The sequence below is a fragment of the Podarcis tiliguerta genome (genome assembly GCF_965153285.1).
Source record: "Podarcis tiliguerta genome assembly, chromosome: 4".
NCBI classification, from domain to species: domain Eukaryota; kingdom Metazoa; phylum Chordata; class Lepidosauria; order Squamata; family Lacertidae; genus Podarcis; species Podarcis tiliguerta.
Genome location: NC_139537.1, coordinates 24,872,455 through 25,016,633, shown reverse-complemented (window position 1 = coordinate 25,016,633; position 144,179 = coordinate 24,872,455). Strand labels below are relative to the sequence as shown.

Genomic DNA, 144,179 nt, shown 5'->3' with positions numbered 1-144,179 from the left:
AACGGTGTTTCTGTGTGCTGCGCTGGCTCGCCAGATGCAGCTTCGTCACACTGGCCACGTGACCCGGAAGTGTCTGCGGACAGCGCTGGCTCCCAGCCTATAGAGTGAGATGAGCGCACAACCCTAGAGTCTGTCAAGACTGGCCCGTATGGGCAGGGGTACCTTTACCTTTACCTATTCCCTCTTAAAAGAATAGACACAACACAGTCTTGTATAAAAGTATATAAAATAGTTTACTCACATTCTGTTCACAGAAGGATCCCAGAAGGCAGACTTTGGTTACAAAATATATGTGTGTGGAATCTATCCCATAAGGAGATAGTTCCTTTGTCCTCAAGCCAAGAGCATCTAAGGCTAAGGAGATGTTGTTTCTTCAAGGAATGGAGTCAGAGAGAGAGAGATGGTGGCCTCCCCTGTGCTATTTTGTTACCTGCACAGGTGAGGTCTGGTCACATGTAGAGGAAATTTGTCCCAGCCCAGGAGGAAGCAGGAAGTTCCGACTGGCTTGTCCAGACATCCCCTTTTTATGTCCACTCTAGGAATGTTGTATTTGACTGCTCTGTGTTTCACACCCCACAAAAATGAGCCTGCTGGATCAGGCCAGCAGCCCAGTTAGCCCAACATCTTGTTCTCACCGTAGCTGACCAGATTCCTGTGGGAAGCCTGCAAGCAGGACATGAGTACAAGAGCACTCTGTCCATCTGCAGTTCCCAGCAACAGGCATTCAGAGGCATGATGCCTCTGACAGTGGAGACAGAACACAGCCATTGTGGCTAGTAGCTGGTGATAGTCTTGTCTCCCATGAAGTTGTTGTGGGATATATCATCACTGAAGCAGTCAAGTAAAACATTTTCCTGTTGCCTAGAGTGGACACACAGGGGGATGTTGCTCCAGACAGGGAGGACTTCCTGTCATACCTGTTCCGGAGCCTCCTCCCCTTGTGTGTGACCAGGTAGATGTGCGTGACCCTAGCAGACCCTGTAAAAGGGCTAGCCACGCAACCATCTTCCCTTTTTCCATTTACTCCTTTCAGACTTCTCTCTTGGACCTCCAGTGTGGAGAGCCAGTGTGGTGTGGTGGTTAAGAGTGGTAGACTCATAATCTGGTGAACCGGGTTCACATCTCCGCTCCTCCACATGCAGCTGCTGGGTGACCTTGGGCCAGTCACGCTTCTTTGAAGTCTCTCAGCCCCACTCACCTCACAGAGTGTTTGTTGTGGGGGAGGAAGGGAAAGGAGAATGTTAGCCGCTTTGAGACTCCTTCGGGTAGTGATAAAGCAGGATATCAAATCCAAACTCCTCTTCTTCTTCTTCTTCTTCTTCTTCTTCTTCTTCTCCTCCTCCTCCTCCTCCTCCTCCTCCTCCTCCTCCTCCTCTGGTTCTTAGCCAGCACATGGCTCATCCTTGGAAGCCACAAAGTAGAAAGTCTGAGGCCTAGCTCAGACTTCTTTTCTCTACAACTGTAACTGTAACCACAAGATAAAGCCTGCCTTCAGATTACTGCTGTGAACTGAATGTAAGTAAACTTTACTCTTACTTTTAAAGAAGACTGTCATGTTATTATTATTTTAAGAGGAAAATAAAGGGGAAACTTACCAGGAACAAGCCAGACTGAATTGCTCAGTTTAAAGGATTCTAATGAATCCACCAACTTGCTTCCAGCAATCTGCAAAGGAATGTGCCCTGCTGCTTGCTCACTAGCGTGAGTGAGGAAGGATAATATTTAATCAATATATCCTCTCCTACCTTCCTCAACATTCCCACAGTTGTCAAATCCTCTATTAAAGCCATCCAAGTTAGTGGTCTCCAATGGGAGTGAGGTCCATAGTTTAACTGTGCGCTGCATAGGCACAGTGGAGAGTTCAGAAGTGTCCCTTTTCTCAAAAGTGGGCTTTAAGCGGACTTGAATAACTTGTGCTCTTGCATAACTTGGTGCTTGACAACCAATACACACTCCAAAAGCAAAAAATGGGAGGTTTATGAATCCCTCTTGAACATGGCAGGCAGAGATGCAGTTAGGTCCCTTTAGACCCTGTACTGGACTGTCTTGTTATGCCTCTGGCCTCGTTAAGATGGTTGCTGTTATTGTGGTAGCTGCTGTTGTCAATTATGTTCATCAGTTGCTTTTTACAGATAAACAAAGGTTTCAAAGCAACTTGACATAAAATGCATACTCCATATTATGTCACTTAATTTTAAATGTGGTTTGCCAACCCTGCTGCACTTGGGGGGTGGGGCTTCTGCTCATTATACACTGTGGGGTTCTATATATGACTGTCCCCCAACCCTGCCATGATGGCACCATTAATGGGAGGTGGGCTACATTCACTCCCCAGAAGTAATAATAATATTATTAATAATAATAATTTATTACTTATACCCCACCCATCTGGCTGGGTCTCCTCAGCCACTCTGGGAGGCTTCCAACAGGAGATTAAAAATACATTAAAACATCAGTCATTAAAAAAACTTCCCTAAACAGGGCTGCCTTCAGATGTTATATATATGGAGATATATATATACAAGCTACTGTATTTTTTAATATACATGTTCTGGTTTCTCTCCAGGCCATATAAATGTTTCTCTGTTGTCATTAAAGAAGCTGCCAATTATATATATAGAAGATGCCAATGTGATATGTGCATATATATGCCAGAGGGGAGTTTGTTGCAGCAAATGTGTGTGTGAGAAGCACATTTTTGTGGAGTAGAGACTACTTCAGCAGATACATGTCATATGTATCTGTCTTGCAGACTGTCTTGCCAGAGTGGTGCATGCTGTAGTTATCTCCCGCTTGGACTACTGCAATGCGCTCTACGTGGGGCTACCTTTGAAGGTGACCCGGAAACTACAACTAATCCAGAGTGCGGCAGCTAGACTGGTGACTGAGAGCAGCCGCTGAGACCACATAACACCAGTCTTGAAAGACCTACACTGGCTCCCAGTATGTTTCCAAGCACAATTCAAGGTGTTGATGCTGACCTTTAAAGCCCTAAACAGCCTCGGTCCAGTATACCTGAAGAAGTGTCTCCACCCCCATCGTTCTGCCCGGACACTGAGATCCAGCGCCGAGGGCCTTCTGGCGGTTCCCTCACTGTGAGAAGCAAAGCTACAGGGAACCAGGCAGAGGGCCTTCTCAGTAGTGGCACCTGCCCTGTGGAACACCCTCCCACCAGATGTCAAAGAGAACAACAACTACCAGACTTTTAGAAGACATCTGAAGGCAGCCCTGTTTAGGGAAGCTTTTAATGTTTGATGGATTACTGTATTTTAAAATTCCGTTGGAAGCCGCCCAGAGTGGCTGGGAAAACCCAGCCAGATGGGCGGTGTATAAATAAATTATTATTATTATTATTATTATTATTATTATTATTATTATTATTATTATTATTATCTTCCCCCCCCACACAAAGCTGGGGCCAAAGGACCACAGAATGCAAGCACTGCAGTGGCCTGTGACATGTCTGTGGGAAGCTCAAATGTATTTTTTTTATTTATATCCTGCCCTTTCCTTCAAGGAGCTCAAGGAGGTATCCTCACAACCAGGTAAGTTAGGCTGGGAGAGAGAGTGATTGGCCCAAGGTCACTCAAGGAGCTTCATGGTCGAGTGGGGATCTGAACTCCACCCTGGCTCTCTACAACTGTCAGTCATCTTAGAATAAAAGTGTGTTGGGTGGAATTATAACTCTGCTAACTTGCCTGGAAGCAAACACTCTCTCTTTGTCCATGCAAGGTCTTTTTGTATGTGCACACCACTCAAACTTAACCTCTGGTTTTGCTGACATGCAGATTAGAACGCGCTTATGCATTCCTGCTTGCTGCCTAACCAAGAACAGCCAAGGTAATGGAGGACTGGCATCATTGCTGCTTCCTAGGTGGTAGAGGAGGAGGGGCAAGGCAGACGTGAGGTCCATGTGGTGCAAGGGCATTGGTGGAGACACTGAAATGGCTCAGCCTGTGCACTTGCATCTCACCAAGCTTGCCACCGCCTCCCCACCTACCTCCCAGTAAACAGCAGCAACGCAACCAACCAGAGGTCAGGTGGGAGGCAGCGCCCCATGACACCATCCCACCAGTTCTGTCCAGTGTGGCCAGTGGTCAGGGATGATGGCAGTTGCAGTTCAGCAACATCTGGAGGGTCACAGGGTCCCTATCCCTTATTTATGTGAAGATTCCACCGTGGTTGACGTATCTTTAGGACAGGATATCAGTAGGTCATCTCCTGCTCTGCCTCTTGTTGGCCCATTTATATACCAAGCAGCAGCTTTGGACAATATTGCAAGGTCCTCATATGGCTCTTTCTGGTGCCATACAACCAACTCACCTGGCTGCCCCACCATAACATCTTATATTAACTGCTGGCCAGTGGCGTAGCGTGGGATGCCAGTGCTTGGGGCTGCACAGAAGGATGGGTGGGAGGGAGGGAAACAGACAGAGTATGTATTCAGTGGCCTAACGGTGTCCACATCACTCAGGAAATCGCAGCCGCAGAGATAAGAAAAGAAGAGTCGGTCCATTGTCTGGAGAGGTCACTTCTTGGTTCACATGGAGAAGCCGTTTTCAGTGGAGCCCAGTGATGGAGCCCAGTACTGAGGCAGCACTGGGTGTTGAAATTTTGTGCCCCTAACAATTTTGTGCCCAGGGCAACCACTCCTGTGGCCCCCCTCCGCGCTATGCCACTGCTGCTGGCACCACATCATATTTTGTAATGCAATGTCTTCCCAATGGCTGCTGAATCCCTATAAATCAGGGGCAGGGAACCTCAGGCCTTGTGCCAAATGAAACCACCCAGTCCTCCCCTCTGGCCCAGGTGACACTCCTCACCAACCTGGCTTCACACCTTCCTTTGGTGTTTTTGCCTTGCTGGAATGTGTCCTTGAACTCCGTCTGTTGCTTATCCAGGGTGAAGATAGGAGGGGGGAGGGGCACAAGTTTGTGTGGAAAGTAGCTAGCCTGCTGTACGACTGTAAAACCTGCACTCATTGCTCCACACGCTTTTGCCTCTGGCTCCACCCACCACTGGCCTGTGGCCCTCAGAAACTTGCCTGGATAGGCATGCGGCCCTCGGGCTCAAAGAGATCCCCCAACCCTGCCATAAGTGATCTGCTAATGCAGGAGAGCATGGGATCCTGCGCTCGGAAAACCATAAGCACATGTGCGCTTGCAAAGGCAGCAGTTACGAGTGGCTAAACCCGAGACTATTGAGTGCTGTAAGAGTCTTCAGAAGAAAGCAGCGGGGCCTCTTCCTTTCGTTAGAACAAACAGAGACACGGGCTGGGAAGGTGATCTTCAAAGTATACGTATATCCAGACTTGCTGGCTACAGGGAAGGTTGTGGGGGGCAGGTGGGTGGCTTTGGGGAACCTAGCCTCCTGGTTTCTCCACAAGCCATTTCTTGGAAAGATCAGAAGTCCAGGAGCTGAGCCAAAGGTCAGACTCGTTTGTTTCTCACAGCAAGGTTGCATTGAGAACAAGCTGTGCGGATGGCATCCCCCCAGCCTTTGGCTCAGCCGGGGGGCTCAGACCTCTCATTGGCCCCTCGGCCTTTTCGGCTAACCTTTCCTTTGCAACTTCTTTTTCTCACACAGGGGATGTTTGTGTGTGGCTGTGAAAGGAGGGTCTCCTGTCTGCCTGGTTAATTGTCATAGTTATTACAGCTACCTGAAAGACTACAGCTCCCAATATGCCCATATCCAATAAGCAGCAGAGATGGCTGGCACTGAAGTGGGGGGGTGAGATTTATCCCTTGGTTGGACTCAGAGTGAAGAGTGACAAGACATATCCTTCTTTCACTTCAGACAGGTCTCGCCTTCCTGCCCCCCCTCACTTTCCTTCCTATTTGTCTCTTTACATCAGGGGTTCATGGTAAGATTTATTTATTTTTTAACCCATATACTTTTATTACATTTAATTGTTTTAAAACTGCAGGCTTTATTTCTACTTTTATGTTCACTTGCTATTAATGTTTGCTTTCACCAGTATTTTTTTAATGAATATTTTAGATACTATGTAAACTGCTTAGAGGTTGCCAGCTATTAAGCATCATATAAAATTTGTTAAATACAGTGGTACCTCAGGTTAAGTACTTAATTCGTTCCGGAGGTCCGTTCTTAACCTGAAACTGTTCTGAACCTGAAGCACCACTGTAGCTAATGGGGCCTCCTGCTGCTGCCGCACCACCGGAGCACGATTTCTGTTCTCATCCTGAAGCAAAGTTCTTAACCCGAGGTACTATTTCTGGGTTAGCGGAGTCTGTAACCTGAAGTGTATGTAACCCGAGGTAATACTGTAAAATAAATTGCTTAAAAGAAACCAGGAGCATAAGATCATAAGGTCAGGAAGCAGGAATATATTGTATAAAGTATTTTGTTACAAATATAAGAAAGTTCCTCTTCGTTCCTGTGGACTCAGGTTTGTGGAACTCCCTTCCAATTGAACTCAGACAGCCCCCACCTTGTGGAAGTTCCAGCACCCACGGTTGACTTCTTTATTCCATCGGGCTTTTTAATTAAATATTGATTGCATAGTTTTACCTCTTTGTCCTCTCCATTGTCCCAAGTCTCCTGCACACCACTTAGAGAAGACTGTAATTAAGAAGTACTGTATATAAATTGTTGAAATCAAAATATAAATAGTAAAATATGAGGCAGGTTAGGCTGAGAGGCAGTGACAGGCAACTTCATGGCCATTGAACCCTGCTCCCCCAGGTCCTAGTCTGACATCCTAACTGCTACGCCACACTGATTCTCTGCTTTAGGCTTAAAAAATTTGCCCTGGAGAGATTGGAGGCTTCTGATCTAAGGGTACAGTTCTATATGCACTCTTACCTGGGAGTAAGTCCCCGTAAGAACTCAATGGCACTTACTTCTGAGTAGACAGGGCTAGAATTGTACTGTGGCTGCAAGTCTATGCACATGTAAGTTCTATTGAATTGATGGGATTTACTTCTGAGTAGACATGCACACAATCATACTGTCTAGGCTGGGATTACATGACGGTTCCTTCTATATTTTTTTTTAACTTTAACAACTACATTTTAACTAGTCTATTCATTATTGGGTTTGTAAACTGAGAATCTCCAAAAGTTACTTCTTTCAAATATAATGCAGTTTCATACAAATACGTATGTCGGTAAAGGCAGAAAAAGGACATCTTGAGAGGTAATAATAATAATAATAATAATAATAATAATAATTTATTATTTACACCCTGTCCATCTGGCTGAGTTTCCCCAGCCACTCTGGGCAGCTGCCAATCAAGTATTAAAAACAATACAGCGTTAAATATTAAAAACTTCCCTGAACAGGGCTGCCTTCAGATGTCTTTTAAAGATAGGATAGCTGCTTATTTCCTTCACATCTGAAGGGAGGGTGTTCCACAGGATGGGCGCCACTACTGAGAAGGCCCTCTGTGTGGTTCCCTGTAACCTTACTTCTTGCAATGAGGGAACCGCCAGAAGGCTCTCGGCGCTGGATCTCAGTGTCCGGGCTGAACGATGGGGGTGGAGACGCTCCTTCAGGTATACAGGACCGAGGCCTTTTAGGGCTTTAAAGTCAACACCAACACTTTGAATTGTGCTCGGAGACGTACTGGGAGCCAATGCAGATCTCTCAAAACCGGTGTTATGTGGTCCCGGTGGCCACTCCCAGTCACCAGTCTAGCTGCCGCACTCTGGATTAATTGCAGTTTCCGGGTCACCTTCAAAGGTAGCCCCACGTACAGCACGTTGCAGTAGTCCAAGCGGGAGATAACTAGAGCATGCACCACTCTGGCGAGGCAGTCCGCGGGCAGGTAGGGTCTTAGCCTGCGTACCAGGTGGAGCTGGTAGACAGCTGCCCTGGACACAGAATTAACCTGTGCCTCCATGGACAGTTATGAGTCCAAAATGACTCCCAGGCTGCGCACCTGGTCCTTCAGGGGCACAGTTACCCTATTCAGGACCAGGGAATCCCCCACACCCGCCCGCTCCGTACTTCTGTCTTCTGTCTTGTCAAGATTCAACCTCAATCTCAAGGCAAATGCACTTCAGGTGTACGGACAGTTCTGATGTCAACGGAGGCGAAGTGTGAAATTTCCTCCAGTGTTGTATTTCCTTTTCTGAGTCAGCTATCCATGTGTTTCCAAAATAGTCATGGCTGGAGCCATGGTTGTCCTCCGGAGCCTGATATCAGCAATATCAAACTGCTGAGCTGAATATAGGAAGCAGCCATGCCTATGATGTTGCATAGCCTGTAGGTGGGGCAGTATCCCATAATATCAGCAGTAGGCAAGGACACCTAAAGTCACTCTGCATAACTGAGAGTCACCAACAGGGTAATTTTCAAGAGTATTTTGGAGTTTAAGTGCGTCTTTCTCCACACTCTGTTTCTCAAATTTACACCTCATCTTTCCTTCAAGGAGCGTAAGTTCTTCTCCTCCCTATTTCATCTTCACAATAACCCTGTGAGTTAGGTAAGAAGAAGAAGAAGAAGAGGAAGAAGAAGAAGAAGAAGAAGAAGAAGAAGAAGAAGAAGAAGAGGAGGAGGAGGAGTTTGGATTTGATATCCCGCCTTTCACTCCCTTTAAGGAGTCTCAAAGCGGCTAACAATCTCCTTTCCCTTCCTCCCCCACAACAAACACTCTGTGAGGTGAGTGGGGCTGAGAGACTTCAAGGAAGTGTGACTGGCCCAAGGTCACCCAGCAGCTGCATGTGGAGGAGCGGAGACGCGAACCCGGTTCCCCAGATTATGAGACTACCGCTCTTAACCACTACACCACACTGGCTCTCAGCTATGACTGGCCCAAGGTCAAGAAGCCATTGGGCTTCATGGGCAAGTCAGGATTTGAACCTGGCCCTCCCCAGTCCTAATATGACATTTTTGTGTGTGTTAAATCATTTTTATTAATTTCCCAATAAAAAACATCCAATCAACATATCAAATCATAATCCAATTAAAATAGAAAAGACCAAATTATCATCCAAATTATCATCCCCTGAAGTCTAGACCTTGAAGCATATCTCCAAATCTCAATCCTGCCTCTCCTCGTTGTTTCCATATTTTCCACATCTTGATTTTAACGCTTGAAAGTTCTCCCTCTCTGGCTCTACGATTCTCAAACATCATATATCCTTTCATCCATTGAGTACAGCTTTTTTTGTACTAATATGACATTCTAAGCACTGATTGTTGCCCTATTTATTTTCACAAGTTCACGTTTGTAACGTCTTCATTAGTCCAGTGGCGTAGCGTGGGTTGTCAGCACCCGGGGCAAGGCAAGTAATTTGCGCCCCCTAACCCGGGGCAAGGCAAGTAATTTGTGCCCCCCCCGCTGCACTGTCCCTCCCCCAGATAGTCCCTCGCTCTCTCTCCGCACCGCACGCCTGGCACCCTCCCCTCCACAGTGGGCGGCGACCCGGCGGCTCGGATCGGATTCACACAGCCAGCACTGCAGTGAGAGAGAGTGAGTGAGCCAGGTAGGGGCAGAGAGCTGGGAGTGCGAGCGCCCCCCCCCCAGATGTTGCGCCTGGTGCGGCCGGCCCCCCCTGCACCCCCCACGCTACGCCACTGCATTAGTCGGAAACTTGAGATGAGCTTAGTAAGGTGGACAACACTCTGGTGTGGATGCTGTCGGTATGGAATAAAGATGGGGTGTATTTGATCAATCCTGGCAGCATACATAGTTCCCTTGGCCTTTTATTTCTCACAACAAACAACCCAGTGAGGAGGGATGAAGAACCAGGAATAACACCACAAACTCCTCAGAGGATAGTCAGGAGGAAATGATGATTATGATGAGGCAGTGACACATCTCCCCATTCAATCCAGGCTTTTCTCCCCCAGCCTGAAATTGTGTGGTTTCTTTTTAGCTCATTTCTCCCGGCTTTTTGGAGATCTGCTACTATTTCTTTATTTTATTAAATGTATATGCCTCCCTTCGTCCAAAGACCACAAGTGCCAATACGTAACACAAAAGGTATGCAATATGAAAATCAACACAGGTATATCAATGCAATTATAACAAGAAGAAATACATGGTCAACTTTGGATTCTCATTCTAGGAGAAAAACAACCCAAAAACTGTTCCAGGAAGGGAAATCACAGACGAGGGAATTGAGCAAGCCTTCCCCCACCTGTGCTGCACCATAAATCACCATACATACATACATACATACATACATAAATACCATATTTTTCTGTGTATAACACCCCCCCCTTGTATAAGACGATCCCTATTTTGGGGGACCGCAACAAAACAATTTTGAGGGGGAGATTGCCCAGAGTTGTTGAGCTTTTTTGGCGGGGGAGTGTCATCACCAATCGCCCGTGTCCCCCCCTCTGCTTGCCATGTAAGACAACCCACAAATTTTGCTTATTATTTCTAATGAAAAAATATTGTCTTATACACAGAAAAATACGGTAATCATCATAATAATGTGTGTATATGAATATATCACCCAGACATCTAAAATAATAGAATTGTAGAGTTGGGAAGGACCCCAAGAGTCATCTAGTCCAACCCCCTGCAATGCAGGAATCTTTTGTCCAACATGGGGCTTGAACCTCCTAAGGAAACTTTGAGTCTCTTAATTGCAGTTCGGCAATATTTGGAGGTCCAGAGTTTCCCTATGTAGGAATGTCCAGGGATGCAGGAGAGGATATCTTGACCGATTATATCCTTATCCAACTTGTGCTAACAAGTTCCCAAAATATCAGCAGAGTAAGACATTCCCCTTTATTTAAGTTTGCAACGGTAACATGTGCTCAGGTTCGCTAGAACCTCTATAATAATTACTCTGGTAATTTCCCCTTTGTTCCCTCTTAAAATACAGGACACGACACAGTCCATTATAAAAGTATAAAAAGAGTTTACTCACATTCTGTTCACAATCGGATCCCAGAAGGCAGACAGCTTAATAAAGTAATATACATTTAGAATGTATCTTATAGGAAGATAGTCCTTTTGTCCTCTCTTGGCTGCGAGCCAAGAGGGCATCTTAAGTAGATGTTGCTTCTTTGAAGGAAGAGAGAGAGAGAGAGAGAGAGAGAGAGAGAGAGATGGCTGCCCTGCCCTGTGCTTTTATCATTACCTGCACAGGTGAGGCCACACCCACCTCTAGTCACATGCAGAGGAAGTCTGTCCCAGGAAGTTTACCTGCTGGCTGGACAAACATCCTTCCCCATGTCTAAACATGTACACTCTAGGAATGTTGTAATTGACTGCTCCTGTGTTTTACATCTCACACCCTACACCTGCCATAAGGAGTGTCTTTGATGGGGCATGGTCTAAAGTCCCATGGCAGAGCAGATTTGCTGAAGCTAAGCAGATCATAGTGTGTTCAGTGCCAGATGGGAGACTGCCCAGAAAATAATACTAATACTAATACATTATTTGTACCCCACCCATCTGGCTGGGTTTCCCCAGCCACTCTGGGTGGCTTCCAACAAAGATTTAAAATACATTAAAATACCACACATTAAAAACTTCCCTTCTGAATATCAGGTAGTTGTTTTTCTCTTCGGCATCTGGTGGGAGGGCATTCCATTGGGCAGGCGCCACTGCCAAGAAGGCCCTCTGCCTGGTTCCCTGTAGCCTCACTTCTCGCAATGAGGGAACCGCCAGAAGGCCCTCGGCGCTGGACCTCAGTGTCTGGGCAGAACGATGGGGGTGGAGACGCTCTTTCAGGTATACTGGGCCGAATGAAATAAATGTAAATGAATCTCAAATGATTCTCAATCAAAATGAAGAACTGTTTTCTTTCTTGGGCATTTGACTCTTAACTAACCTTAAATGAGCTGACTTTGAGTCCACCATTCTCCTGTTTGTTCCTTCTCATACCAGCTTGAACTCCCAAAACATTGGTGTGCAAGAAGCATGAGCCCCAAAGGAAAGTAATAAATCTCTTGCTATTTTTTAAAGAAAAGTTTGACCTCTTTTACGAATGAGCTTGCCAGTAGTTTGAAGCAGGGGTCTGTTCCCCCCTTGCTGCTGTGTGGCACACAGCCTGTCATTCAGGAATGCCCCACAGCCAAGAAGCATGTTTAATCAAATTGCCCCGAAGAAGGAAATGAAGTTTTCAGATTGTGAACACAGGAATCTGCCTTATACCCAGTCAGAACACCTTGGTCTATCTTGTTCAGTATTCTCTACACTGACTGGCAGGGGCTCTCCTAGGTTTCCATCAGGAGTCTTTCCCAGCCATACCTGCAGATGCCAGGATTCGAACTTGGGACCTTCTGCATGCAAGACAGGTGCTTTTCCATTGAGCTATGGCCTTTCAATAAACTCAGACCCCTTTGGCCCGAATATAAACTCATTGGCCCGAATATAAGCCGCACCCGAATATAAGCTGCACCTTTAAAATTGGAGGGGGGGGGGAGAGAAAAAGAAAAAATACCTGAATATAAGCCGCTCCATTTCTCACTGCTCCTGGCTGGAGAGGACAGGGGACTATGCATGGGGCGGGCGCTGCTTTGCCCCACTCCTGGCGCTGTTTGCCCTGCGCTCCTAGCTGCATACTGTAAGGTTGCGAATATAAGCCACACTTAAACTTTTCACGGTCGGAATTTGGGGGGGAAAGTGAGGCTTATATTCAGGCTAATACGGTAGTTCTTTATGGCTCACTGTGCCTTCCCTCTTTGTATCTCACTGGTATGTTGCAGCACTTAACTTTTCCTGTGTGTAACGGCTAGCAGGTTTGCTTACATGTTCCACAGAGTTCAGTGAGACTAACTCCCAAGGAGGGAGGGGCCAACATCTTCATTTTGATTTCTCATTAAAAACAAAAAAAGTCTGCATGAAAATTCACCAGCATTTTTGTGCAAATCTATCCTAAAATGCAAAGTTTTGTACACAATTTTGCCCAATATATTTATTTTGCCAAACAGTTTCCCCTAACGCAGAGATTTTCAACCTTTCGGAGTCTATGGCTCCGTTGACCAACTACAGTGGACGCTCAGGTTGCGAAAGTGATCCGTGCGGGAGGCACGTTCGCAACCCGCGACCTGCGCATGCATGAGTCGCAATCCGGCGCTTCTACGCATGTGCAAAGCGCAATTTAGTGCTTCTACACATGCGCAAATGCCGAAACCCGGAAGTAACCCGTTCTGGTACTTCCAGGTTCGGCACAGTGCCCAACCCGAAATCACGCAACCCGAAGCGTCTGTAACCCGAAGTATGACTACATTCTTTTTGCTGCACCCCTGTGAGGATCAGGAGCCCAGTGATGTCACCCCTTGCCTGCTGAGTTGGCAGCCCTCACCCTTTCTCAAATGCTCTCCCTTGTGGAATGTTCCTTCTGCCTCCTCTCCTCTCTCCTTGGGAGTCCTCTGGGCAGCCCCAGCTGCCACTCCTGGTCTCTGAGCTGCTCCCCCCCCCCGCCCCAAAGAGAGGTGGCTCCTCACTCTGCCCCACAGGGGCCTGGGACTTGTCTGTCCATTTCCAACAGCAAGGGCTGGTGGACTGGCTGCTGGTGGACCTCGCCAGCTTGCCTGCTTACTCAGAGGTTGCCTCAGCTCCTGGCAATCAGCATCCCTTGGCCAGCTCCAGAGGCACAATTTACCGGTGGAGCTTGTAGCTAGCGCTGATGCAACAAACAGCTGTGCAAGCCTTTGGGAGGCCAGAGACGTGAGAGGGCATCTGAGGAGGGAGGGAAGGAAAGAGGGACAGAGGACAGTGTTGCCCACAGCACCCCTGACCATCATTCAAGGCACCCCACCTTGCCATGGTACACTGGTTGAAAACCACTGCTCTAATGCAATGCAATTTTCTACATCGTTTTCATGAAAATACAGTGGTACCTCGGGTTAAGAACTTAATTCGTTCTGGAGGTCTGTTCTTAACCTGAAACTGTTCTTAACCTGAAGCACCACCTTAGCTAATGCGGCCTCCTGCTGCCGCCGGAGCACGATTTCTGTTCTCATCCTGAAGCAAAGTTCTTAACCCAAGGTAATATTTCTGAGTTAGCAGAGTCTGTAACCTGAAGCGTATGTAACCTGAAGCGTATGTAACCCGAAGTACCACTGTATGCATTCTGATGCACATGTTACCCCAATATATAGACGTTTTATACACTTTACTTGGCTGAAGAACTGCACTGAAAGCTCTGGAGAAGGGCAAGTTCTCATCTCATCACCTCATCGTTTTTTTTTGTACGTCATGTTTCCATAGTTAAAACCATGCTCAAGACGGCTTATGGCATGAAAATACACATAATTATAAACTCAACAAAAGTATTCATAAACAATAAAGAAAGCATCAAAAAGTACACAACCAAATTAAACAATTTCCATATAAATCATAATGAGATCTAACCTAAAAATACAAAAAAACAACAACAGCAAACCACCCCCACACACACACCTGCAACCAAACGACAGCCCAATAATCTGTTCAGCAGCCTTAGCTTTTGTAGCTGGAGTCAGTCAGGGCTCCCAGACCAGATGGAAAAAGTCCTGCAAGGCATGGTACAGGTCATTCCAGCTATGGTGGTGTTGTATATATGTTTCGGCTCACATATTGTTTTGGAACATGCAGATTAGGTAAGCTCACCCTTAAATGAGAACTGAATCGAATACCTTCCCGCAACCCTACTTCCACGTTGATGTACATAGGATTTGCATGTCTGTCTATCAAATTATCTTACATCAGGCTGCAGCAGTAAAGAGAAGAGAAGGGATGTAGCGTAACTTCATCTGTGCAACCAAGAGATCAGAAACCTTTGGTTTCTCCTCTCCTTGAACTTTGCCATGCCAGCAGGTCATGAAAACAACTTGTCACTAAGAGCTTCAACCTGACTTTGTTTATTTCCTCCTCCCTCCGAGTGCATTTTGATTTTCTGTTTGATTTTCTGTTTCTGTGTTTTTTCAGATTCTAAGCCTAAGGGCAGTGAGATCTATCATCCACCTATCAATCCATGCCATTCTTAAACCCTTTGTAAGCTTAAGTTCTCTAATAAATATATAAAATATTCACATACAGATGTATATACACATGCACCCCATTTTATTCTTATTACTTGTTGCTTTAATTTAGTTCTACAGTGGAACCTCGACTTACGTACGGCTCTACTTATGTACGATTCCAGTTACAACCTCCAGAAGGTGCTTCGATTTATGAACACTCTAGACACGAGCAGAGGCCTTGCCAGCAGCCCAGAGGTCACTCAGCCGGCTGGGCAGTAGCTCTCAGGCCTCTGTTGCCAGGGAGAAGGCCCCCATCCCACCCCCCAAAGCTGTGGAAGAGGTGCCGCCTGCAAGAGGCACAGCAGGGCACACTGCAGCCCAAAACCCCGCCAAGGAACTAACTTGAGGAAGTCCAGAGAAGAACCTGGCCTGGCAAGAAAAAAAAGTGACCCTGGCTGAAGTAAATCAGCTCTTTACTGACCTTTGCCCCACCCCCAGCTTGTAGCCAGGTAAGCCCACCCACCCTCAGTGCACGTAAGAAAAAAAATAAATGTTTATTTTTTTCATCTACAATACCGTCTTATTTATTTTATAGTACAGTACATTGATTATTGCCTTCATTTTATGGATCTATGGTCTCGGTTAGACAGTAAAATCCATGTTAAATTGCTGTTTTGGTGGGGGGTTCATTGTCTAGAACAGATCAATTCACTTTTCCATTACTTTCTATGGAAAAGTGCGCCTCTACTTATGTACGTTTCTAGTTATGACCGGACCTCTGGAACAGATTATGGTTGTAAGTAGAGGTTCCACTGTACTTTGATGTATTTTTGATGCATTTTTCTCATTATGATTTATTTTTACTTGTAAGTGGTTTCCATAGCTTTCAACAGGAAAGTCTGGTGAAGCTATTTCACTGACTTCCTTATTATTTATAAATCAAAATAAGGGCTGTCCCCACTGATAATGACATGCCTTATTGTAGCCTTGAAGAAACGCACAAAGCAACAAGTGGTCTTCTCCTTCTACTTCTGCCAGCTGAAAGTTTGGCAAATTCCCTCAAACTCAGCCTAGTTTCGGAGAGTGTTTGCTGCCCTCTTCAGGCCATGGCAGAAAGTGAGCTACCATACAATGACCTTAAAAATGTCCTCTCTTTCCCCCTCTGCTTTCCAGTAGCCGTTGCGTTTTGGAGAGGCTCATGTCTCAAGGGTCCTCGAGCTGTGTCCTGCTGAGTGTCTTTAAATCACAAGAGATTTAAAGAACAAAGAGGAGTTTCTTACCTTGTCAAGTGTTTAGTTTGTCCTGAGCCAGGTGGACAAAACATCTCTCCAGATGGTGGCTTCTCATGATCCTAGTTTAGCAGTCAGGGATGCAGTTGGGTAATTTTCAGACTCTGGGCTTAATGGTCTTATTTCCCCTCCTCTTTAGATGGACATGTGTATGTATTGCTGCTTATCAGGAAGAAGGAATGGATGAAGACCTTCACAGGCTCATAAGCTCTTAAAAGCTTATGGTGCCCCCGTACGTAATTCAAAATAAAAGCAATGCTAAAGCATAAAATAAAAATTTCAAATAAAAAACATAGATTTATTGCAACACATGACAGGATCTGATTTCCTCATATTTTTCCTATCTACATTGGTAGGATACCACCTGGGTATAAGTAATGAAAAGAGAACCAGAAAATAATAATAATGGGGGAAGAGTGGAATATAAGGAGGTCTAACAAAGTTCTGATTTTCCCCATTATGGTTTTTTCTGATACTGGCCATTTTATTTTCAGTCCCTCTCCTCTTAATCCCTAGCATGGATTTTGCCTAAAAATACTGAATTTGGGCAAAGAAATTCACTGGGACCCCAAGATCTCTACTTGATAGTCTTGCTCAATGCACTGTGCATCAGCATAACTTTGGATAACAGACAATTATTTGTGTTTTCAGAGATGGGGACTCAGCCATGGCTATGCCTCTGCTTCCCAGAAGACCTTGGTGATTGCAATCATGGGATTCTTGTCTTTCACATAATGTGGTATGTTTTGACTCCACAAAGTGGGAAGTGACGGAGACAGGATGTTTGTGTTACTGTGTTCCGTGAAGTGGGACTATTGTCCTTTGTTCTTTCTCTTTGCTGTCTGATCCTAGAGAGAGAGGGAGCCATGTTGCAGTGCTCCATGTGTGTTTATATGTAAATAAAGTAGATTAGCCAAAATGCTGAGTTGCTGAGGTCTGTCATGCAAGCTGCAAAGACTTTGTGGATCCCTAAGTGTGCCGGTGTCTGTTGGCATCGGTCACTGTGATGTTCGGGCTGAAGAAAGCTTTTGAAGCTCTGGAATGATCGACCAGGAGGGAGAGAACATGCCAGTCGGGCATGTGTCTCTGCCAGGGTCCTACTCGAGTGTAGGACGAGCTCCTGATAAGCTGCACAGCACCAAAGCAACCTCAATTGGATGTCTGCAACCTCCGCCTCCTGTGACCAGATGCAGGCTTCATGGCTTCAGCCATTTCCCCACTTCCAGTCATTCTGTTTTTCTTCTAGCCCAGGTGTGGGGAACCTTTGGCCCTCCAGGAATTTAAGAACTACAATTCCCATCAGACCCAACCAACGTAGCTAGTGGCCACAGCTGATTTGAATTGCAGCTCAGCAACTTCTGGAGGGCCAAAAGTTCCCCACACCTGTTCTAGTCTGATAAAGAGTTCTGGAGAACTCAAAGTATGCATACTATTGTGTGATATTTTCAATGACCCAATGAAGGTACGGTATTGCTGTAAAGTGGCACCTCGGCTTACATACGCTTCAGGTTACATATGCTTCAGGTTACAGACTCTGCTAACCCAGAAATAGTACCTCGGGTTAAGAACTTTGCTTCAGGATGAGAACAGAAATCGTGCTCTGGTGGCGCAGCAGCAGCAGGAGGCCCCATTAGCTAAAGTGGTGCTTCAGGTTAAGAACAGTTTCAGGTTAAGAATGGACCTCTGGAATGAATTAAGTACTTAACCCGAGGTACCACTGTAATATAGACGTTGGCTTTTCCCCCTCTCTCATGGGCCAATGTAGCTACATTTCTCTCCCTTCTCCTCTTTTTTCTTCACTGCATATGCTTTTGTACTTATATTAATTGAATCTCATCAGCCATTTTTTTTTTTTTTTTTTTGCCCAGCCATCCAGTTCACAGAACACGCTTAGGGTTCCTCATGATCTGCTTTGCACTTCACCATTCAGAATAAGCTGGTGTCTCCTGCAAGCTTAACTACTCACTGTTCGTTCATGTTTCTGGAAGATTTATGAATAATTTACGAAGTACTGGTCCCAATAGAATCATTGGGGAAAGTTGTGTTAACTACGAACCCTGAAATTTGGGGTCCCCTCCAAACCTATGCCAAAGTTTTGAAACATTTTTGCAGCATTTTGGAGTGCAACCCCCATGCTTTGCAGTGCTCCCCAAAACTGAGTACCGTAATTTATTCATCAGACTTGGGTCCATAGTTAACATGCCAAAAAAAAAAAATTTAAATATTGTATTTTCCAAGATTTTTTAAAATAACATTTTCCCATTCATCTTAACATCTTAACACCAAATTCACCCCCCACCCCACCCGGTTTCCAATTTTTTTCATTTTTTCCCCTTGTATATAATTACTTTTCCAATTAATTTTCACTTCATATTTAACTAAAATATCAAATTTAGTTCATAAATGCTACAGCAATACTGTTAATGTTTTGACATATTTACAGTGTTCTTTAACATAGTCTATAATTTTTTTCCAATCTCTCTCGAATTTCTTCTCATCTTAGTGTCTGATCTTCATGGTAAATTTTGCCATTTAGGCATAATCCATCATATTAATTATCCATTCTTCCTTTGTTGGTACACCATCATCTATCCACTTTTGGGCAAATAGCATTCTAGCAGCCATTGTCGTGTACATAAATGGTCTCTTTACATTCTTTGGTAACATGCCAAAATTTGACATTATCCAATTCACTCCAAACTTGTGCCAAAATTTGCAAGCATTTTGCAGAATAAACCTCACCTTCTGCAGTGACTTCAAAACTGAGTAATTTACCCCAATAATTTTTTATTGGGTTTAATAAATTAGAAACACAATAATTAAAAATGTTATATGTTTATAAATAAATAAATAAATAAATAAATAAATAAATAAGAAATAAGAAACACAACAATAACAAATAAATAGACTGACTTCTAGCATAATTTGTATATGGAAAGTACTGGCAGACTGATAGCTCTTGCTTGATTCTGCACAATAAATTTGCAATAATATTAAAGACATATTGTTCATTATGAATGGTCAACGTATAAGTTCTTGGTTCATGAATTTATTTTTTTAAATATTAGGGTAACCTAATAAAACAGAATTAAAGGATAGTGTCGCAGCTGTGCCACTATCTGGACAAGGATAGCATAACTTCTGTTGTTTATGCTTTGGTGATTAATAATAATAATAATAATAATAATAATAATTTATTTATACCCCGCCCATATGGCTAGGCTTCCCCAGCCACTCTGGGCGGCTTCCAACAAAATAGTAGAATACAGTAATGCACCAAACATTAAAAGCTTCCTTAAACAGGGCTGCCTTCAGGTGTCTTCTAAAAGTCTGGTAGTTGTTGTTCTCTTTGACATCTGGTGGGAGGGTAACCTCTAGGTTAGATTACTACAGTTGTGTTGTACATGGGGCTGCCTCTGAAGACAGTTCAGAAACTTCAGCTAGAGCAGAATTCGGCAGCAGGGTTGCTCATCAGGGAAAGATGTTTTGAGCATATTACACTGACAGTGGCGTAGCGTGGGGGGTGCAGGGGGGGCCGGCTGCACCGGGCGCAACATCGGGGGGGGGGGCGCTCGCACTCGCAGCTCTCTGCCCCTACCTGGCTCACTCACTCTCTCTCACTGCAGTGCTGGCTGTGCGAATCCGATCCGAGCCGCCGGGTTGCCGCCCACTGTGTGTGGGGGGGGGGGGGTGTGCCAGGCGTGTGGTGCGGTGCGGAGAGAGAGCGAGGGACTATCTGGGGGAGGGACAGTGCAGCGGGGGGGGGCGCAAATTACTTGCCTTGCCCCGGGTTAGGGGGCGCAAATTACTTGCCTTGCCCCGGGTGCTGACAACCCACGCTACGCCACTGTACACTGATCCTGGCCCGACTGTGTTGGCTGCCAATTAGTTTCTGGGCCCAATTCAAAATGGTGGTTTTGACCTATAAAGCCGTAAATGGCTCAGGACCGCAGCATCTCAAGGACAGCCTCTCCCCATATGAACTGACTTGGACCCTGCAATCATGATCTAAGACCCTTCTTTGTGTACCTCCTCCATGAGAGGTCCAGAGGGCAGCAACACGAGAACAGACCTTTTCTGCAGTGGGTCCTCATGTGTGGAATGCTTTCCCCAGGGAGGTTTGCCTGACACCTTTGTTACATATTTTTAGGCACCAGGCAAAAACATTCCTCCTAATTAAATGAAGGCTTTTTTAACCTGGGGTGGTGGTATTTTTTCGGTTTGTTATTATGCTATTTTGTGTGTGTGTTTATATTGTAAACCACCCTGTGATCCTTGGATGAAGGGTGGTACAGACATTTAATAAATAAAATAAAGCAACAAACAAACAAATATTCAGCCTCGCATAGACAAACACCTAATCAGGAGCCCTTGTAGGGATGCTTAGATTCAGTACGTATAATAATAATTTTTCATCTTGTGTTATCAATGAAACAATATAAAGTGATGGTGTATTGGTGAACCTGCGAGGGTGTTTTATTTTCCTACATTGCAGGGAGTTGGACTAGTTGTCCCTCAGAGGCCCTTCCAACCCTGCAGTTCTTTGATTCTACCAGATGGAGCTCGTCAGATGCTGATTGTAGAATCATAGAATCATAGAATCATAGAGTTGGAAGAGACCACAGGGGCCATCGAGTCCAACCCCCTGCCAAGCAGGAACCACAATCAGAGCACTCCTGACATATGGTTGTCAAGCCTCTGCTTAAAGACCTCCAAAGAAGGAGACTCCACCACACTCCTTGGCAGCAAATTCCACTGTCAAACAGCTCTTACTGTCAGGAAGTTCTTCCTAATGTTTAGGTGGAATCTTCTTTCTTATAGTTTGGCTCCATTGCTCCGTGTCCGCTTCTCTGGAGCAGCAGAAAACAACCTTTCTCCCTCCTCTATGTGACATCCTTTTATATATTTGAACATGGCTATCATATCACCCCTTAACCTCCTCTTCTCCAGGCTAAACATGCCCAGCTCCCTTAGCCGTTCCTCATAAGGCATCGTTTCCAGGCCTTTGACCATTTTGGTTGCCCTCCTCTGTCTGGACACGTTCCAGTTTGTCAGTGTCCTTCTTGAACTGTGGTGCCCAGAACTGGACACAGTACTCCAGGTGAGGTCTGACCAGAGCAGAATACAGTGGCACTATTACTTCCCTTGATCTAGATGCTATACTCCTATTGATGCAGCCCAGAATTGCATTGGCTTTTTTAGCTGCCGCGTCACACTGTTGGCTCATGTCAAGTTTGTGGTCAACCAAGACTCCTAGATCCTTTTCACATGTACTGCTCTCAAGCCAGGTGTCACCCATCTTGTATTTGTGCCTCTCATTTTTTTTTTTTGCCCTAGTGCAATACTTTACATTTCTCCCTGTTAAAATTCATCTTGTTTGTTTTTGCCCAGTACTCTAATCTGTCAAGGTCGTTTTGAAGTGTGATCCTGTCCTCTGGGGTGTTAGCCATTGTGGTTGCTCATGAGTAACCAGGCAGGACTCCAACCTGTCTTTCACAGTTTTTATTGTGCAAACTATTTACAGTGCAGATCTACAAAGTTCATGTCCGTCTCAGTCACTTGCAGAATCTGGGAGTGGCCCCTTCTGGCTTCTCCCCCAACATAAGAACTTCAGCACCCCAAGCCCCCTCCTTCCCTCCTTGCGTTTCACCCCTCTGCGCAAGCTGGGCGACGGAAGTGGCCGTGCGTTTCTCCTGGCCAGCCTGGCTAGGTGAGGCGCTAGGGCTCTCAGCAGCATCCTTGAGCCCTTTCCTCGCTTGGCTGGCCCCTTCCCTCTCTTCTCCACTGGAGGTGTGGCTTTTCCCACCGCTGGAAGAAGAACTGCTCCTCAGGAGCTTTGTAGGCTCTCTGTATCCCAGCCGCCCCCCTGCCTCCCTCCCCTGTTCCAATGGCAGTCCCCTGACAGAGCCAAATGCTGGTGGTGGGGTGGGTGTGTTCATTTTCTGGAATACTGGCATATGTTATTCAATTAAACCACACTGGGGTAAAGCTATCTTTCTTGATCTGTCCACGTGTCAACTGTACTTATTTGCTAATCTCTCAAGGAGGACTGTTTCCAAGACTGTTGGATTTTTTGTGCTTTCCCACCAAATGTGGAGATATGTACCAGGTGTAGGGCAGTCCCTCCAGCAACGTGGTGAAGTGCCAGGATGGATGATTTCCAGCTTCCTAGGGTTCCTAGATACCACCTGCATATGAGTTTTAGGGTTAGTGCTCTACTGTTCACTCAATTTATGCACCTGTTCTAGCTCTACTGCATCACTTTTCAGGTGTGGCAACCAGGACTCTACATAATATTCCAAGTGTGGTTGCATAATAGATTTGTATAAGAGGATTATGATTTGGGCAGTTTTATTCACTTCCTTTCCTAATGATCCTAAACCTCAAATCCATCCTTTTCACAGCAGCTGCACACTGGATCAGCATTTTCATTGAGCTAACCACCATGAATGACTCTAAGATCTCTTCCCTGGTGAATCCTGATATTCTTTGCTTTTAGCTCTATATAGATGGAAGACTGGAAACAGATATTTCAGAATCAATATATGAAAAATGTTGCTTCAGATCTTTGTGATTTCATGCATTTGCATGGGCCAGATCCGTCAAGTCAAGATTGTCAATTATTAATCTGAAAACCACAGTTTGTTCTTTTCAAGACTATGCCTACTACAAGCCATGATCAGCTACTTGAGGTGAGAAAAATTATTAGCATCCGACTTAGAGGACAACAGTAGAACTTACTAGCTTTGATTAAATAGAAGTGCTGAGTGCATAGGTTTAGAGGATTAGATGAGGAATTCACTGTGAATTTTGGTACCTATTGGTTTTCAACCGTGATGGTTTAAATAATAATTTAAGCCAGATTTAAGCACATGGGTGGTTAGTACTGCTCAGACAGAAGTGTTTTGTGGTCCAAGGTGCATCCCCTTTCAAATACTCATAGATTGGGAAGTTCCCTGGGAAGAGGTATTGATTGTCAAACCATTCCAAGAATTGTAGCTCTGTGAGGAGGTGAATAGGGGTCTCCTAACTACTCTCAGTGCTCTTAAACTGCAGTTGCCAGGGTTCTTTGCAGGGAAAGTGTTTAAATTGGTGAAGCACTGCTTTGGATGTCCAGTGCAGATGGGGCTTAAGATATTTCCCAATTGCATGGAAAAGTCACCACAATTTGAGTTGGTGGCACTGCAACCTTAAGCTTCCAGGTTTGCCCAGGTTTCTGTGCCACAGCATAGTTAGCACAATGATTACTCCAGTCCTATTCTGCATTCACCTATACAGATCTATACCCAAGCCACCCATTGTCTGCTTTAATGACCATCATCCCAACAAAATGTATATACTGTACATTGAAGATTCAGCTTCTAAATTCATTGGCAAATCTTTGGGACATAAAATGGTAAACCAAGCATTTTGGGGATGGGGGAGTTGGGGGGGGGGGACCGCTAGATTGTTACTGAACCAGCGGGATGCATTACCAAACGACAATAGGTTCACTTTCATGTGGATGCTGCAGCAGGCAAGGCTGTCCGAGGGGAAAAAAGATCTGAATGTGAATTTAGCTAGTTTTGGATAAAGACGCCTTTCAGCGTCAATAAACAGCATGAATGCAGCCACGGTAGAGTTACAACTTAATGAGATGAGGGGAAGTGCACAGGGTCAGGCCTCATCTCCCAGCCTCTGTGATGGTAATGAGCCGGGCAGCCCGCAGCTGAAAAACTGCTGGAATTTTTATTTGCATTTCATTTAGTTGGAAGGAAATTGACCCAGATGGTCCACAAAGGCAATGGAAGGCTGGCAAACAGTCCAGTGCTGCACACTTTTCGGAGGGATTGCTCTTGTCTCCCCGTCCCTTTCGGAGCCGAAGGCATAAAAGAGTAAAACAGCGTAAGGGAATTGATTTCATGATTTTTTTAAAGATAATTTCCCCAAGATTTGAGAAAGGGGACTCGGAGAAACTAATTTAATCAGCCAGGACCTCAATAGTAATTAAAGGGAAGAAAAGCTGGGCTAATGAAAGAGGTGGTAGGGATTTTTTTGCTGTTGCTGGTGGGAACCTTTCTTAATTAGGAAAAGTCTAAAAACTAAATGATGTTAATAGAGACAACCATGAACATTTATTGCAGAGCCCCCGTAGTCATGGTTAGCTTGGATGATTGATTGCCCAAACAGCTGACGGTACTTCATGAAAGCTTGAAATGAATGGCTGAGCCAAGGACTGGTCTAGAGCTGAGGAACATCAGAGCTGTTGTCCGCCAAAGTTTGTAGAACCAACCATGAGGTTATACACTTTCCGTTTCTGGTTCTCCTTGCCAGGCTTCTTAGATGGTGCTACCTAGACATGCAGGTGATATGCTAATAAGACAGGGAGGGCCTTTCTGATGCAGCCATTTCCTCCAGAGTCAAGGAAGCTGACGAAAACATTGCTTTGAGTGTTTGTTGCATGATATGCTTTGCTACAACAATATAAATGGAAAGCTTAATGGTCAACAAAAGAGGTTTATAGACTCTCAAGGCAAATCTATTTTTTTTAAAAAAAAGTAGTATAAACACAGACAACTGGGAAACACTGGCCTGCAGGTGCTCCAATTGGAGAACAGGCTTTACCAAAGGTGTCATGGGCTTTGAAGATGCTCAAACTCAGAACGCAAGGGAGAAACATGCTAAGAGGAAGGCACGCTTGGCAAAACCTGACCGTGATCAACTCCCACTCGGAAACCAATGTACCCACATTGGAAGGACTTGTCGATCCAGAATTGGCCTCCACAGTCACTTATGGACTCACTGTTAAATCTGTGTTCATGGAAGACAATCTTACTCGGCTACGAGTGATTGCCAAAGAAGGAGAAGAAGAAGAATTACTTGAAAACCAACAAGATGTAGTATCTATGCCTAACATACTTATGAATACTTATGAGCACAGGGCAGGCTCAACTCCATCGCCAGTTGCTGGGAATCACAAGCAAGGAGAGTGCTGTTGCACTCAGATCCTGCTTGCAGGCTTCCCCCAGGCATCTGGTGGACCACTGTGAGAACAGGAAGCTGGACTAGATGAGTCATTAGCTTGATCCAGCAGGGCTTTTATGCTACGTGAGTGGTTCCCAACTAGCTCCATAAGACACACCTGACCATAAGACGCACCTAGTTTTTAGAGAAGGAAAACAAGCAAAAAAAATATTCTGAACGAAACAGTGGATGTATAATTTTTGTGGTTCATGCTGTGGCCACAGACATGAGATGTGATTTGACAGTGAGTTTCTCTCCTCATTGCTTGCTTTAGTATTCCAGTCTCCTCTCCTTGCAAGTTTACTGTTTTTACCTCCGCCCTCCCAGGCAGCCTCCTTTATCGCTAGATTCCCTTATCTCCCTCCCAATCGCTTGCTTATCAGTGGCTCAACAGCTTTGTTTCAACACCCCCTTCCCTCTTTCTAAAAAAAAAAAAAGCATGATCTGCTTTTTGCCCCTGGGCAATTCGGCTCCAGGGGCCACACATTTGCTCCATAAGATGCACAGACATTTCCCCTTACTTTTTAGGAGGAAAAAAGTGCGACTTATGGAGCGAATAATATGGTAATTACTGAGGATCTCCTATTTTTCAAAAGTCAAGCTATGGACCACCTACTTTTGAAAATTTTGATAACTATGGCAGTTACCTGTGCAAAGCAATTTTTGGAAGAAAATGTGGGGTGGCCCCTAGTAAGCAAGGGATTTAGGTATACTTACGCAGCGGGGGGGAAGACCATACAATTTGTGATATTATCAAAAATTGCCTATCCCCAGACAGTAGGAGAAAAGTCCCTCCATTGCTCCACTACAACTGAATAATAATAATAAAAGCAATTGTGCCCCTCACTTGCAAGTGTTCTATATGCAGAAGGCTTTTTATATGAGAGAGTATGCTATTCCTTACTTGTAATCTGAGATGGTACATCTTATAAAACTTTGCAGCATGTGGTTCTGCTAACTGAGGGATCTTGCACCTTCAAGACATAGGTGAAGGGTTGGTCAGGGCTTGATACAGTATCAGTGAAGACTGAGCAGAAAACAGCTGGAATTTTGTAATGTTGGTAATAGTAGTAGCAGCAGCAGCAATTATAATAATTTATTATTACGATTTAGTCCACACTTGAGCCTGAGAGGCATCAGGACTCGCTCACCATTTAGGTCTGGGCCATGTATCTCGGAAGAAGCAGCCAAGATAAATTCCGGTCATCGTGATATATCAGCATATTTATACTGTTATTTAGCTGTTGATATATCATGATGTTGAAAACAAAGTATTGCCCAGCCGTAGCACTAAACTAAATCATCAGAGGCTGAGCTGTTATGCTAACCATAGTGGCAATTTGCTTAGCTATTTCCCCTGTTGGACTTCCAAGATGAGACATGAATCCCAAACACATAAGGCAAGATTCACTGAAAACCCTCCCTATAATAATAATAATAATTTATTATTTGTACCCCGCCCATCTGGCTGGGTTTCCCCAGCCACTCTGGGCAACAAAGATGAAAAATACACTAAAATGTCACATATTAAAAACTTCCCTGAACAGGGCTGCCTTCAGATGTCTTCTGAATGTCAGGTAGTTGTTTATCGCTTTAACATCTGATGGGAGGGCGTTCCACAGGGCGGGCGCCACTACCGAGAAGGCCCTCTGCCTGGTTCCCTGTAACTTGGCCTCTCGCAGTGAGGGAACCACCAGAAGGCCCTCGGAGCTGGACCTCAGTGTCCGGGCAGAATGATGGGGGTGGAGACGCTCCTTCAGATATACTAGACCGAGGCCCTACAAGCTGTGGGAGAGTCCTCTAAACTTGATAGACCCCAGGGGTCCCGGGATGCCTAATTGGGAACCACTGTGTTAGGTAGTAAAATCCAAGTGATTCTAGGCTAATCAGGAAAAGCCTACAGCACAGATGGGGAACTTGTGACCCTCCAGATGTTCTTATATTAAAACTACCACCACCCATAACTATTGACCATATTACTGGGGCTGATGGGAGCTGGAGTTCAACAGCATAGGGAGGACCAGAAGTTGCACTTTGCCGCCCTGCCTAACCTGTAGGACAACAAGGTATAGGAGGAAGGTGCAAAGGCATTTCTCAGACTCCCATAATTTCCTTAAACAGATTTCTCTCTCTTCTTTTCATTGAAGGAGTAGGGGAAATGGACTGCAAACTCTAGGGCTACAAAGTGGCAGGGCACGTTGGAGACCTCAAAGAAAACAAGATCCGATGAGAATCTTTCAAAGTTGCATGAGGATTCTGCTCTGAGGATCTTGCATTCATTTCATCAGGGCTTTCATAGAATCGTAGAATTGTAGAGTTGGAAGGAATCCCGAGGGTCAGTGCAGGAATCTCCACTAAAGCAGCCAAGGTAGATGGTCACTCAACCTCCCAAAGGAGTCCATTCCACTGTTAAACAACTCTCCACTTGCATTGTTCAGTCCAGACACTGAGGTCCAGCGCCAAGGGCCTTCTGGTGGTTCCCTCACTGCGAGAAGTGAGGTTACATGGAACCAGGCAGAGGGCCTTCTCAGTGGTGGCGCCTGCCCTGTGGAACGCCATCCCATCAGATGTCAAGGAAATAAGCAACTATATGACTTTTAGAAGATATCTGAAGGCAGCCCTGTTTAGGGAAGTTTTAAATGTTTGAAGTTTTATTCTGTTTAATATTTTGTTGGGAGCCACCTAGAGTGGCTGGGGAAACCCAGCCAGATAGGTGGGCTATAAATAAATAAATAAATAAATAAATAAATAAATAAATAAATAAATATTATTTTATTATACCATCAGGAAGTTCTTCCTGATGTTTAGTCGGAGTCTCCTTTCCATTGAGATGTGATTAGATGCTAGGAGAGTATATAATTATTAGATATTATCCTTCCTCCCTCAAGTTTATCCATTTAGCAGTGCCATCCCTTTGCATCTTAAAAGAGAAGCTTAGATTAGTCAGTGTTAGCCTTTTAGCTAACAGATACAGCAGCTTTGTTCAGGCAGGCTTAAAATGGCAATTCAGTTACCAAGACATACTTAAGAACTTTGCTATACAGCTGCAAATACAGTGGTACCTCGGGTTAAGAACTTAATTCGTTCTGGAGGTCTGTTCTTAACCTGAAACTGTTCTTAACCTGAAGCACCACTTTAGCTAATGGGGCCTTCTGCTGCCGCCGCGCAATTTCTGTTCTCATCCTGAAGCAAAGTTCTTAACCCAAGGTACTATTTCTGGGTTAGCGGAGTCTGTAACCTGAAGCGTCTGTAACCCGAGGTACCACTGTAAAAGGTTTTAATTGTGTTTTAAGTGCACTATACAATGTGACACTAGATGGTGATGGTGAGCCTTATGGAAAATTCTATGTATTTTTTAAAATGCTTTTTTTAAAAAAAGAATTTTCATAACATTTTTAAAATATGTGTGTAGATTCCACCTAAGTCTAGCTTAAAATGGTGTCTGAGCATTGGTGTTCTTCAGACATGCAGGTGTTCTTCACATTTCTGGCTTGGTGATGAAAGAAGAGGAAGAGAAGAAAAAACAAAAAGAGGGTATGCCCAGGCAGGTAAGAGAATCTATAGGAACGCCCTTCTGCCTGTCAGGGCACAGTGGGAGTGTCTCTCACAGAGCCCCCTCTAGCAAACGTGCAGGAAAATTATGTGAGCTTTAGCTCCTATCATGTACCTACCTAGCAAAACATAACTTCTTGGTTTGACTGCATTTTAAATATCCCACAGTTCTGTAGGCTCCTTCTGGAACAGATTTGGGGAGGACACTAAGGGCCCGTGGAGGGGAGAGAGGGAAAGTTTTGTTGCACAAGCCTTGTGGTAGCAGAAACACTTAGTTGGATATGGTCCAAGGTAATCAAATCCCCAAAACAATTCCACCATCCCACAACACAGGTTTAGCAACCAGTGAAAGCCACCCAAAATGGGGAAGGTATACAAAATTCAGAGAAGTGAGACTTTGGAGGGATAATTTGTTTTGGTTTGCATATTGGTTTGAGCAGGGCAAAGAGAAGTTATTTTCTCCCCCTTTCCTAACTGGAGTATAAAAATAAAGAGGGATGCTCAGCTGCCTGTGGATGCAGTAAGGAACTTTTAAAGGATACAACGTCATTATGAATACTATCTTAATGAATCCCAGCGTTACAAGTCTGTCTTCATGGCATGCACTGTTAATAGGGGAAATGTCTACATGAAAATAATTCTTGTACTGTATTGGCAGTCACTATGAGTTTTCATGTTTTATCAAATGCATAGGATTTATTAAGTGCTGTGCAAAGCTTGAAAAACAAGACAGTCCCGCTGCCCACAGGCTTCCAATCTAATAGACACAGCATAAGAGGAATAATTGCTGAGGAGAGAAGAGGAAAACAAGGAACACGTAGGGACCAATTTTTAAAGTAACATACTGTGCTGGTCCAGGGGGGAGGTTACCGTGGGGCGAGGTCCAGGGCCTGAGTCGAGGGTCAGCAGACAGTCCTCCACGGGCGAAGCGGGGTCCACAGCAACGAGCCGGGCAAGGACAGGAACTCTGAGGGAACTGGACTGGGTGCTGGCCGAAACAGCTCTTCAACGACGTTGCTCCCGCAACCTGGGACTGGGCCGACTGGCCTTTATCTTCTCTGAGGCCAGGGGCAGTCCCGGCCCCCAGGAGGCCCGCCTCTCCTGGCTTTAAGGCGAGCACTCCTCCTGGGAGAAACCAGTTCCCTCCGCCTCTCTGCCCTGAGCCTCTGCAGTTCAGGAGAGGCTGAAGGGTTACTGGACCCAGGGGGAGACTCACCTGTAGGCACTGAGTCCTCAACCACCTCCGGAGCCAGAGTGGATTCACCTGGTGCCTGCTCCTGAGGATCTGGCACAGGTGCAGGCGCTCCAGAATCAAGGCCCTGCCCCAGCTCAGCCGGCCCTGGAGGCGGGGACTCCCGTACAGGCTGGGATTCCTCCGGTTCAGCCTCTGAATCGGATTCCCAGGCCATCACACATACAGTGGTATCTCTGGTTACGAACTTAATTTGTTCCGGAGGTCCGTTCTTAAGCTGAAACCATTCTTATCCTGAGGTGCACTTTCGCTAATGGGGCCTCCCGCTGCTCACGCGCCTCTGGCGTGTGACTTCCATTCGCATCCTGGGGGAAAGTTCACAACCAGGAGCAGCTACTTCAAGCGTTAGCGGAGCCCATAACCTGAAGTGTTATAATCAGAAGCGTTCATGACCAGAGGTACCACTGTAGTTGGAATGGCTTCAAATAGAGCTCAGAAGAGGTGGCGTATGAACCCATGTTGAAAACCTTTAACCAAATTCGATTTTAGTGAAATCCGATGGTACTGTGTCCTTCACAATTTTTGTCTACCCTTATACCATTCCTGCTAGCCTGAGAGCCTGTCGCTCGCAGCTTTCTATCTAAGCATCTTAAAAGATGCTGGAAAGGCCAGCTCTACTTTTACATGAATGAACAAAGCAAAAAGGAGGAAAGCAAAAGCATCTGCAGGTGAAGCCTTCAAAAGCCCCTCCCCTCCTCCTTGGCATAACACCATTGCTCCTTTTTCAAACCGGTCCTTAATTTATTGCCATTGACCTGGAGCAGAGGGAGGTGATGGATGCTTCCTCTTTTATTGCAATGTCACTGGGCAGCTTTCAATGCCATTCTCCCTGGGTATGGAAGCAGGCAGTAGATCATGGGGGCTTTGGCATGCTTTGTCCTAGTTTGACTACAGCTTGGCAAAAGAGGCTGGCGGCTGCTTTACAGAGCTATAAATGCAAGAGAAACCAGCCCAGCGTCTTCCGAGTGCCTTTTTGCACATGAAAGCGAAGGCCACGCCAAAAGCCAGCTCACACAAGCCAGTACATCACTTGATCTTTTGCAATCTCTGTGACTTACTTGGAGTTTTTTAAAAAAAACAAAACAAAACACTATGGTCTATGGCTTAGATTGCTTTTTGCAGGTGGGGGAAGTTGTGGGTGAACCTTGCCTTGCCTTGGAGTGTGGGGCTGCTGTGGTCTGAATATGCTCTCCTCAGGATTCAGACAAAGCAGACACACAGCCCTACACATAGGTTCTCACACCCCAGTTGCAAAGCAAAGCCTGAGTTTCTTGTGTTAACCGAATGTATGAGATTACTCAAAGAAGAAGAAGAAGAAGAAAAGAACAAATACATGTATTTTTCATGTGGGTTCTGATAGGTATTGTCAGTGCTTTCTTCAGGGGGTATGCAGGGGTACTCATACCCCTAAACATTTTGTGAATCTAACAGGAGAAGAAACTAAAAAAATACTAAATTTTAGTTTCTTCTCTAGCATGGTGAATCATCAGTTCTGTTGCTACCCCCAATGGCAGCCTCATTTCCTGTCACGGTGCTTCCTGATTCTTAGACGGAATGAGAGTACCCCTAAATATTTTTTTAGAAAAAAAGCATGGGTATTGTACAGACTTTAAAATATGAATCGAACCAAGCAAGCAACATTTGCAGGATCAGATGTTATGGTATGAGAGCGTGAAACATACACAATAATGGTAATTATAATTATAATTATAATGAGGAGATGCATTTCAAGGAAAAACTCTCTAAGGATTCTTAAGAAGCTAGTCTTTCCTTTAGAATACTTACTCCTATGATCTCCCTGGGCTTATCTCAAAGATGGACAAGAGAAGAAGCCAAGAGGTTGTGCGCAGATCCTGAAATTTTATATGACTAACATTTGTAACTTTAAATTCACATAGATCAGCAATAATTTCTAATTTAAATGGTTTACCACACTTAAGTAACGACGTCCGGTTTGATCATCTACATATTAACATTTCCTAAGCAATGGATTCCCACTAAGATCCCAAATAAAACACTTGTCTTTATATCATGTTCAGTTCCCTACCTCTGATCCCCAACACGATTGCTCTGAAGCAGCAATACTATTTTCACTATATATTATTATTATTATTATTATTATTAGCAAGCAATATTAACAATGTTAGCTAAACCAAGTTCTTTTCAAAAATATTCATTTTCTCTTCTCTTTATTCAGGAATAAAGCAAGTGAAATGTGGATGAACGAATCAAATACCGATTAGAAAATGTTTAGCTAAGAGGAAACAAGTAGCTGAAGAGAACAGGCCAAAATTGGGAAGTTAATTATACCAGTCATTATTAGAGTGAATACTCATTTTCATCATTTTCATCAAGACAATAGGCAATAGCTCAGTTCCTGAGCAAAGACTACTAGGCATTTAACAATGAGCAAAGACATGCTGCTTCGGCAGCAAGAATTTACAAAGTTCATTTTAAACTAAGCGGAATGATGCATTAAGCATCACTGTAGAGACTTTGGGGATGAAAATCAACCTACTTTCCCACTTATATCCATGGCACATTCACTGGGGCAGTGCTTTTTTGCTTTGTGCTGCAAAACAAGGAGTGTGGGAATCTTCTGTGTAGTGATAAAACAGCAGCCTCATACAACATCACGGGGTCAGCACTTTGGACTGTCCCTTGTGTTTGAAATGGGGATTGGGCACCCCTGTTTTGCATGGCCACCTTGGGAAGTTCTTTGTGGTTACACGAGATGCCCAACCAAAGATCAGAAAGGGGAGCATGTGACATACAAAGGGGGTAGACCAATTGTGGGGGTGCAGCACCGGCCCGCGAAGAGGTGAACACCCAAAGCAAGAGTCACAATGAGCAGGCTTTGGGTGACATTTTCAACAAATAGCTCTGAATAATTAACAGATTAGTAGAAAATGAAAGTCTTTTTCCAGCTAACTCACAAATATAAAAGGGGATCAATTTGTTGAATAAACTGGTTTTGAATAGATCTCCTTCCCCCCCTCCTCAGCTCCAGTCCCAGCTTATAATTTATATTCTGAACAGGATGGTGGGGGGAATGAAAATAAAGGTTTCTCTCTCTCTCCTAAAAGTGAACCAAAGATCCATGGGAGGTACCTGATTGACAAGTCTTGGAAGTGCAGATCCCGGTTGTTGTTGTTGTTTTTAAAATCGTTTCCACCGCCCTCTTTATTTTTCTCTTTAAATTGTCGCAGAGTTGAAGGAGCCCCTGTTCCCATATCCCTGCAGCTGCTATTTTTCATTAGCCGAAGTAATAGCCAAGCAATGCATCGCTGATGAGCTGGTAGGGAGGATGAAACACATATCTGTGTGGGTCATCGTTTCATCCCAGGGATTCAGGGCCCAGAAGGCTTTGCACAGAATTGTTTCCATTGACACACACAGTTTACAAAACCTTTTGTCCTGCTTTGTATGAAGACACCAAGACTTCCATGGTTTCATGTGTCCCAAGAAACGTCCCGAATTTACTGAAGGCTTTTTAGACCTTCGCTTACTTTCAAAACACATCTTTTGCCACCGTTTGCTAATTAAAGACTTGGTAGGAATGTAACACGGCCATGTCCGCAGACCTAGCCAGAGGCTCAGACCTTGCTCATGCATACAGCAGACTGAAGTAGCAATATGGTGGTAGAAAAAGGTTCAGCTGTAAATTTTGAAGTGCAGGAGCTGTTTGTGACATCCCATATAGACACTAACCCTTGGCTACCACACCCCAAAGGCCTGCTCCCAAAACATGCTTATTTAGAGATTAATTTTAAAGTACAGCTAGTACTAAACTGCAAGGAAAGTTGCTATATTACTCCGTATTATTTATTTTCTCTGTAATGTGTGTGTAGTTTGGCTTACAAACTCGAGTTGTCTGGGGTTGTTTTTATCTCAGAGTTTCTTTCTCTGTGGTGTATGATTAACTCCACTATGAGGAAAGCTTAAAAAATGTAAAAAATTAGAAAATTATATTATTTATTGAAAAATATAAAGTACAAAATAACAAGTGCACAGAGTAAGAAAAGACACAAGAAAGAAACAAGAAATAGTAACCTTGCAATAATGAAAACATAACAACAACATATTGTGTACATTATAAAAAAGAGGAACAATTGTTATTGTAGTTAACCAGACCTTAATCTAATATATTTATAAAAATGAATTCCAAATGTTGTTCAGTTTGCCCATGGCAAGTCTACATTTGTACACAACTTGTTCATGTGTAGCAAGTTTGTACATATTTTCAATCCAATCATTAAAGGGAGTTGCATTTTAATTGTTCCAGTTCATCACTTTGAGGAAAGCTGACCACACATGGGACTTTTTTTAGTTTGGGGGGGGGGAGAAGGAATAGTGAGCAAGAGGAGGACATGATAGAGCTGTACAAAATTAGATACGGTGCAGATAAAGTACACACAGATAAATTTTTCTTCCTCTATCTGCTGAAGCCAAATGGTAGCAGAAATAGGACTGGACAAAAGGAACACAGGACAGAGGAACCTAAGGCAGACCATTGTTTCACGTACCTTAATATTAAGGAGATTGCCTGGCTCCCCAGGATTTCAGGCAGCAGCTTTTCCCAGCCCTGCCAAGTGATACTGAACCTGAGAACTTCTGGCACCAAAGGCTGATGGGCTACTAATGAGCTGCAGCTCTCACCGCAGCTAAACTATGGTTTTCACTACCACACCATGGAGGGACAGCCACTAACTTGGATTGTTTCTAAAATGTTTTAGACAAATTCATGGAGGATAAGACTACTTGCCATGATGGATGGCTATGAGCTACCTCCAGTGATGGAGGTAGCATGCTTCTGAGTACAGTGGTACCTCGGATTACAGACCATAGCTTTCAACCTTCCCTTTTTTTGCGGGAAATTCCCTTATTCCAGCGCCGTTTTCCGCTGCTATCCTGGATTTTTAGATATCTGGTAGACTGTCCTGGGGACAGGTGAGGCTGCTGATCCCTTATTTTTGAGGCTGCTGATCCCTTATTTTCAAATCTGAAAGTTGACAGCTATGTTACAGACACTTCAGGTTACAGACGCTTCAGGTTACAGGCTCCGCTAACCCAGAAATAGTATCTCAGGTTAAGAACGTTGCTTCAGGATGAGAACAGAAATTGTGCTCTGGCAGCAGCAGTGGGAGGCCCTATTAGCTAAAGTGGTGCTTCAGATTAAGAACAGTTTCAGGTTAAGAACGGACCTCCGGAACGAATTAAGTTCTTAACCCGAGGTACCACTGTACTAGGTGGTGGGGAAGACGAGTGGAGAGGGTCTGCTGCATTTATATCCTACTTGCAGGCTTTCCATGGTCATCTGGGTGGCCACTGTGAAGAGGATGCTAGACTAGATGGGCCTTTGGCAAGGCTGTTGTTTTGGGCTATATTCAATGAAGTCATCTCATTCATGCAAGGACTTCCACTTGCACAACCAAATTTTCCTTCCCTCTTCTCTCCACACCCAACCACGGTGAATCTGCTCTGAAGGGTTGGGTGAACCTCCAGAACAGATCTGGGGAGGTTGCAGGGGAAGGAGTGGGAGCAGACGTTCTGTTGTGCAAGTCCTTGCATAGCTGGGACAACTTTGTGGGACAGAGGCCTATGCTCTTGTGTTCTTGCCCGCTCTCTGTTTGCGTGTGGAGTGCAGCGATTGCTCGGCGGGCGACCCCACCTTTAGGAGAGGAGACAGATTGTCCAAAAGTCTTTTCCTACCTTATTTCCCAACTCTAGGATTCTGTTTACTCAAGAGTTAGACTGCTCCACAGTAAAAAGGGTGGCACCAGGAGGGGCCCAACCCTTTTGCAGGTGTGCAGATCTTGCAGTGCTGCAGGCAGCTTCTTGGGCTGCCTGAAGCTCATAGCTGTCAACCGCCCCTTATTTGGCGGGAAAGTCCCTTATCCCAGCGCCGTGTCCCGCTGCTGTCCCTTATTGATGATGTCCCTTAAATTTCCCGGGTTTCAAAGGAAGCAGCTCCTCTCCCTCCCTCCCTGCCAGCCAGGGAGGAGGGAGGCTCCAACTGTGTTGCTTGGCTGTGTTGCTCACCCAATAAGGAGTCTAAGAACGACTGGGGGGGTGGAGCTTGCATGCTTTGTGCTGATTAAATCGGCCACGTTGCCTGGGGACTCACCTTTGCTCAGCGCTTCCCAACGGAGAGGTGATGGTGGTTTTCCTTGCTGCATCCCCTTTACCGGGTTGCTGCGCTGTGGGAACCACTGCTTGAGGCTTCGTTTGGCTGCTGGTTGACTAAAATCCCTTATTTTGCCTGCTGATCCTTTATTTTCAAGGCTGCTGGTCCCTTATTTTCAAATCTGTAAGTTGACAGCTATGCTACAGCTGCAATCCAAAAACGTTTTTTAACATTATTTCGTTCCTCCCAGTTCATGCCAGTAGTTTGGCATGTTAAAACTGAGTGATTGCCACAGAAAGCTTGCAGAACTAGATGTGGGTCTATTTTACATAGTTGGTGCTAGCATCACTTCCCCACCAGTGGCAGAGAAAGTGGGGTGGACGAGGTGCCCACAGGGCTGCTTCGCCCCACCTCATGGGTGTGCCAGCCCTGCCCACAATGCAATGCTGTAGAAATGGCATTACATTATGGGTAAATTAAAATGATGACAAGGGTGGCACTCTAGTCAGTGCCACTGGATGTTTGCTGCTCCTGATGTCTCCCTCAAGGCAGACATTCAGGGCTACTTCAGTCATGAGCCAGAGTTACTTGACCAAAGTATTTCTCCCATTCCACTCCACAGCTTCTGGAGTGATTACGTTCACCATACGTGCAGACTAGACCCCAAACAGCCCCCTGACCAGGAAAAACAATACAGTGGTACCTCGGGTTATGTACTTAATTCGTTCCGGAGGTCCGTACTTAACCTGAAACTGTTCTTAACCTGAAGCACTACTTTAGCTAATGGGGCCTCCTGCTGCTGCTGCGCCACTGGAGCACGATTTCTGTTCTCATCCTGAAGCAAAGTTCTTATCCTGAAGCACTATTTCTGGGTTAGTGGAGTCTGTAACCTGAAGCGTATGTAACCTGAAGCGTATGTAACCTGAGGTACCACTGTAACAGCTTCCCCTTCAAGCTGGGGCTGTGTGTACACACTATACATTTAAAGCACATTTGTTGCACATTCTTTCCCTTGAGGAATTCTGGGCAATGAAGTTTACCCCTCACAGAGTTACAGCAACCCTTAACAAACGGGTGTCTCCCGTTAAAAAAGGATCCAGTAGCAGGAGAAGTTAAAAGCTTCTGCCTGAGACCTCAGAGAGCTCCTTCCAATTAGAGTAGGAAACTCTGGCTTAGGAGGACAAATTCCAGTAGTCTGGATAAGACAGTTTCCCACAAAGTGAGTGCTCTGTTGCGAGGGTCCCAGATCTGGTCAATCCAGGGCTTCATACTGTCTGCAGCTCATTCTTTCCCTCAAAGAATTCTGGGCACTGTAGTTTGTTGAGAGTTGCTGGTAATTGTAACTCTGTGAGGGGTAAACTACAGTGCCCAGAATTCTTTGAGGGAAAGAATAATCTTTGAATGTGCTTTAAGGGCATAACGTACAGCCTAGGAGTGGGAAGGCATAGACCCAAATAGCCACTCAGTCACAAAGCTCTCTGGGAGGCCTTGAGCCAGACACTATTTAAAATTACCTATTTGTTATATTTAACAAAATTTATATGCTGCTTGATTGTAATAAACCTCTTGGCAGTTTACAATGAATATTAAAATTATATATAAAAAACCCAGTTAAAAACAAGTAATTAACAAACATTTAAAATATAATCTAAATTAACAGTAGACTAAATAGAGATTAAAACATGTCAGCATCTACGTATCTGAACAGGGTTGCCTAGACAGAACTGTTTTAAGCAGGTGTCAAAAATAGCACAGATGAGGCACATGCCTGATGTCAATAGACAAGTATGGAATGAGTATTGTGTCGCACCTGTAACAGTGCTGGTTCTCATGGCACGACCTGTTTTAACAGGGTTATTCTGAAGAGAAAAGGTGGAGGGAGACTTATGGTATGTACACTGCCCTGAGCTTCTAAAAGGAAGGCAGGTTAAAGATGCAGTAAATGAATTATTGCCCAGTCTGCACTATCTCATTTTTCTTTTCATATTTAATTTGTATACCGCCTTTCTATTTTACTATACCCAAGGCGGTTTACAAGCTGAAGAAACAAAGAATGTACACCTTATAACAATCAAATCCAATAAAAAAATGTGATAACAAAACATAACTTTAAAATAAGCAACTTATATAAAATACAGTAATATTCAACAATCCATTAGAACAGTATAGAATATTAAATATCAGCATATAAAAGTTAAACAGAAATCCACTCTCAACAATTACAATAAATAATTTCTAAATTATAATCATTAAAATAAAGGCAAGTCACAGTGCACAAAATAATACAATACAAACTGAGAAGCAGAGACTGGAGGGCGAAGTAGGCAGATGGAAAAGGCTTTGCCTGATGCACGGCTGGAAGTCTCTCCCCTCACAGTTCTTCCTCAGCACAGCTCCCTTATGAGGACTCCTAGGGCTGGAGGGTGGGACAAGGCATTTAAAGCAGTATTGTACCAATTTAAGCAGCCATTCTGGGAACTGTAGTTTGTTGAGGGTGCTGAGAGTTGTTAGGAAACCCCTGCTCCCTGCACCGAGCGGCAATTCTCAGAGTTCACTGGGATGGCAAATTGATTGTTAAGCCTCTCAGGAAATTTTAACACTGTAATGGGAATAGCATAACCTCAACATTTATCTGATGAAAATAGGGAATCCTTGTTGTTGTTGTTGTTGTTAATACCCCCACCGATCTGACTGGGTTGCTCCAGTCACTCTGGGCAACATATATAAAAACATATATAAAAACAAAAGAAAACATTAAACATTAAAAAACTTCCCCAAACAGGGCTGCCTTCAGATGTCTTCTAAAGGTTATCTCTCCTTGGCTCAAGGGGTCACATAACTCCATACCCTCCACATTTCTCCAATGAAAAGAAGGATGTCCTATCCAGGCCCAGACAGGGGATGGGGGGGGGCGTATGGGCCACTTGGCCCGAGCCTCCAATTCCAAAGGGGGCCTTGGTCAGCATATTTATATACTTACTTATTTATAAGACTTCACTTATCCCCAGGGTAAAAAAAAGGAGGGGCACATTATCTCCCTGGCCTGGGCCTCTGCCTGGCTCTGCAAGGCCCTGGTCCTATCACACCCTCCAACATTTCTCCATTGAAAATAGGGACATCCCGAGGAAAAAGCGGGACATTCTGGGTTCAAATCAGAAACTGGGATGACTTCCGTAAATCTGGAACTGTCCCTGGAAAATAGGGACACTTGGGCTGTATCTAGACACATCACAAAAGCATTTCAGGGAAATGCGTCATAAAGCTTATACGTAGTGGGAAATCACGTTGGCAAAAGACGGGACTCCACAGCACCATCTGGTGTCGCAGTGTTATAACGCTTATTGAACGCTTTTTCTTTACTAATGTAGCTGAGTCCTTGGAGGGTCTGGAATAGGAATCTCCTACAAGTCTCAGCAATGCACCCTTAGCGAACTACAGTTCCCAGGATTCTTTTGTGGGGGGAGAACAATGACTGTTTAAAATGGTATTTATACTGTATAGTATAGATGGACCCTCAGTGAATAGTAAAATAAAATGTGTATACAGGGACTGGGTCTGATTTTGTATTGAGATTTGAGTTCACTTTTTATTCCAGTGATAAATCGCATCCTAGATGAATAAAACCCTTGATAATACATCAGTAATTGGTGAATAAATGTCTGGCATAAACTGGCAAATCTTATTCTTGAGGCCACCTTTGCCTCAAAGTAGCACTTTGTTGGCAGTAGGGATAAACACGAAAAATGACTACCTTCAACCATAACCTGTTTTTTGCTACTCATGCCGAAGAGGGCTGTGGAAAGAATGATAATTCCCCCCTAAATGTCACAAGGAACTGCACAAAAACTGCCTCCTGCCTACATAACTCACAATTCCAATGGCCAGAAGATGTCCTTTCCCCATTGAACGCTATATAGTTCAAGGAGGCAGAAAAATACCCTAAAGAAGGTTTTTGTATGGGCACTTTAGCTTCCCATCCCATTTGCCTTTTGGTCTTTAAAATACAGGTCAAATCAATGAATTTAATGAAGGCCATTTAGCACAATAGCTTTGCCTTGCATTTTGACCCAGATAAAGGAGAGTCAGTCTAGGTCAAAAAGCTTTAGCAAAACTTTAAGTGGTTAGTACACAAATGTGACAGAATGTTTAGAATCTCAGAGTCTTGGAAGTGCCATTGACAAGCAGTTAAAAGTATTTGAAATGGCTGCATGAATGAACTTTGATAAGGTAGAGCCATTGTCTTCCATTGTCCCTTCCTCTTCATACTAAAACACCCCCCAGAAAAGAACAAGAGTCGATGAATGTATAATGCAGTCTCACTTTTAATGGAGTTCTTTGGACTTTTTCCTGTGGGCTGTTCACTCTATTTAAATGCCTCGCCACACATTAAAATCTTCCTCAGTTGACTGTGACTGTCAAGACTACAAACCCCTTTGATTATGCTTAGGAAACTATGGAGGGTTTATAGAAATCAAGATTTAAATTAGGGATCCTCTGCCTTTCTCACAAAATGGCCAAAAAGAAAATGAAAAATTCCACCGGTGCCAAGTTGCTTAGATACCACAATGTTAGGCAGTGTTTGACAAAACAAAATTTGATGAGGAGCCCGGGTGCAGATTCATATTTAATGCTCAAATGATAGCTTTCCGCACCTCACAAGAGTTTTCTGCAACGTAGTCCATATCCGTTTCAGCTCAAATAAACGTGTCTCAAGCTTAAGGTGGAAAAATGGAAGAACTTCAGAGATGCTCCGTCCTAATGAAAAGTCCTGTTCGCTTTAGAGGGAGAGGGATAACTTCAGCTGCATGATCTGCAGTCTAATAAGGCTTGTGTGAAGTGGGCAAGAAATGTGATTTAAAAAAGAAAAACCATAACTTTGCCAGGTCAAAGATTAGGTTGATCTTTTATTTCGGTCTTGGAAGCCCTATTCCAAAGCAGCACATGTTGATTTCACATACGTTCTAGTGCTAAGGTCTAGGGAATGACCCCCCCTTTTTTTTCTCTTAGAGGCTTTTACCCCCAGTAATTCTCTATAGCTAGATTTTTATTGTATTTTACCCTTTTGTCTAGTTTTTGTGTTTGAAAATTCACTCCCCCCCCCCACTTCATTCATTGACCGGCAACTTTCTGTCACCCATCTTTGACTTTTCTCCTTACATCTGCATTAAAGGCTGTCATTTACTTCTACTTCTCTCCCCCCCCCTCACCCCACAATCCCCCCTCCATATTTGACAGCCAAAAGCCCTCGTCTGCTTTTATAAGCTTTTTGTTCGCATTATGACATAACCTGTGCGAAGTGGCAACAGCTCCCCGATCCCCGCGTGTAAAATTTGCAACATTTTTCGAGACGGGTCAGTGCCCATTTTGGGGACGCTTTTCTTTATTTGAGGACCGTGTTAAAACTTTTTGCAGATGTGAGCCATTCAGGAGCAGTCTGTGGCTGCACGCAGAGATGGGAAAAGAAGAAAAGGCTTTCCTATTTTGCGATTGCCATAGTAACTCAAACATTGCCAGTGTGTTGTGGGGGGGGGGAGTGTTTTTTTGTTTTGTTTTTGTTGGAAGTTTCTTCTTCTCTTTTTTTGGTTTTCTAGGCCAGAGCCAGTGAATTTTGATTTCCTGTGCAATCAAGCCATCTACTGGAGATCATGGCTTGCAGGACACAAGGTTACCACGAGCACAGTGTGCTTGTTAAGTCTGAAATTAAAGCATTTCGGTTTAAAATAATACCCATTTGTATCCATTTTGTTCAGCATAACAACAGCTGCTGTCCCCGGGATGACAGGCTTGCCTTTTAAACCAAAGCCTCATATGACATTTATGAATGAGGCAGACCCTATTCATTTTCACTTTGAATTCATAGTCATTATTTTGCGTTGTTTGCTGCTATTTCTCCGTCTTCTCTCGCTGCCCTGCTTTAGGCACCATGCACGATATCTAGCTTTGTGTGTATAGTTAGCTACACACTTTAGGGATGGAAATAGCTTTATTTGGGAAATCAAGTAATTTACGTTCAGAGAAAGAGAGAAAGAGAGAGAGAGAGAGAGAGAGAGAGAAAGAAAGAAAGAAAGAAAGAAAGAAAGAAAGAAAGAAAGAAAGAAAGACAGAAAGAAAGAAAGAAAGAAAGAAATGCATACCCTCTAACATTTCTCCGATAAAAATATGGACATCTTATTCCATAATAATAATAATATACCGTGTTTTTTGCTCTATAAGATGCACCAGACCACAAGACGCACCTAGTTTTTGGAGGAGGAAAACAAGAAAAAAAATATTCTGAATCTCAGAAGCCAGAACAGCAAGAGGGATCGCTGCACAGTGAAAGCAGCAATCCCTCTTGCTGTTCTGGCTTCTGGGATAGCTGCGCAGCTTGCATTCGCTCCATAAGTCACACACACATTTCCCCTTACTTTTTAGGAGGGAAAAAGTGAGTCTTATAGAGCAAAAAATACTGTACTTTTTACTGTTTATACCCCGTCTGTCTAAATCGGTTGCCCCAGCCACCCTGGGCAGCTTCCAACATATATAAAAACATAGTAAAACACTGAACATGAAAAAAACTTCCCTATACAGGATTGCTTTCAGACAGCTGGTTCATCAAATAACTCCATACCCTCCAACATTTCTCTGATGATAATAGGGACGTGCTAAGGAAAAACAGGACAATCTGGGATCAAATCATAAACCAGGACGGCTTCTTTAAATCTGAGACTGTCCCTGTGCTAGATAGGCACATGATAGGACAGGGATCAGCAAACGTTTTCAGCAGGGGGCCGGTCCACTGTCCCTCAGACCTTGTGGGGGGGCAGACTATATTTTGGGGGGGGGGGGAATGAATGAATTCCTATGCCCCACAAATAACCCAGAGATGCATTTTAAATAAAAGCATACATTCTACTCATGTAAAAACACCAGGCAGGCCCCACAAATAACCCAGAGATGCATTTTAAATAAAAGGACATATTCTACTCATGTAAAAATACGCTGATTCCCGGACCATCCACGGGCCGGATTGAGAAGGCGATTGGGCCGCATCCGGCCCCCGGGCCTTAGTTTGCCTACCCATGTGATAGGAGCTGAGGTTCACCAAGTTTTCCTGTAAAGCTGCTACAGAGAACTCTGTGAGAGAGGGAGGGTGGGGGGAAAGCCCCATTTCACAAACAGAAGTCATGCCATAGGGTTTCCATAGGGTGAATCTCTCTCATAGGCTGGGCGTCAGCTCCATTTTATTCAGAGTAGACCCAGAGAAATTGAACCCAAATAAGTTAGGACCATTAATTTCAATAGGTCTACTTTGAGTATATTTGTTTGCATATCACCCATAAATTATAATATGCTAATGTTATGCTAATCAATGCTCTCTATTGTCCTCATTTGGGGGATGCCTTTCACCTGTTTTGGTGAGAACACCCTCATGTGTATACAGCCCACTGTTGTGAGAGAGGATCTTCAGATCAGAATATTTGCAATGTATCTTCCATTAATGAGGAGGCCGCTGGATGAGGGTCTAAGTGCTGTTATTCTAAAATAACCCTCCTGTCCACACAAACAAAGAACTGGAAATCATTTCTCCAATCCTCTACACTGGACTAGCTTGGGACATTCACAGGTCACTGTATTTAACCGTTGAACTGTGAACTCCGTCCAAACATGGCGACTCTCCTGGCCACAAACCAGAAAGAAGTTTGCTTATGCATGTTCCACTGGAACAAATGGAAAATATGAGAGCATTGAAGGAAGTGGACATTTTATTCAGTGAGACTGAAAGTTTAGGGAATCCTTGTTTATTTTATATGCTATTTCGGTTCTAGTGTGTTACTGGTGTTGTTAGTATTATTGTTATTATCATCTGTTGTTGGCATCCGTCTATCTTGGGCAGGGGTCAGCAAACCTTTTCAGCAGGGAGCCGGTCCACTGTCCCTCAGACCTTGTGGGGGGCCAGACTATATTTTGAAGGGAGAAAATGAACAAATTCCTATGCCCCACACCACAAATAACCCAGAGATGCATTTTAAATAAAAACACACATTCTACTCAGGTAAAAACACCAGGCAGGCCCCACAAATAACCCAGAGATGCATTTTAAATAAAAGGACACATTCTACTCGTGTAAAAACATGCTGATTCCGGGACCATCCGCGGGCCCCATTTAGAAGGCGATTGGGCTGGATCCGGCCCCCGGGCCTTAGTCTGTCTGCCCATGATCTTGGGAGACAATAGATGAGTGTGCTTTTGGGGGGTGAAGTCAAACTATTGGAAGGATACAGCGGGAGATATGTGTTTTGTTGCAGTTAACTGGGGCAGTTAAAGGCACTCTGATGTGCAGATCTGGGGCAGATGAAAGTGTTGGGTTGTACTGCTGCAGATCATCATCTAACTGGGACCATTGCAAGGACCAATGCAATTTTTTAATGTAGCCCTTTACACATTAGAGATACCTGGCAGGGTCGGGGCAGGCAGACAAACACAGGTGACAGAAAAGCACAGCCATCCTTTTATCATATTGACAGGTGATCAAGCCGAGCCATCTTCCTTGTTAAAGGTAAAGGTAAAGGGACCCCTGACCATTAGGTCCAGTCGTGGCTGACTCTGGGGTTGAGGCGCTCATCTCGCTTTATTGGCCAAGGGAGCCGGTGTACAACTTCCGGGTCATGTGGCCAGCATGACGGAGCCGCTTCTGCCGAACCAGAGCAGTGCACGGAAACGCTGTTTACCTTCCCACTGGAGTGGTACCTATTTATCTACTTGCACTTTGACATGCTTTCAAACTGCTAGGTTGGCAGGAGCAGGGACCGAGCAACGGGAGCTCACCCTGTCGTGGGGATTCGAATCGCAGACCTTCTGATCGGCAAGCCCTAGGCCACAATTTTGACCTTAAGCAAAGCGCTAGAAAGTCTGTACCACCGTCCAGGAGTAACACTGGGCAAAGCTCAGCAAATGAAGTTTCCAGCCATCGCTATTGGTAGTGGCGGCAAGCACGGGGCCGAATAGCTGGTTTGAAAAATAGCTGTGCTTCTTTTCATATCTGCGAGGGTGGGGGGTTCTGGTAGCTTGCAATAGATATTAAAGAGTTAAAAAATGGCTTGCAGGGGGGAAATGGAATAATCTTCATTCCCCCCCCCACCCCAAACTCAGTTCTGTGTTTAAGCTTGATTGTATTGACACCTGCACTGTGAGGAGGAGAGTGGGATGGTCTTCCTTTGTCACTTATAATAGCTCATCATTATTGTCCTAACATGCTTTTAAAAAGAAAAGAACGGGGGTGGGGGTAGGGAAACCCACCAAACCCTAATCTTCCCCTTGGTGCCAGTGACGGTTACAATGGCGAGATAGTTTGCTTCCTTCCTCCCCCCCCCCCAACCCCCTTGCCTTCTTCTGTTATTCTCTCCCTTAACCTCCTATTGTCCGTGTAGTCAGAATACTCTGGCACAGGGCGGCTAGTTTGCGGGTGGGGGCACTTTCTTCTACTGTACTGCCCTGTCCTTGATTGCTTAAATCTTTCAGATTCAACTGTTCTGAAGATTTACATTTTTAATGGCTCATTTATGTAATCCCATAAATAAAAGCAGGAAAAGCATCCCGCACACAAATGAGCGAATTGGGGGGCCTGCGAGGAAGGGGCGGCGGGGGTGCAGGGGGTGGGTGGAAGCCGCTGGCGCAGGTCACCCGGGGTCTCAGCTGCGGAGGCCTTGATTGGTATCAACCCTCCATAGCCACTGTGGCAATGGACTTAAGACCACCCAGTCAGGCCCCAAACCGTGCATTACCAAGGAATCGGAGGAGGATGGTTCTATAGTTCAGGCTCTCCTATTTAGAGTTCTGCGGCGAAGTCTCATTTACCTTATTGCTTGGACAGCTGCATGTCTGCAAAAAAAAAAGAAAAAGGGGGAAAAAGTTGGCATGATTAGCTTGCCTTTCTGCTAGCAAGCAGCTGATGTTGTCAGGGTTTCGCTGACAGCTACCCGCCCCCCTTCCTTAAGCAATGTCTTCCTCGGACCGATATATTCCCTTTTAAAGAGTCTGTGAATTCAACCACCTGCCTGAAGATTCTATTTGACATCCCAGGCAGGAAATAAAAAGGAACTATATTTCTATGACCTCCATTCTACCGACACCTCCGCCCTGCTTTTTTCCTTTTAAAGACAAATCCCAGGAGAATAAATACATGAGATATATTTATAAGTTGGTGGGGGGTAGAGAGAAACCTGCAAATGGCAACTTGATGGAGATACTTTACCTTTAATAGCCTCTTCCATTTACAGTGCAGCTGTGTTTCTGCTTCATACAAAAGCCATTTAGTCCTGCGTGTTCACTTTTGTGAATTCGAACACTGCTTAGCTGGCATCTCCAAACACGCTGAAGTTGCTGAGGATAACAATGATCAGCGAGTTGCTGTGACTGATATGTGCTGGTGGAACTGTACTGAACCCATTTTGGAGTGCATCGATCGTGGATTAGACCAGCAACCACCTGGATATATAAGGGATAAGGTGGTCTCTCAAGTAACCTGGTTCTGAGCTGTATAGGACCTTATTATGTCAGTGCCAACATATTGAAATTGCCCAGGTAGCAGATTGGCAGTCAGTGCAAATCTCATCAGTAAGGTCTCACATGCTGGTGGTAGTTTGGCCCCATAAGCAGCTTAGCCACTGTTTTGCACTAACAGCAGCCTTCTGGTATGGTGCTTTATGTGTTATTGTACGCACTGTTGTATATTGTTTTATAAAATATATTGTATTGTATATATTGAGTACCACCATTTTATATTGTAGTATTTGGTGGGATACCAATTCATTAATTTCACATTCATTGCTCTGCTCACTTTTGCTCCACCTACCACTTACTGAGAAGGAAACATGGCCCTCGTGTTATTAAAGGTTTTCCTGCTCTGGCTTTAAAGGCTAGCTCTATTTGTTTGGGTGCTTGCCTGATCTCTCATGCTCATCTTATGTATTAGTAATTATACTTGTTTTGTGTATATACATATACTGCTTGCATACTCATTATTTTTAAAAAATAGTTATAACGAACACCATAGGGCTTCAGAATTTAGTCTTGTAAATGGGAAATGGCCTGCAAATAGCTGGTCCTGGAAATTCCTATCAGCTCAGGGAAAAACACAAAGCAACATGCTGAATCAAACACATTCTCCTATAGTACAGCTTGTGTTCGAAAGCAGGTAATCCACAAGCTTCAAAATTAGCTTGATAAAAGCAACTAGTTAAAATAGATTAAGCCGGCCTTAAACTACAGAGTAGTCTGTTATACTGGGATAGCAAGCAAACAACATATGCTAGTCATTGCCAGAGGCTCTCATTCCTAGGGTAACCTGTTAAATATTTTTGGAAAGCTTTGATTGACCCAGTGATCTGGCCCAGGACCCCCAAAAATGCATGGAGTTCTGTCACCTGCAAGCGGTTTCTCCCTATGCTTTAATGAGATATGGAACTGTACTAGCAGACAAAGACATACACAAAGCCTGCACAAACCTATATGGAGGGTTTTCTCATTTTAATACAAGGAACTCTGGATACAGGCACTCAGCGGTTTCCAGATACCAGTTGCTGCAGACCAGTTCCTGCTTGCCGGTTTCTCACAGGCATCAGGTTGGCCACTCTGAGAATAGGATGTTGGACTAGAGGGGCCATTGACCTGATCCAGTGGTATCTTATGTTCTTAACACTTAAAACAAATGCAGTGCTGATTCCTACCTTCATATTTCCAGATCATCTTCACCTTGTGAAAGAGGTTGTTTTTTCTTGCCTTTTCTTTTATATTTTCATTTTAACATTAGTGCTGAAAGATTTGCCCTCAATAGCCTATTGTCTCTCCAACATTATTAAAAATTATTCTCATTTTTTATGCCTCCCCTTTGAGATAAATCTGAGCTTTCCTTTTATAACATCTTCCCATACTCTCCGTTCAACATCCAAGGTCCTGCTTTGGGTCTCCTTGACCAAGATTCAGCAGGAGAAAAAAGGAACAGGATATTATTGGCTGTCAAGTGGATGCTGTGTAATAATGATATGCTGCTATGTGTCTTCCGGCACCTGCTGAAGACCAGGCTCTTTAAGAGAGAAGGCTGGACCAATAAACCATTCCTAATGCAGTCAATTACTGTAGTAGTAGTGTTGTTGTTTTAAAAACAACCACCTTATTTTCTATTTCTACTTGGTTAACACTTTTGAGTTCCCCTACTGCAAGGGTAGCCAACCTAGAATTGTAGAGTTGGAAGGGACCCCAAAGGTGATCTATAGTCCAACCTCCTGCAGTGTAACCTTCCAGTTGTTGTTGGACCACAACTCCCACCATTCCAGATGGTTGAGGCTGATGGGAGCTGTAATCCACATCTAAAATGCCACAGGTTAGCCTGCTCTAGTGGATGAAATGCAGGATAGAATGATTAAAAAATAAATACCCATGTCAGCATGCTGGCTTCCCTCTTCCCTCCCCATTCATTTTTCCGTCTGTGTTGCACCTTATTAGACCCTAACCAAGGGACTGCCTTGTTTTTAAATATCTGTACAGAGCTTTATTACTGATTATAATTTTAAGGTACTAGTAACAGGAATGATTTATTTCTGCCCATATAATATAAAAACATTGACTAACTCGGTTAACAAGATTGCTAGCTTGTTGTTTATTTGTTGCCATCATCAATTAATTAGGGCCTGTTTACAAGAGGATTAGACAAATTCATAGAAGGGAAGGCTATCGGAGACTCCCAGCCAGAATGGTTAGTACTGTTGCTGGGATTCACAGGTGGGAAGAATGTTGTGTTCTCTAGTCCTGTTTGGGGCTTCCCATCAGCATCTGGTCACTGTGAGAGCAGAATGCTAGACTAGAGGTGTCACTGGCCTGAGCCAGCAGGCTTGTTTTATGCTATTAAGTGCTTTTGAGTACATTAAGGACTAACACTGTACTAAAAAAAACTATTTTAAAGTTAACATTTCAAAGCTTAAGACCAAGAAACAAGTTCTAGGATGACCATTTGCAGTACGCTTAATAAACCGAATATGTGTTTTGTTTATCTTTGTCAACAGAATGTGTATTAATTCCCAAAGACTTATGAATCTGTTAACATATAAAGGAAATGTACACAATGCATTTTAGTAACACAGTTCAAGTTTAATGTTAACTCAGGAAAACTACCCAAGGTTGAAAACAGCTTAACCATACAAACAACTTTGCCTAAGGATTTAAATGTTAATGTTTCCATACAATAGAGAAATGACAAGGATCAATTATCTGCAGGTAAGGAAACACTGAGAACTTGACCAATACAACTGTAACTAGACAGCAGTCAGACTTTAGGTGGCAATTGTCTGTATTGTTTTGCAAAAGCATTCAGCAATTTGTGATGAAAAATGTATCCCTCAAGACTTTTCATTCCATTGCCATTCAAGAGATGCCCTAATGCAGTTGAATTCATTACTGATCCTTCACAAATCATCATTTACACCAAAGGATGCAAAACAATGAAAGCCAATTTCAGATCCAGCCCACAGCTGTGATTTCACAGGTTCCAAGTGTACACACAGGTCAAAAAAGGGTGCCAGTATTCACTTCAGCATTGGGAAATATTCTGTGCACACAAACAGATAACATGTCTGATGCCTTCTCCCCAAGTTTGAAGTGAATGAGGATCTATTGTTCATGCAGAGTTCCATGTGGGCACTGGAGTTCCCACATGGACACAAGGGTCACTCAGTCTGGGTAGTTTGTTTACCAATATACATTTAGCCTAACCTGCATTTACTTATCTGTAATACCCAGGTGCCACATCAGTCATTTTCAGGTTACAAGCACAGTAAACTTATTCAAATTCATCTATGTGCAGGTCAAGAAGCATATAACATTTTCTGTACCTGTAGTATCTTTTTATTTTGTTTTTTGCTTTTTCAAACTAAGATTTAGTAGCTTCCTTGAAGGAATTGGGAAGCAAAATAACTTCCCATGTACCGAATACACCTCCGTGTATATTTGTCTAAATAAATTGTTTCAAACGGTTTGTGCAAAGCACTAAACATGTTACAACTATACAAAGTAACAACTTTAATTGGTTGAAGACTGGAGGGCAGGGGGAGAAACAGAAGGAACACACTGACAACTTTAAAGAACACAAGAACTCCTCAAAGAAAGTTCATGAGAAGCGGGATTTGCTTGTCTCTAAAAAGCTGTTGCCAACATGGACATCTGTACTGAACAATGCCCTCTATTACAAAATAGTTAAACGCTCTCACCCACCCACCCAAACAGTTCAGTGTTTAATTTCATTCTTGGAATGGCACGGGTTCCTCCTCATTTGCTTGATCGCTGTTCATGCTTGTCCTTTGAGTGCTGGTTCCTGTTCCGGTGGTGCCTAGGAGGAGAAGAGCTTACCCTTCTTCTGGACCGAAAGCTAGGTTTGTATGGGTGGGATCTCTGTCTCTTTGGCTTGCTTTCCTCCCTGCTCTGGTTTGGTTCAGATTCCTTATCGTCTTCTTGATGGTTTTGTCCCTGCTCTTGCTCCTTCGGGGAGTGCAAGGTGTTCTTAATAGTATTAATCAGAAACCTTTTATTTGTGCTGGCAAGAGGGCACTTCATCCTGCATTAGAAAGCAACAACATAAATATCTCACACAAGAGACACAGATGCTGCGAATATCCAAATTAAGTAGCTCAACTATGCACGCTTTTGGCTTTCCTTGCATGCCACCTAGTGTAAACTTGGAGTACAGAAAGAAACAACCAAGATGTTTGCCTTTTAACACTGGCTTCAAAGCAACAGCCAGATTCTATACAGAGGAGATATATATTAAGATAACATGGTAATATTTTAGGACACAGACTTCACAGCCACACACCTGAGAAAAACATCACATGAGCTACAAATTGTATTCTATTGTCATCTTCCATAGCCCCAAAACAGTTTAAAATGCCAAAGAGTTGAGAGTATTGGCGGTGCCTTGTTGGCATTTGCCATTCCTCCTCTTTGGTAAATCGCTACATGAATACTCCTTTTGCTTGAGTGCTCTGGAGATGGTAGAAAGTCCACTCGTTTTTTTAAAAAAGTGTGCCAGTGGTAGCACATATTATTTGCATGCAAATAGCTTCAGGTTAATTTCCTGGCAACTCCAGCTAAAAAGCAGAGCTAGGAAGGACTTTTGCTTGAGACCTCAGAAAGTCACCACCCATCAAAGCAAGTTAATAAGAAAGTCATCATATACAGAAATGCAGTTCAAGAATGCTATGAACTTGGGACCTTGATTAAGAACAGGCTTTAAAGCAGTTTTAAGCAGCAGGGTTCATTGAAACAATTAGTTCAATATGGCAAAATTAAGAAACCCTGTGTATTCTACACTTCTAAGCATTTGCTAGATATTTAAGTCCAATTTATGCTGCTCATTAAAATACACTGTTGCTGTTAGGGATCTCTGACAACTTTTTTTTTAAAGTTTTGTGTGTTTTTTTAAAGAGTCAGCTCACCATGAACCTTTGGACATAGCCACCTTTCTCTTCCCCTGCCTCAAGGCCCGTTATTTATCTTAGAGAAAGGGAATGAGATGGAAGAGGTTCTGGAAGAGCCTGCTTCCACATTGGGTTTGGGATAATCCGTAGGGAGGAAACAAGCTCTGTTGGTTTCTTGAGGCATCTCAAAGGATAAGGAAAATGGTAAAAATAAAATGAAGCAACTAATGGAATGCTTGTGCACTGGGGTGTTCTACTACTTTCAACAGCACAGAAACATAGGAGTATTTTGCCAGGAAAGTGTAAAAATGTTTGCCTAGTATGATCCATGGTCACTAGCTATAACAGACTATGTTTGCTTTCAGAAAAATGAACGTTTGCTCTAACAGGAATTACGTGGACTTAATTCTCATTAATTTCAATGGAATTTCTTGCATGTGCAATTAACATAAAACAGCAAAAGATTATTATCCAATTCAGTTATGGAAGATTAACAGTGCTGTCTATGCATGTTCAATATAACGTATTTTCCACCATGTCCAGCGGGGCTCACTGTCTAATAAACATATTTACGATTGCAGACACAGTGTCCGTTTCCCCCTAAAAATTGTATTTAGAAAAACACCAACATTGGTTTAGCTTCAATAACTTACCAGCCCATGGCTCCCATAGTTTCTGCTCTGGTTTTCCCACGCTTGGCCTCTGTCAGAAGTTCTTCCACTGCCTTCCTAAACATTTAAGGAGATTAAAAATAATAACTAAATTTGATCAATTTTCCAGTATTGGCAGATATATTTTTGGCAGTTGTTGATGGAAAAAGAAAGCTAGTGCAAACTACTGACCCACTGCAAGCTCATTAAAGCTACTGTTCTAGAATCAAAACATACTGAAACTGTAAACTAAGCATTTAAAGGGTGTTTATCCTCATTCAATAAGCCAGTTCTCTCTTTAACAGCTTAAATTGCACGAGTTGCCATACAGACCTGCAAGATATAACCATTTCTTTTCAAACGGCAGTTTATCCGGAGGAAAGACCCAAACTGGGATGGAAAGATTCAGCACCAATGGGGGACTGAAGCAATCTCACTCCATTTATTTATTTATAACTATTTATTCCCTAAATGGGAATGTTTTAAAGAAAAGGAACATGCAAAAAGTGTTCAGTGCAACAAATAGACATAAGTAAATAATAGTCTATTCAGTTACATATCAAGACAGTTTAAAATGGTCAGTTCTGCCCCCCTGTTTATCAGTGTTTATGCAGTTATCAAGAGGAAATTTGATTAAATTGGTCTTTACCATTGCCACTTTAAATTGCTTTGATTTAAATCCCTCCATCCTGCTATCCTTCTTTGAAGGCTTCTACCTCTCAGCCCCAATTACTTTCTTCTTTCCCCCTTATCCGGCTTTAGGACTTCTTATGCCATTAGCTTCTGTACCTCCCCAGGAGTTCTTAAGCTCCCTACCTGTTCAAGAATCGCCTCTTGTTCCTAGGCCCTGCATGAGGCTTTTCCAAATCCCAACTGCCAAGATAACTGTCCAAGGTGATAAAGTGAGTGCGGTGCTGTGATTATTCCACAGGCACTTAACCAAAGTGAATAGGAAAAGACAAGAAATACAGGAGGATGCTACACTTAGAATGGGCCTGTCACTGCCCCATAGAATTCAGAATCACAACTTAGTATTTTGAGGCCATTAGGCAAGTAATATGAGAACCTCTGTTGGAACTGCTGGCTTGCCTACTAGCTTTGCTTCAAGATGTCCTGAAATGGATGCCAAATCCTTCAGGACTCCCATCTAGCGCATTATCTGTTTCCATGCAGGATCCACCTATTGGTCCCACCTGCTTCCTTTCAAGTCTTTCAAAAAGCAATTCCAGAGTGGTTAACAATAAAATATACATAAATGGCCAGCATAAATGGGGCTTCCCTTGAAGATGGTCTGAAAGCTGTGCCTGATGCAGAATGCCACTGCCTGGATGTTGTTGAGCAGTGAGATGGGATCATATTGCATCGATCCTGAAAGAACAGCACTAGCTGCCAGTGAGCTACTAGACCCAATTCAAGGCATTGGTACTAATGTACAAAGCACTCAATGGCTGAGGATCACCTTCCTACTACCAGCCAGCCCAAGTTTTAAGACTGACTGGGGAGGCTTTGCTGGTGCTACCTTTGAGTGCAGTCCACAGGGCTACCATATCATGCAGGGCCTCCTTGGCAGTAGCATCCTAGTGATGAACTCCCTATAGGAAGTCAGTTGCCCCCAACACTGGCATTGTTCAGGAATCAATTAAAAATTTATTTGTTGCTGCATGCCTTCAGAACCTAAGCGAAAATGGTGTTACCTCTTCATGATCTATCATGCTGTTAACTGTTAAACCCATTATATTTTGTTGATACTGGATGTGGTGTTAATTGTGATTTTAAGATTGTGTTTGATGCGGCTTTATTTTGGATGTTAGCCACCCTGCAAGAGCCAGTTTCAAGATAAATAAATAAATACCAACCTAAAACAAGGCAAATACATTGCATGCTTTTTAGGTTGTAATTGGACCTTAAAGGTAAAGGGACCACTGACCATTAGGTCCAGTCGTGGACGACTCTGGGGTTGTGGCGCTGCTCATCTCACTTTATTGGCTGAGGGAGCCGGCGTTCAGCTTCCGGGTCATGTGGCCAGCATGACTAAGCCGCTTCTGGCAAACCAGAGCAGCACACGGAATTGGACCTTACACTCCTGCAAAGACCTGGGTGAATAACCAAGGTTTTACCTGATGCCAGAGTTCCTGTACCTCAACAGTCGTGCATGGATGAGAGTCCACACTAACTGATCTAGAAACATCAATTTGCTCAAAGTAACAAAGCCTGCAATTCTAAGCACACCGAGATGTTGGAGTGAGAACCACTGAGCAGTTTACTCTTCTAAGTAAAGATGCATAAGACTGTACTGGAAAATACCTAAATATTTTATTATATTTAAATATATTGACAACAATATTATTATTATTATTATTATTATTATTATTATTATTACAACATTAATTATTCTATGTACTTTCACTACAACTACTACCAAATACTGCTATGCTAATGCTGTGATTCTTAACCCATTTACCAGGGGGTAAGGTCCATGGAACTCAATGGAATTTACTTTTCACTGCAGTGGTTTGGGCATTGTCAACTTCAGTACTGGACTACTGCAATTCACTCCACATGGGGCTTCCCCCGTGCTCCGTTTGAAAGCTGTAGTTAGTGTAAAAGGCAGCAGCACAATTGCTCACAGGAGTAAGAGTCTGTCATTGTATTACACTTGTGCTTAAAGCTGTACATTGGCTGCCAGTTTGCTGCTGGGCTGAGTTCAAGGTGTTATTATTAGTATACAAAGCCCTGAATGGCTTGGGACCAATGTACTTACCCCATACAGAGGTGGATTTAGGAGAGCCCAACTGGTTCAGTCGCATGGGGTGCGGAGCCTCAGGGATGCTGCAACTATGCTTTAGAATGGAGCATGAGATGTGGGGAGGGGGCACCAAATTTTGGTGTTGCACAGGGTGCTGCTGAAATTTGAGACCCAAGCTCCGCCACTGCCCCACACAGACTTGATCACTTTCATCTGCAGAACTTGCACTTCTAGAAGTCCAAGAAGTGAATGTTCTGCATTTGGCAGTACCTATAAAGTACTTTTGGGACGTGGGTGGTGCTGTGGGTTAAACCACAGACCCTAGGACTTGCCGATCAGAAGGTTGGCGGTTCAAATCCCCGCGACGGGGTGAGCTCCCGTTGCTCGGTCTTGTTGCTCGGTCCCTGCTCCTGCCAACCTAGTAGTTCGAAAGCACGTCAAAGTGCAAGTAGATAAATAGGTACCGCTACGGCGGGAAGGTAAACGGCATTTCCGTGCGCTGCTCTGCTTCGCCAGAAGTGATTTAGCCATGCTAGCCACATGAAGCTGTACGCTGGCTCCCTCGGCCAATAAAGCGAAATGAGCGCCGCAACCCCAGAGTCAGCCACGACTGGACCTAACGGTCGAGGGTCCCTTTACCCTTTACCTTTTTATAATGTACTTTGGAAAACTCTGCCTATTGATGTTAGGCAGGCAACACTTTTAGACACCCGCTGAAAACACTTCCGTTTTGGCAGTTTTATCCAGACATGGTTTGGTTACTTCTGTTTTTACAGATGTTCCGTTGCTTTTTTAACAGTTTTAAACATATTTTTATTTTTTATCGTATTTGCTATTATTATTATTATTACACATGCACTTGCCACCCATGAGCTCCTCCAGGAGGGTGAGATATAAACGAAATAAACGAACAAAATAATAAATATTAGGCGTGTACTCAAGTACTCGAGATGCATAGCGATAATTAATAAAAAAAGTCACTGCTGTGCGGAAGATTGAAGGGAGGGCAATAAAATGCGAGACACCGACATTCCAAAGTCTGTCTTGAAGCTTGCTCCGCCATAAATATAAATAAAGGGCCGCAAAAAGCTGCAGCTTTAGACACGCTGAACAACCTGGGAGTAAGCACCGTTGAATTCAGCAGGGCTTACTTCCAAGGAGACAACGTATACACGATTGCAAGGCCTGCCTGCGAGGGGGGAACCATGTTTATTACGTAATAAACGGTATTTTTAAAGTAGGCCTGCCGAGGTTCCCCCCCTCCCCCACCCTCACCGCTCGCTTCTCCCCGTTGGATTTAAGTCAAGGCGCTGGGTCCGCTTCTAGTCAGGCGCCCACCGACTCACGAAAGCAGCTTCTGCGCAGCGCAACGAGGGAGCCCTTTTTTCCGAGGCCTACCTTGGAGCCTCACCACTGCCCACCTCCGCCTATTCGAGGAGTAACCCTCCGCCTTCTCCGCCCCCCCCCCCCCGGCGCCTTTCCCCACCTGCCAGTCTCACCTCTCCAGCTCCGAATCCTCCGCCATGGCGGGCGGTGGGGTCGGTCGCTCGGTCGTCCGGCCTGGCTGCCTCTCAAGCGCCTCCGTCGCCCGTCATCTCTTCCTGCCCCAGCGGCGGAAACGGAGGCGAGCGCTCGCGACAAGTCCTAGCAGCCGCTCGCGATGCCCCCCGGGAAGGGGGAGGAGGCTCCTCTTCAAGGCGAAGCGGAAGCGCCGCCCTTCCCCTGCTACCCATTGCCTGCTTTCCCGGGCGGGAGGGGAGGAAAGGTTGGCCGTTCACACGTTACGGATCTCGCTCCATATGGCGGGCACCCGCGAAGGTTGCCTTGCATTGGTGTTCGCGCCCTAGGGTGCTGCTCGGGCCGCAGTCCTACGCACGCTCCATGATTCATCCCAGCCCAAAAAACAACAACCCAAAAGCTTTGCGCTTCTTTCTTTGATGGTGATGTTGGTTTATTGATTCACGGTGTATGTTCCCCTCCACACACACACACTCCCTGTATTGTTTCGGCATGATTAATCACCTTTGTAACACCACCCTGTCATCTGTATGGATAAAGGGTGGGTTATACTTAACTTTTAGTACATGATTTGCAGGTTGCAAGCATACACACTGAACTGAGAGAGTAAGGTGGTGTACACACCCTGTCTTTAAAGCACATCGCACACGCACACACCAATGATTGTGGAAACCCTCGTTTATACCCCATGGAGCTACAATTCCCGGCACCCATAATACACCACAGTTGCCAGGATTTTGGGGACAGCGGAGAGCTATTCAATGTATGGTGTCTTTGCAGCCTATGGCCCACTGAATTTGCTGGGAAATGACCGAAGCAGACAAGGCATAGGACTGCAGTGTGATAGTTCTGTGGCTGTAATGCAGGGTGGCGGCCTTTTTCAGCCCCAGCACCGCATTCCTTAATGAGGGCTGCATTCCCATTGTTGATGGAGCCAGATGCAACAGCAAGGCACAGCAATGGCTGCAGCTCCTAGGTTTGCATGGTAGGATACATTCCAGCCACGCAAAAGTTGAAGGTTTCTACTTATGCATACAACTATACAGTGGTACCTCAGGTTACAGACGCTTCAGGTGACAGACGCTTCAGGTTACAGACTCCGCTAACCCAGAAAATGTACCTTGGGTTAAGAACTTTGCTTCAGGATGAGAACAGAAATTGTGCAGCAGCGGGAGGCCCCATTAGCTAAAGTGGTACCTCAGGTTAAGAACAGGTTCAGACTCAGAATGGACCTCCAGAACGAATTAAGTTCTTAATCCGAGGTACCACTGTACTATGCACCTCTACAAACCCCCTTCAAAGCAAGTGAGAGGCATGATCCCAGCTTAAAAGACACATTCTAGACAGGTCAAAGTACTCAAGGAGTGTGGGGCCTGGAGAGAAACCATATTTGTTCCCTGAAAATGAGGCTCCCTGCCTCGCCTATAAAAACTTATGCTACAAGAAAGCTGTTCAGTGTTTTAAAGGCAGCGATGAGGAGCCTCCATATGTTACTGGAATCTAACTCCCAACAGCCCCAGCCAGCAAGGCAAATGAAGATGATGGGAGCACATTTTGGAGGACCAGAAATTCCACATTCTTGCTTGAAAGTGGCTCAGAACACTTGGGTTTATGTAATCCAAGAAGATATTCTTGGAAGAAAGTCCCTTTGACATCAATGTAGTCTGCTTCTTGGGTAAGCATGGATGAGAATGGGTTGTAACTGATTTTTTCTTGTAACTGAGTCACACCATGTAGTATATTTGTACATTTTGAGAGCCTAAAGAGAAAAACAAAACCCCACTACAAAACACATAAACAACATAATCCTGCACAGGTTTACTCAGAAGTAGCCCACATTATCTTCAGTGGGTAAATATGTTTTGGACTGCAGTCTAAAACAATTGGTACTATTTTTGTTGTTGCTGGCATCCATCTGTCTTGGGAAATGATGGAAGAGTGAACCTTTGGAAGTAAATTAAACCTGTTGGAGAGAATTTATTTAGTAACTCTGGTACTAAATAACACAGCTAATAAAGTTGCTTATTTGATTTGTAAACCGCACTTTAAATATATAGCTGATTAAGCTAATAAAAATGATATTTGGTTCATACAATAAATAGTAACCCATTAAAAATGCAAAACGTAAATGTAGAAGCCAGTAACCCCACATCAAATCAATGCAACAGTGACCACAGTAGAGATCTTAATTCCATCACAGTATACATAAACAACTAACTTGGTCCCAAAGCACTTATTTAAAAACCATGCCTGAAACTCAGTAATGAGGTAGCCAACCACACTTCTTGGGAGGGAGTTGCACAGATGAGGTGCCATAACTGACACAAGTGATCATCGAATGAGCAATGCTTGCTGTGAGGATAATGGGAAGAGTCTCTTCAGCAGATCTTAGAGCATGGGCTGGCAGTTAATTGGGACAAGTAACTAAGACCCAAGTAGCTCAGAACTATGTAAGTTAGCATTTGGACTAGTAGCACAAACTAGCACAGTTTGCCCAGAGCTGATGTAATATGCTTCCATTTAGAAGCACCACTTACCAATGGTAGCCATGTTCTGCACCAACTGAAGCTTCTAGACTGTCTTCATATGTAAACTCCCTGTTTACAATACAGCATTACAGCAATCTAAACATAAGGTTACCAGAACAGTGGTAACTGTGGCCAAGCTATGCCAGTCTGTGAACAGCCATAGCTAGAACTCTGCACTCATTGCCACTGAGGCTCTCTAGGCAGTTCAGAATCAAAGAGTGCCCCCAACTATGAACATGCTTTCTCAGATGAGAGTGTGATCCTATATAGAAGAGGCTTTCTCCTCAGATTCCGAACCTGACTATCACCCATTCACAGTACCATTTAGCTTCATTTTATTGGTCCTCGTCCAGCTTATTACTGCCTCCAGATACCAATCTTGCACCTACAGAGATTCACCTAATTTAGATGGTATGGAGAGATAGAGCAGGGTGTCCATGCAACACACGATACTTGAATAAGCTTTGGGGTGGACATGCTGCTAGGGAACCCACTTCAAAGTGTCCCAGTAGTAGGAAGCCATGATTTGTGTTCCATTGCTTTAAGAGTTGCCTCACTTAATCCATCTATTTTCAACAACAGTCATCCAGAGGCCTCTGAATGCTCACAAGCAGCATGATAAGGAAGACAACCACCATTCTCTAACACAACTCATTGCCACAAGATCTGGTGCTGGGTGCTGGCTTAGAGATAGTTTTTAAAAAGAAATAGATAATCCATTGAGGATATTTCTGTCAATTGTGATAAGACAGGATAACAAAATCCAGATGAGGAATGGCTGTTGTCTAAGTGGACTTCCTGAAGGCACCTGACTGGTGCTTACAAAAAACAGTATGCTGGCCTAGATGGATCTTTATTATATGACCCAGCAGGGCTCTTCGTATATTCTTACTATGGCCTTCCTCTACCTGTTTGTTCTCAGCAGTAAGCATCCGGGTGCAAAAATCCCAAGCATTTTTTGGGAACACTTCTGTACTGAATGAGAGTGTAGAAGCCCCCTCTTTATGCCTATGAACATTTTGCTGCAACAAGCAGGTACCACACGAAATGTAAAAATAAAGCAACTCTTGTGGCATCTTAAAGAGTAACACATTTATTATGTCACAAGCTTTTGCTCCATGAAACCTTATGCCAATGTGTCAGCCTTTACAGTGCCACAAGACCCTTGGTTTCCATAGCAAGAGATTAACATGGCCACCCCTCTAGAAACAAAATAAAGCACAAATGACACCTCTAAAAAACCTTACATTATGGAACCAACCTTTTGCATGAAGCTGGGTATCATGCCCTAATCTGTTCAGTTTGTCATCAGATTCTTGGCTGGTTTTGTTGAAACACCTATCAACGGCTCTGCACTTAGCTAGCCCGGTCAGGATGGCTTGCATAAGCCAACCCAATAATTTCTTGTCTGGCGCAGGTCTGCAGCTTGTATTTTCTTTTCACATCCCAAATATGATCTAAATGCTACCATTTATCAACTTCCACGCTTCCCTAACAGACTCTTGTTACCCCAGATCTATGATGACAACAGCTGTGGTTAAGGCATACCAAAACAGATACTATAAGGCAGCCTGCCCACTTGACAGTTTTCAGACTTAGTAAAATGCAACGTAATAGTCACATTTTAAAAACAACAACGACAACAGCAACCCTGCAAAGTATTATTTTATTAAAACCCTGTACACCGAAGGAGACCAGAGCAACGTGAATGGAAAACAGTACAAGGTGAGCAAGGAGGACTGAGCATCCCGCCTGCCCTTTCCACCCTCTTCCTCCTCCTCCTTCCTTCTTCCCTCGCTGCTCCGTTGGAATCAGGCGGCTGACAGGGACAACCCCAGCGAAAGCCAGGACTCCGCTGGCCTGCGCAGCCGGCTCCCGCCCCGGCCGCGCTCCCATAGGCGGTAGGCGCTTCCTCCCCCGGCTCAGGGGCGGCGCTGAATGGCTGAGACGCGCCGCCAGCCCCGGGGAGGAGGAGCGCGAGGAGCAGGAGGCGGAGGCCACGCGCAACCAAGAGAGACGCGCCTGCTAAGTCCTGCCTGGAGTTTGGCTGCTTCCAGGAGCTCCACCACCACGGCGGTGGCGGCGGCAGCAGCGGAGCCAGAAGGAGGAGCCAGAGGCACGGCCGCTTGCAGCAGCGGGGCCAGCAGCTGCCCCGCTCCCGGTGGCGGCTCCCCGCACACCCCGGTGCCCTACGGAGCGCGATGGGACGGTGCAACGAGACGGGAGCTCCTGCCCGCCGAGGTGAGTAACTTCCACGGGCAGCAACAGCCGCTGGCTGGAGGGACCAGCGCTGCCCCCTCCCCATGCAGCCCGACCTTCTTGCCAGGGATGGTCTCCTGGTCCACCGCACCGTTCCGGTGACAACGTGTTTGGGGCTCCTTTCAGACCAAATCCCACCTCCTCCCCCTCCTCTCCCGCCGCCGCCTTTCACCTCTCTCCGAGGCATTGCGGTTCCAGAGTGTTCCTTCCTTGTGAATGTTGATCTGGCAGAGCTCTAGCTCTCTGCAGTGGGTGCTGCCCTATGCCTCTACCCCGTGACCAGCTGCACTGTCCCCAGGGCGCCTCTCTGTGTCCTTACCTTTCCTGGGTTCAGCTTTGATATGCTTGCACCTCCGTTCATAGCCTTTTTTTTTTTTTTTTTGCCCGCAGGTCTTGTGACACCGACGCCTTCCCTCTCCCTCCTTCAGGCGTTTCTCTCCCAGTTTTTGTCTGCACGCTAACACAGTTTAGCAGGGTCCCCCAGGGCAGTGGAAAAAGAGATGCGGATGGTGGCTGCTTGTTATTAAAGGAGATGAAGTTCTCTCTTTTCCGCCCCTTATTAGATCCAGGGGTGGTTGGATTGGGAATCAGTCCCGATATACCTATAATGGAAGGCTGGGTGATCAGTTGTTTCTCCAAGTTATTTTTTCTATTTATTAATATTTGTTTTAGGTTGGAAGTGAGATTTAGCATTGCTTCTTAGGCTGAGAAAAGATGGTCATCTGTGGCATTTTGAGGGTCTTCCCCAGCTTCTTCATCCTGCTTAACACTGCTCAGTGACAAATCATCACATCACCTTTGATAAACCAACAGCCTTCTGAAGGGACAGTCCTCAAAAAGTTCGTGAGGTGGGTCTCTCCCTGAAGGCACTCTTGGTTGTTATGGCACAAATATGCCCCCGCCTCAGGAGGGTGCTCAGATGGAGAAGAGGGTGGGACTCCTACACCTTTAATAATGGTATAGAAGAAAGAAATTTCCCTCTTCTACCCAACTATTAAACATGCCTGAGTCCTGTCCTTGTTTTCCGTCTGGCCACCCTACTTCTGGACCAGCTTTGAGGTGTTGAAAGAGACAGATGCCCTGATGAGCTGTGCTCAGCTTGTAATTCTGATATGTGGTGCTCTGTTAACAGGACCTCCATGTTTTCCAAGTTAAGCACTGCCTTTTTGTTCCCATAATATCCCACAATTAAGGTGGATCTTGTATCCTCTTGCAGACATGTAAAGTTCTCCTTCTTGGGCTACTCTGCCAGTTTCCTGACGTGAACTGAGCCTCTAGCTGAACTCCTAGACTTTATTTTGATAATTGAATACAGTATCTACAAATCTCTCCCTTCCATGACTTGACAAAGCTCAGGGAACAGAATCTGAGAAGTCAGAGATCTATGATTGGGTCACCGGTCCGTTGGTAGCAGAAGGCAAGAGATAGTGTAGCATGGGGGACATCAAACCCATGAACCAAGCCGATGAGTCACAAACCAACACAGAACTCTCTTGTTGAACTCTTTTTCAGGGGTTCAGAAACCACACATGAGTTGGGGTGTCCATCCAAAAGGTTGTAAGCAGGAGCCTGTTGCTTTGTTCAGTCTTTATAGGGCCAGCCTCTGCCCTCAAGCAATGGGCAATTTTAAGACATAGGTGGTGCGTGGGATCTCTGACCTGCATATATGTGTAAGAGCCTTATGTCAGGTAGATAGGGGACCATGGGGTAGGCTACTTGGTGGAGTATGTAAAAGAATAGCCTACAACATAGAATGTATAGGGTGTTAGTGAAGAGGTAGTACCTCTGGTGGGGTAGTCTGTCCTCCTTTGATACCCACCATGCACTTAGCTCTCACGTGTGGCTCCTAGAAGCTGTCAGCATGTGACAGTAGCCACACCCTGGGAAATGGCTTCAACTGGCCAGCTAAACCAGTTGAGGGTAGCCGATGGGTCTCAAACCCACTGTGAGGGGTCCCCTGCATGCGAATACAGGCTCTGGTGGATGAGACCAATAGTGGGTCTGATGGTCAGGAAGGCAGTTTCTGCATGTGTTGTAGAGGGAAGTGATGGGCAGATGGGGCTTACCAACCCGGGAAGGCTGCCCATCTAAGAGAAGGAAAACTCTGATTCTAAACCTCCACTGCTTTGCGTTGCGGGATAACTTTAGGAGAAGAAAAGGCTAAGGAGTAAACCCGTCACAAATCCGGAGTGGAGTCCCTAAGGTGGTTGGATGGCGTCTTGTACACCTCCTGCCAGCAACTCCTGCAGCCAAGCTGGTGCCAACTGTATTTCTCTGTTTTCCTTTGAACCACATCAGCAAGGCCGAGAGGGGGCAGATCTTGTCATCTGGGCAGTGCAGGACCTCCATACACATGTCCCAGCCTTGCGCCCCAGGGAGGTCACTTGGGTGCTGCAAATGTAGCACTTTGACTTCACTCCTGGAGGAGCACTCCATTGTCTCTCGAGACAGACGGATGTCAACAACAACATAAAACTGGGATAAACATGACTGTGGCCATGAGAACTTGCTTTTATGCCAGTGCATAGAAACATAGGTAGCTTCTTTGCACTGAGTCAGACCACTGGCCCACCTAGAGCAAAATTTTCTACACTGACTGCCAGTCACTCTCCAGAGTTTCAGCTAGAAGCTTTTCCTAATCCTACCTGGACATGCCAAGCATTGAATCTGGGACCTTCCACATTAAAACCATGTGCTCTGTCACTGAGCTAGGACCCGCAGTAATATATTATATTGGTGTGCAAGGATGAGAAGGAACATGAGTTATTTTACCAAGACAACTTTAAGAAAAGATCCTTCATTCAGATTACTGTGTGCCATTGGCAGAGAGTAAAAATGAGCAGCGTTAATGATGCCAAGATGACTTGATTCAATCCCTTTCTCTTCCTTCTTCCTTACACCTCAGTCTTAGGGAATGGATTTAAAGACAATGATGCAGCCAGCAACCAACCTTGCTGAATCTAAACAGGCCTTCACCTTGTCAGGGCCTGGAAGGAAAACTGCCTGGGAAGCCTGTAGAGCATACATCCCTCCCCAGGTTTGGTTCATGGTCTCACCAGGCAAAGGGAAATGCCTCTCTCTGGAAAGATGCTGCCTGGGTAGAATAATACTGAGCTGGACAGACCAATCGCCTGGCTTGGTGTAATTCGACTTCCTGTGTTCCTAAACATTCCTGTGTTCATGATACTGTTTCCAGAGGGATAGCTGTCTTAGCCAGCTGTAGGAAGAACAACAGAGCCCTGTGTCACCTTGAAGACTAACAGATTTATTATAGCATAAGCTTTTGTGGACTACACCCACTTCATGTAGGAAGTGCATTTTCATGCATCTGATTAAGTGGACTGTTGTCCATGAAATCTTACGGCATAATGAATCCGTTAGTCTTTTGGTGACGTACTATTTTTTTTTTTTGTACTTGATGCAGATGAGCCCTAGAAATGTCCTGTCTGGCATATTCAGGCATTTACCTGCTTTGCTGCTGGATCATGACCCCAGTGATGCAGTTAGGTCATTTTGGACTCTGGGCCTAAGGGCCCCTTCTTTAGATGGCAATCTGGATTTATCTTACTTCAAACTCTGCTAAGTCAGCCTTACTGTTCTGCCTGACTGTCTCGCTCCCCACTGCCTCAGTTCACTGGAGTTCTGGACCCCAAAGTCTAGCCTTGAGAGCATCACTGTGTTGCTCTCTTGTGATTGATGAGGATCCCTGGACCTTTTTGCCCCTGTGTTCTTTCTGCGTAGGAGTCACTAGTAAAATATAAAACCTAGTTGTTGTTCCCCAGAGGCATGGCTCTGTATTCTTGAGTTTAATTCCATTTTATATCGTTTCAGTTCCTAAGGTCGTCTGTTTCATCCTGCCTACCTTTGGAGCTTTTCTCTAGGTTATCTCTGCCTCTCACTATGGTGCTATCGCCAGCACCTTCCCTCCCACAAGGGCATTGATGAAAAAAATATGGAATAAAACAGGATCCCCCAGAAGCTCCACTTATTGTTTCTCATTTTCCTGGTGGCAGTTGTGATCCAGCAAGGTTGGGAGGGTCACGTGTTTCTCACCCTGCGCTAACTTTAAAGTTTACTTTTGTAAAGGTAAAGGTGCTTACGTCCTTTAGAGGGATGGTACGTTTAACTCAGGCATCCCCAACCGTCGGCCTTCCAGATGTTTTGGACTACAATTCCCATCATCCCTGACCACTGGTCCTGTTAGCTAGGGACCATGGGAGTTGTAGGCCAAAACGTCTGGAGGGCCTCAGGTTGGGGGTGCCTGGTTTAGCTCCACATTCTTTCTAGCACTACTAGCTCTGCTAATGCCTGGGGTGGGATAGGAATGCCACAGCTGAGAGATGATAATGACACCAGACTCTTGTCTGATATTGGGTGTGCTACCTCTGAATGAGGAACTTTTTATTTTGGACTTTTGCATCCCGTAGCTGCTGGATCCATGCACTTGTCTCATTGATGTTTAAAGTCAGTTATGCAAGTTGTAATTGCAACAATACTGCAAAATGTTGTGATTACAACTTGCACAAATGAGTTCTGTGTGTGTGTGTGTGTGTGTGTGTGTGTGTGAGCGCTTCCATTTGTCCTGGGGCTGCTTCTCTCTGGTTTTTGTGGATGACTGAGTTTTTTTCTCCCTGCCTCTCAAAATTATTATCCCCTTATACAAGCATTTTGAATTGAGCACGAATGTATAAGCCTCAGTCGTGACCTTTTTTAAAAAGCTGAACATCTTGCATTCTTCCCTGTTAAAATAGTTTTCCAAATGCATGTTTCCTGGTTGGCGGATAACATGGGGTGCAGGGTTACTTGCAGAGGAGAAATGGCTGGTGGAAGAGGGCAAGTGTACTTAACCCTTCTCCTGCGATTCTGCTAGGATTCTTTCCTGTCCCCATGGATGGACTTATCCACTAGTATTGGAGTCCAGCTGAATCAAATTAAAGGAACAAATGGCCAGGCTGTAGAGTTGCAGGGGAGACTTGGTGGGTGGGGAAGGGTTAAGCATCCCTTCCCCTCAGCTGATTATCACCTGCCAGTAGCCCTTTGTGCATCCCTGTGTTGGTGTTACACAGCAAACAGTGGGTTGAGAATCCCTTGTTTGCTGCATAATGTTTGATTATACCCCTAAGCAAAGGAATGGTTGTAACTCCCCCATGGGATTAATGGTGCAGAATTTCACTATCCCGTTGCCTTTGAAATTGCACACCGCTCTTGTTTAAACTTACCTGTCATTATCAGAGGCTAAGTATGGTTATTAAGCCAACATAGTCGGTTTGTGGATGTTGCTTATGTATGGAAGACTGTGTACATAAGTATTTTTTTCCCCCTCGGAGATTGAAACGTTGCTGTGTTCCCCTGATGCTGTTCTATAAAAGGGCTCTAACGTGAAAAGGAATGGAATTGCTGAGTGTGGGTGGAAGAAAGAACAGCTGCAAGTGAGCCCCTGTTACAGGAGCTGGATTCAGGTTGTGTGTGTTGCAGCCCTGCCAAAGAAAACCATAGCTGTGTCTAAACTTCTCTGGGGCACCTCAGAACAGACAGTTACTTGGAAGCTCAAGTCTGGAAGTGTGTGCCTTAATGAAAGATTTTGCAATCTCTCTTGGGCACTTTTTGCTTTTTCAAGCCACCGTATAACTGTATGAGCCTGCTTTTATTGAGAAAGGGGGGGAAATCACGTGGGATTAAAGGAGATGTTAGTATTGCTATTTGACTGAAAATAAAATTTGTAGGCAGTGTGGTATAGTGGTTAGAGTGCTGGGCCACAACAGTGGAGACCCAGGTTCAAATCCCCCCCAGTCATGAAGTTCACTGAGTGACCTGGAAGCAGTTGTCATCTCCCAGCCTAACCAGTGCAACTGGGCAGTTTTTAGACCAGGGATGAGAAGCTTGTTGGACTACAACTCCCATCATTGCCACGCCTTGTCCATGCTGCCTGGGGCTGACAGGAGTTGGATTCCAACAGCACGTGGTGGGCTGTAGGTTCCCCATCTCATAAGAAATAACCAGCTGGATACGGCCAATGGCCCATCTAGTCAAGCATCCTGTTCTCACAGTAGCCAGCCAGATGCCCAAAGCAGGACCCAAGCTCATGAGCACTCTGTCCTCCAGCAACTGAGATTCAGAAACATTAGTGCCTCTGACTGTGCATAACCATCATGGCTAGTAGCCATCAGTAGCTATGTTTCAGACTCTGGACTTAATGGACTTAAAGCCCCCCACTTCTCTCTAGATCAGCTTTCCCCAAACTTGGGTCTCCAGTTGTTTTCGAACTACAGTTCCCATCATCCTTGACCACTGGTCTAGCGAGCTAGGGATGATGGCAGTTGTAGTCCAGAAACAGCTGGAGGCCCAAGTTTAGGAAACTCTGCTTTAGATGGTAATGTTCACTCAAAACGTGGTGAACCAGACCTGCTGTGCATCTGCTCATTTGGCAGAGGGATGCCGTGAACGTCTTAAGTCCTCTGCTGACAGCATAACCACCTACCTTGTTGAGCAGTTGTGAGGATACAAGCAGTGGAAGAGGACCTTTGGATTTGTTAGCTGCCCTGAGATTACTTTTGCCAAAGGGTGAGATTAAAATTGCATCAATAAATAAAAACGAGTGAGCACATGAATTATTTCAGATGTGGCATGGGCAGATACGAGCCTGCCCTCTTTGATCCACCCCCCTTCTCTTCTCCCATTTACTAATGCATGCTCAGTGCTATTTGATTGTTTGCTTTTGTAGAAATCCACTATTAAGTACTTCTGAGCTTCCTTTAATTCCTTTTTTAATTACATTATATTGTGAGCTTAGTGTTTTTCTTTTGTACGCAGTAAAAAAAAAAAATCTGTTATGGATTAGCTGAAGGTATGTTTGACAATCTGCTTCTGAAAATGATTTCCTAAATTATAAAGTGCACTTAACCTTTTGTTGTCGTTTGTTCAGAAGGGAAACTGTTCCCGGCCAGACCTTCATTCCATCCCTTTAAACAAGCAATGTGGCCAATGAGAATTCCTGATTCTTCCTGACTTGTTGATGTTTTACACTTCCTAAGCATACAATCAGACAGGAGATCAAGAGGGCTTAGGAAACTAACATCAGATGGGGGTTGAGCTGCTGTCCCAGTAAAGATGCTTGTGCCATATGCTGCTCTGACTTTGTGGAAACAAATTCCCTTCCGATAGAAAAGAAGTGCATGAAATATTAGCATGACGGGAAATTTCTGTTGCAGGTCTTTGCCCTCTGAGGCTTGTTCTTTGCCGCTCCAGAGGACAGGACTCTTCATTTTAGGGTGGTGGGTTCGAGCCTCACATTGGGCAAAAGATTCCTGAGTTGCAGAGGGTTGGGCTAGATGACCCTCCTGGTCCCTTCCAACTCTACAATTCTATGATAAGCCAATCAATCAGTTAATCAAGTTGATTGCCACTGTAGAAGCTTTTAATGTTTGATGTACTATAGTATTTTAATATTTTTTGGGAAGCCACCCAGAGTGGCCGGGGAAGCCCAGCCAGATGGGCGGGGTATAAATAAATTATTATTATTATTATTATTATTATTATTATTATTATTATTATTGGTAAAAATAGTAATGATGGTAATGATGATAATAATAATAATAATAATAATAATAATAATAATAATAGCAGCTCAGTAGTAGATCACAAGGGACACGGGTGGCGCTGTGGGTTAAACCACAGAGCCTAGGACTTGCCAATCAGAAGGTCGGCGTTCGAATCCCCACGACGAGGTGAGCTCCTGTTGCTTGGTCCAGCTCCTGCCCACCTAGCAGTTCGAAAGCACTTCAAAGTGCAAGTAGATAAATAGATACCGCTCCGGCAGGAAGGTAAACAGCGTTTCTGTGCGCTGCTCTGGTTCGCCAGAAGCGGCTTAGTCATGCTGGCCACATGACCCAGAAGCTGTATGCTGGCTCCCTCGGCCAATAAAGCGAGGTGAGCGCCGCAACCCCAGAGTCAGCCACGACTAGACCTAATGGTCAGGGGTCCCTTTACCTTTACCTAGTAGATCACATGCTTTGTGTGCAATGGGCCCCAGGTTTTATCACCTTCCCTTCCAGGTAAGGCTGTCTGAAACACTGGAGAACTGCTGCCGGTCAGTGTTGACAGTACTGAGCTAGATGGACCTGTGGCTTGGTTACAAGGCAGCTTCCTGAGCCCTGTTGCCCGGGGTGGATGGGAGTTGTGGTCTAAAAACATCAGGAGAGCACTAAGTTGGCAAAGGTTGCTCTAGACTCACATACAAAAAGGCTCCTATCTCCAGCCTTTAACCAATTAATATGGCAGAACATTCATTGAAGTTAATGCATTGGAGCCTTGTGGTCCCCTAGCATGTTGAAAGTGGGCATATGGGCGTGCATGCAAAGCGTTAGGGCAGATTTCATAAAACAAGCAGCCTGTTCTCGGCAGTTGAATCAGCAGCAACTTTTGGGCCAGGGAGTTACGTTTTCTTTTAGGAGTGATTCCTATGCCTGTCCTCTGATGGTTTCCAGTAAAAAAAAGATTCAGGAGAAACCACCCCTTTCTTCACTTTTTTTGTCCAGCTGGTGATACAGAATAGATGCCCACCTGATTTTCACTCAGCAGTAGTATGGTAGCCACAGGCAGCATTTTTTGTTTAAAAATGAGGTACCTCATATCTTGATAAAAGTACTGCGTAAATCTGTAGAGACTGCATGTCTCTCAAGAAGTCCAACTCCCTTTAAGGTCTAGGAAGTTCCTGCTCCAATCCTTGCATTAGCAAGGTAGAAATGCTGGTAGCTATTAGCAGGAGCTATTAGCTGCCCTGATCTTTTTGAATGAGCTCCTGAAGGTGATGGCATCAGTTCACCCCTTTTGAATTTTCTGGATCGGATGCAAAGTACATCTTTTTAATATTTCCTTTGGGATCTGTTATAGATTATGATCTTTAAGCTGCCTGCTATTTTGGTGTAAGCCTTTATGAATTTTTAACCTCTTCTTTTTAAATAGCTCTTACTGCTTGGATTGTTTTTATTGTGGCGAGCTGCTTAAGCCATCTCGAACACAGGGTGAAGTGTGTGATACAGGAGTGCAAGAAATAAACGGCACCAGGTTGAAAAAGCCTACACGGATTGGCAGTGACTTTCCAGGGTCTCAGGCAGAAGGGTCTTTCCCCACCCTACCTGGAGGTGCCAAGGATTGAACCTGGGTCCTTCTGCATGTAAGCAGAGGGGCAAGCAACACCAGTCACCACTAAACCCTGCGCCAAAAGGAATGCTGGATGTGAAGCAGCCACGCTCCATCAGTTGGACCCAAAGAAGGCAGTCCATCCTGGTTAGATGCTAATCCTCTCCAGAATGGACTGAATTTAAGAAACAGACTGACATCAGTGGGAAGACACCTGGCGTCCTCATTCAAGCCCTTGAGCTACCGTATTGGCCTGAATATAAGCCGCACCTACAAATAAGCCACACCTTTAAAATTTGGTTGCTTGGGGGAGGCTTGGGAGCCGCAGATGGGACAGGACGGGCGCCGTTGCCCCATGCTCCTGGGCTGCTCTTTGGGGGGGGGGTCATGTTGCCTCGCCAGCGGCCTTCTCTCTCTTCCCCCTTATCTCTGGCGGCTTGAGGGAGGCTTTGGAGTAGCGGGTGGGCCACACAATCAGAATGGGGGGGGGGGGGAGTGTGTGACATATTTGGGTCAATACGGGACATGGTGGCCAGTAGAACATCACGTTTTCTTTTGTTAGGCTGGTGTTGGAGTAGTATGCTCCCCCGCACTGGAGAAAGCTAGTTTTGATTTGGTGGGAGGGAACCTTTTTTGGGAGTGGGGTGGGAATCAGGCTCCCCCCCCCTTCTTTAGTGATGATCCTATTACCCATCTCTTGCATCAGGGGTTCGTGCTCACTTAACTAATGATAAAGCCGAATTTTACACATGAAGAGCTGGCTGTTCTGCAGATTTACTTTTATAACTAGGATTATATTTCATTGTGACAGTTGAGCACATCTACACATTAATTTTATATCCTTATTAAGGCGACTTAAAGCTAAAGTTGGAAACAGTAACTTGGTGTTCTAAATGTGCAATTTTTTAAAAATAGTGAGATTTATGAAACTTTGAATGTTAAACGTGTCGGAGAAAAGTTATTTTCAGGGAGGGAGGGAGGAATAATAATCAACAATTAGCAGCACCGGCTGTTATTCAGTATATGTTAAATGTTTACCCACAGGCTGCTGCAGAGAATCTGCACAATAGAACCCATGCAGTCTAAAAGGTTAGAAAAGGACTGGGAAAATATCCAGGTAAAAATATTTGGTGTATAAAACCAGGCTAGTGAGAAGTATATCCTGTGTAGGCTTCCAAGGGCCAGATAGATAAGCTTGGAGGGCCACATTTGGCCCCCAGGCCTGAGATTCCCCACTTATGGGTTGGAGTGTCAGGCATAACAACAACAACAACAACAATTTTGTACCTCTCCCATCAGACTGGGTTGCCTCAGCTACTTTGGGTGGCTTCCAACAGAATATATGAAAACATAAGAAAATATCAAACATTAAATGCTTCCTGATACAGGGCTTCAGGTGCCTACAGAGCATCTTATAACTGCTAATCTCTTTGCCAGCTGACAGGATGTGGCGAGTGCCACATCCAAGAAAGCCTTTTGCCCTGTAGCTTCATTTCTCACAATGAGGGAACCACCAGAAGGCCCTTGGGGCTGGACCTCAGTGTTCAGGCTGGACAATGGTGGTGGAGATGCTCCTTCAGGTATTCAGGCATCTACCCACTCGGCCATTGAGCTCACTGCGCGGCCTTCACTGCCTCGTAGCCTACAGGTACCTCAGGGTGGTGGTGAGGGTGAACTAATGGCGAGGGGGGATGTACCATAACTCACATTGGGAGCTCCTTGAAGGAAAAGTGGACTATAAAGAAATTAGATGTCAGCACTGAAAGTCCTTGAGCCAAACTGGGACCTTGGAATTGTGGGAATTGAATCTACACCTACTAAGAGATTTGAAAACAAATCTGAGTTGCCAGTGGCTATGGCAAGGAAGGGGGGATTTTTCAGCCTAAGGGCCGCATTCCCTCACGATTAACCTTCTGTGGGCCATCACTGGACATTGCCAATGCCAAAAGTGGTTGGGGCCACCTACACATACTGCCTGTTACCCCCCCCCATAACTCCCACATCCACCCACTCATATTTTCATTTTGCTCCACCCTGTCTCAAACTTGTTTACTTGGAAGTAAGTTCCATTGATCGGAGTGAGACATGGTTCCAGATAATTGTTTTTAGGATTGCTGCCTAATGTACATTTTTTAATAGCCATAATTGCTAGTGCATTAAACTGAACCATTACCTCCCAAGAGCTGTACAAATCTACTTAAATCAATGTCAGGATGTCTGATGCATCTCGGCGTACATCTGAGGGGAGAATAATGCTGATCTAAGAACTATTACACTCAATAACATTGCGTGAAGAGAGGCAATCCAAGTTTTCCATCTTTGGGCTGTTGACATGGTTGTTTTAATAATATGTAGATCATGCTTGTACTTCAATACCAGACTGACAATTTCTAAAACTCTTACAGGACAGTATCGCCCTTTAAATTATTTTGCCTAGGAGGTGGCTATTAACTGTTCCCGTATAGTAATATGTCTTTTTTGTGTGTGTAGTTAAAAACATAGAATTTCTAAAGGCCACTACTTTTATGCACTGACTGTGGAATCCTGCCCATGTTTACTCAGAAGTAAGCCCCATTGAGGTCAGTGATGCCCAGGTAATTGGGTATAGAATTGCAGCTTGAGAGCGAAATTCTCTGCATTGTGATTAGCAGGATTTTACCACCGCAGTGTCTCAGGGGCATACTACAGTGCCCTCTGCTGCTCTGCTTAGTTGCAATGGGACTATTGCAGGGGATCTTTCCGAAGATTGCACTCCAGAGCTGACAGCTGTTTGAAGTGCATTTCCTTAAGGTAGGGTTCTCATTGTGGGATCTAAAGCTGTCAGTCAAGTCCAACATTCCGAGAGAGGACTAACTGCCTCTATGTGGCAGGCAGTTTTGTCAGTTGGTCTGTTGGTCGGTTGCTGCAAGGAGTGTTAACTGCTTGGATGCAGTCTTCTCATGACTCACTACGATCTAGTACAGTGGTACCTCGGGTTACATACGCTTCAGGTTACAGACTCCGCTAACCCAGAAATAGTACCTCGGGTTAAGAGGCCCCATTAGCTAAAGTGGTGCTTCAGGTTAAAAACAGTTTCAGGTTAAGTCCAGACCTCCAGAACGGATTAAGTTCTTAACCCGAGGTACTACTGTATATAGTTTATCTGTTATGTAACCTAAGCCTGCCTTCAGGAACAACTCTGTAAACCTGAATGAATCTGATAGTAAAGTAGTTTATGTTAATATGATTCAGATTCAGGTGTGTTTTCTTTTAGAGGGACAGAAAGGGATCATCAACCAGGAAGGTATAATTATTGAAAAGACTGTTTTAATGAAGCGGTAGGATCAGAAATTGAAATCGCAGATGGAAATATTGTCAAAGCGAGAGGGGCTGGTTCTGTGAATTTGAAATTTAATGTAGAAAATCAACTTCTGTGATTTCAGTTTCAGATCCTGCTGCTTCACTCATTGTGTTTGACCATATCCACACCACACTGTTGCAGATTAACACTTTTCTTATTGATTTTGGTGTGTAACAGGCTGAGAGTAGAAGCAAATTAAATGGTCTGTTGAGCTCAACAGTGACCATTAAAATAAATAGTACCAAAACTTGAGGTTGATTACTTGGTGGGGCCCAATTTTAATCAGTTGGGATGGAAGAACATATTTGTCCCTTGTTTGTGGCTACTTTGGCTTTAGTGTGTTACTGTAATGCAGAACAAAAAAATAACATGTTAAAGATGGCTATTTATCATCTTTTTAATGGAAATTGATCAGATTAAAAATTTGCCTTCTTATCCAGTTAATCAGCAGACTTATTCCCGGCAGACTTCTTTGGGTTTGTATTTGTGTGTGGTATGCTTTTGTTTCTCCTGCTTTCCTAAGGTGTGTGTCTTCCTAAACAAAACTGGCATAGCATAATTTTTTTTTCAGAGGTGAGGTCTTGTGAATCAATGTAAAATAACAAAGAATCTGGTGGCACCTTAAAGACTAACCAATTTATTCTGGTATAGGCTTGCGTGAACTAGAGTCCACTTGATGAGATACAAGAAGTCTAATAGGGTCACTTACATTAATTTGCATACATTCTGGCTGTAATTGAATTGTTAATCTGTATCCTTTGCGTTTTATTTCCCTCCAACCTCATCGCTTACAATTCCACCCATGTATACTTATCCCTGCAGCTGATAATTCTCCTTCATGCATTTGATCAAGCCTAGATCATGGAAGTTCATTCCATTATAAATTTGTTAATTTTAAAGATGCTGCTCGACTCTCTTTGTTATAATCTTTTTAAAAACATCTTTACTGTGCTGAGATTCACAATATCCCATCCATATCCTGTTGGCTAATTATATCATTGGGCTTCAAAGCTCTGGTAGCGATCATATATTTACTTACAATGCATGGCTCTGTTCTGCTTCATCCTTCTGTACCGATAACACCGTAGTTTCTGGGTTGCATTTACTGCTTGTGGAACTACTTTCATGTAGAGGTGCACCTGGTATCTGCACTATACAGTTGTTGTCTTACGCTGAAGATGGACTCGCTTTGCTCTAATCTTTGACAAATTGAGATGTTTATATTTTAGGACCCATCCTGTTTGTCTGACTGCAATTTAACTTATTGTAACCTGCCCTGGGACCTTGGGGTGTGCAATAAATCAAAACCAGAATGGTGCAACTATACAAGGAATGTTGAAGCTAGGCAGATTATTTAGCTTTTAATTCAAAATACATGCAGAATGCTTATGAAATGAGTTTTAAGATTATAGAGGGTTTTTTTTAGCTCCCCCCCCTTCACCACCCCACATTGTTCAGATGTTTAAGCTCTGGATTTACTGAAGAGCCAAGGATGAATTCCTAATTCTGTTAAAATCAATAGGACTATCATGCCATTGATTTAAGTGAATCCAGAATTCATTTATCGTTGGAAGCGGTTGCGGAATTGGTCTCGCTGATAATGAGTTTTCAAATACATGCAATAGCTTTCCAGTTTTAGAAGCAAAAGGAGGCAGTTCAGAAACCATGTGGAGTTGGTGCAGCTACACCAGGATGAGTGATTTGCCATAGACTGTTTATGTGCATTTCAAAAAGTCTAGGCGAGGGGTGGGAAACATTCCAGAAAAAGTAGCCTGTTTCTGTAGTTTTTAACAGAGGAGTTTATAGGTACTCTGTTCATGGCTAGAAATTATTATTATTATTATTATTATTACTACTAGTAGTAGTAGTGGTATAATTCCGATACCACTGTTCATCTGAAGATCATGGGGCAGTTTAAAATATGAAAACACAAAAATATATAACATAGAAACAAACTATAACAATACCCCCCAACAGTTTAAAAGGCCATAGATTGTTTAATGAACCAGTGGCATATAACGCCTATTTTCAGACAGTTGTGCTGGTTGCCACTCAATGTTCTTGTGTTGACATTTAAAGCACTGAGCAACCTGGGAAAGCATCTTCTCTCCTTAGCAGCCTGCCTGTGTATTAAGATCAGCGAAGGAGGCTCTCCAAGTTGTTCTTGCATTAAATGGGGTTCATAGTGCAAGAGCCTGTGGAAGAGCCTTTTTAGTGATGACTCGGTACCTGCGGAATGACTTCCTCACTGCGGTGCATCTCACCTGAACTTCATACCTTTTCAGGTGCCAGGAAAAAAGCCCACCTTTTAGTAGCTAATGAGGTCATCTGTATGGTTTTCAAAAATGTAGCTTCTTTATGTAATTTGTGAGAATTGCTTTGTTTGTTTTTAATATTAGGTTTATTTTCTGTGAAACTGCTCTGTGACCAATTTTTTTTTGGGGGGGGGAAGGTGGTACAGAAGTCTTTCTTTTCTTTATAGAAATCTGTGTGCGCAGGACTTTAGATCATGCTCAGTATCAAAGAGATCTGGGTAATATACTAGAAAAATGTTCTAAGAACAGCTCGGAGTAAGCCGATTACAGGGAATGTGGAATCTTGTAGCTTAGAAGCTTTCAGAAATATTTGTCTGTTTATGGAGACTTCTGAAAACATCTGAATCTTTCTCCCCCAGCCCACTACTCTCCTTGATACAGTGCCATGTTCTTTTGCAAGTTATGCGTAATATCCTAAAATGTGCATACTAGTACATCACCATGGTAATTACTACTTTTAAAAAATATTGTACAGGATTCACTCTCTAAAAATCTGTTCTGTAACATAATGAAAATAACCTTGTTTCCTTTAAAGATTGACTGGGTGCACCTTGAACAAAAGCTATTTGTGTAATTCCATACAAAGAATAGTTATTTAGTAACTTAATGCGAGCCTCCACATCATCGTTTTATTTGTACGCTCAAGGCGGCTTGCAACATGACAAGATTTACATAATTACACACGTAACAAAAGTCGTAAACAAACAATAAAACAAATCAAAAAGTACACAACCAAAGTGAAACAATTTCCACATAAATAATAAGATCTAAAAATAAAGATACAAAAATTAATGTCAATTACAACAACAAACCCCCCTAAATAGCCCAAGGGTCTATTCAGCAGCTTTCGTAGCTGGAGTCAGTCAGGGCCCCACCCTCCCAGACCAGGTGGAATCAAGTTGGCAAGGCAGGGAGCAGGTCTTCCAGGACTCACAGACAAAATGGTCTCTGCAGTTTTGCCTATTAGACACATTTTTTGCAAACCAATTTTCCGTAATATAATTAATTTTTGTTAGGTCCTTTTCACTAATACATGCGTTTTTATGTGTGCACACTTTACCTTATCATATGCATTTTTGTACACATTACTCAGCTAGAGAACTGCACTGCAAGGTTCAGAGAAAAGCAAATTTCAGAGAATGGCTGTGTTTCAGTTTGAGCAGGCCTGTGGAATCAGGCCCACAGACCATCAAGTGCACCATCTTGTTTTCACAGCGGCCAACCAGATGCCTGTAGGAAACCAGCAAGCAGGATTCAACCACACGTGCACTCACCCCTCCTATGGTTTCCAGCAACTGATACTCAGAAGCATTGCTGCATCCAGCTGTGGAGGGCAGAGCACAACCATTGTAGCTAGTAGCCATCCAGTATCCCTCTCCTCCATGAATTTGTCCAATTCTCTTTTAAAGCCATTCATGTTGGCTTCTACCACTGCCGCCTGAATCACCCAACATTCAGCTGCATTGGACGCAGTGTTTTTTTCCATGGGTATTCAAGGGTACGCAGTACCGGCACATCTTTTTTTTGTTTTTAAAAAGTGTGGCACTTACTGTAACAACTTCATGGTGAGTACCAGCACCTATTTTTTTTATTAAGAAAGCACTGATTGTATGTCCATGATATTGCTTTGGAAAGTGAAGACTAGGTACATTTGCTTTTAAATGCAAACTGGACCCCCCCTATTCCTAGGAAAGAATCGCAGCTAATACTACAGCCGCAGACAATTGCAGTATATAAAGTTGCCTTCCTCTCCTGGCTGTTTTTAAAGGTTCCTTTTCAGGAAGACTTTTGGGCCACGAGTGGTTGCCCTTTCATTGAATTGTTTCAACTTGTGAGAAGCTACTCTGGTTAAATTAGCTTTTATGGCCTTCAATGTACTTCTAATCTTTTTTATTCTGCTGCTTTAGTGTTTAAATGCTACTTTTATTCTTTTGCTTTATAGTTTTTAAAAACTATTTTACTTTATTGTTACCTGCCTGATTTACAACCTGATTTACAACCAGAAGAATACCATGTATCTCAGGTGTCAAAGGCCTGGATAAAAAAAGCTAGCTTGTACAATATACTACATCTTATAATTTCAGTACCTAGGGAGACATTAAATGAGTTTTATGCAGCCACAGTGACTTAATGGTGTACTTTACCTTCAGTATAACCCAGTCTCCTCCCCACTTCCATCTCTTCCTTGCTCAGGAGAAGGCCTGTGTTTAGAGCCCTACTAAAGTGCCAAGGCCTAACTGGACAGGACAACACCACACAATACATTCTGAGCATTGTAGTTTATGCCTCCCAGAGCTACAGTTCCCAGCAGCCTTAACAAACTGTGGTTCCTGTGATTCTTTGGAGGGGAAGCAATGTGCTTTAAATGCAGGTGGTGGACACGATTCTGGCCATGAATCTCCCCACCATAGATTTCCTATAATCTCACCTCTTTAATAAGCTATTTCACAATTGCCAGCAACTCTTTTGAGCCCAAATCAGTAGTCCAGATTCAAGAGGCAGCTCATCAGTTGACTTAACTAGCTATCCATGTGTTTATTTCACATGCTTATTTCAGTGGGACTTGAGCCCATGTTAGTGAGGGCTTGCTGATCGGAAGGTCGGCGGTTCGAATCCCCACGACGGGGTGAGCTCCCGTTGCTCGGTCCCAGCTCCTGCCAACCTAGCAGTTCGAAAGCACGTCAAAGTGCAAGTAGATAAGTAGGTACCGCTCCAGCGGGAAGGTAAACGGCATTTCTGTGCGTTTCTGTGGTTTTGCCAGAAGCGGCTTAGTCATGTCTGCGGACAAACGTCAGCTCCCTCAGCCAGTAGAGCGAGATGAGTGCCTCAACCCCATAGTCATTTGTGACTGGACTTAACTGTCAGGGGTCCTTTACCTTTTTTTTTACTGATCCCAGCTAAGTGAGCCTAGAACTGCTGCATGAGATTCAAAGATTGCAAAATACCAAATTTTAACGTATCCAAACATATTTAGGAGTCACTAGGCACTGAAGACTAGTGTAATTACCTATTTTCAAGGCCAACAACCACCAATATCCTTATACACTAGAAGACTATCAGACTTTGCGCAGGAAAAGTGCCTCAATTTATTTATTTATTTTTAAAAGGTCATTTACATTGTAGGGCCAATGGGGAAAGGGCCACTAGAGGAAACAAAGCAAGCAGCGATAGCCTTAATTTTCCAGGCTGACAATGGTATTCTGTCCTCCTGTATCCCCTGGTATTGCCGTCGCTTTATGTTTCCTCTCTAATGGCATGAGCCAGGATGTCATAATATCCAAAATCAAATGTACCAGAAAATGTAATAAATTAAGAGTCAAGCCAGCAGAGTAATTGAAGAATAAAACTGGATGTTAAACAACAATAGACCATGTTATGGGGTAGTTACGGATCGACTGCTGTGCAGCAAAACACGCTGGAGGTGAGAGAGACCGTGTGATTTTGCCGTTGATGGCAACACTCCTCAGACTGCTTGCTTAAGTGAGGAAATAATGAGGGGAAAATAGCTGGAGTCAGTAGAGCAGCAATATGGTATCGCAGGAGGATTACAATGCCAAATTTGTTGTGTTTTGGATTTCATAACAGCTTTTTATGTAGCCCATCGCAAGGGTTCCATTCGTATGATCTCTCGACTGCTGGCATGCAATAGCTTTTGAGAGAGATGTGTTGCTTCGCATGCTGTGTACACACACTTTGTTTGCCCCCACAGCTACCCGGGATCAAACAAATTTTGCAGGTTTCCTAAACCATTAAACAACCCTGCATATTCTGTTGACCAGAGGTGAAAGTGGAAAGAATGTACACATTATGAACAGCAATCCCTCTTTCAAACTTGATAGCAGCTTCCAGGCTCCGGAATCCTTAAAACAGATCTGTAAAAAGGCAAGCAATACTGCCCCCTTGTTACCACCTACCCTTCACCATAAGGCCCTTCGGGGGCATGTTACAACAGTTTAATGCTTCTTGCATGCCTGGATGGAGGACAGAGAGGGATGTGTGAATGTGAGGAAACCAGCCTGTTGTACAAAGGTACAATTCACATATAATGCACTGCTTACTTTCGTTTAGTTTTTAATATGGTTAGAAGGGAAAAATACAAGTAAAAAATAAAAAGGAGAATTCCCTGGATGCCTAGATCCAAGTTTGGGGCAAGTAGTCTTTGGTGAGAGAGCCCCAGCAGAAATTTAAGATCACACAACATGCAGCAAAGTAAAACATGAAAATACAGGCTGTTAGACCTTTAAAATACCCCCTTCTAAGTTACTTCCAAGCTTTCTACTTTCTTTAGCATAGAAAGAGACTACATGTTTGGTAAGTTAAAAATGATTTACCGTACTTACAAACTCTTCAAAGGACAGATGCATGTGCTTTACCATACAACAGCACGAAAAGACAGGTAGCACAACTTAGGTTGGCTCCAGAAAGGTAAGTGTTTCTAAATAGTTTGTATAGAAACACAAAGGTGGCTGGCTAAAGCCACATGGTCTAAGCTTGGAGCCAAGCTGGTAGGATTCACATGGTGGAATAATGGTAGAAAGTGGAAAAATAAAGAGTATATTAACCATTCCTCCCAAAGTGAGGGAGTGTGACTTAGCTAAGCCTGGCAGGACAGCTTACTCTATGGTCTTAACCCCTTCATGCATTAATTAGAGTTAAGCATGTTGGTTATATGAGGCTGGATATATCCCAAAATCTTTACCTCTGACCCTGTCTACTACAGTGGTACCTCAGTTTAAGAACTTAATTTGTTCTGGAGGTCCGTTCTTAACCTGAAACTGTTCTTAACCTGAAGCACCACTTTAGCTAATGGGGCCTCCTGCTGCTGCTGCGCCGCCGGAGCATGATTTTTGTTCTCATTGTGAAGCAAAGTTCTTAACCAGAGGTAATATTTATGGGTTAGTGGAGTCTGTAACCTGAAGCGTATGTAAACTGAAGCGTATGTAACCTGGGGTACCACTGTACTAGCATGTGGCCCCGGGGAGGTTGCCTAGGACCTAGATTAAAAGCTAACTGTGAATAAAATATGAACCTACCCCCTAGCAGTACAATTTGGGAGCCAGTGGCAAATTTTCCATTCTTCTATTTTTTATTATATTTCTGTTAGATTCCCATTTTCTTGCAAGCTCCCTACTTCCCTAGGGACCTTCAGTGCTTCCCTTTCCCATTGGGCTGAAGGGGAGTCTAAATATTTGCTGGGTGGGCCATCTGTGCCCTTGTCTTATTGCTGTATACTGGGCAAATCTCCTTGGAATTAAGTTCTGTACGTTTTCAATAGAAATTACTTTTAAGTAGGTGTTTTTAGGATTGCATGTCTAATTGCATTTGAGGGAGCTCAAACTCTGGGTTCCTGGCATGTGATATAAAAACCCTTCTGTGGAAGGCAGTCTCATTAAAACTAATGGGTCTTGCTTTCAAGAGAGGGCAACTTTGGACGTAGGCTTTACCTCAGTCAGTGAATTAGTGCAACACATACAGCCATGTCAACCAAGCACTTTCTTATTTAAGAACCTAAGAAGAGCCTGCTGGATACGGCCAGTGGCCCATTGCATGAAGAACCACTTAAAAAAATTGTCCAGAATTTGCCAACGTTTAAGCTTCATTGGATGTTCATGAGTTCTAGAGTTATGGGAGAGGGAGAAAAGCTCTTATTTATCCACTTTTTCCATGCCTTGCATAATATTATGAACTTATTTCATGTCACCTTTTACCCACCTTTTGTCTAAACTTAAAAATTCCCCAATTTTGCAACCTTTCTTCATAGGAGAGGCACTCCATCCATTTGATCATTTTGATCCTTTTCTGAATCTTTTACTTTTTTTAAAAAAAAGTTTTTTATTCTTACACCTTTGTTGAAAAAAGCCATGTACAACATTTAACATAAAAAACGAAGCACATTTTACACATAAACTAAAAGAAAGGAAAGAAAGAGGAAAGAAGGAAAGAAGACTTCTGATTGATTCTCTTTCAGCTTTATAGACGTATGCAAAACCCTTGCTCGATAATAACATCCAACTCTTCTACTTTCTATAAACCAACCTTTTTTCCCAGTCTCCAAACAAGCTCATTTCCCCTTTTGTGCAAAAAGTCCATAAGGGCTTTTGAATCATTAATAAACGTCAACAATGATTTTCCTCTAATTAGACACATCAAGTTGGCCAGCTCAGCCAAAGCCATTAATTTCAACAACCATTCTTCCACAGTAGGTAATGATAAGTCTTTCCATCTTTGTGCATGTAACAAACTCACTACAGTGAATCTTTTCTGAATCTTTTCCAACTCTACAATCTCCTTTTTGAGGTGAGGTGACCAGACGTGTGCACAGTACTCCACATGTGGTTGTACCATATATTTGTACAGTGGCATTATGATGCTGGCGATTTTACTTTCCACTCCTTTCCTAATGATCCCTAGCAAGGAATTTGCCTTTTTCACGGCTTCCGCACACTGGGTTGGCATTTCTTCCACCAGCAGACAATTAAAAAGCAGTTGGTTTTCAGTTGTGTTTTTAACCTCTAAGGACTGCTTTGCACATAGGAAGTTCTAGAAAGTTGAGTTGTCAGAAAGTTTTTCCTGATGTTTAGTCGGAATCTCCTTTCTTGAGTGTTGATGTTGACTGTGAGTGCAACAATTAGGTGGCTGATAACACATGCACTTTCCAGGGAATTCTGATTGGTTGTTCCTAGTAACCTAGTTATACAGATAACGAATCAAAGTTCGGTTATGTATACTGCGTAACATAGCCCTAAGGGTGTTACGGGAAGTAACCGGAGAGATGTATTTTGGACGCATGTTTGTACACATCATATGTTGGTTCAGACATGAGCCCAGTGTGTAGGTTGTGGTGGTTCTTGGGGGCAAGCATTATGCTCGTGTGCTCTCTTCCACAACGCACAAAATATTTAAGAAGAACGGTTGTGTAGTGGTTAGAGTGTTGGACTACGACCTGGGAGGCCAGGGTTCAAATCCCCACTCAGCCATGAAGTTCACTGGTGACCTTGGGCCAGTCCCTGCCTCTCAGCCTAAGCTACCTCACAGGGTGTTGTAAAGATAAAATGGGGAGAGGGAGAACTGAGTCTGCTAGTTGAGCTTCTTGGAAGAAAGGTGGGATGTAGCTGAAATAATAATACAGTGGTACCTCGCTTTAAGAACAGTCCTGTTTACGAACAATTTGGTTTACAAACTCCGCAGAACAGGAAGTCATGTCCCGGTTTGCAAACTTTACCTCGGTCTAAGAATGGAATCCGAACGGTGGAAGGGCACCAGCGGCGGGAGGCCTCATTAGGGAAAGCACGCCTCGGTTTAAGAATGGACTAATAATAATAATAATAATAATAATAATAACAACTCTACCCTGCCCATCTGGCTAGGATTCCCCAGCCACTCTGGGCAGCTTCCAACAGAAGATTAAAAATATATTAAAGCATCAGTCATTAAAAACTTCCCTAAACAGGGCTCCTTCAGATGTCTTCTAAATGTCATATAGTTGTTTATTTCCTTGACATGGGAGGGCGTTCCACAGGGTGGGTGCCACTACCGAGAAGGCCCTCTCCCTGGTTCCCTGTAACTTCTCGCAGTGAGGGAACTTCCAGAAGGCCTTCGGCGCTGGACTTCAGTGTCTGGGTTGAACGATGGGGGTGGAGACGCTCCTTCAGCTATACTGGGCCGAAACGGATTAAATTCGTAAATGGAGGTACCACTGTACAGGAACTAAGAATAAAATGTATGTAGTTACTTGGAGCTTGTCTTGTGTGACACACTGTGGTAAACAGATCAAACAAGTGGGCCTACTCACAGGCATTTATAGTTCTGAGATTGCCTGTAGTCTATATTATTATGGTGACTGTAATGTAGCAGATACAGCTGCACCCCCTCACCAATGTGTTTTACGTTGGGGATTTTAGGAATTCTCACTCTTTGACAAAAATGTTGAAAATCATTGGTTTAAAGATCTAAGTATGCAACTTGTCACTGTACTTCTATATGCTTAAGTCTACTTTATAGTTCTCTGGATTGGGAGGGGGGGGATCAAGTTGGAGACCAATAAATAGCAAAATCCTATTAAGCTCTGCCTTAATAGCTACATTCCTCTGAGCTAAGCATAGTCATTGGATTTAGGTAGCATCCATCAACGTATTTTGCAATGTTTTAAATTAACCTAATGATGCATCCAGGTTTTATTAAATCCAGTGCAATTTTTAAAACAAAGGGGCCATTCTTGCTCTTCTTAAGGTTGCTAGGTAAGCTCCTTCTTGATGAGACATTATAATAATTCTACACAACTAGAAATTGTAGGGACCTTTCTTGACAGTACAAAAGAGAGCTTCAATTGTCCCTTGGCGGTTTCTAATCGTAAAACAGTGAAACGCTAAACAGTATTTCATTGTTAATACGGTTGAAGCAATTTTGGACCAGCATTGGTAAAAGAAGCTATTATTATTACCGGTATTATTGTAATTACTATTTACCTACCTTTCACCAGCTGGTCCTAGGACAGGTTACAGTTTATGCCACTTTTGCGTTTATAAAGAAAAAAGAAACTGATACACTTTTTCAGTGTGTAGTAATGTTCATGTACCTTTAGCAGTTTCATGTGCGAAACTATGATTGATTGATTAAAATACCTTTTATCCCATTTCCTTTTGAAGCTTACTTGAAGGGTGGGAAGCATTAAAATGGCATTAAAAAACGGTGCTCCATAAAACAGAGTAAGTACAGTCAATAAATCTTGAGCAATCAAGTCATTGGGTTGCTAAAATGAGAAAGCCCTGAATCATTTTGAAGACTTTGGAAACCCATTTTAAGGAGAAACTTCCACAGCATCAGACTCGGCTACATAATCCATATCTGCCTTTGCTAATTCTCTTGTTGTTCACTCACTGTCTGATGGCCTACTACATCAAGGGTAGTCAATGTGGTGCCTCTCAGGTGTTGTGGACTACAGCACCTATAATCCGTGGCCATTGGCAGTGATGACTAGGGTTGATGGAAGTTGTAGTCCAAAACATCTGGAGTGTGGCACACAGTGGCGTAGCGTGGGGGGTGCAGGGGGGCCGGCTGCACCAGGCACAACATCTGGGGGTTAGGGTTAGGGGGCTCAAATTACTTGCCTTGCCCCGGGTGCTGACAACCCACGCTACGCCACTGGTGGCACATTGGCTACCCCAGTCCACGGTCTCAAAGGCCATTGTGGGATATTCAAAGGTCAACAAGGAAACAGACAGCAATTGTCAAAAAGAGTTGATTATTTCTTGAACTATGCTGCCAGGTCTTTCTTAATTGTTTTGTTTTGGTATGACCTCATCCACATTTCCACTGATTCAGAAATTGCAACAAACACTGGCATTTGTCATTAATTTCCATTCAAATTTGTATGACTATTATAGGTGACCTTAAGTTCCATTTTCAGTTGACTTTCTGGATTCAGTGAATTGGGTTTTTAAATAGTCAGATTCCCCCCACCCAATGAACATGATATTGAAGACTTCCAGAGGTTGTGTGTAAGTTATGTCCTTAGTCCTGAAGGGGTAGAATGGACTGTCCCACTTGAGAGTGCCATTTTGGGCAGCAATTCTATGGTGTGTACATGTGCTTTTAAAAATTGTTCCTACAGTAAAAAAAATGAGTACGTTGGGGAGTAATTTGGGCTAGAATCACTCTGCGTAATGTATTAGGTTTTGTTTCATTTTCGCTTGCAGGTTTGTTGTTTTTCTGAGATGTGGTTGCATTGAAAAAACGGCACCCCCGCCTGCAGCTGAACAAATTAATTCCACTTTATGGCCTCATTCTGCTTCATGAGTAAACTAGACCTCATTTTATGGCAGTCATTCTATCAGACCTATCTACTCTATAGGGTTGTTGTGAGAGGACAGGGAGGTTAACCCAGTTGTATGCCGCCATGAGCATCTCTGAGGTGGGGCAGGGCACAAACGTGGTGACAGAAATAAATGAATGCACTCCTGTGTCTGGAAATTGCCGTCAATGCAGTCTTTTGTTCAACGAAAAATCCTTTCCTATGGCACTACGGCTCAGAGCTTGTCATATCTGAAGTGGTTTATATCAGGCAGGATTTCTGATAGAGGAGGACAGGTGGGGGCCAGAGAGCTGTAGACTCCGATTTACATGGCGGCAGCAGATGCCCTTGCTTAGAATATTATTACAGTGACAAGTCTCGGGGGCCCAGTTGGTATCTGTGTCCTGAAGGCCTGTATGAAACGCTTTCAGTCTTGTTGCCAATTTTCAGCGAAAATTGCAAAACCCTGATGCTGCCTCCCATTCAAATTGGATGTGTGCCCCTGGACCAGGTATAACGGGGAATGTTTTACATCCTGAAGTTACTGCAGGAGGTGGACAGCTTATAAATAGAGCTGTTGTTCTGTTTTACATTCAGCCAAATTGACTTTGAGAGCTTGGTGTGGGCTGGAAGGAATATCAATTGACAGCCCCTTTCTTGTTTATCTGAGAGAAGTTTGAAGATGAAGGATGAAAAAAGGAATTTTATATGGGTTTTTTTGTGTTCAGAATTTTGCTTCTCTGCTACAATAAAGATAGCAGAATGTGCTGAGTTGGTGTGCCTACAGTCCTCAAGAAGAATTTGGTTTGCCGGGCCTCTTTATCCTGCCCTCAGTACTCTCCTAAAACACACACACACCCTTGGCTAGGAAAGGGACCTTGTGGCCCACCGGATGTTGTTGGACTACAGCTCCCATAATCCCTCACCACTGAGCACACTGACTGGGGTTGGTGGGATTTGGAGTCCAACCACATTTGGAGGCCTGCAGGTTCCCCATCACTGTTCCAGGCCATATATGATGTGGGATTTGGGGCAATTGATCAGCTGATTGTTGGTGATTACAGAGAAGTGTGTGTTTGTTCCAACTTATGGCACATTTCTCCAGTCTTTGGGGGGGGGGCACAGCCAGGCCACAAACTTAAACTGGTTTAATAATCTCTCTACTAGGGGAGCTGTGGGAATTATAGTTCTGTGAGGGGGACAGAAGCCTCCTAATAATTCCCAACACCTTTAGCAAACTGCAGTACCCAGGATGCTTTGGTGAAAACCAAAGCAGTATAAAATCAATACGAATGATTAGTGTGGATGGAGCCAAACTGATGAATAGTTGCTCACCTGGTCCCCACATTGAATAAGAATTTCCAGCAGACAATTATGCAATGAAGATTTTGTCTGTTGGAAAATATTTGACTGCTTTCTCTCTCTCCAGCTCTTCAGGATTAATGTATGACATAAATTTCAGACACACAGAATAAGGAAAAAATGAATAAATCCTGCAGGCTACTAACTTTTCTGGACTTGTTTGTAAGTCTGTTCTAACAGCACATGCCAGGAGGTGCTCATGGAAGGGAAATTTGAATCCCGTCCATGTTCTCTTGATTGCATTGTGCCATTTATTTCCACTCTATTCACATCCTTGCATTTTAGACAACCAGGTTATTTTGGCTTAGTAGTCTATGTTTGTTCCAAAACCACTGGTGCATATAGTGGTTTTGGGATCACCCCCTACTATATGCAGTAAGCACATGCTCTCAACAAATACTTAAAATTTGGATTTGCAGGATGGCATTGCCTTGCTACACCTGGAGAAGCATTTATATGCCTAATCCTAGCCTGGAGCATGTTTTTAAAGTCTTGATTTATTTAATATGCCCTCCAGGGAAAGCAGTTTGAATACTAACGCCCTGTGGATCCTTTTAACTATGACAGGTGCCACTACAGCACGTACCGAGCAGTGGTTGTCAAGGCTGAGCTTGCATTTATGTGCCATTATGTGCGAGAACCAATTTGCAGTGTTTAAAGCAGAGCCTGCAATAGGTCGCTGTGCTTAGAGCCTGCAATAGGTTGCTGTGGCTGGCGCTCTTTTAATTATTCCACTGGTGTATTTTGCTTATACTAGCACGCTGGCAGCCTCTCCTCTCTCGAACTTCTGTGTTATCATGTGATCTCCTCCTCCTCCACTGGGAAGAACAATGCCTCTCGCCCTATGGCTTTACACGTTGCTCAGGTATGTTTTGCTCCTGCTTAAATTGCAATACAAAAGTGCGAGAGCACAGGAGAGAAAGGGGAATCGATATTAAGGTTGCTTTGACATTAGCAGCTTCTGTGGCAGCTGTTCTGAGCTATCAGCCTACCTTCCTTCGGAGGATTTGCAAGGAATCCTACTTGGGCGTTCCTCCTCATGATCTGGGAAGTGGGAATGGTGTTTTAGAGACTGCATTCACGTTGGGGGGGGGGGAATTGTTTTAGAGAAATCTCCCCAGAAGCAAGAATGCATGGGATCACTCCCCTCCAAACTGCCTTTGGAACTGAAGAGGGTAGACCTGGTAGCCTGAAATGAGGTTCACTTTTATGTTAAAATGCACTGTGCTTGAAAGGTAGCTTGTATTCATATGGCTTTTGCATTTTATGTTTGGGAGTCATTGCCTTAAGAAAGGGATAACAGCCCTCTAGATGTTGTATACTGCAACTGCCTTCAGCCATAGCAAGCATACAGGGGTGTTTTGTAGTTGAACCAATGGCTTCAAGTTACAAGAAAGGAGATTCCAACTAAACATCAGGGGAAACTTTCTGACAGTAAGAGCTGTTTGACCATGGGTAGGCAAAGTAAGGCCCAGGGGCCGGATCTGGCCCAATCACCTTCTCAATCCAGCCCACGGACGGTCTGGGAATCAGCGTGTTTTTACATGAGTAGAATGTGTGCCTTTATTTAAAATGCATCTCTGGGTTATTTGTGGGGCCTGCCTGGTGTTTTTACATGAGTAGAATGTGTGCCTTTATTTAAAATGCATCTCTGGGTTATTTGTGGGGCATAGGAATTCATTCAATTTTTTTTCCAAAATATAGTCCGGCCCCCGACAAGGTATGAGGGACAGTGGACCGTCCCCCTGCTGAAAAAGTTTGCTGACCCCTGTGTTTTACAATGGAACGCTCCCTCAAGAGGTGATGGACTCTCCTTCCTTGGAGGTTTTTAAATAGAGTTTGGATAGCCATTTGTCATGGATGCTTTAGCTGAGATTCCTGCACTGCAGGGAGTTGGGCTAGAGGACCCTTGGGGTCTGTTCCAGTGCTATGATTCTGTGATTCAAAACAAGATGGAAGGCCCCATATTGGCTACCCTTGCCCTAAGAGAATTGCTGTTTCAACACAGAACATCTTTGTTGGATGTTAAGGCTTCTTTCAGGGGTGCAGAACTGGACCTAACCAGTGTGCCAGAGCCTTAATTCCCCCACCTCCTGTGGGCCAACTTTGCTCTCTGACAGGTGAATGGCCCTGCCTGTGATGATCAGTGGTTATGGCAAAGGCCCTTGGAAGGCCATCTGCAGGGGCAGTTTGAATGACTTGGTGGAAATGGCCCTGCAGGCAACGTTGAGACCTGTGCTGGCCCTAATTTGGCCTGTGGGCTAGAGATTCCTTACCCATGGCTTATATTTTAAATAGTCCAGAATCCCAGCCATCACGATGCTGCTGTTAAGACTGACCCTCTCTTCTTTTGCTTTTAAATTCAACCCTAACAGAGGGTCCTAACTTCTCTGTAGTTAGCTTGGAAGGAGGGAGGGGAAATGAGAGAGATGTAGCAGGGATCAGAATGTGTATAATTTGCAGTGCCAGACAAGCAGAAATACATATTTAATGGGTCCCAAAGTAAGAGATTAACTTTATTTGTCAAGCTTACTCTATTATTTATAGAGCCTGTACTTTTTGTATTGGAAACAGGGGAAAGTGTTGTGCCTTTTAGGTACGAGAGCTCTATCTAGTCTCCTAGGATACATACTCGGTAATCATTCTACAGTTACCTATTAAAGTTCTTGACTGTAATGAATGCAGACATCTCTCTAAATAGTCTTATTGTTAAATCACCCCCTGCAGAAAGCTTTTCGTTTGCATATGTGTGTGATGTTAGTGTCTGCTCCGTTTGGAAAGTTTTTACTTAAAATAACACACTGTCAGATTTAAAAAGAGAAAATGTTTTAAAAGCAGGGGTGGAAATTCTACAGCCCTAAACCTCATTTCATGTGGCCCTTAGCGCAGTTTCATGTGGGTGGGGGAATGTGAGACGGAGAGAAATAGAGGAGGGGTGTGCTGGGGAGATGACAATATGAAAGGAAATGGGGAGTCCGATGTAACAACCAGGGCAGATCACTGACCAGAGTAGGGATTGGGGAGAAAATCTATTCAGTTTGCATTTAAAGTTGGATTTGCTGAATTCTCACTTTCTGCAACAAAATGCAAAGCGAAACCCAGCCATCTTTTGAAATTCGAGCTTCTCCGAATTTTGCAATGCAGTTCTAAAATTTAAGAATAATAAAGCTAAACGATGCATAGAAAAATGCACAATCAGTGGTAAAGTGTGCTCTATATGCTTTTATGTTTTAGTGAAAACAACCTAGAAAAATGCATTATATTCAACACATTTTTGCCAAGCAGTTTTCCTGTTAGGCAAAATGGCAAAGAAAAAAAGTATATATTAGGATAAATTCACATTAAAACATTGATGGATTCTCATGCGGATTTTGTTTTTAAAAAATACAAACTGATGTGGAAATGTGGAGAACTGCATTTAAGACTGGAAAATTAACAGATTTACTAATCCCTAGGCAAGAGTGATCTATCCCTGCTGCAGCAACCTACTGGATAAGAAGAAAAATTGAGAGAGTATAAAAGAGAAAGAGGTGCCAGAGAGAGACAGAGACAAAGGGGTGGTCTCACCCACCAGTGATTCTGGCTCCACCCACCTTTGATTGCAGCCACAGCCACTGCCAGACCATACCTGGCAGAAAATGGGGAGGTGGAATGAGCTATGGTCTCAGGGGATGGTCTGAGAGCATATGAGGCCACCACTTGGCTAGATCTGGGATGGCAAACTCCCTGGGAACCACATGTGCTCTGCCTTGGGTTCTGTGATGGAAGAAGGGGCTGGGGGATATATGCATAAATGAATGAACAAATGAATGAATCAAATACCACTTCAGATTGCAGGTAAAATGGCGGCCACTTTGAATGCTCTACCATGTGAGTAAATATCTAACACCCTAGATATCCAGCACTCATTCTGTTTCCTTCCTTTTGCACTTTTAGGGAGGTGTGTGTATGAATTAAATCTAGGGGACATTCAAAAAGGCATTCTGCTTTTGAAGTCTGAATTGATAGGAACCGTCCTCCTGTCTCATCCCCAACTTATTCTATTGCAAATGTAGACAAAAGTGGTGTCCCCCCCCCCCAGATTATGAATTTCAGATTGACTTCTGATTATGATTGTTTTGTGGTGATTCTCATGTTTTTAAGAAATGAGATACATTGCCAACGAAAACAGGGTGCTAGACTTGGATAGCCCGACAGCATGATGCAGCAAGCTCTTTTTATGTTATAAAAGTGGTGTTCAGAACTCCCCATTGGTCTTGGAACAGGTTTCAGGGGAACACAACTTCTGTTCCAAGTGATCAATGGAAAGCAAGTTGTGTCAGCATCTGGTATCATGATGTCATGCAAGATTAAAAATTAAACCAAGAATGTGAGTTGGCCATCTATTCTGGTAAACTGTGTACTATGGCATTTTCCATAGTACAGCCTTGCTTGACTCACCCTTTCCTAGACTTTGGCAATCTGTGTACTGAAGCATGGAAGTACTTTGTTTCCAAGAGCGCTTCTGTGAGCTGCAAGTGATATTTGCTGATGGGGGGCCACATGCAAAGGAAACTAGGACTCCTTTTAACAGCTATGCTGAAGTGTATATGAATGTGTCTTATACCAGGTGAGATTAATGGTCTCCAACCTGCTGCCTTATAGATGTGTTGGACTACAACTCCCATCAGCCTCAGGCAGCATGGCTGGTGAACAAGGATAATGGGAATTTTAGTCCAACTACCTCTGGAGCAGTGTTTGAAATTCCCTGGGCGCCAGGCATCTTTTGCTACTGCCTTGGCTCCAATTACAACTATGTGGAGATTTTGGGGCATTGGGTTGGTGACTGACATCTCCAACGAGCCAGTTGACTTATGCGCAGCAAAAGATGTGTGTCTTGTGCGTCTGCACTGCTACCCAAATAATAGATCCCTTGCTGAGCGTCTTAGTCCTCCATCATCACATCAAGGAGAGTAAGCATAGGGCTGAGTACAGATGTATTTGACTGTCCTGCAGGCCACCCAAATGGAACTCACAGACCATAGTTTAAAAACCTCTGCCTTAGCCCATAGTTAATACAGACATACCTTGGATCTTGAACACCTTGTGACTAGAATGTTTTGGCTCCTGAACGCCGCAAACCCAGAAATGAGTGTTCTGGTTTGTGAACATTCTTTGGAACCCAAACGTCCAACATGGCTTCTGATTGCATGCAGGAAGCTCCTGCAGCCAATTGAAAGCCACGCTTTGGTTGTCGAACATTTTCGGAAGTCGAACAGACTTCCAGAATGGATTCTGTTCGACAACCAAGGTACGACTGTACCATTTCCATTTCCCCCATGTGTGTTTCTCCTTCTTGCATACTGGGACAAGCAAATTGTTATAAGGGCAAGCTTACAGTCAAGCAATGTAGTTGAGATCATAGAATCACAGAATTGTACCATTGGAAGGGACCCTGAGGTTCAGCTAGTCCCCTGGCAAATAGACATTCTGTTGTGGCAACTGCAACCTAGGCTTTAGGTGCCATTTGGCGCCTAGCTTATATTATTATTATTATTATTATTATTATTATTATTATTATTTAATATTATTTATTTCATTTCTATACCGCTTTATATTTTTAAGAAAAACCTCAAAGCGGTTTACAGTATATTAAAACGTCAAGAAAACATCAAGAAAACAATCTGAAGAAAGTCAAATGTAGAGTATACTGCCAAAGCAACATAATTAACAGAAAACTAAAATATTATCTTAAAGATTTCAAAATAAAACATTACTAAGGAGGTCAACTACAGAAATACATATTTAGCACAAGCAAAGTTAGCCAAAAAAAAATTAAACATTTCAAAAAAAAAGTCAAATATAAAATACACATTTAAAACAGCACAATTCACAAAAGAATAAAATATTGTCATAAGCATGACACGGCTGTTTGGCAGGCACAAAATAATCCAATAGTTAGGGGTTGTTGTCAGGCATAGTGATGTCCCTCTGGTCTCACCAGGAGCCTCTTCAGTTGGGCTGGTGAGTGTTTCCAACACTGCTCTGGAGGTGGCCGGATGAAGAAGGCTGGTCTACTGTGACTTGGCAGCGGCTATGTAGGGTTTCCAAAAGGACACTTTCTCAGCCTTACCTGGAGATGGAGATACCTGGAGGGAACAGAGGACCTTCCGCATACAGGGCATGTGCTGAGCTACAATACAGGTGTATCTCTACAAGCAATAGCCACTGAAAAGAGCCTTTCCTCCTTCTCTGCAATGGGTCACTTGTTTGCAACATGGGGCAAGCTTCTCATGAAAAACATGATTACTGCAGATTACCATGCTTTTCTCCAACGCTCCTGATATTAAAAAGTTATGATTGCACGGAGGAGGTCCATAAAAGGGAAATGATCTGAAATTGTGAATGGTTTATTAGGAGTAGACAAGCATAACATGCATTTGAAAATAGGTCTGGAAAGTGGAGGGGCACCCCGGTTTGATCTGACAAATGCTTTCTTAGAAGGCTCTAATGCTTTTCATGGCTATAGAATTATGAAGATTAAAATAGAGGGGTGTATTATGCCCGGCTATTGACTTGAACAAATACAGCATTACCGTAATTTGTATGTTCTTTTTCTCCCTTGGATATAGACAAGAGTTTACATAATCATCTAAGGGCCATTTGCCTTTGAGACGCCTGTCTGCAGGCTGTGTTTAAAATCCTTTCTCTAATATTGATAGTGTAGCAAGCCGCATAAAGAGTTGTTAATCTTTCCAAACATGGCTTCTATTTAAAAGAACACTTGAGTGTCATGTGGACTTCGTTCGCATATTCCTTTTGCACTCCATTCCTTTTTCCTTAGCATAAATGTATTGCTCAGTTTTGCTATTGCTTGGGGCTTTTTTTTGGCCTAAGATTATCTTAATTCCAGTGAGACGTCTTAATTAATTTTTTCAGGGTGCCAGAATTCACTGTTAACTTTCCGTGTCCCTACCCCATTTCCTGTTCTGTTTTGTAACGATTAACAGTGCAAGCCTGTACATGTCTACTCATAAGTAAGCACAGCTGAGTTTTATTTTGTATTTTTCAAATATTTATAAACCACTAAGACTGATAAAGTAGCAGACTGGTGCACATAAGACAAAATAAATAAGTATTAAAGAGACACCAGAAATAGCACAGTTAAAGTAACAGTTCAATACCAGAAGATGATGAGCAGATGACCCCCCAAGCCCACAGATAAGCATATACTGAAATTTTCAGCAAGAAGAGGCTTTGGTAAATAAAGTCTTAAGCATGTATCTGAAGGAGTAAATGGCTGGAGGAGGCCTCATCTCAGATGGAAAGGGTTGTATTTCAGTGGTAGAGCACCTCCTTTGTATGTGAGAATGTGGCACTTGAACTGGGAGAGGTCTACTTTCTCTGCCTCCATCACTTGTACCTTAGCGGGGCCAGATCAAAATGTTCTATGGGGTGGATCTAGCTCATTAGCTGCCCATTGAACCATGCTGACATGGGCTGCAAGTTACATGATCTGTAAGTTGCACATTTCACTCCTGGCAATCCTTGAGCTTGAGCAGTTGCAGAGTTTACTGTCTGTTCTTTCTATGCTGGCTGATCTTTGCTTTTTGCTGAAAAAAAGCAGGCAAAAGAAATTGCACCTGCTTCATTTAGATCACACGGACAATTCTACCCACCCACCCTTAATCTTACTCCATTTTCACCTTACCAGAAAGGAGCTTGTGAACTAACGGTGCCTCTGGGGGTGCTTTTCATACTTCTCATACAGAATTTGGGGATCTTCCAGTGTAAACGTTCTAGAGCAGCCCTTCCCCAGCCAGTCCAGGTGTGTTGGACTGTAATTCCCATCAGTCCCAGCCTGGCCAGAATACCAGTTCAGGTCCTCTTTGGCAAATAGGTGACCACTTCAGATGCAAAGTTTTCAAATGAATTGCATCCGTAGAACCAATTACAAAAGCATTCCAGTGATCTGTTGTTACAGCCATTTTGCTGTGCTTGAATTGGAGAATAAGGATGTTGCATCGGTTGAGAATGTTGGCAGGATCAAGACTTACAGCAAGAGAGTCCAGTTTCATGTTTGTTATCCTGGAAACATATTAATGTACAGACATGGGATCCTGGCAGTAGGTGATTTTAGAAATGGAGCTATCCTGCCTTGCTCCATCTGGACCAAAGAGACAGAGTCCTGAAATATCTCTTGGGGCAGGTGGGTGGAGTTGGAACTATCACCTATTGATGTGACCCTGCCAACAAGTTATATACGCCATGGAATAACTTGGTACCTAATGTGCTTTGCTAGTGGAATGCTCTCATTTGGATTACTGTGACTAATTCATTTTTTTTAAGGGACATGGAACTTTGGATTGAGAAATTTTCCAGTCTCCTTTGAGAGACAAGTGCTTTTCTGATGATGCACAAGATCAAAGGGCATGCATTACACTTTCTGCTTCCTCGTTTTTTTTTTTTCCAGATTAGCTGCAAAGCAAAAGCTTGAATTGTAAACCAGCTTGAGCTTTTGGAAAGGCAAGGTAAAAAGAAAAATGTCTTAAATAAAAGCTGCAGTTGTGTAAATGTATGAGTAAATGGAACTGCAACCTTTGGTAGAATACTTTTTTCTGCTTTAAAAGGTTCAGCGTTAACAGTACAAAAGGACTATTGTCATTTCAATAATCATTTTAAAAATCTTGCAGCTTTCTCTGTTCTGATCTTTGGAAGCACACGCACTTGTCAAAAAGGAAAGGGTTTGACGGAATGCATTAGACTTTCTAATCTGAAAGCGCATCCCATATACCATATTAAGAGTTGTTGGACAGATTGAAATTCCTGTGCAAACAGATTTTTCACCCTCCTCCCTCCTCAAACTCACTTGACCAGTGAGGCGGGGGGGGGGGGGAGGTCTGGTTAATTATTCCCTTTCTTAATTGCATGGCTGCAAGCATAAAACTCTGCCCTTCTATATATTCTGGCTAAAAAAAGGTTTTGGTCTTTTCTTGTCAAGAGATCTTGTCTAGCTGGATTGAGTTACTTGATTGTATAGCAGAAATTACTTCATAACTAAGTCGTACAGGAGTTTATTAGATGGAATTGGTGAGCGTGTGTGAAATAGGGTATGTACTTTTCCTTTTTGTTATAATTTGATTGATCAATATGCAGTTGTGATTAATGAACTGTGATTACTGAATTTCTTTTGGTGTCTTTATGTTAATGATACAAAGCCTCATTCCCCCCCCCCCCCAGGGTTCACTGTTACATATTTTTCTGTGGATTATGGTGTATTGACATGCATATTTCCTTTACATCTATGTTTCAGTAACTTTCAATGCAATCCTATGCATGTCTACCCACATGTAGACATCTATCATATTTTTCACTCTATAAGACACACTTTCCCCCTCCTAAAATGTAAGGGGAAATGTGTGTGCGTCTTATGGAGTGAATGCAGACTTTGGGGCTACCCCAGAAGCCAGAACATCTAGAGGGAGTGCTTCTAGCTGTTCTAGCTTCTGGCTTAGCCGTGAGAAGCCTCCGCAGGGCAGCGGGATGAAGGCTCCCCTGGCTATCCCTGGCTTTTGCGTGCTGCTCTGTCCCTTCCCCCATCTCCCAGAAAAGCCCCCCAAAACCGCACTCCCTTTAAAGAGCGCATGGCTCTTGCGGGAGGTCGGGGGAAAGCCAGGCTGCTTGCTTTCGCTAAAGCCAGGAGAACAAGCGGGATCAGTGCGCACCGATCCCGCTTGCTCTCCTGGCTTCAGGGATAGCCCTGCAAAGCCTCCTGAGCAAAGAGGGAGGAGCGCTCCCTCTTCGCTCAGGAGGCTTCTTATTTCTTGTTTTCCTCCCCTAAAAACTGGGTGCGTCTTATGGTCGGGTGCATCTTATAGAGCGAAAAATACGGTAATTCAGTGGGACTCGGTCCCAGGTAAGTTGCTATAGGATTGCACCTCCCTCCCTCCCTTATAATAATGGCTATACAGTGGATGCACAAGTGTAGTCTCTGGTTTTGCAGATTGTAAAAACTGCCAGAATTTTTAGTTATTAGAAGATGATCCTGAGATGCTCCCAAGACATCAGGTTTAGCATCAGGCACAGAACTCAGCACTGGTGATAAGGGTGAATTTTGGGGTATTCAAAATGCAAACTCCTGCAGTTTGAGAAGCGTCACCCCCAATACAAGGCAATCCCAGACCCTTCCAAATTTGGGACAGGGCTTGGTTTGCTGTGTACCAAAGTTTAACCATCACTTCTGCTGATGCCAACAAAATCTGGCTCCTGATATCGCTGTCCTCTTTTCTTCCTCCCAAACGTACTTGATGGTGGGGCATTTACATATTGGGGCCTTGGGAGCCCTGGGAAACAGCATTTCCCATGGCTCCTTGAGACTGGAATGCTGCTACTGTAGGGATCTAGGCACCAGAGGGGAGTCCAAGAGGGGAGACCTTGGTACCCCTGCAGCGCTGCCAGGGAAGGGATGGCATTGGGCACAGGAGTTGATGGGAATGGGGGAGGATGACCCGATCCTTGCTTTTTTGCAACTTTCCCTTTTGCAAGTTCTTGAAGGCTCAGTCGTGTTTTGTTTTTAGTGCTTGCAAGTCTAAATCAAGGGAAGTTAAGGGGCATTTCCTTATCAGCACTCAGCAGCCTGAACAGCTTAGTTTTATTTTATTTTAGCCAAACGGCTTTAAATCCTTATTTGTTGCTGTATATGCTCGAAAGGACATGGGGCTGATGCTTTCTGTGATATCGCAAAGACATCAAGGAGGCTGGGTAGGATTGCCAGTGGTGAAGGTGGGGGGTGGGGGTAGGGCTTCATCGTCCCACAAATATCCTTGCCCTACCTCACAATGGCCACAAACAAAATTAAGTATTAAATGCACATTTCTTGGAACTCGGCGACTTACGTAGCTTGCAGAATTTAGCTTACTGGGGCGGAAGGGGTGGGGGCAGTTTTGATTCCCGTCCTTCTCTGCAGAGTACGCAAAGCTCTCTGTATAATTTATTCTAGAACCTAATATTAGCTTTTCGTAAGACAACATACAAGAGGTGTCCTTGAGAGAAACAGAAAGAGAGAGGGAGAGAGAAAGGAGTTAGCACTCTTTTTAAAGTCGCTGCTGTAATTAAAGCCTGAAGCTTCTTGTTACTATGGAAACGCCAAGCACCACAAATATGAAATGCAGGTTCCAAGGCCTCCGTTAAACGTGCTCTAATATTCTGCGTTCGTAAGGTTGAAGTTGTGCTTTCCGAATGTGCTTCCCCCTCCCTCTCTGCCACCAGCAGGCAAGAGGCCTTTTTGCGTTCACAAGCGCACATGAATCTTGGGGGGGAAGGGGCATTCACAAGTGCATTCTGAAGTGGAGCTGTTGGGGAGGGATGGGTGGCAGGGAGACCGAGGCTGAGGTGAAGAACATAAAAAGAGCTCTTCTGGATCAGGCCAGCATTCTGTTCTCTCAGTGCCCAACCAGATGCCTGTGGGAAGCTCACAAGTAGAACGAGAAACTGTGGAACTCACTCCCTCAGGAGGCAGTGGTGGCGCCGGCCTAGATGGCTTTGAAAGAGGATTAGACAACTTCATGGGGGAATAGGAGGCAGTATTGCTTCTGAATACCAGTTGCTAGAAATCGCAGAGTGCAGTGGTACCTCGGGTTAAGTACTTAATTCGTTCCGGAGGTCCGTACTTAACTTGAAACTGTTCTTAACCTGAAGCACCACTTTAGCTAATGGTGCCTCCTGCGGCCGCCACACCGCCGGAGCACAATTTCTGTTCTCATCCTGAAGCAAAGTTCTTAACCTGAAGCACTATTTCTGGGTTAGCGGAGTCTGTAACCTGAAGCGTATGTAACCCGAGGTACCACTGTATTGTTGCCCTCAGGTCCTGCTTGTTGGCCACTGTGAGAACAGGAAGCTGGACCAGATGGGCCACTGGCCTGATCCAGCAGGCTGTTCTTATGTTCCTCTTCCACTTTTGCCGCTGCTGATACGTTCACTTCTCCCCCTGGGCCCAATCCGGGCCTCTCCGAGAGGAGGAAAATGAGATGTATAGAAGTTATCGCTCCTCTCCTTGCTCACCAACGCAGCCTTGAGAGGGCAGGTGAACAGGCAACAATAGTAGGAAGGATGAGTAGCATCACATGGGACCCCTATTGGGGTCTGGGCCTCAACAGATGCTCAATGATGCCAGCCTTGTCCATCAACCAGAGGTCTAATGGCTACTGGGTGGTGTGTTGAGTGCTATGTATGTAGAAGCTGGGGGGGGGGGGGAATTGTATCCCTTTCCCAAGGTACCAAATATTGCCGTTTCAGGGCTGGGCAAATGTGATGTCTTTGCACCCGAAACTTTTCAATCAAACTAGACCTCTTCCTGTGAGGGCACCACACTTTTGCTCAGCGTTCAGACTGCAATATTCCATAAGGTGAGGAGATGTGATTCATCTGGAGGCAAGGGGAAAAGGTCTGCCACAAATTATCCCAACTTCCCTTCTGTCTTTCGTAAACTTGGCACCTCTAATCTTAGCCTTTGCTTCTGCCCGTCTAGCAGCATTTTCAGCTTCCTGCTGTCAGCATCTTTCTTGTGGCAATGTAATATATTAGTCATTTATACCCAGTTAGAACTAGGAAAGCTTAGCATAATGCTGAGCCTGCCTCCAAATGCTTTGTATAACAATACTGAGCAACATGGGGATGGCTGTGTGCGGATGTTTTCAAGTGTTTTGTGGACATTGGGGGCAAGCCCCTCCAGATGTTGTTGGATTCCAACTCCAGCACCAAAGTGACCCCCCTGGGGTGCAAGCCTGGGCAGAGTGTAGGGAAGTTCTGGGATGCCCAGATGACAAGACCTACTCCCCCTCGGCCTCACTGACGTGGTCTAAAGGAAAGCAGAGCAATACGTTTGGCACCAGCTTGGCTGCAGGAGTTTCCAGAAGCTATAGCAGCCAACGCCTAGAGGCTGAGGTCCCTTCGCCCCCACAATAGAGGCTGCTGGCTTCCCAAGTTGATGGGCATTGCCATTCAACTGGTGTGTGTGTGTGTTCTGTGTCTTGTGATCCGTTATGCAGGGTGGGGCTTCCCTGCCCCCTCCATATTTTATTCAAGTTGGCGCCCCCTGCCGGATGGAGGTATACAAGGCACCATCTTAGGGACTCCACTCTGGATTTGTGTAGGGTTTACTCCTTAGCCTTTTCTTCTCCCAAAGATATTCCGCAAGGCAGCAGAGATTAAGGCTTAGAGTTTTCCTTCTTCTAGATGGGCTACCTTCCGAGACTGACAAGCTGCATTTGCCCCTCACTTCCCTCTGCAGCACATGAAGAAACCACCTTCTTGACTGTTGGACCCGCAGTTGGTCTCAATCTGCCAGAGCCTCACATGCAGGGAAGTTCCTAACTCACTGAGGGTTTGAGACACATTGGCTACCCTCACCTGGTTTAACTGGCCAGTTGAAGCCATTTCCCAGGGTGTGGCTGCTGTCACATGCTGACAGCTTCTAGGAGCCACACGTGAGAGCTAAGTGCAGGGTGGGGATCAAAGGAGGACAGACTACCCCAGAAGGAGCACGACGTGTCCCCCAACACAGGTACTGCCCTTACTCTAACACTCCATACATCCCAGCATCAGTGAAAAATGTTGTTGTTCTTGTTGTTGTTTAGTCGTTTAGTCTTGTCCGACTCTTTGTGACCCCATGGACCAGAGCACGCCAGGCACTCCTGTCTTCCACTGCCTCCCGCAGTTTGGTCAAACTCATGTTGGTAGCTTCAAGAACCTCTTCTCCTTGTGCCCTCCATCTTTCCCAACATCAGGGTCTTTTCCAGGGAGTCTTCTCTTCTCATGAGGTGGCCAAAGTATTGGAGCCTCAGCTAGTGGCTGGATAAAAGTGGGCCCTGATTATTACTGTCATATAATTAGCACACTTAAATAAAAATGGTGGGAGGGGTGGAATCGAAAGAATATTCCTTACAGTTTTGCATCATTTGTCATTCCTGCCCACCCCCTCGCCATCAGTGCATCTTCAATCATGGAACAGATCCCCGTTGAGGCAAGCCATGTTTGATGGAGGGTGAAGTCAGCAGTAATTGACGCAGAGCTTTGTTTTTGCTTTACAGCGCCAGATGCTTGTCATGAAAAATATGACAAGATCAGATATGGAGCCGTTTATGTTGTCTCTAATTATCCTGCTATATCAGTGCCTAGTTAAGGCAGCTGGCTAAGCCCCCATGTAAGATGCTGTAATTCTGCTGAGTGCTGAGATGGGCCGAGCATCTGCTTCGGAGCTGCGGCATAATTAGGCTTAAATCCGAACTCTGCTTATAGGGTTTTTGTGCTTTTTTTTTTTAGTTTGATGGTAGTCAGGTGACATATAGATCACTGTCAGAACAGGTTCCTGTGGAGTGGATGCTAAGGCAAATCGAAAGCAAGGCACAGGAAGTCTGAAGCCAGTGCAGTCAGTTGCTCCAAAGCGGAAATGGCTCCCTATCCTGTTTAATTACTCCATTTGTTTCAATTATTTAAAATTCCATTCATAACTGATTTGGAACTAGTCACTCATTTCCGCCATTTTAACTTGTTTTTGTGCCTTTGGTGGCAGACAAAGCCACTTTACTGGCATGAAAACTGTCAGACCGTATACATTTAAAGTTGTATCATGCCACTTCTAGCAGCCACGGCTTCCCCCCAAGGAATCCTGGGAACTGTAGTTGGTACAGGAACCCCTATTCCCACCACAGAGGTACAATTCACAGAGTGGTTCAACAATCAGTCCCTCTTCCCAGGGAGCCCTTACCTCCCCAGCTATGACTCTCCAACACAATTGGCTGCAATTGAAGTGGGGGCACATAAGCACTTTGGGTGGCCAGTTCAGCAATCCGTGGGTTAGAGCAGAGTTTCTCAAACTCGGGTCTCCGGCTGTTTTTGGACTACAAGTCCCATCATCGCTATCTAGCAGGACCAGGTCAGAGATGATGGGAATTGTAGTCCAAAAACAGCTGTGACTGCCTGTGAGGTGATCCAAGGAGACATGGAGATGCAGAGAAGAAATCAAGCAGAGTAAATGCATGTGAGAACCAGGCATAGGCTGGTGTGAATCATTCATTGGTTTTCATCACAGGATTGTTCGGTTGGCGCAGCCGCACCAAGCTTGGCGCCCAATTAGCAAATCTTAACACGACAGAAGCCGCATCGTCAATTGTGCCCTCCGGGAGAGATGTTCCTTGTCATACTATTTCTTAAAAGGATAAACTACAAGATGTAATTTGTTAGAAGCCACCTTCTTAAGGCTGCGCAGTGATGCTCACTGACAAATCGCAGTTACAAGTGGCATCGTGATCGGGAGCACGTCGTGCAAAATTTGAAAGAAGAAGCATCAGCCACACTATTTGGTTGTCATTCTGAAATTCCAAGGGGCTCATTTCTGAGTGAATTATGTGTTTTGAAAGGCAGATTTTATAGCTATTTCTCTCTTTCCCTTGACACTTGCTATCATCTTGCTTGCAATTCTTTCACCAGTATTATTACTGTTATAATAATAAATCTACCGTGCCCAATGTACAGAGTTTGTGGTGGGTGCTAGATATTACATCATGGGAGGCTTGGGGGGGGGGATAGCAAAAAGAGAAGGGGCCTTTTCAGTGGCAGCCCCTGGTTTATGGAATCCTTTCCTCAGAGAGGCTTGCCTGGCACCAAAAACAACATCTTTCTGGTGCCAGGGGGTTTCTCTTCTCTCAAGCATTTTACCATTAAAGTTATACAGCAGTTGATGGTATTTTGGGGCGTATCTGATTGTCTCTGTTGGGGAAGGCAAGGATTTGTTTTATGGTCTGATCACTTTTTTGTTTGCGCTGTTTTTAATAATGTTGCACCATGTATCTCTTTGAGCCTTTCTGTGTAAAGTGGCTCATGAAAATCCAGGCTGATCATCAAGGTCTAGTTATCATGAGCAGCAGATAAGATTGTAAGATACACCACAATTCAGGTGTCACTTGATTGATTCTTCTTCCTTATAAACAGATTCCCTGTATGTTGAAAACTAGTTGTCATAAAGAAGGGCTCTAGCCTCTTTCTACCTGCAAGTTTTCTATATTCAGGGAATAGGGACGCTCCTCTATACAAAAAATCATTTTAGCCCTCATCTGCAATAATAATAACAACAGTTATTATTATTTATACCCCGCCCATCTGGCTGGGTTTCTCCAGCCATTCTGGGCAGCTCCCAATAGAATTAATGATGATAATAATAATCATTTTTAAAAAGCAATAAAACACCAGACATTAAAAGCTTCCCTAAACAGGGCTGCAATCATATTTATCTGTGTGCTGTTTTATGTACGCATTCATTTATTCTCATATAAGCACAGCGCAGCAAACACGGCATGCTATTCATCCCTTTTTTACCTTCACATCAACCCTGTGAGGTAGGCTAGTTCAAGAAGACAGTGACTAGCACAAGGTCACCCAGTATGTTTCATGAAATAGGCCCAAATGACTGATGGAAGGCACCCGATTACCTGAATCATATTTGGCAGGTGATAACTGAACTGTTACACGCAGGGTACATGTACAATGCACTATTTTTCCACAGGGAACACCTGGTAATCATTTCAGCTGTACATAATAGTGCCTCATCATGACTTGCAGGAGCCTTATACTCCAAATTCAGGAGGGATGAGCCTTGTCACTTGGGATAGCACTGTGATGTGACCAATCTTCTCTCCAGAAACCTTGATGGGTAGCCATTTAGCGCTATGGTTCATAACCTATGGCTCTCAGGATCTTGCCGTACTACTACTCCCCTAATTGTCCATGACTGTTGGTGTGTTTACTGGGGCTGATGGAAGTTGGGAGTCTAATAACATCTGGAGCACCTCTGGTTTCCCATCCCTGGTGTAGGTGTTGACAGACTCTCCTAGTTGGAATATAAATGCCATTTACTTCCTCTTCCCTGCTCAAGTTTACTTTGCGTCTTTGTTCCTTTACCATTCAATCAACATTTTTTTTGTTGTTTTTAAATTGTGAAGATAAAAACGATCCTCTCTCCAACTACGGTTTACATGGCTCCATTATGTTGGTACCTGCCTCCATCATCAGTGAGGGATGTTTTTCTCTCCTTGCTGGGCTAACGATGAGAGCAGCACATCTATTACGTTTGAGAAATTGGGGTTCTGCGCTAAGAAATGTTCTCATTTTGCAGGCAGAATGTCTTACGCTTAGAGTGGGAGTAAATTTTGCATAAAATAAAATTACATGTTTTATTTTGGGTGCATGCCCAGATTGGCATGGCTCTTTCCTCCCCTCGTCCACCCACTTGTCATGTGTGCGAAAAGAAAAGAAAAATGAAATTGTAGAACAAGCACATTATTTTTGTCAGTCCATTGACAAGCTAAGAACTGACTTTCATAGCAAGTCTAAGAGGCATGACAACATTCAGATATTTTACCACCTGCCCATCGCTCACCTCAAGCAAGGTGCCATATTTTTCGCCCTATAGGACGCACTTTTCCCCCTCCAAAAATGAAGGGGAAATGTGTGTGCATCCTATGGGGCGAATGCAGGCTTCAGGAAGCTATCTGCAAGCCTTGCGAGCCCGCGGGAGTTCCCGCCGGGCTCGCAAGGCTTGCGGGCAGCAGCCTGCACCCCAAAGCACGGGGCGCGCTCCGGAGCGCACCCCGGGCTTCGGGCAGATGTCCGCAAGCCTTGCGAGCCCGGTGGTAACTCCTGTTCTTCCCCCGCCCCAGCCCCACAGCTGGGGGGGGGAATAAATTTTTATTTATTTATCCCCCCCCCCAAAAAAAAACTAGGTGCGTCCTATGGGCCAGTGTGCCCTATAGGGTGAAAAATACGGTACTCAGAAGGATCTCTAAGGCTCAACCAGGAAATAGTCATTAGAATATCTAGCATGCATTCTTTAATCCTATGCAAAAAGTACAGTACATGAGCAGCTTTTGACCTCTGAGGGGTTGCAGAGACCCCTATCTTTAAGTGGAACTACCAAATCTGCTGTCTAAAATCTTTCAAAGTAAAACACAAAAATGTGCCAATAAAGTATCTGTTTTCTACTTGGGTATTGCTTGAGAAAAAAAAAATATGGCATGCAATTATTGGGAGCAGACAATGTTGGGCCCAATATTATTTACATTATTAAGATTGCAGGGTGTACGTGTGTGTCTAAATTCTTAGTACAGCCAAACTAAAGGAATTCTGCATTTTTAAATCTTAAAGCATAATGGGCTTAAATTGGAACAGCCAGGTCAGAGAGGAAAATAAACAAACCAGTTAAGAAAGTTAAAAACATAGCTGGAAAAACATTTAGACGCTACCTCACCCCTGTCTTTTCCACCAATTGTTCAGGTGTTTAGCAGATATCCTCAGTTACGGAAACATCCTGACAGTCTACCACATCAAATCAGTTTCCTCCAAATATTTTCAAAACATCTAATGCACATGTGATTTCCTGCCTTAACCAAATGGTGGCCGAAAGGGAAATGACATTTCAAGGCTCTGATGTTATAAGGCAGAATCATGATCACTATGTAATACCCTGAATTTATGGTCAGAGTTCCCGTTCTTTCTCTTGCTTGGAAACCCACACTGTTGGTACTCATAAGGAAAAGTTTCCATCAGCCACATGAGGAATGAGAAAGAAAGGAACAAAGTGATTCTCACAGTAGCCGCAAGAGGAATTCATTGCACACCTTAGAGTTGTGCATGCCAGTTCAGATATTGGCACTCTGAATCTGCCCCCATTTGTCATCCGTCTCTGCTGCTGCCAGTCCTGTATCTTGATAGCATCTCCTTTTATTCCAAAGCAATTTAGTTTGCAGCCAATGGAAAATATGGCTTGCCTGAGAGGGTAGTTCAGGCATAGGCAAACTCAGCCCTCCAGATGTTCGGGGACTACAACTCCCATCATCCCTAGCTAACAGGACCAGCGGTCAGGGATGATGGGAGTTGTAGTCCCAAAACATCTGGAGGGCTGAGTTTGCCTATGCCTGGGATAGTTCATGAAACCTGCCAAGGGAGAATACGGGAGAGAGTCCATGCAAAGGATAGCAAACTCACAACTAAAGCTGCCCTACCTGCCCCATGACTGTTTGCAGAAGGCAACAAAGCTTTTGAGAATGGTCCTTTGGCACAATTGTCTGGGAATCTTTGATAAGAACCTAGGAATCTGCCTTATACCGAGTCAGATCATTGCTCCATCTAGCTCAGCATCACTCGGCAGGGGCTTTCCAGGATTCCAGGAAAAGGTTCTCTCCCAGCCCTACCTGGAGATGCCAGGGATTGGACTTGGGACCTTCAGCTTGCAGGGAGCTATGGCTTCTACTGTGCAACCAGGCACAAATGGTGCCAAATGGAATAATAAGCTAATGCAAAACAAAAATAGGCAGATTTGCTTGAGTTGCATCATTATTTGGGAATTCCTTTTTGTGGTGCAGAATCTGGATTGCTGAGACACTGTATGAATATTTTTAGCACAGAGTATGCACTGTGCTGATAACAGTGATCTTCCTTTCAAGGTAACTGAGAAGAAGGGTGGTGAAACAAGGTGTCATTACAGGACTTAAAGTGTCAAAGTCGCACAGGGCTGGAGCCAGAATGTATTGTAGCATATCTGGGCTAGTTTAGGCTGTGCATAGCACACCATTAGTTCCCCAGGTGGGGGAATGCACATTTCAGTCCACATCAACAGATAAATTGATTTTGGGATTGAGTATCATTGTGCTTATCCATATTTGCATTAATTGCACTCACAGATCTCCTTCGCTCGACTGGGGCAAATACATCCGTTGTCAACTAATGCCAGGAGCATTTGTCATTTCGACAGTATTCCTATTAAAAATGGATTTGCAGTTGTCTTCATGATGGGTTTGCTGTGCTGTTCAGCTACGACTGAAACGTATAATACAAGATACAATATTTGTATAATGCAGTATTTTGCTGAAACGTATAATACAAGAATATGCCTCAGCTGCTTCAATCTGGAATGTTCAAGAGCCTTATAGATTGCATAGCTTTGCATATTTGCTGGGAAATAAACATTTTTAGGATGCGCCATGTGTAATGACACCCCGCCCCTCTGGAATTATACTACCTGATAGGAACAATCTCCAAACCACTTGACTTTCCATTGATTTCAATGGAACTGCTTTAGATAGAATGATTTTGCTGATGGCAGCCATACAAGGCAATCCTTTTATAACCATTTTTTTTGCATAAGTGTGATGATGCATGTTTTTGCGCAGAGCAGTGGGTGGTGTATATGATGCCTTGTTCTGGTTGTTTTTTAAAATAATTTTTGATTTTGTGCATAAATAAAAGGCTTACAATCATGAAAAAAAGTAGAATCAATGTGACTAATTTGCTTATGACTAAGTCATCTGGAGGAAGGAATTGCTACTATGGAACAGTTTCCAAACGCAAAAGGTTACCTACAAGAAAACATGCCAATGAGAAGCCTCTACAGTGGTACCTCGGGTTACAAACACTTCAGGTTACAGACTCCGCTAACCCAGAAGTAGTACCTCAGGTTAAGAACTTTACCTCAGGATGAGAACAGAAATTGTGTGCCGGTGGCACGGCAGCAGCAGGAGGCCCCATTAGCTAAAGTGGTACCTCAGGTTAAGAACGGTTTCAGGGTAAGAACGAACCTTCAGAACGAATTAAGTTTGTAACCAGAGGTACCACTGTATTCCCAAAGCAGTATGATATCCAGGATTACCAGTAGAAACGGGGAGTCCCCAGCTGAACTCAGCCCCCAAATCACTAGGTTGCCCAAGGCAAACTATGGTTCTTTCCGTTTCCTGTCTCCCTTTCCCCCTCTGCAGTTTGGGGCTAATAATACTGCAGTCCCCCACAGCAGCGACCTCTAACCACAACCACCCCAGACCCCCAGCCACCAACCTGTGTTGCTTTCCCTGTTGTTAGCCTTCCTGTTTAAGACCACGGCTAGTTAACACGTGCCAGGGAGGCGACCTCATTAACATGCAAACGCAAAGCTACTTGGCTGGGACTGACATTTTAATTATCTCCCACCAGTGTGACTTTCTCTCCATCTCATCGTATCGCGTGTTTTATTTCATTAGAAAAGCCAGGGTATTGGCTGTCAGCTATTAATTATGAAACCTATTTATAACAGTAGCCTGTCGACGTGACTTGCTCTTTGTTCCACAAATCAAGTGTGTGTGTATTATTAATGCGCTCGGAGCAGGCTTTTTGCTAACCACAGCTAGCGCATTGGAAGCCACGCAAACTTCGCTCTCCTCCTCAAATTCCCCTCTTAAGCAGTTTTGCCGGCATCAGCCGTAATCGTAGCTAAGACCAACCAGGGTTTCTCTTTAAGCAAGAATCTGAAAGTACAGTTTGAAGTCACATAGGAAGTTGCCTGGGACTGAGTAACCATTGGTTCCTCTAGCTCAGTGTTGGCTGGCAGCAGTTTATAAGTCCCTCTTCACAGGGAATTCTGGGAATGGTACCTCTGTGAGGGGAATGGGTGTGTGTGGCCTAACAACTCCCAGCACTCTTTGAACCAACTCTAGCTCCCAGAATGCTTTGGGGGAAGCCATGAGTCTTCATAGTGGTATCATAGTCCTTGTTCAAGGAGGCATTGCGGCCAGGCAAAAGTACCAAAGGACTCAAGAGGAGGGCCAGTGAAGGGTGCGGCTTGCGGAGTGGACATGGTCTGGGAGACTCCCAAAGGCCAGAAAGAGAGAGCCACATCTGACCCCCAGGCCTGAGGTTTCACATACAGTAGATACCAATGAACTGTCTAACCACAGTTACGGGGTAGGTGTAGATTTTGTTTCAAGGTAAGATAAAGTCTGCAGAGGGAGAGCTCTGGTTTCCTAGCCTGATCTCCTGATATGGCTCACTGTGGTTACTGGAGAGCTTTCTTTACCACAGGTTTGAAACAAAAATCCTGGTTTGTATTAAGCTAGCGCTTCCTGGGAAGCTAGCCGCTTAGCCTGGGAATTGTAGCTTAGTGTTAGTTAACAAACCAGGAAAATAAACAGAAGATTGGGCTATATAAACACCATACATTTTAAGCTCATGATTTCCCCTAGAGAAGACTGGGAAGTGTCATTTGTTAAGGGTGCCAGGAATTGTAGCTCTCTGAGGAATAAACCCCATTTCCCAGGATTCTTTGGGAGATGTCATATGACCAGTATTATGTCTGCATTGGTACACAGCACATTGCACAGATAGATGACAGCTGGGAAAGATCAGAAATGAGGAAGACCAAGTATTCTTAAAAGACTGGAATAATTTTCTAACATATTTGAGAGACCGCTGTAAACAGTTGAAGTCATTGGCAGGAATACAATGACACTTGTAAAGTAATATGGATTTTGGATACCTTGATTATATAATAGATTACAGTAAAAGATGCAGGAAAATGTTTAGAATTGGAACCCATGGAGGGAGGGAGGGAGGGAGGTCTCAAGGTTTGAAAGAACCACTTTTTAAGGTTTGAAAATGTTATGTTTATAGTGTACAACTTTGATGTAAAACTAATAAAAATGTATATATAAAAAAAATAGATGACAACTGATGTTCCTCTTGAGTTTTGTTTTAAATTAAGATGTTTCCCCTGCCTTTCCATGTCCGCTGCAGCTAACGACAAAATAACAAAACACATTGTAAGTCCCCAAAATATGAAAACACAGACATTACTAATAAGCAGCAGTCATCAAAACCGTGTGTGCTTGTGTGTGTGTGTGTGTGTGTGTGTGTGTAGATTATAGAGCGCACAGAGTTTTAATTGCTAATCACTGAGATGGACAAACTTTCCACATATGCGTTTGGCTTTTGATATTGCTGACTATAAAATGCATAACAGGGCCGGGTGGTAGTGGTGGAAATGGAGCCAAATGTCTCTGCACGTATGTTCGTGTTTCCTCCTGTTTTAAAAGGCAGGTTTGATGAATGGGGTCTTCTAACCTCTAATACACAATAGGAGCATTTGTTTTGTGCTAAGTCAATGAAATGAATTGTTTTTGTTTTGAGCTTAAGTGCTCCTGCTGCCCCACGTAGCCTCGCTTGTAGTCAAAAAAGCACATAATAGCTGGTGCATAGCACTGGAAAATGTTTTCGTTGTGGGAAAATAAAGGGCCAAGCGCTAGGCCTTCCCATTTCCGTATAATGTTTTGGAACGAGTGTTCTGTGACACCATTGGAGCGCTGGAAAAGTACAGAATGTGGTGCCTCTGTGTGACAAATTCAGCTATGATTCTTTTTACAGCAAACTTCTAGCTCTTAACAGCTGTCAAGGAATGTTTAAAAGTGTGCAGGCAATGCCAGGAGCCAGAAGAGAACATTTCCAGCTGTTGGGAGTAGGTTCCAGTATCCAACATAGCCTAGGACTGAACTACAGCTTACGTGCAAATACGTGAAAGAAAATCCTGGCAGCCTCTTGTAAGGAAAAGCAGCTTTGGAAAGTGGAGTTACAGGAAGTACGGAAATGTGCGCACACTGCTGCTGCTCTGTTCTGAATCACACACACGCAATGCTCAAAGGGGGCTGTTTTTATGAAACATGTAGATAGGCCTCTGTTGCCTCCCTAACAAACCAGAACGACCGATGTAAATAGTAAACAATTTCACGATATTATCCAGAATAAGACTAACCATGGAAATCATGCATAGCATGGAGAAAGTGGACAAAGAAGAGATTTTCCCCCTGTCTCATAACACAAGAACTCCTGGGCATCCAGTGAAGTTGAATGTTGGATGATCAGTCCAAATAAAAGGAGCTTCTCCCACAGGAGGCAGTGATGGCCACCAACTTTGATGGCTTTAAAAGGGGATCAGAGGAGAGGGCTGTTGATCTATGATGGCTCTGCTTTGCTTCCACGATTGGAGGCAGTAATGTTCCTAAATACCAGTAGCTGGAAAATGCAAGAAAGGAGAGTCCTGTTTGCGGACTTCCCCCAGGCATCTTGTTGGCCACTGTAAGAACAGGAAGGTGGACCCACCAGGCTCTTCTTATGTTCTTTATGTTAAAACTGCTCATTTTGCATACTGTTAAACGGGTTGTTGCAGTCAGCTTTTATCGGCGCAGAAACTGGGTTACACGGACACCTAATTTTAATTCAGTTTTTAGGTTTGTGGTACACACACACAATTTCATGTCCCCATTTTCAGGGTACAAAAGTGGTGGAGGATTTCAGTGGCGGGATGCGGACAAAAGCTGCTGGTGTTCTTTTCCCTCCTGATGGCCACCATTTTGTTTGCCCCCAAAGGCTGGTGGTAATATCATTTTGGAGTGGTAGAATAGCAGCTACCAGTGGGAGGAAGTAGTTCTGTATGTTGCCCATAGCCAGCCATGGAATTTGCACCCTGCCCGCAAAATGCAAAAATAGGGAAGCCGAACAGCTTCCCTTCATGAAATTTCTTCCTCCAGATTCAGCCAGAGGTTGAGCTCAAGTTTAGTACACACAGCAGTGCTGAACACAGTTTCTTTTGCATGAGGTCTTCTTGCTCACTCTTTCAGTGAATCTCAATAATGATTATTATCTTTTTTACTTTTTCAGAAAAATGACTCTTTGCTAAACAGAAAAAAACCATGAACAAATAAAACCTCTACAAGCAAGTTCTCCATTGACGAGGAGGCCAAACCGGAGTGCTTTATAATGGGCACCACAAATGAGGAGATGGTCTCGGTGGAGCAGAACTTGAACCCTCTGTGCTTTGAATGTGGCCAACAGCATTGGACAAGGGAGAACCACTTGTACAATTATCAGAATGATGTAGACGATGACTTGGTCTGCCATATTTGCCTTCAGCCCTTGCTACAGCCATTAGACACCCCTTGCGGCCACACATTCTGCTATAAGTGCCTACGGAACTTCCTGCAGGAGAAGGATTTCTGCCCTCTGGACCGCAAACGGCTCCAATTTAAGTTGTGCAAAAAATCCAGTATCCTCGTCCACAAACTGCTTGACAAACTCTTGGTGTTGTGCCCCTTTTCTTCAGCGTGCGAGGAAGTGATGCAGCGGTGTGACCTGGAAGCACACCTCAAAAACAGGTAAGTAGGAAACGCCACCCACCAGTGATAACTTAGAAGTTCTGCATCTTTCAGTCGCATTTGAAAAGTGTGGGATTGAGCCGTCAAGACTAACATGCTTATATGCCATGGATGTCAATGTGAGTTGAAGTAGGCTTTTCTTTCTCTGGATTTCGTATGTATGTGTTTTGGACTGAAACACTTTTCCTTTTCAGGGGTGTTGTTCATTTATTAATTTGTGTTGTTGATGTTGTTTTTTAAACACACCTCACTTCTTATTGCACAGCAATCCCAGGTCATGATACAATCAATAAAACTATTTTAAACTACAGTACTGGCAATAACATCCTAAAGCAAGGGTGTTCAGGGTTAATCCTCTCAGACTTTGCTTCACTTGAGTAAGGCACTGAAAAACCTGGACAGACCTCTCAAAAGCAAGCCTGGTGCCAACTATACTACCATCAAGATCAGGTCTTTTTCTAGAGGCTCACCTGCTGTGGGGAGAAGTCAACTACATCCTCTGGGTGAATTTATGAACCATGTTGGCCCCTGATAAGCCTAGGTTCATGGCGTATCACGAGCTATCGGGAACAAGCTGCATACTAATGCTTTCTGCCCAATCTTCTACTTCACTCCTCCCTGGGCATAAGGAGGAGGGGGGAGGGAAACAGGAAACCACAGTTAAGTTTGGTCTCCCACAATGTCCAAATCCAAGATTGTGGTTTGTGTCTCCCCAACAAGCTGGTAGTCATATACCAAAAGCAAAACATGGTTTAGGGCTGGCTAGCTAGCCTGACTTGTTAAGGAGAACTAAACCTTGATTCTGGGTTCAGGTGTCATGGGAAGTCAAGGTTCATGGTGTATCATGAGCTATCGGGAACAAGCTGCATACTAATGCTTTCTGCCCAATCTTCTCCTTCACTCCTCCCTGGGCACAATTGTAATTGTGGGCGTCCAAGCTTTTTCTCCCACTCGAGCTAGGGGAGGGACAAAGAAGAAGCAAGCACCCACCATGTTGCTTGTTCCCAATAAATCACAATAAGCCTGCAACTTGGGTCACCGCAATCTGCGAACAAGGCCTATGCCGTCCACCCAGGATAAAATGAGTGTCATCCATAGTTATCATTAGAAACCTAGGAAGCTGCCTTATACCAAGTAAGAGCATTGTTCCATCTAGCTCAGGATTTACACTCTCTGGGGTTTTAGGCAGGAGAGTCCTGCTTAGCCCTGCCTGGAGATGCCAGAGATTGAGCCTGGGACTTTAGGCATGCAAAGCATGTCTGTGAGCCATGTCCCTTCCCAAATGCCATCACTACCATGCCATTTTCAACATGTAAATGTTTTAAGCTGCAATCCTATACACACTATAACCTGTGTGACTAATACCTACTGAATTGAGAGGGGGCTTCAAGAAGCGTAGCTGCAACCTGTCGTTCCTGTTTGCAGATGGGAAACTGAGATGGGAAACCTGAGATCTGTCGATTGCCCAAATTCACCCCAGTGAATCTGTATGTGTTCAGGCTTGCAGCCTTACCTTCCAGGTCCAAGGCCAGCACTCGCTATTCTTCTGAACCACCGGGAACTAGAACAGACTCGACTGGCCTTGGCCTTGCAGTCATTCTGGCTCAAACCCGGTAGTTTCTATTGACAAAATAATCTGCTTCATTTAAGCATAAAAGATGAATGAAATGTCAATGTAACCCTGAGGCAGCTCTGGAGTGTGTGGCGAATCTCCGAGCTAGCTCAACAAGGAGATTAGAAGAATGGGGCACAAATGTAATTATTTCCTGGTCACTAACCCCGCCCCCAATATTACCCTATTGCCTCATTAGCATCCCATTGATTTATCAGATTTTCAGGTTCAGCAAGTTCTCTTGAGAGCCACAGGCCCCCTCAGAGCACTTTGAGCTCCTCTGAAATGAGCCAGCGCAAGTCTTGGGTGGACTTTTAATTCCCTAGCATGTGACATTTCAAAACCTTCTTAAATGTTTAATAGTCCTTTGGAATGCACTTTGCCAAAAAGTCAATTACTGAACAGAGGACCAAGATTGTTCTACGGGACTCAGCCGAGCTTTCATTTGATTCTTGCCAAGTGTTCAGCAAAACCGTACAGATGTCGAAGATAGGCATAGCAACTCAGCATATAGTGCAGCGTTCAACAAGGGTGGCAACTTTGCTGAATCATTTGCAGGAGGTGGGGTGGAGAGACATGGCGCTGTCCGGGTGCATCCAGTCACATCAGACCACACACACCCTGGGCTGGGGCTCTGCTGGACACTTGGTACCTAACAGAGATCTCTGGGATTTGTGTAGACCAGAAGTGGGGGACCTTTGGCTCTCCAGATGTTGCTGAGCTAAAACTCCCATCAGCCCCAGTTTAGTTCAGTAACATCTGGAGGGCCAAAAGTGCCCTGGCACAATCAGTGCTGTTTGCAGAATTTAAGGTCCAGTGGGTTGGATTCAAGCTAAGTTGAATTTAGGCCATGCTTGGAAATCAGTTAGTCATGGCTTAAGACCAAGTTATTTCAATATTAACTAAGTTCCATTTAGCTGGGATCCTGACCCTTATTTCACATACCAAGCTATATCATTCGTGTGAGAGAGAGAAAGATTTGACCCTTGCACAGTTTGTTTAGTACTGGAATCCCTTCAAATTATTTTTTTTTGATGGACACATGGCAATCTCTGCCTTGTGCATGTTTTAATGACGATGCAGTTGCTTTAAACAAAAGTTGTTCTTTGACTTCAGAATACCTGTTCTAAGGCATTCTAGTTCTCCCTTGGGATTTGGCTGTCTGTGACATCATAACAGGTCAACCAATGGCAGCAGAGAAGCACAAGTGGCAGAAATGAAAGAGGACTGAACAGATAGTGGACGAGGAATGCAGGATATTTGGGGGTGGGGAATACAAAAACAACCAAACATCAATTTTCTATTACTTGTCGCTGTGAGATACTGTCCACATGGCCACCTCTTTTGACTTGTGCATATTACTTGTCAGGGCTTTTTCCCCCCTGGAAAAAGAGGTGGTGGAACTTGCTGAGCACCCACATTAGTTGATTTGAGAGAAGACTGCTCCAACTTATATTTGATCTTTGGAGTCAGAGTTTGATGCATACATGTAATACAAAGGGGATGGAGCAGACATCATACTCAGCTCATTCCCCAGCTCCCTGCCCCTCGTGCCCAAGTATTATGGGCCCACATCATTCCTCTAAAAGTTTAAGCTAACCCTGGACTGGATTACAAGGCTAGTTCAGTTTGGGCTGTACCAATGAGGAAGAGTGGAAGAGTTAGGGTTTCAAAAGCACATGTGTCTATCAGTAGGAGGTACAAGTCAATGATCACCCAGCAGGAGTCACTCAGTCCCAGCCAAAAAAGTTGCTCTCCTTTTGTTGTTGTTCCTTGTTTGACAAAGAAGGGCTTTCATGTTACTCTTTCCATACCTTTCATCTAAAAAAATATAAGGAAGATTTAACATTCAGGTAGGGAATCCCAATCTTTAGACAACACCTATATCTGAAGTCATGAGATGGAAAAGGTTCTTTATCAAAAGACTAGCTAATAACTGCCCTTCTCCAAAATAACACTATAACTCAGCCCCTGCCAAGCTGGTGCCCTCCATATGTTTTGGACTACAACTTCCATCAGCTCTGCTGGCAGGTGCTCATGGGATTTGTAGTCCAAAATATTTGGCGAGCACCAGGTCAGCAGAGGCTGCTGTAACTATTAGGCAGGGATGTCTGTTTGGAGAGTGTGTGTGACATGGACTGCTACTCAGTTGGATCGCAAGCAAGACTCCAGATTATTCAACCAAAAGCTTTGCTTTGTTTGTCCAGACATTTTGTGAGCCTCCTTATATCCGTGCGAAGACATTGTTGTGTTTTCTCCTTAGGTGTCCTGGGGCTTCCCACCGAAGAGCTGCCTTGGAGAGAAGGAAAAACAGCAAACTGCAGGCAGACGCGGAGAGCGAGAATGAGAACAGCATGATAGATCGCCCAGGTTCTCAGTCTCCTGACGCAGAGCATTCTGGGACAGGAACAGCACCAGCAGAGCAGAACATTACATCAGCAACTGTCCCTGTGTGGACAGATGAGTCTGGCCTTGACAACCCTGCCTTTGAGGAGAACACAGGAGCTGACAGTATGTTCTGTTTCTCTTTTGACATCCTGTTTGTTCTGCCTGTATTAAACCTTGAAACGTAGGAAGCCCCCAAGCCAGATTTATTCTTGCATGCAATCATTTTCGTGGTCAACTTTTTCCAGTTGCTTGTTATTTTTTAAACCTTTTCTCTCTCATTCTCACTCTGAAGTAGTTAGGGCTGCAAACCATGGTTTGAGAAATACTTTAATTAACTGGGCTTAAAAAAAAATCTACCTGGTTAATCAGGTCACCTTTTTAAGTAATCAACAAAAAAATGAATTCATAAATCTAATCATAATCAGCTCACTGAGCTCAGAATTTTGCCTTAGAAGGGATCAAATACCGTTCAGGAAAGAAAATTAAGAGAGAGAGATTGATTGCCAAGCCAAAGGTCCTTCCGGAATATGCTGGGATTTGAACCAACATCTCTTAAGAGTGTCATGATGTTTGAAATTCATCCTAGTGTACTGTTTATGCACACATGAATAACTGTACAGTAGTACCTCGGGTTACAGACGCTTCAGGCTACAGATGATTCAGGTTACAGACTCCGCTCACCCAGAAATAGTACCTCGGGTTAAGAACTTTGCTTCACGGTGAGAACAGAAATTGTGCTCCGGCGACACGGCAGCAGCGGGAGGCCCCATTAGCTAAAGTGGTGCTTCATGTTAAGAGCAGTTTCAGGTTAAGAACGGACCTCCGGAACGAATTAAGTTCTTAACCCGAGGTACCACTGTAGTACTATTTTGGAAGCAGGGTGAAGTGGGTGTACCACCATAGCTGCCACCAAAGCAGAATATACCATTCCCCCCCCCCCCACCTCAATGGAGCCTTCTAAAATTGATCTGGGTTGATGGAAATGCTCTGCAAAGCGGTGCATAGCTCAGCGCACTGTATGGCCTTTGCTGTCAGTGCACTGAGTATTCCAGTAAGCATTTTCTAGAGCAGGCCTGCCCAGCCAAGACAGACAGACAGATGCAGAGGTGTAGGGCATTATTGGAGGATGTTATTAGAGAATATAAAACATTATCCAAGGATGCAGACTGATGCCCATGCAAAACCATGGGTCTCCATTCAGCCTCCTTGCACTTTCCTTTGAAGTATCCATGCGATTTGCCCTCTATCTATCACGGTGACCACAGTGGCAACTTGGAGAAATGCCCTCTGGCACCTACACAAGTTGGTACGTAGCCATCTGATTCACCCAGGCTTGCTTACATAACCCAAGGGTAACCATAGCACTTACTTTGCACTTTGTTCCCTAGATTGAGCACCTCACCTTGGGCTTTCATCCTGCAGTTTATTTCACTAGATTGCATCCGTTCCTCCTGCCCAAGTCACTGCCAGTTCAGCTTTAGCCCAACTGGTTGTAGGAACTTCTTTTACCGCTTCCACCAAAGTCCATCTTGTCCAACCTTTCCTAGCCTAGCTCCAGATGTTGCTTTACTCTGGCTCACATCTGTCCCAGCCAGCATGGGGAGCGGCCAGGGAAGGTGGTCCAAACCGCCTGGAGGGGTTGAGATTGGGAAACACTGGTCCAACAATCAGCTGCCTTCGGGAGTTGTAGAAGCAGAGCGTTAGACTTCTCTCACTGTCTGCCTACCCCAGCATGTAGTGGTATTCAGAAGAAGAGTGCCCCTTAACATGGATAAATTATTTCATTATCATTCATTGACTTGGCTCCCATGACTTTTCCTAATCCTTTCTTTAAGTCAGGGTTCGGGAACCTATGGCGTTCCAGGTGTTGTTGGTCTCTAACGCCTATCATATACAGCCAGTGTGGCACAATGGTCAGGACGATGGGAGTTGTAGTACAGCAACACATGGAGGGCCACAGGTTTCCCACCCCTGGTTTAAAGCCATTTGAGCTAGCGATGCAGCTGACATTAGGAAGCTTTTCATTTGGTTTTTTAAAATGTATTTATTCATGGCATTTTTTCTACTGCCCATCCCCAGATTCTTCGATGTGGTTTAGAAAAGTTATGAATCAATAAAATAATGTATAGATATACATATTAAAAACAATACCTATCTGTATTAAAACAGTATCTATACAGTCAATGTAAAGCTATTAGAAACCAGCATAAAATCAATATAAAACCAACCAGAAAGCAGCGTAAGAGAAAAACAATTAACGACACAGAGGTAAAAAATACATTAAAAATACAACTAAAAAGGCTCTCCATCATCCATTTAAGGGTACTGGTGGCTGCTGCTTCTGAATAATGAAACCCTAGTGTGAAAATATAAAATCTCTCTTCTAATGCAGTTATGGGAAGGATAGTTTGTAATTCCTCCCCTCTTAATGTGCTTCCTCTGAAGCACTGTGTTTTCTGCAGATATCATCAAACATCTTGTTAAAATTAGATTACCCATTATCAACTCTCAGCTATCGGATGTTTTTCTACCAAAAGAAAAAAGGAAACTGAATAATACCAGCATTCACCTGCAGTTACCCTATGGTAATGTTTCAGTCTGGGGTTTTAGAGAGGAAGCGAAGTCTTATCAGAGAGGAAAGGAGTTCTTCCGCTTCCCCTTCCTAGAGTGGCGTGCAATCTGGTCAGCCACTCATGAGCATCCTATGTTCGTTACAGTTGGTTTCCTGTATTTGTGCCTCAGGGCCTTTCTGAATTCATCCTTCCGCATTTAGGATGGCACCAGTTACTGCGGCTGTACAGCCAGCCTCCAGGGCAATTTCACTCATCTTACTAAAATCCTGAGGGCCACATTTGACCCCGGCTTGAAACTCTCCACTCCTGTGCTGTGCTGATCACACCCATGTCTAGAGGCCCATCGTAGTGCAGTAAAGCTCCTGGTTTTGTTGTCTGCCTGTGATTTCAAAAGTAGGTGGGCTGATGAGAATGTGGCAGGTCACAATCCTGTACATGAATCTAGTGGGCAGGGCTTAGCCTGCCAGGTGTAAGTTGTGCAAGTTTGGTTTCAGCTGATCTGCATTACGATATGTCAGGTATCCTGTTGTTTGTTGCTCACGAGTTTCCTCTGTTGAGGGACAAAAATGTATTTAAGCGCCCATATTGTTCTCTTTTCCAATCGGGCAGCAACCCATCAGCCGCCGAGTTTGCCGGAAGGTGAGATCACCACCATAGAAATCCATCGGTCCAATCCTTATATCGAGCTGGGAATTAGCATAGTGGGTGGCAATGAAACACCTTTGATCAACATTGTTATTCAAGAGGTTTATCGAGATGGGATCATTGCCAGAGATGGAAGACTCCTTGCCGGAGATCAAATACTGCAAGTACGTATCTAATTACATATTCTTCTCAACTTGCGTGTGTCCGGACTGTGCTGTTCTATATCAAATGGTGGGTGGGGAAGAGAGAGAGAAAGAGAGAGTGTGTCATCATTTCCTGGCAGTCAATTGGAATTCTCTATTCTGGACAAATGTTAGCATGGCAGTCTCTGGTTGGGAAACATTATTCAGGCAATGTGAGTTTGCCCTTTCAGCATTGATACTGGTGATTTATGCAGCTCTTGGGGGTTTCTCATCCTATAACTCTTTTCCATTCTGGTGCATCTTTCTAAATGTGGCAGTCAGACTGGATGTCTTGTCCTTTTGTAAAACGATGTGCTTATGTTTCCTTTAGCTTTCCATGCCCTGAGAGGTTATTTTTTGATAAGACGTTAATGTAATTTAACTAGCACAGCAGTATGTATTACCAGTGCTATTTTTCTAGAAAAAGAGGTGCCAGAGTGCACCATGAACGCTTCCCTTGTTCTCTTATAATGGCAATGGTGCCCACCTGAGAGGTACCGGAACTGAGTTTCAGCTGAAAAAAAGCTCTGTGTATTACTAGTGATCATTTCTATAAATTCCACACACACACCCTTATTGATCTTAAAACTGCAAGAAAGAGGTTAGGCTCTAATCAGGGTATGTGAAAATTGTAGCTTGGGAGCATCCAAACCCTTTCAAGTAAGAACTTGCGTGTGTGTTTTGTTTTGGGGAGGAGACATTTTCAAAATAGAAGATCTTAGCAAGTAGGACTAGTTGGCTGGTACCCTGAATGGTGCACTCTACACTCCAACATTTTGTTGCATGTCCCACTGACATGGCCCTAATTCTTTTTTTTCAGGTCAATAACTTTGATATCAGCAACGTGTCCCACAACCATGCCAGGGCCATCCTTTCCCAGCCTTGCACGGCGCTGCACCTGACGGTGCTCCGAGAGAGACGCTTTGGGAGCCGAACTCACAACCACAGTGACAGCCCCCCGCAGCGAGAGGACAGTTTCCACGTGACCCTGCACAAGCGCGACTCCAACGAGCAACTCGGCATCAAGCTGGTGCGCAGAACGGACGAGCCTGGGGTTTTCATCCTTGACCTTTTGGAAGGCGGCTTGGCTGCTCAGGACGGCCGGCTCTGTAGCAACGACAAAGTGTTGGCTATCAATGGGCACGACCTGAAGCATGGCACCCCAGAACTGGCTGCTCAGATTATCCAGGTAAATTTCGGCTGAATCTTGCAGGGTGAGAAAGCAGTCACAACGGTCTGCTAGTTACCAAGGATGCTGATGTTGCAAATTTTAAGGGAAACCTAGCGAGATAAGAGTATAAACCAGAATGAGGAACCTGTGCCATGTTGGACTCCAACTCTCATCATTCCTGACTGTTGGCTATGCTGGCTGGGACTGATGGGAGTTGGAGTCCAACAACATCTGGAAGTCCACTGGTTTTCCTTCCCTGGATTGGAAAAATGTCATATCTGATGCTCATACCGCTAAACCAGACATGTCCAACGCGTCGATGGATTCTGGTCGGTCACGACCAAGGCCTCCTCGTCTCCACCCGCTGCCCTCTCCCATGGCCACCAGGCACCCTCAATGCGTGCTCGGCTGCAGCCGGAGCAACTCCTCAGGCGGTATGGCCCATTGAGGTTCTGCTTAGCTAGGCTTGCTCACCACTCACCACCAAGTGCTCTGGCTGGTGCTAGTGCCGCCTCTGCCTCACAGCCAACTCCCCCACCCCGCTAAAGCCACTGGCTTTGCCTGATGCCCAGCCAGCTGGCCGGCCCTGGAAAGGCGCAAGGCATCTGCCTCCGCCCCCTACAATCCGCAGCCGTGGGGCAGGGAGGTGAAGATGAGGCGCATGGGCTCTACATGGGCTGCAGCGCTGTGGCGGGAGCTGCGGGAAGGGTGAGAGAGAGACAATGATGTCCCTCCTCCTTCTCTCCCCTCCCGCCGGTTCCCTTAGAAAGAAAATGTTCCCTCTCTCCTAGTTCTGCATGGATGCTGAACTTTCCCCACCAGCTCTTCCTCTGGTAAAGGGGGAATTGGAGATTTGGGGGCGTGTTGGCTTCCCGCATGCACCAAGAGCCCTAGGAGGGGGCTGCTGTGGGGGTAATAATTTGTTATTATTTTTATCATCATCATAATTTATTATTTATACCCCGCCCATCTGGCTGGGCACCCCCAGCCAAATATAATATGTTTAAGTTGAAGAATGACAATGGGAGATTGTGGTAGATTACTGCCAGATTTTGATACTCAATAGCAGAGCCTGCTGGAAATTGGACATGACTGTGCTAAACCAGCTTGTTAGCATGGAGTCTCCGTGGACTCTTACTTGTGCAATGAAGGCTGTTTTCCATATTAAAATGATATGGTTGGTTTCCCTAACACAAGGAGTTGTTTTGTTTCACTAAAGGGAGGAAAGCATGGGTTTGTTCACACACTCTTAGGCTGTGTATAGAAACCAGCTTTTAATACTACATGAACCAGTGCTTTGACCGGGTGTCATGTATCTTAATAACAGGAAACGTTCTCAACTGGCAAGACTTCTGCCAGGGACGCTGGAGAGCTGCTGGCAGTGAGATTAGATACTGCCAGTCTGGCTGAACCAATGATCAGACTTGGTGCAAAGCAGGTTTTTAGGTCTCTTTTAAAACCAACGTAGAATGATGTACCCTGTCCAGTTCTTTTGATCGACACTGGTCAACATTTACAGCTCAGGGAGAGATCACCAGCTAGGCTGGAGCCTTCTGATGATATTCTGCATCCCCAGAGCTTGAACTGGAACGATTGAGCCCTGTAAATGGGAATCCCCACCAAAAATGCAAAATGGGAGGTCACCCTGAGGACCCCTGTGTTACTGCACTGGCATTTGAGACACCCTCTTGCTTTGTGAATGGGTGCATGGGAAGAGACTGGGATCAGGAAGGAGAAGAGGGGGAAGCAGGTAGTTAAAAGGGGAATTTTTAAAATACTTGTTTCAAAGGAGATGCCAACCTTAAAAAAAAGGGGGGGTATTAGGGTATTACTTCAAGCAAACTACTAGGCAACCCATATTCATCCGTCCCATATTCATCCGTCCCAGCTCATCTCCTCGATCACTGTGTCTCTCACACACGCATGACCATCTCAGTTTCCACAGGAAAGCAACCTTTAACAGGACATCTTGTGGTGTACTAGAGAAACAGCATTGTTTTCCCGCTTTTAGGGAAACTGCTATGGCATCCTGGAGCATAACATCACAGACCTGCAACTGTAATAAATCACCGTTCCAAAAGACTGAAAATTGTTCAGGAATGGGTTTCTGTGCAGAATGGCTGCTGAGTGCAGCGGCAGATTTATAGGCATGAACTGAGTTTAAGCCTCTTAGGTTGCATCATCATACTTTGATTGAGTAGAACGTTACCTGCGTATTTGCCACCTCAGCCAGCCAGTTGGCAAGATCTTTTGTCTTTGTCTATTTTTAAAATGAAACAAAACAGCCCATCAGAAGTTCCTAGTTTAAAATTCTAATTAAAAAAAAAAGTTATTAACTAATTCACTTTTATGCATTTAGCTCCGTCATATTTTTGGACATAGTTACATTTATGTAGGTGAACAAACAGGGCCCTCCAAAAGGGTTGTGTGCACAGGGCCTAGTTCAGTTCTGGTACTCAGAAGAGATTCCTGGGCGCAGAATTCTTCCATTCTATACCTTTTGCATCAGGCTGCAGTTGGTGGCTAGTTGGCTTGTGAGAAAAAGCAGAAATCTCCCCCGCTATCGCCCTGCGTCATGCATAGTCCATTTTATTTTAGGGCTGTCTGGCTGTGGTGCTGGCAATAATTCTGATTTCTTCCCAACTGCCCTTCCTATTCCTTTTTTTTTTGTTCCCCACAGGCCAGCGGCGAGAGGGTGAGCCTAGCCATTTCCAGGCCTGCCAAGTCACAGATCGTGAGCATTCTCAGAGATGGAGGGATTCACCCCATCAGCCAACACCAATCTCATTCGCTGTATCACAGTAACAGGCCCAGCCCACATAAGGTAAACTGGAGGGCGGTGGGGCTTGCTGACCACTGAAAGTAGTGCCTAGTCATTACTAGAAAAGTTGTGGCAAGCAGTTTCATAGGGGGGGTCATGAATTCCTGGAGGGAGGGTGGAAAAAACTGAACTGCCCTGAAATTTACGGGTATACGGCGGTATACAAATTTAATAAATAATGATAGTAACCTCTGCTCCAGTGGGTAGTGTGCCTCTTCCTATGAGTGGTTGAATGGCACCTATCAATATCAGTGTCAGAGGCAGTATTTTATTTTATTTTATTTATTAAATTTATATCCCACTTGCTGTCAGGTGGCAGAGGAACCAACCCCCACTGCAGGATGCTAGGAACGGATAAGATAAGGAAAAGTCCTTACCATCCGCGTTTTATTCAATATTTACAGAGAGAGGCTTGAGAATACAGCCTCTTAGAATAATGGGATCCCAAGTAAATCTCCACCCCCCTTTTCTTCCTCATTCCAAACACACCCTTACGGTTGGCACTTAGGGGTCATCTTTGCTCTCCTACTTTGAAGGTTCGCTGAGTTCTGGGAGATGGAGAGTCTGGAATGCTTTCTAGTGACAATGTGTCAGCCAGCTGCTGCTCTGGCTCTGCCTGCTCCTCCTCTCCTGTTATTTCCCAACTTTCCCCCTCATCTTCCTCTGAGCTGTGACCTCCCTCAAACCCCCATTGTAATTCTGAACTGTCTTCCTCTTCTCTGGAAGGGTCAGGCTGGGGAGGCGGTCTCCACCATTCTTCCTCTGCCCAGTCCCTGACACTTGCAGGCATCCTGTTGGCCACTGTATGACCAGGATGCTGGGAGAGATGATGGACCTCTGGCCTGATCCAACAGGTGGCTCTTGCCTCCCTATGTTCTTCTTATGTTCTCGTGTTCTTCTTATGTTCTCCTGTGATCCTTTGTTCTATGAAAAATTGGTACTCTTCGCAAATCAGTGAGCAACACCTGAGCATATAATTTCAACAGCTGGCACTAGTTGTGAGTCTTTGATGCTGAACACACACCTCCAAAAAATAACTGTCCTAAATGCCCCCCCCCCAAGGGTGGAGTGATGCTTGGCTATTGTGTACCCACCCAGCATGGTATCTAGAGGCAGACAACAAGGTACAGTAACATTTTGCATTTCCCGGGAAGTTTATGGAGGTGCTCCAGATCTCAGCTTTTCTTCTGTTTTTTTGCTAGGGCAGGATGGGCAGAATAAATACCACATCTTTATAAAAGGCTAAATATGGATTTCAGATTCAACCCGACTTTAATGGACGGTATTTGCCTTTTTGCAGGACCTTTCCCAATGCGTTACTTGCCAAGAGAAGCATATCACGGTGAAGAAAGAGCCCCACGAGTCCCTTGGCATGACAGTAGCAGGAGGCCGAGGAAGCAAGAGTGGGGAGTTGCCCATATTCGTCACGAGCGTGCAACCGCAAGGCTGCTTGGCAAGAGACGGCAGGATCAAAAGAGGTGGGACTAGAATGGGCTCCTCAGGCAGCGTGTTGCGCTGTTCCCAATTAGCCAAAGTGCAAAGCTCCCCACAACCCCCACTGAAATGAATGGGGGGGGGTGCCATTTCTCTTGCAAACCTCCCATTGGTTTCATTGGGAAGTTTGCAGTTTCTGTGCAGAGATCTTACGGAGGTAACAACTGTTCCTGTAATCATTACAAATAACGTCCATTGTATAGGCAAGTTACAATAGAAGAGTCCAAGCTAGATTTCACATTGAATATGTGTTCCAGTATCTGAAGTATATTCCATCCTGCCAGGGATGAATGGGATTGTAGGCTAGCCCCATCATCCTTTCTGAGCATCAGTTTTAATGCTTGAGGTGTATAAATGATTTTTGGGAAGCACTTTTCTCAGCTAGCCCTTTTTATTTCCCCCCTTTCCAAATAAATAAATAAATAAATAAATAAATTATTTATACCCCGCCCATCTGGCTGTGCTTCCCCAGGCACTCTGGGCAGCTTCCAACAAAATATTAAAATATCGTAATACATCAAACATTAAAAGATTCCCTAAAGAGGGCTGCCTTCAGATATCTTCTAAAAGTCTGGTAGTTGTGCTTCTCTTTGACTTCTGGTGGAGGGCGTTCCACAGGGCGGGCGCCACTACCGAGAAGGCCCTCTGCCTGGTTCCTTGTAACTTGGTTTCTCGCAGTGAGGGAACCCCCAGAAGGCCCTCGGCGCTGGACCTCAGTGTCCGGGTAGAATGATGGGGGTGGAGACGCTCCTTCAAATGAGTTCTGCATGTCTCTAAAGCAGAGAGACACATTTTTTACTGTTTATATTGGGGAGGGCAGAAGGAAGAACTTTGGGGCTTCTCCCACCCCACCCTGAAAGCACACTTTGAAGGGCTTGACTGTATCGCACAACGTGCATAATATTCACTCCTTTTTCTGGATCTGCTAGCCACGGATAAAGAGCAAGAAGTTGTTCATGACTTAGGAGATGCATCCTCTGTTCATCGCAGAGCCGGCAACACCGCAACATAACCATAAACGCCGTGCATCTTGTGTCACTGTTGTAAAAATCTATTGGCAGCTGACAAGCAGCCTAGCAGGTTGGACTTGCATCGCACAGGACCTACTAGCCTCATTAGGATTGGATTAGAAACAAGCCAAGATGTTTCCCCTTCCCACAATGCAGATAACTCTGCTTATTTCCAAGCCAACCCAATTAGGCCTTCGAGAGCCTCTGAACCCCCTCTCTTCCCCCTTCAATCTTGCACTGCATCCCTTCCACCTCGCTTACCTGGCTGCTATTGATGCTTCAGCAATGGCTGCAAGTGGGAGGCAGGAAAGGAGGGAGGTCTCTCCCATCAAACCATCTGGTGCCTGGTGTGCAACATTCTGGCCTGCAAACATGCCCCTGAGATATGTCGTTTTCCCAAAGACTGCTGACTTTGCAGTCCAGAAGTGGACGTCACTATGCCAGATGCTTCTGTTCCAACCTGGGTTTGGACCACCTTGCGTACCATCACAGGTGCATGTGCCTGTAGGGTCCAGGTGCGAGTGAGGAGCAGAAAACAACAAGCTATGCATTTGCACAGGAAAGCCACAGGTTTCTGGACCAACTAATGGCTTCTGTTTCCTTTTTTCCACCAGGCGATGTGCTGATGAATATTAACGGCATTGATCTGACCAACCTAAGCCACAGTGAGGCAGTGGCCATGCTGAAAGCCAGTGCTGCCTCTTCCGTCGTTGCCCTCAAAGCTTTGGAGGTCCAGATCGCTGAAGAACAGCCCCAGGCCAATGATGAGCAGCCCAGCACCATCAGTGAGAACGAATATGATGCAAGTTGGTCCCCATCATGGGTTATGTGGCTGGGGCTTCCCAGGTACTGCTGGACAATCAGACAACCTTACTTTGACTTGTGGTCTTCTACATTTCTGGCATTCTTGTTTGGCCAGGCCTCTGGAGTAGCCTTTAGGCCACCTGATTAATATTTCTTAGTTAAAAAAATCAGTGTACCACCCATTTGTGAGTGCAGATCTCTTCTATGTCTTGGTCTGGCTTTGCATCTAGTGTGCCATATTGCAGAACGCAGAGTAGCACTGCACAAGAGAAGCAGACCTCTCTGCGACTGTTGGAAAGGGAGGCCCACAGCATCCAACTGCAGTGTCCTCACCCTAACGGGGAAATGCATCCCCAAAATGAGCAGCAGAGAGAACGTTGATTAGCATAACATTTTATGCATATTCTAATTTATGGGCAATATTCAAAAATTTTATTTGGAGCAGACCTGTTGAAATTAATGGACCTAACTTACTCGGGTTCATTAATTTCTGTGGGTGTACTCTGAATAAAACTAAGCTGACTACCACCCTATGAGAGGGATTCACCTAACATGCCCCATCAATGGAAACCCGTTGCTTGTGCAATGGGGCTTTGCCCCTCTACGCTCTTCTCATGCCCCCTGAAATTGGCTGTAGGGTTTTGGAAGAGCCCCCAGAACAGCACAGGAAAGGAGAGGGGAGGATTGTTCTGTCGGGCAAGCAGCAATGATTGTGCAAATGGAACATTAATCAAACTGTGATGTTGAATTCTACCTGTTATGTGTAGATTAGAATAGATTACTAGGGTAGATTACTGCAACGCATTATAGATGGGGCTGCCTCTGAAGATAGTTCAGAAACTTCCACTGGTGCAGAATTCAGTGGCCAGGTTGCTCACTGGGGTAAGGACAGTTTTGAGTATATAATGCCAATCCTGGCTTGACTGCATTGGCTGCCAATTTGTTTCCAGGCCTAATTCAAAGTGCTGGTTTTTGACCTATAAAGCCTCAAACAGCTCAGGACCCCAACACCTCAAGAACTGCCTCTCTCTGTATGAACTGACCCAGACCCTGGGATGATGTTGAAGCCCTTCTGTGTGTGCCTCCTCCACGGGAAGCCTGGAGGGCAGCAAGTTGAGAACGGGCCTTTTCTGCAGTGGCTCCCTGCTTGTGGGAAGCTCTCCCCAGGTGGCGCCTTTGTTAAATATCTTTAGACACCAGGCAAAACAATTCCTCTTCACCCAGGCCTTTTGCTAATTAAACAATTAATGACCTTTTAAACTGTGCGTGGAGGGGGGTATAATTGTTGCTTGTTACTATGTTATGTGTTTTTGCATTTTCATATTGTAAATTGCCCTGTGATCCTCATATGAAGGGTGGTATAGAAATTTTATAATAATATTATTTTCACAGTTGCCTGCATAGTTGCCATGATGTGGTGCTACGGAGGAGCAATTTAGCAAGCTGGGGCTTTAGCATTGTCGGCGGCTATGAGGAAAATCACACAAATCAGCCTTTCTTCATAAAAACAATTGTCCTGGGAACACCAGCGTATTTCGACGGAAGACTCAAGTAAGCTGTTCTGGTTCTTTCTTTATATGTGTATCTGAAACAAGGAAGGACAATAGCTAGAGCTTGTATGTGATTCTGCAAATTCTTTGTGACATTCTGTAGTATGTTTAAATTGTGTGCTCTAAACGTATTCCCGTGTAAATTTATAATGTGGTCGTACTGAGCTTATTTGCATGTCCATTCTTTTTTTCGTACACAACATAGTCAACTTTCAAAATTGATAGTTTTTAAAAAAATGAAAATGTTTATCCACCAAGGTTAGGGCATTTAGGGTTGATTTCAAGTAAACTAGCTGTAAATAACAACCTTGTGAGTGAAGCCAGGAACCTTTTCTTAATAAACCATAGTGTGCAGAAGCTGTGTACTAGCACACAGCATCCAATTGCTTTTTAGAGCTGTTGTTTTTTCGTAGGCAAATGTATGGAGATTTAAGCCATAGAATTAATCCGTCACAGTGCATTCCTGTGTGTGCCTGTTCAGTAGTACATACCAGGGTCATGAATGATCCCAGGGTTAGGCTACCGCGACTGTGTCATGTTACTAGCCCTCACTGGCTTCTCTCCCTCTCTATCTCTGTCTTTTAGATGCGGTGATATGATTGTTGCGGTCAATGGACTTTCAACCGTGGGCATGAGCCACTCAGCACTGGTTCCTATGCTGAAGGAACAGAGGAACAAAGTAACATTGACAGTTATCTGCTGGCCAGGAAGTCTTGTATAGACTTGCAAAACAAAAGGAAAACAAACACCACTTTGATTCAAGCAGCTTAATTTTTCTAGATGGCTGGTTCAAAATCTTCAAGCTGTGTTTTCTCCCCCCCCCCCCCTTTTCTACTACTTATGCAGCTGGTAATAAGCTGGGCCAAAAACTGCTACATTCATACCTTGCGGGGGAGCTAGGGATGGGAAAGGAAGACTCTCAACCTCACTGTGTGTCTCTTTCCATCTCGAAACCACCATTTCTGCCATGTTTGTTGTGTTTTTGCTTTGCTTTGTTTTTCCACAAGTTGTCCCATCTAAGCATCCACGTGCACAACACACTTTAGGGCAGGCATAGGCAAACTCGGCCCTCCAGATGTTTTGGGACTACAACTCCCATCATCCCTAGCTAACAGGACCCGTGGTCAGGGATGATGGGAGTTGTAGTCCCAAAACAGCTGGAGGGCCGAGTTTGCCTATGCCTGCTTTAGGGCCATGGAGGCGTTGCTTGCAGAGGACAGCTTTCCCCAGCGACCCTAGTGTTTATATTGCATGTCCAAGGCCAGCTTCCCTGATCCTGCTGCTGCTAAGTGTTGACCCAAGTGTACAAGCAGGATCCTGGCAGGATCAAATCTGCAAGCTGGATCTGAGGGCTTGAACTAGGCAGGATGAAATGTGCAAGCAGACTCTTTTGTCACGCAGGACTCTCAATGGTAGCCCCCAACTCCTATAAAATATATCCGATTTTGCTTCCCCATGTTGTGGACACCTTCACTTGGGAAAGAAGCTTTTAAGAAGCATCCTTTCCTGTGGTTAACGTGTGCTCTTGATCATTCAACCAGAGAACGGTCGTACAAGTTGAATCCTGTGTCTTACAATCCCTATGTCTCTATCAGAAGGGGGCAATTCCTTGTATTATGGCGGCATGGAGCCGCCCTGCTGGCCATGGTGCCGTTGCTGCTTACCTAGACAAGGTGGAGGCAAGCTTGGGATTGTGCAAGCACACTGGTGGAAGCACTGCATTGGTTACACTGGCTCAGCCCTTCCCCATCCCAGTAGGCAACTCAGCTGTTGGGAGGTTGGTGTCATGCTGGCCACAGCTAATCATGGCTCTAGCAAACAAGCTGCAGGCAACAGGGGGAGGGGCCATAGCTCAGTGGCAGAGCAGATGCCTTGCATGCAAACAAACTCAGGTTCAAAGCCTTGCATCTCCCGATAAGGCTGGAGAAGCCCCATCAGGAAATCTAGGGTGGTATTCAAAGTTGCACCGAGCAGATCATTCTGTCAGCACAAGCATTTCTGCTTGCTAGACAGAACAATCTCCCTTTTCCTCCCTCTGCGTGCTCTCCCGGCCATTCTCCTGTCCGTCCCAAGTAGATTCTGGGAGGAGGGAAATCCTGTTGCGCTAGCGGGACTCATTGCACTGCCTTCCGCTAGCACAGCACCTTGTCACTTGCCACCACCATGAGATGCAGCGCTGGCATGGAAGTCCAAGATGGGGGGCAGGGGAAGACCATGAAGTGCATGTTGTCCCACAAAATCATTTGTGCCCAGAAACTCCACATCACCATTGTAGTGTATGAACCTGTCCCTAGTTCTATGCGACCAGCAGGCCCATGTTTCACTGTCAAGCATGGCAGCCGGAGTTTGCCACCCAGTTAGTATCGGCCCCAAGGCTGCGGCTGCTATTTGATTTAAGTCAGGAACGCATCAGTGCGCCACCAGTCAGTGAGATCTGCACTGTGTCCCGAGTTGTTTCTGCATCAAATGCGTAACCGTGCACACATTCTCCATGCATCGTCTGCGCTGTGCTACGGACAAGGTTGTGAACCCGCTGTGATAAACCAAAATCCTGTAATCTGAATAAATTATGAAAACTTGCAAGTATATGTCTGTGCTTTGCATAATTTATTCTGCCTTGCTAGTCATATGGTGAGATGGGGAGCCATGCAGCAGAGTGAAGCTCCAGCTCAGTGCCGCTAGAAGTTCTCCCCAGACTTCCAGGATTCACTCAATACCAATTCAAATTAATATCTTCAGTCATAAGTCTTAGAAACTTGCTTTTTGCTTTCTTTAAATGAAAGGTGAGATTTCTGTGATGCTAATACACAATGCCCTTTCTCATTCCTGCGCAACGCTGTTGCAGGATGCTCAGAATTGACACAGGCCTGGTTGTGATTACATTGGGTGGTTTCCAATATTCAGCTTTTGATTGCAGATAAGTGCTGGTGCAACCACTATAAACGTGGCTGTTCTGGGTTAAGATCAGTGTCTGCACCAGGTCACCCCATTCATGATGTGAGTGGGAGAGGGTATCTTGCAACCTCCCACCTCCCCACTGTATTGGACGTATAGTGGTTATTAGGATAGGTAGGTGGCATCCTGGCAAAATCAGTGAGGTTTATATATATCTCAAACAAATGATCCTCTAGTTCCCTTTTCTGCAGAACCAGATTTGACAACAAGATGCAGCAACCTGTATCTTTTTGTAATTCGTAATACAAGTTAAACATAAAACAAAGGGGCAGACACTTACAAACATTTTCATATTCACCTACCACATTCTTCCATAATCTTCTAAAAGTGTGTCTTTTTGTAACAAGCCATTTTCATCCCATAGTTTTATTTGCAGGTCATCCGTTCTCATGAAGTAGGACAAAAGCCTGGATTTTTTAAAAAGAAAATAATAATAATGAAGTGCAATAATTAGATTATTTCTTAGCAAACTATTTAGTATATGAAAAGGTTTGTACCCTACAATGAAAGCTTAACGTTGATGTGATTACTAAGAATGCTGGCAATTATTTTAAAAAAGGGGGGAGGTGACCTTTGATCTGTTAGTGTCTACTAATAATTACTGTTCCAAAGTGAATGTTTTGCTATGTAAGAATTTTGATGAAACGCTTTTTTCTAAAAACCATTTTTACAGTTTATACTGCAGCTGTCTTTAGCTCTCTTGAGTGGATTGTATACAAAACCAGAGACATGATTTAAGCAAAAGGGGAAGCTGTTGCTAAGTGTTCTACGTTACTACAATTTCAGGAAGTCCAAAGGAGAGATTTTTTTCTATCTTGCTTTCCCCCCCCAAGCTGAGAGAAGGGACTGCATCCCCCAACCCCTTGCTCTGTCATCTGCTGACAAAAGCCCAAATGCCTTCACGTGAACTGCTGGAAAACAATCTGTCGTCTTTTTGCGGAATAATTTTATCGGCGAATCGCCTGTCATTGAGCCGATGACAGCTACCTTAATTTCTACCTAGAGTTGACTCACGTTTACATTTCTAAACCAAACTGCTAACTTCTCGCATGTTTCAGTCAGTCTGTGTGACTTGGACACAAAGGACACCCTTTTGTTTGCTCCTGACTGGATCTAGATTTTTGCTTGGGTCCGGGGTTTTGCCTGCTTTAAAAATGCAACCAAGGTCCAAAAACGGTCAGCCGATTTCATCAATTATCTCTGTATTATATGAAGCTTGTATTAATGATCGGAGAATGTATTTCAATCCCATTACATCTATCCATTGTGAGGCATGAGATTCCCCCCCACCCACTTTTTTTCTCCCCCCCTCCCAATTTAGAAGCTATGTAATGCAGGATATTACAGCATGTCATTTCCACCCCCCGAAAGTACCTTTGTTCATAATAAAGCTACAGACCTTTGATTTTTTTAAAGAAAGAAAAGCCCACTGCTCTGTATAATAGGAAATTATTTCGCTTTAATACTGTAGATTCATGCAGTATTAATACTGTGTTAAGATCACACATTTGTGAATGTATTTAACCCAGATGCTTACAAAGGTAGACCTCCTCCATAGGGCAGGATCCACAGTTACGGTACTTTGACTTGCAAAAGGTATTGGCACTCACTCTCTGGAATGCTTTCTCTGAACAGCCAATTCCCACGCTTGATGACAGGGTGGGGGAAAATGTGGCCCTTCAAGACTCATTATCAGGCTCTCATGGGGACACGGGTGGCGCTGTGGTCTAAACCACTGAGCCTCTTGGGCTTGCCAATCAGAAGGTTGGCAGTTCGAATCCCCGTGGCAGAGTGAGCTCCCGTATCTGTGTCCCAGCTCCTGCCAAACTAACAGTTTGAAAGCACACCAGTGCAAGTAGATAAATAGGTATTGCTGCAGCGGGAAGGTAAACAGCATTTCCGTGTGCTCTGGTTTCTGTCACGGTGTCCCTTTGCACCAGAAGCATTTAGTCATGCTGGCCACACGACCTGGAAAGCTATCTGTGGATAAACGGCGGCTCCCTCAGCCTGAAAGCAAAATGAACACTGCAACCCCATAGTCGCCTTTGACTGGATTTAACCGTCCAGGGATCTTTTACCTTTACCTTATCAGGCTCTCATGTAACACACCCTTCTCAGTCACACCCATTACTGGCTCTGCTTTGCACCGTCCTTGAGTGTTTTTAGCTTGCTGGAATATGTCCTTGAACTCTGACGATGCCTCTCGTTTGTTTGTTTGCCTGCCTGGATGGAGAACAAGCAGGTGTGCACGGAAACTTTGCTGTGCAAAGGTAAAATTTGCATTCATTCTCAGGCTTACCTTTGCCTCTGGCCCTGCCCGCCACTGGCATGTGGTCCCCAGAAGGTTGAGTAGAAAGGAATGCTACTCTTGGGTGGAAAACATTTCCCCACTCTACTTGATTGGAAGCTGCTTCTGAATTTCCCCTCCATTTCAAAAGCAGTTTGCCAGGATGGTGCACGGAGGGGTGCGTGCTCTTGTTGCAAGGTCAACATTAGCAAAGCTTCTTGTGGAGCCATCCAATTCCAGCTTAATGGTCCTCTACATCCTGTGTGGGACGCGGGTGGCGCTGTGGGTAAAAGCCTCAGCGCCTAGGACTTGCCGATCGAAAGGCCGGCGGTTCGAATCCCCGCGGCGGAGTGCGCTCCCGTCACTTGGTCCCAGCACCTGCCAACCTAGCAGTTCGAAAGCACCCCCGGGTGCAAGTAGATAAATAGGGACCGCTTACTAGCGGGAAGGTAAACGGCGTTCCGTGTGCTGCGCTGGCTCGCCAGATGCAGCTTGTCACGCTGGCCATGTGACCTGGAAGTGTCTCCGGACAGCGCTGGCTCCCGGCCTATAGAGTGAGATGAGCGCACAACCCTAGAGTCTGTCAAGACTGGCCCAAACGGGCAGGGGTACCTTTACCTTTACCTTTTTACATCCTGTGTAGGGCTGTAGCACAGCAGCAGAGGATCGGCTTTCCCTGAGAAAAATTCCAAGCTCACTCCCCCAAAGCTCCAGGTAAGGCTGAGAATACCCCTGCCTAAAACCCTGGAGAACTGAGGCTAGTCCTTTGCAGAGCTACATAGACCAATAGCCTGATCTCAGTATAACACAGCTTTCTATGTAAGTGATTAGGGAGCACCTTAAATGCATGGTGCACCTCAGGATCCCTTGTCCACAGTAAATATCTGGCTTGGCAGCAGGCAAGTGAGAGGGTACATCATCGCTGTGGATGAAACAAAGCCAGTACAACAAGTACATGGAATGACAAGGTATCACCGTTGCACAGCCATTATGGGCAGGTATGGAGGCATCAAGGTTTGAGAACAGGGTAAAACCCTCTTTTTTTAATATATATTTTTAAATTTTTCATTAATAACACTTCAATATGGGCCACATTATTACAATGTCAAATCATAATACAATTTATAAAGCCAATTATACATTCCAAATTAAACAATTGGGTGACTTCCCGTGTACTGATCGTCCAGAGATAATTATTTCTAGGTCCTGCGCATAGTCTCATATATAATCCAAATACAGCAATTCCGATCTTGATTCTTTCTTCTATTTTTGCAGCCGCTGGTGTACTGACTTTCACTCATATTCCAAAAAATCCATAGCCATTAACTAGGTTGAATGAGTGTCATCCCATCATCTTCCCAAAAGCTTGTGGGTGTGGTGAAGTAACCTTTGAGGTTTAATGCAACACTTTGCAAATAAAAGTGTATTGCATTTCACTGCAGGCTACGATAAAGCCTAACAGGTGAGGAAGCATACCTGCTCCACCTGATGCATTCTATGTGAAACGGGGGCATCGCACTGAATTCATTATTATTTCTTCTTCTTCTTCTTCTGCCCTTTTACTGGGTTGCCCCAGTAAAATGTCCTCTTATACAGACAAAACCAAAGTTCCTTCCTCTGAATGCTTGATCTAGTAATTGCAAGCAATGCAGCTAGAGCTACTGCTATTGTTCATGATCTTTGGTGATGAAAACTAGTTTGGTGTGGGTTCTCCCTCCCTTGCCCTGTTGATACATAGACAAATTTCCTTCCTTTATAGTGTTTGTAGTCTATATGATTGGGTTTGTTCTGCTGTGCCTTCCGTCTTAAATGATGAGATTCAACAGTGTCATATATAAATTTAAGGATTGGAGATTTTTTAAAAAACCCATTCTTCCTTAACAAAACTATTATATTTATTTATATTAATTTAATTATTTATATTAATAAATAAATAGAAATAAAAATGTGCACCCCACCCCCAAGACCATTCCATTATAATTACCCAACCTCCCAAAATGACACCACCTTGCATTTCTTGTTTTCCCTTAACCACTTCTTTGTCCATTGCTCCAGTTGTATACAGTTAAACCAAGTTATTTTACTTCCTGTTAGAGATTCTTTTATTGGTTCTTTGCTTCTCATTTTCTCCACCCATTCCTTTATTTTAAGTATTTTCTTCTCTTTCACTTCTTTTTCAATGTCTTTCTTAAAATTTATTGGGAAATCTTCTATCATCACCACCGGGGTTAGTGGGGAATTTATTGGAATCAAGTTTCCTTTATATTTTGCCCGTATCTCAATGATGTTTCTTAATAAGGGATTTTCAATATTCTGCCACCACTGCCTATTCTGTTTGACAGAAAATATATTCACTAATTTCTCCCTCATTTTCTGTGTACCATTCTTTAACCATGCTAACTCTCCTTGTTGTGTTATCCCATCTATAATATATCTTATATGCTATATAATATAACTTTATGTTGTGGAGACCAAGTCCACATATTTTCTGGGATTTTTTCTTTGATTAATTCTGGGTTTCTGATCCCCATTACAAAATTTATTAATCATACTTTGCCAACCTTTTATCTCTGTCCCTGATATCTTAATTGGTAACATTCTAAATAAAAAAATTATTCTAGACAAAATTTGCATTTTAATTATCGCTGTTCTTCCAAACCATGAAAGCTTAATTTTATTATATTCCTCCAGTTTTCCCTTAATTTCCCTTTTTAATTTGTTAAAATTCTCTTGTTCTAAATTTTCTGTTTCTTGTTACATTTATTCCCAAGTACTTTATTACATTTCTTAATTTTATATCTATTTTTTTCCTTCAAAAGTTTTTTTTTCCATCTTCATCATAATTAAATCTCATAATCTCAGATTTGGACCAATTAATTCGCAACCCTGCTATTTCTCCCAAAAAATTCAAATTTGGTTCTATTACCCGCATATTTTCCAATGGATTGTTGATTGTTTGCAAGATGTCATCTGCAAATAAGCTTCTTTTCTCTTTTCCATTATTACTTATTCCTTTTATATTTCCATCTTCTCTAATTACATTGGCCAGAGTTTCAATGACCAATACAAATAAAATTGGGGAAAGGGACACCCTTGTCTTCTATCTCAGGCTAGTGTTATTTGTTCTGTTATACCATTGTTCAATAAGACATATGCCTTGTTCCTCAAGTATAATTGATCTAGTAATCCTTTCGATCGTTCTCCAAATCCTAAACTTTCTGTCATTATTTATAACACCGGCCATTCTACACTGTCAAAAGCCTTAAAGCTATCCAATGCTACTATACCAGTTTCAATTTATTTTTTCTTATTATATCTATTTTATTCAACACTCTTGCTATTAAACTAGACATCTGTCTTCCTGATACAAAGCCACATTGGTTTTTATTTATATATTTACACATGAAATTATTCATCCTTTTTGCCATTATTGCAGTCAATATTTTAGCATCTTGATTTATTAGGGAAATCGGTCTATACAATCCTGGGTCCTTCAAATCTTTACCTGGTTTTGGAATTAAGATAATCATTGATTGTTCCATCATGGTGGGATCCTCTCAACCTCTATTACTGAATTATATAATACTTTTAATTTAGGAACCAATATTTTTTAAAATACCTTATAATTTACTGTTCCCAATCCATCTGCTCCTGGGCTTTCCCCCTATTTCAGTTTCCCTATAACTTCCTCTATATCTTTTTCTGAAATTGGTTGTTCCATAACCTCATTATCCTTCCTTTCTAGCTCTATCTTCCAGTGTCTCTCAATATATTCTTTCATCTTCCCCATAGAATTGTTACCTGCTGGATATAACTCTTGGTAAAACTCCTGAAATACTCTCATCATTCTCAGCTCCCATTGCTCAATTTTCACATTATGTTGCTTTATCTTTTCATCATTGTTTTGCACTCTTTCTTGGATTTGGTCCATCTTTGCTTCTACTTTATCTACTTTATCTTACTTTGATCTCTGAAATTGCTTTGTCTATTTGAGTGGTAATGCCTGTCACTATCTGGTTTCTGAGAATCTCGTTGCCTTTCTGCATCATTTCTTTTATTTTATCCAAGATATCTACTTGTTCTTGATGCCTTTTTTCTTTAGATTTTGCCCCCAACTCCTCCTTGCTCCCCCTCCGAGTTCCATTTTTCCTGTTTTTCTTACTTCCATCTCCACTTTGTTTCTCTTGTCTACTTGCCACAATTGCTTCTGTTGATTGGGCTCTGGTTAATCACTGGACTCTTCGATATGATGGGTGCTTCCTCCCCCCCCCCAATTTATTTTGGATTGCTTTGCCTCATGGGAATTGTCTATTGGCATCTAGCCAACTCAACTGCTTCACCGAGTTGCTATTTACAGTGCCTTAAAGTCACAATAATTTCCTTATAGTTTAATGCGAATGTCTCGGCTTGGATTTTACCCACTTCTGTTATCTTTGTAGTATTTATTGTTGTTTTTCCCTTTCAAGTTCTTTTGCTTCAATTCAATCTAGTCTCCAAGACACGATCAGGCTTCAGGCCTGAAGACCAGAAGTAAGAGCAATTAATTATATTCAATTATTTACTCCAAGATTTCCAAATATTTTGCTGTCCTGGCTATTGATGCTTTCTTTTTCCCCTTCTACTATTTAAATGTAAGATGTCCAATCATTTCTATTTGTCCATTTTTTTGTCTTTGCAAGCCCTTTGCTTTAGATTCTTTTCCAGCCGATAAGTTTGGCATCTGGCCCAGGCCTGGCATCTAGCCCAGAAATTAAGCATTAGTGTTTATTATTTCACTACTCCAAATTACATTCCTGCTTGAAAAGTTATTAAGGACTGACCTGTGTTCTTTGCTTCATGATACTTGTTCCCCATTCTCCCTTTTTATTGGTGCCTGGTTTTGGCTTTTGCATTGTCTCTGTTCTGGGAAAAGACTATGTTCTTACGTTACCTGGTGAATCAGGCCACAAAACGGTTAGGTGAGTCTCAGTTGTTTTAAAGTGCTCATCATGCCCTGTGCAATCTCATATGTTTCCTGCTATCATTATCCACCATTTCCATCTAGAGCACTTTTATTGTACAAATTGGTCCATTTAGCCACAGAAAAACCCAATGAGGCAAAGAATTGGTTCTTGCAGTGCACTCCCTGGTTTTGTCTTGACCAGTTAAGAAGTAAACTCGATGTATGGGAAATCATGATGAGAATGCTGAACGGCACTATTCTGCAGCCTGGCTTCTGTGAGCAGGATATGCTACTAAATTAGAGAGCTCCGCTCATGGAGACTGGTCCTCAGAGATCTATGAGTACTCTTCCCTGAGCACACATGGTGACAGCACTCTCTGTTCTTGCAGATTTCTTGCTCTTGTTTTTAACCCAACTGCATGTCAAAGGGCCAAACAATATACAGTGGTACCTCGGGTTAAGTACTTAATTCATTCCGGAGGTCTGTTCTTAACCTGAAACTGCTCTTAACCTGAAACACCACTTTAGCTAATGGGGCCTCCTGCGGCTGCCGCGCCACCAGAGCACAATTTCTGTTCTCATCCTGAAGCAAAGTTCTTAACCTGAAGCACTATTTCTGGGTTAGCAGAGTCTGTAACCTGAAGCGTATGTAACCTGAAGCGTATGTAACCTGAAGCGTATGTAACCCGAGGTACCACTGTATGGTGCAAGGGATCAGCAATCCTATCTCCCAATCTCATCTTATGACCTTAAAAACAACTGCATCAGCTGTGTGATGTGGATCAGGACCACAGCACTGGGGACGTGTGCAGAATAGTTGGAAGAGACCCTGAGGATCATCTAGTCCAACCCCCTGCAATGCAGGAATATGCAGTTGTCCCATATGGGGATCGAACTTGCAACCTTGGCATTATCTGCCGCATGGTCTCTCCAACTGAGCTATCCAGGTGGTTTGGTCCTTTCCCAAATCCATCCTCAAAGCCATGCCACTAACCACCATTACACAGAGGAGGCTGTATTAGACCTATCTTTCCCCCTAAACAACTAATAGTAACCTGATGATCTCTGTAACTAAGGACTGCATCAGAAGGCAACCCAATTCATTGCAGTAGGATTTACTCCCAAATAACCCCACTTAGGACTTTGGCCTTAGCCTCTCTGCCACTCCAACCACCAACTCATACAGCAGCAGCTGCCACATGCCCAGTGCAAGTATAAAATTCAATATTGCTTCTCTCGGGAGAACATCCAGTCTAGATTCTAATTTATTTCCACTAGGAAATACAATGGCATAAGAACACTCATGTATCAGCTGCTCAAGCCACGGGATTCTGTGAAAATAAGGTACACTGTGTAACGGGTTCCCTAAGCAACCATAGGCAGTTTTAGCTAAAAATAAAGCACTTCAATGCCTTGGTGCAAAAGCAACGAGGAAAGCTTGGATGCTACACTTGCCTGGGTGCAATCTCTCTCCACCGGAAGGAATGCAGAGAGAAAGTGCATTCTTGTAAAATGTAGCCAGGAAGAAACAGAGCATTCATTCTCAATATAAGTAAATATTAGATGAGCCCTTTTGGATCCAACCAAAGGTCCACTTTGTCCAGCATCCTTTTTAGCCCATTTTTGTGCCCTTCTTCTGCCTCTTCTCATGCCATGTGTGCTTGTTCCTTCTTCTGTGTCTGCAATGCATGTATTAGTTTAATCATGGCTAGAATTATTTAGTTAACTCTCTCACTGGGAGCCAGTGTGGTGTAGTGGTTAAGAGCGGTGGAATCGTAATCTGGTGAACCGGGTTCGCTTCCCCACTCCTCCACATGCAGCTGCTGGGTGACCTTGGGCTAGTCACACTTCTCTGAAGTCTCTCAGCCTCACTCACCTCACAGAGTGTTTGTTGTGGGGGAAGAAGGGAAAGGAGAATGTTAGCCGCTTTGAGACTCCTCAGGGTAGTGATAAAGCGGGATATCAAATCCAAACTCCTCCTCCTCCTCTTCTTCTTCTTTTTCAAACCAAAGAAATTGTATGCTTTGTTTCTGCTGAGCTACTCCCCATTGCTGTAGTAAATGTGCAGATTTTCCTGAGCTCTTCCCCACTGCGGTATCATGCATATTCTGATTCTGTGTGTCACCAATAAACATTTTGCTTTATAACTTATGTAAGTTCCTGGACAAATTGGCTGAGATGCAGGATTGTCGCTGCTCAATACGAGATTCTTAGAATGTGTGTTAGTGAAAAAGGTGTTTACCAAGGGGGCTCACCAAAAGCCTGAAAGTACCATCAGCTGCAGCCAGCATGGCCACTGCTTGGGGATGATGGGAGATGTAGCCCAAAACATTTGGGGGAGGGTTGCTTTGGAGCTACCCTAAATTGGAGTCATAAGGTTTAGGGTTAGAGTAAATCTCCACTTGCCTTAAAAGCAAGTGCCATTCCCAGATTAAGCACTGCATGCCAATGCTCAAACCCCAAAGTTCTGCCTGTTTTACCTGCCCATTCCAAGTATTTGAGCAGCGTCAAGAACATGGAGGAGCAACAACCTTTGCCTTGCCCTCTCCTCTTAGTCTGTGATGCTGATTGGGCCCAGAGGGAGAAGGCAAGAGAATGAATTGTGGGATAACCACAGGAAGAAGGGGAGAGCTGTAGGCCAGTGTGATGTACTAGACCAGGGGTCTGCAACCTTTAAGACAAAAAGAGCCACTTGGACCCGTTTCCGAAGGAAAAAAAACTGGGAGCCGCAAAACTCGTCATTATAAAAATAACTTTTTTGTCACTTTTTAAAATTATTTCTTTGTTTGACCCCTCAGAATTACTCCTCCTCATAGAAATAAACGTTAAATTAACAAGTTACCTTTGTGTGTGTGTGTGTTCTTCACTCCCCTTCAAAACAGTGACCAGCGTACATGCCCCCTTTCAGTGCAGTGACCAGCGTACATGCCCCTTACAATGTAGTGGGCGGGCGGGCGGGAAGGTGACGTCGGGACGGTGCGTGACTAACGCACGCACCTCCCCCATGCACCGTCACAGCCAGTACAGCGCCCGCCACAGTGGGGAGTGTCGGGGTGCACAATGCGCCTCCTCCCCTCGCTAGTATCCGCCCCGGAGCCGCGGCAAAGGTGTAAAAGAGCCACATGCGGCTCCGGAGCCGCGGGTTGCAGACCCCTGTACTAGACCATTTGTTGGAATAAGGCAGGAATAGACAATGTGTTGCTCTCTAGAGACTGTCAGACTCCAACTCCCAACAACATCTTGAGGGCACCACATGGCTTGCCATGGACTAAAGAAACCTGGGTTCAGTGCTCCCTGGGTAAGTCGCTATCTTGCAGTCTAGCCCACCCCGAAAGGTTGCTGTGAAAATAAAATAGGCTAACTGTGGATAATTGGATTGTATGTTTGTAAATCACCTTGTGACTCATGTGAAATGCAATCCATAAATGTATAATAATATAATAACCCCCTTTGCTTATTTGAGCTGCTCAGATGAAGGCAGAGGCTTATAAATGTGATCAATTATCCTGGTACTTCCAAAGAAATGCATTTAGGATTGAGATGCAAATATTTGTTTGTCTAACTACCTTTTTGAAACTGTGTTTAGATGGGGCTCAGCATCAGATACCTGTCTGGTTTGCAACACTGGAGATTTAGATCATACCAAGCGCAGCTCTTTTCATTTGTATTTTACAGAGGCTTTCATAATTACATACCTTATGATGATGCTAGATGTAATTCTGATCATGCCCTTCTAAAAATGCCTTGGATTAAAAGCTTTTACGGTCTCTTTAGGCCATGGGCCTGCAATTACAGAAAATGAACTGCATTTTAGCTTTCCATTGAAATTAATAACAGCACTTCTCCAATTGACTCAGTGAGTAGTTAATGGAATAAACTGCATATTTCACTACAATATGGTTTTAAAGCCATTTGAGATATATTCTGTGCTTCAAATGGGATAATAATTCATACGGTACAAACTCTTATTTGGGATTCTACAAAATCTATCCCAGAGATGTCCAGAATTTAAGATGTTATTAATGGTTTGACAATCATTACCTGCTTGAGTCTAATCTTCCGTACCTTGCATACTTGGGAACATCTCCTTTCATGCATGCTGAGCTTCAAAGAGACAGCCTAATAAGAGTGCGCCTAATGGCATTTAGGATCTTGCACCTAAGATTTCTGCATTTTAGCATGTTTCTTAACATAGTGTCATATATACAAAGTCCAGTGGATTGCCGTTCTCTTGGTCACACGAGATATCCCCCGTAGTGTCTCCACTTCTCCCATAGGGGATGCACATAAGTTTGTGCCAGCTATGACTGAATATGATGCATGCAACCTGTATTGGCCATAAAAGTTAAGGGCAAATATATTTCCACGTTGGCTTCAAAGCCTGGTGACTAACTTCTTTAAAGTGCTCAAATACCCCCTCAACACAAACACACCATAATGAGCTGTTTGCATTTATATGTAAACAAGTAGCACATTAAAGCTGCAATCCTATGGGACTTACCTCCACGTAAACATAAACAATTGCAATTGACAAATTGCAATCCTAGACACACTTAAGGGTATGGATACATACCACTGTATCTTTAAAGCACCCACCTACCAAAAAGAAAAAGAATTCTGATTATTGCTTATGATGATTTTATGGTGGGAAATGTGTACTTGGGGGTGCGATGCTGAATATGGTCACTTTTGGTTGTTATCGTTGGATTGTTTTAATATTTACTTGTTTAAGTAGCCCTGATACCTTTTGGCATAAGGCAATGCATAACGTTATAATAATACTATTCTTTTTTTTAATAAAAAAGCCCACACAACTTCTATCAGTACTGATTTTCAAAAAGAACAAAACAGAATGGCTGTAGATTTTGTAGGATTCTTCCCCCCCCCCCCCCCAGTGGGGGGGTGTTGTTGTAAAGGTATGGTGGTGTGTACCACATCCTTAAGAGTGTTTAGGATTGCAATCCTATTTATGTTTACTTGGAGGTAGGTCCCAAAGGATTGCAGCTTTAACGTGCTGATTTTTGGCAAATAAATTGCAAACAACTCTGCTCATTATGGTGTGCAAGTAGAGGCTCTGTGTGTGCCGAGGCGCCACTGGAGCACTTTTTAGAAGTTAGTCACCAGGTTTTGAAGCAAACATGGAAATATATCTCCCCCCCCCCCAATGAGTTTCTGTTTGTTGAATTTTGTCCCCAGTCAAACTTTACAGATGTATGCTGCTGAAGCTGGGGGACTGGATTTCCTAATGGAAATGCTGACAGACCTTTACTTATAGCGCTATAGAGAGTGCCCCTGTAATTATTCAATTGCCTAATTCCATTTATCTTCCATGAACCATTATGGGCTGCTGACACGCTGCAGCTTCCTTAGCAGAATACACAGCCGAGTCTAATGGACTGCAGGGAAAGTCAGTTAAATGGAATAAGGTTTGTGCCTTACTCTCAAAGGCTATTATTTTATAAATGAAGGCAGGTGGATGCATTTACGTTATTAGGATAAATATTTATGAACTGTTATCACTGATACCCTGCATTACAAAAACATTATCTTCCATATTAAAAAAATAAAATACA

The 144,179-nt window shown here is 44.1% G+C and overlaps 2 protein-coding genes and 1 long non-coding RNA gene across 8 annotated transcripts; 1 reads left to right on the top strand and 2 right to left on the bottom strand.

The window, feature by feature from the left end:
* Positions 1-49,207: 49,207 nt before the first annotated feature.
* Positions 49,208-56,790, bottom strand: POLR1D (RNA polymerase I and III subunit D). Of its 2 annotated transcripts, XM_083437246.1 has the most exons (4): positions 56,445-56,612; positions 54,317-54,418; positions 52,203-52,277; positions 49,208-50,687 (listed from the first exon to the last, which is right to left on the bottom strand). In XM_083437246.1, exons 1-4 carry the CDS (start codon positions 56,468-56,470, stop codon positions 50,402-50,404), a joined length of 489 nt encoding a protein of 162 aa, XP_083293372.1. In that variant the 5' UTR covers positions 56,471-56,612; the 3' UTR covers positions 49,208-50,401. The 2 variants fall into 2 exon arrangements, with proteins under 2 accessions (XP_083293372.1, XP_083293373.1); XM_083437247.1 differs by lacking the exon at positions 54,317-54,418 and having other exon boundaries at positions 56,445-56,790.
* Positions 56,791-60,833: 4,043 nt separating this feature from the next.
* Positions 60,834-131,008, top strand: LNX2 (ligand of numb-protein X 2). 4 transcript variants are annotated; one of them, XM_083437128.1, is made up of 11 exons: positions 60,989-61,232; positions 95,524-95,705; positions 111,679-112,172; positions 116,048-116,295; positions 119,355-119,554; positions 120,393-120,761; positions 123,424-123,567; positions 124,865-125,042; positions 126,683-126,914; positions 128,265-128,423; positions 129,008-131,008. In XM_083437128.1, exons 3-11 carry the CDS (start codon positions 111,778-111,780, stop codon positions 129,141-129,143), a joined length of 2,061 nt encoding a protein of 686 aa, XP_083293254.1. In that variant the 5' UTR covers positions 60,989-61,232; positions 95,524-95,705; positions 111,679-111,777; the 3' UTR covers positions 129,144-131,008. The 4 variants fall into 4 exon arrangements, with proteins under 4 accessions (XP_083293253.1, XP_083293254.1, XP_083293255.1 ...); XM_083437129.1 differs by lacking the exon at positions 95,524-95,705 and adding an exon at positions 77,259-77,608 and having other exon boundaries at positions 61,018-61,232; XM_083437127.1 differs by lacking the exon at positions 95,524-95,705 and having other exon boundaries at positions 60,834-61,232.
* LOC310676009 lies at positions 119,471-133,198 on the bottom strand. 2 transcript variants are annotated; one of them, XR_014510346.1, is made up of 4 exons: positions 131,680-133,198; positions 122,672-122,793; positions 120,513-120,679; positions 119,471-119,609 (listed from the first exon to the last, which is right to left on the bottom strand). It is a non-coding gene; the product is annotated as an uncharacterized lncRNA (long non-coding RNA). The 2 variants fall into 2 exon arrangements; XR_014510347.1 differs by lacking the exon at positions 122,672-122,793 and having other exon boundaries at positions 131,680-133,197.
* Positions 133,199-144,179: the final 10,981 nt, after the last annotated feature.

What these genes read in the sequence shown, in the direction of transcription:
- LNX2 (XM_083437127.1), top strand. Translation starts at nt 111,778, where the DNA reads ATGGGCACCACAAATGAGGAGATGGTCTCGGTGGAGCAGAACTTGAAC. An exon ending in CCGGAGATCAAATACTGCAA is followed by an intron (nt 119,555 to 120,392) that starts GTACGTATCTAA and finishes CTTTTTTTTCAG; the next exon opens with GTCAATAACTTTGATATCAG. An exon ending in TGGCTGCTCAGATTATCCAG is followed by an intron (nt 120,762 to 123,423) that starts GTAAATTTCGGC and finishes TGTTCCCCACAG; the next exon opens with GCCAGCGGCGAGAGGGTGAG.
- POLR1D (XM_083437246.1), bottom strand. Translation starts at nt 56,470, where the DNA reads ATGGCGGAGGATTCGGAGCTGGAGAG. An exon ending in TACAGGAACTCTGGCATCAG is followed by an intron (nt 52,278 to 54,316) that starts GTAAAACCTTGG and finishes TTAAATGTTTAG; the next exon opens with GAAGGCAGTGGAAGAACTTC. An exon ending in ACTATGGGAGCCATGGGCTG is followed by an intron (nt 50,688 to 52,202) that starts GTAAGTTATTGA and finishes TTTCTAATGCAG; the next exon opens with GATGAAGTGCCCTCTTGCCA.